General features: G+C 43.1%; 1 protein-coding gene and 1 pseudogene across 1 annotated transcript; one reads left to right on the plus strand and one right to left on the minus strand.

The window, feature by feature from the left end:
* Nucleotides 1-32,397: 32,397 nt before the first annotated feature.
* On the plus strand, nucleotides 32,398-87,258 carry LOC126455781 (hemocyanin-like). Its single transcript, XM_050091546.1, has 12 exons — nucleotides 32,398-32,467; nucleotides 36,018-36,151; nucleotides 40,265-40,603; nucleotides 49,395-49,600; nucleotides 53,288-53,516; nucleotides 62,996-63,157; nucleotides 69,550-69,678; nucleotides 70,161-70,313; nucleotides 72,148-72,328; nucleotides 78,763-78,899; nucleotides 82,078-82,185; nucleotides 86,838-87,258. Exons 1-12 carry the CDS (start codon nucleotides 32,398-32,400, stop codon nucleotides 87,024-87,026), a joined length of 2,037 nt encoding a protein of 678 aa, XP_049947503.1. The 3' UTR covers nucleotides 87,027-87,258.
* Nucleotides 86,467-86,584, minus strand: LOC126458882 (5S ribosomal RNA; annotated as a pseudogene).
* Nucleotides 87,259-126,060: the final 38,802 nt, after the last annotated feature.

Genomic DNA, 126,060 nt, shown 5'->3' on the forward strand with positions numbered 1-126,060 from the left:
TGTGCAAAACTTTCCGAACGCCCTTTGTATATTAACGACTATTTTAAAAAAAATGTGGGGCATTACTTATTGAACGACCGTCGTATTCAGAAAACTTTCGCTCACTTCCACATGAATAATAACACTACACACAACCAGTTCGGGTACATACACTACCGTAAAAAAAATAGTAGATTATGGAAGATGACGTTGATTTTCATCCTATGACGCCATATGCCGCCTGGGGTATAGTAAATGTACTGGTAATGGTTTCAACGTCGTCCGCCAACAGCGTAGTGGCATAGCTACCAGAACGCTATCTGTGTCTACCCTTCAATAGGGAATGCTCGCAGCCTGAAGGCTAACTGTTGTTCACCTTTGAAGCAGGCGGGAACCGATGCCACGGAAATGCGCTCGTGCGTTCCTACAGCCAACTGAGCGAGTCTGAAAGTGGTAAAATCGTGGCCTTCCTTGCGGCGGGATGGTCCTTTCAGAGAACTGCCACACGAGTGGGACTGCTGCGCCGGTTGTGCAACGATGCTGGTATCAGAGGTCACGTGAACATTCTCACGCCCGTAGGCGAGGTTCTGGACGTCCAAGCAGCACAGACACCCGCCAGGATCGCCATATTGGAAGGGCAGCAGCGGCAGATCGTACAGCTATCAGAGCACGGATAATAGCACTTGTCAGTCCAGACGTGTGAGCACGAATTGTCGCGAACCGGGTGTTAGCAGTGGGGCTATGGGCAGGCAAACCTCCAGCCCGTCTCTACTCACGCCACAGCTTGGACGTGCACGGCTATGCTGGTGCCGTCAGAGGATCACTTTGAAGTTGGAATGGCACGCCGTGGTCTTCAGCTATGAAAGCAGATACTGCCTGCATGCAGGTGATGGTCGTTTGTGCGTGCGACGTAGACCTGGTGAGCGTTGCCTCGTAGAGTGCATTCGTCCGAGACATACTGGTCCACCCCACGGCTTATGGTCCGGGATGCGATAATCTGTAACTCTCGTTCACCTTTGGTGGTTCTGGAGAAGACGCTGGGTACGTGCCGAATGTTGTTAGACTCTTTCATTTGATGCTCTTGCGACAGCAAGGTGATGTGTTGTACCAACAGGGTATTGCTCGTCCACAACTGCCCCTGAAAGTCAACGTGCTCTGCAAAACGTGCAGCAACTTCCCTGGCCAGCAAGATCTCCGGACTTGTCTCCAATGGAGCACATGTGGTATTTGGTGCAACGAGAAGTGACTCGTACAACCCGTCAACCAACAACTCTTACAGAACTACCTCACCAAGTCGAGCAGGCTTACATAACGAATCCCAGGAGAGTATTTGTCATCTGTACAATCGACTGGATGCCAGAGGCAATGCCTGCATTGCTGCCAGTGGAGGATACATCGTGTGCTAATATGGGTACTTCAGCATGGGTCGATACCTGGACCTCAGAATCCCTTGTGCTAACGTAATCATTTCGTGTACTCTATGTGCACTGTTGCAACAATTAATCTCGAGTGAATCGGAAACTTCTAAACGGCTGTACCAATTTTTTGCGGCAGTGTTGGAATTAGTTGGTGGCAGGAAGGGCATCCGGCTAGCCCTTCAAGAACCATGGCAAGTCTTTAAATAACCACGCTAACCCTGCACTGATAAGAGACAGAGGCAGAAGTAAGAGAACAGTATCTCTAGTAATGTACATGCACATCAGTTGGGTGTATTTGTAAGCTGTAACAATGATATCACACCCTGCCTTCTAGGTGCTTCACTTCTTCTGTCAACCAGTGTAGGAGATGCATTTGATAATCTTTAGGCTATTGTAGGAACGCATCTTCAAAGACAAAAATCAGTCCACAGCACACTTTCTTCGCTTTGCAGCACTGAAGATGTACAGAAGTCAAATTTTACGTAGTAACCACATATTTTTAATGACAGATACACATCAGTCAGTTCTACTTAGAAATTCGGCAGTGGAGTAGAAGGAGCTGGCCTCTAAAAAGCCCTCTAGGCTCCTCTTAAACTGAACTTCATTTGTTTAAACTTCTTACCGCCGCTGGAAAGTTATTGGAATGGTGTGTTTCTGAATAGTGGAATTCCTTCTGGTGCAGAGAAGCTAGCTCTAGGCTTTTTTTTAGGTATTATTATTTTTGGTATTGATTCCATGAACTGAGTCCTTGGTTTAGAAATTCCTTATGACAAATTTCATTAAAGAATAAATAAATTTGGAATCCAGCTCCCTGAACAGGCCTCTGCAGGGCGTTCTATCGTTCACACGACAAATGATTCACATCTAACGATTTTGGACTCACGAAACATAACCTTGGCTTGATGAGTTAACGCAAAAATGATATAGTATGACATGATGGAACGCTAACATTTTTATTTTTATATCACCTATGTCTGACATCAAATAAAGATTTGTTTAGGCGCTTCCGCAGTTCTTTAGTGTGCTACTCCAAGTTAAATTTATTATCAAGCAGTGAACCTGAGAATTTAACACTGTCAACCTCTTTTCGTCGTATTATCGTCATATTTTAGGCACGTATAGACGATAATCCTCATACAAGCGTAAAGTGTGTTATTTGTTTCAAAATTTAGTGATTCAGTTAGGCTAGGAACCGTTTATTGATGTCCATAAAAATCCCATTAATCAATGTCTCTAAAACTGCACTATCTCTGCTATTTATTGCAATGTTTGTATCATTAATAACCAAAAGAAAGATGGCAACCGGTAACGTTACTGCTAAAGGCTCATTGGTATACACACAAATAGTGAGGGCCCTAAGATGGATTTTACGTCGTACGCTGCGCTGTAGTTACACCAGCTTAAAATGAATGATTACTAACATGGTAGTAGAGTATTATTATATTAAAGTACAACAAGGTAAGACATTACATTTTGGAATCGTATGTACAAAGTCTACCACCCTGTTAACATAATGCTGCCGGTCTGGTTTAGCACCTGGACAGGTGTTTCTTAAATTTCTGCCAAAGTCAACTTTCCGTATTTGACACTAACTGCCGGACAAGCCTTAAAGCGAACTGCACATGTACTATTGCTTTGTAGTACACTGAAGCTCCAAAGAAACTGGTACACCTGTATAATACCGTGTTGAACGCCCGCGAGCAGACAGAAGTGCCGCAACACGGCGTGGCATAGACTCGACTAATGTATGTAGTACTGCTGCAGGGAACTGGCACCATGAATCTTGCAGTGCTGGCCATAAATCCGTATGAGTATCAGAGGGTGGACATCCCTTTTTGAACAGCACGTTGCAAGGCATCCCAGATATGTCTGGGAAGTTTGGTGGCCAGCGGAAGCGTTTAAACTCGAAAGAGTATTCCTGGAGAAACTCTGCAGCAATTCTGAACGTGTGGGGTGTCGCATTGTCCTGCTTGAATTGCCCCAGTTCGTCGGAATTCACAATGAACATGAATGGATGCATGTGACTAGACAGGTTGCTTATGTACGTGTCAAATGTCAGAGTCGCATCTACACGTACGAGGAGTCCCATATTATTCCAACTGCACACGCCCCACACCATTGCAGAGCCTCCACCAGCTTGAAAAGCTGAAATGCAGGGTCCATGGATTCATGAGGTTGTCCCCATACCCGTACACGTCCATCCGCTCGATACAATTTGATACGGCACTCGTCTGAACAGGCAACATGTTTCCAGTCATTAACAGTCGGTGTTGACGGGTCCAAGCGAGGCGTAAAGCTTTGTGTCGTGCAGTCATCAAGGGTACACGAGTGGGCCTTCGTCTCCGAAAGCCCATATCGATTACGTTTCGTTGAATGGTTCGCACACTGACACTTGTTGATGGCCCAAAACTGAAATCGGCAGCAATTTGTGGAAGGGTTGCACTTCTGTCGCGTTGAACTATTGTCTTCAGTCGTTTTTAGTCCCGCTCTTGCAGGATCTTTTTCCGGACGCTGACTAGATGCTTTACCGGATTCGTGATATTCATGGTACACTCGTGAAATGGTCGTACGCGAATATCCGCACTTCTTCTTGCCTCGGAGATGATGTGTCCCCTCTCTCGTGCGCCGACTGTATCACCACGTTCAAACTCGCTCACAACTCGATAACCTGCGACTTTAGCAGCAGTAACCGTTCTAACAACTGCGCCAGACATTTGTTGTCTTATATAGGCGTTCCCGATCGCAGCGCCGTATTCTGCTTGTTTACATATTTCTGTATTTGAATACGCATGCCTGTACCAGTTTCTTTGGCGCTTCAGCGTATAAGGAAGCTTTCAAACAGACATTTTTTCTTTGTCTTTTATGACTGGGCCTTCCCTTTGCAGTTGGCAGTCGACAGACCGCTCGCCCGCGTGGCGCACTTCCTGGGATGGTATGAAGCGCCGTAGTCCCGGGACAATAGCCGCCTCGTATTGCTTTTGTCTCCCTTTTTCCATCCGAGGAGCGGTTTCGCGCGCAGCCACCCTTCGACGCCATTCCCGTTATTGTTCTTCCCGTCCTGTTTCGCTCAGTGCGAAAAAGGGAAAGGGCAAGTGGACTCGGTCCACTGCGAAACACGCTGCACATAACTTGCGTCCAAAACTGATCCGCAGAAGTCGGCTCAAACTAAGACAATTTCCGTCGATGAAAAACATTGGACAATACACAATCACTGCTCTTGACGATTCACTCAGAATCCACATTGCAGGTTCACGGCCGCTAAACCGGAAACTATTGGTTTCACACAGACCTGCGAGTAAGTAATGCGGCACCAGGAAGCTGTTCTCATTTCAGTAGCAGTACTACACAGTGAACAGAAGACCGAAAAGTAATGATCAGAAATAAGAACCTGCTGAAAAAGCAGAAAAACCGTAAGAGACGCTACGCACGTATCCGTCACATTGCACACTAGTAAAACCTGTACTACATTATCCAGAATCCACATGTGCCTGAGATCTCTTTACGACACTAAAATACAAACAAAGCCAAGAAGAACCTCAAAAAATGCATCTGAATCATAATCTCAGTTAAGTTTTAAAAGCAACGCGTAACAAGAAATTTGAATGCGACGAGTCACAAATAAGCAATAAAACGAAACAATAAACAATTTTTGATGCTTTTTCCTGTAGTGTTATTAAATTACGATTAATTTAGATATTGTCTGCTATAACAACTGTCTAAACAAGTACATTGCTTACTTCATACGTTACTTTACGAGATACGCTCAATGCTCAACTACATAACTGACGATATGAGAAGATACGTTTTATAAGAGTAGAATTACCTCATCTACTATAACAATTGTCTAAACAAGTACATTGCTTACTTCATACGTTACTTTATGAGATACGCTCAATGCTCAACTACGTAACTGAAGATATGAGAGGATATATTTTAGAAGAGTAGAATTACCTCACCGCTTTCTTCTGAGTACTGTCTGCCGCTTTTATGAAGCTGTCCTTTCCATTCACTTTCACTACATCGTAATCTATACAACATTAACATCGGAAATTACCGAAGTTTGGCCTCATTTGTGCGAAGTGGTTTCAGTTACGTTTCGTGTCTGCTTTTCCTAACAAATACTCTAGTGAACATCCTAGGCACAATCTTACTCCGTCGCTCGCGGCTGATGATCTCATGTTTAAACCATCCTTGAACCGTTCTGAGTACAATATTATAAAACTACACTCGTTGCTTCTTACTCGAAACCATGACTCACACTTTTTCACTATTCTGCAACTTGGTCACAGTCACTGCCCTGCATTTACGTCAGTCAGTCAGTCATAATATTTTCCTCTAAAGTACTTTCCCATCAGTCCTCTGTTTGCCATCACTTTGTTTTGTCTCAGTATCAATTTACAGCTTAGAAACGTTTTGTACATACCCTACTATTATGTATCAAACGCGGTTTGCCTTTGTCGTCTTGACTGCAACTTTTTGTTGGACAATCTTCTTTAAATATTTATAAGACTTTACATTCTACGTCTTTCTACTCTTTAGTCTTCTTATCTTCAAAACTGCCTCGATTTTCTTCATAAATCAAGTTTCGTTTCTTCTGTGGTACGAATAGATCTATCTTCAGAGTACAGGGTTTTCTCAATAGTTGCATGTTGTTTATAAAGAATTCCTACATCGTCTCCAAGGAAAAGACATTAAATTATTTCCTTCCATTTGAATCCAAAGTTTTTACTTTTATATTTCTAGTTACCTCCCCTGTAAGTCCCAGATTATACTGACGTTTCTAGGACAGAGAAAGTTCTTGACCAGTTTCAATAGAACCGCAAGGCTCATTGTGAATTTAATTTTTGACATTCTCGTTGCTTATGTACGTTAAACTCATCGAGGATTCTTATCAGACTCTCTCTGTCAACGTGATTATAGTCCTTTTCGAAAGCTACAAATACTATCTTGAACGTTGTGATCTGAGTCATTGTCTTTGTAAATTTTCTTAGGGCGCAGAATCATCTCTGCCTCTCAAAATAACTCTCTTCATTCCAATTTCTTTGTTGATTTGCTCTTAATTTCTATTCTATGGCGTTTCTGAGACAATTTTATACACGTATTGTGAAATGTATACGTACCTTTTTCATTTCCGACTTGTTTATATACGTTCGACGTGCGACCAACGTCAGCTCATAATTCTGTCTTCATGTCTTACCTCAGAGACTGAAGATCGTGGTTAGAAGAATGTTCGTTTCCTGCAGTGAACAGTTATACTTGCACGCTGTGCTGTCTTACGATTTTGCTATTCTTTATTAATGAAATAATTTTAAATCAACTCGTATAGAGTTTTGTAGGCACACTGGTTCTTCATCATCATTATGATCCGATACCTTTAAGAAGTTGCCAAAAAAGCTTGATGTTATTCTTATGACTCTACTTCATATAGCCAACATGTAATTTTCACACCGTATACACAGGTTTCTTCCCATGTTAATGTCTTTTACACGTTCTGTTTCTTCTGTATGCTAATTACCGTGCCCAACGAAGCAAGTTCGTCTCTGGTTTATTCCAGCAGTTCTGTTTTTGTATCGATCGGTTTAAATTGTCCAAGAGTTCGTCATTCAGCTGTTCATTTTTCGTCCGATGGTTTCTTTAGGTACCTTCTGAACGTCTCTCCTAGCGAACTTTATCAGTGGAGCATCTTACATAAGATTCTCTGGCTGTAACAGGTGATATTAACTTTAATTAATCTACACATCATTGGTTACCAGAGAAGAGATTTGAAACTGACATTACGTTTGAATTTAAAGATTTTCAAAATTCGATTTCCCTGTCATCGTTGTTATTTTTCTACCACGTCTTTACTGATTCTCAACAGCTTCCTGTTTCCTCTTTCCTGATACGTGATATTTCGCAAGACGCATCATCTTTATGACTGTGTACCATGAAGGTTTAGCATTCTTCTTTGACAAAGAAATATGATCAAATATTCGTCAATTTTTTTTTGACACAGATCTTTGACGTGGAGATAAAAGGGGGTATGACATTGTCGTCAGATTTTTCATCGAAGTTTAAGAGAGTTTTACATCGAGATAATAGGAGCATTCAGCAACATTTGTTACCAGAGCTGCATGTGGAGGAAGTCAAGTCTTACATAAATCACTTGCAAATGGATGAGAGTGTAGTTCTGTATTTGCTCAGTAAAGTGGCATTTCATGTTACAAAACGGAATACTCACTTACGAAATGTCACCATAATACTGCGATTTCTTGATACAGAAGAGAGCTACTGTGCTTACAGCACTCGAATACCACAGTGCACATTAAGCAAACAAATTCCAGAAACGTGTGAAGCGGTTTATGAATCACTGGAGGAGGAATATGTGAAGGCAAATAAATATTTAGTACACTATATGGGCAGTAAGAATTATTTTTGTTTTTGAACAATTTAATTAATAGAATTATTGTTCCAAAACAACAAAATTAACAAATAGTACGGAACACATGAAACACTTTTTAACTTGTCGCATCCAGAGTTCAAAAATAGACAAGGTAGTATAGAAAACGAAGAATTTTTTTTATTTTAGTGTGTGACTACCTCCTCTACTCCGGATTGCTGAAAAACTGGCTAGATGTTTCCAGATGTAGAGGTGGATGGCTGTAGCTGTGATTGTGATTATGAAGTCGCCTGCAACATATCCCACCTGGCCATCATCACACGGTTAATACCACGCTCGTACCACTTGCTCACCCCCCACCCCAGTCGAAGCTAGGTTATTAAAAAGAGTCGAAGGAACACACCAACTAAACTTTTGACGCCATGTTTACAAACACACTACAGAGACGTCAAATAGCTGTAGCTATGCTAGTGCACCAAGCGGTTACATTTCATATTGCAGTGAACAGAAGGCAAATGAAATTTATGATTAAATTTTCAGCAAGGCTCTAAATTTTATCCTATTTCTTTGATGAAAAACGCGATTTGACAATGTTCCCTATTACATTGTGAAATTTCTTTGACGTAAATATTTGACATAGCAACATTGACAAAGAAATATGATAGTGCAGTACCGGACTTAAAGTTGTCGCACATTTTGAGGTTAATACCATACAGTTTTCTGTTCCAGATACGTTTACATCACTTACAATACGACTTTCATTTGAACTACGACTTGACTCAGCGTATTGTTATTTTAAGCAGATATGTTTAGCCTTTCAATGTATTATTTATTCTTAGAAAATTGAGTCAAGATTATAGCTGTCAATATCAGCTATGAATAATATGTCTAAGGCGACCTCAACAGATTAGATTTACTACAGACTTTGATTTCAGAACAAATTAATTACACTGACAGTTTCATGGCTTTACAAAGAGCTACTGAAATGAATAGAATTTAACGTTTATTGCTACCAAATATTATTGTTAAACCTGAATAGTCTGACGCACCGTTTCTGCTTTCGGGCGTGTAGATGGATCATGTCATATTACAAACACTGAACAATATTTATAAAAAGCAGAAGAACGGCTACAGAGCAGAGCTAATTGGTACAAAAAGGTCATTCTCATCGGTGCCCAATGCGGACAAAGGCAGATAACGGCCACAGGCTGATACATCAGAAAGGACGAACAAATAAAGGAAAATGGCTAATGCTACTGATAATGGAATACTAGTACTGGTAGGAAAAAGTGATTGCAAGTATATAATTTTTAAATATTCGGTTGTTACCGTTATTGAAATAAAATATGAGATGAAGGTGACCATCAAACCCCAACTGAGCAGAAATCTGCAAACAGTGGACATCTGTCTGAAAAGAAAAGTCTTATAAAGGGCACAAACAGCAGAAAAAAGACTTCCAGCAGGAAAAGCCATCAGGAATTACATTTCCTGCAGCCATATTTCACATGTATTCAGGTATGTAGGCTGCAAGTGTATTTCATCACCTAGCTAAAGCAAGAGCTGAGCAGCATGAACGCAAGACATTTTCTCATTCAGCCAGTCTCGTTTAGAGTTTTCCTTTACTAATTAATTCCTTTAATAATTAATTCCTTTATTAATTAAATTACTGAAGCCGTTACGGAAACTTGATAAAGAAGTTTACACAGTGATTGAAGGAAATTCATAAATTACGTAAAACTATGTGTAATTTAACACACGACAATTCTACACAGCAGAATGCTTACCGATTCGTGCCTTTCCACATCCGCAGACACACGCCGCTTAAATCGCGTTGGGTAAGATAAGCAAGTAAATAAACCTGGGGAAGTTTTGAAGATGATAAATGCTTAGGGACAATACACATGCGTTGGGATATCATGAAGCTAACTTCGTTATTCGGGGCAGAGTCCTAATTTTTAAAACGTTTTACAGGTATTAACTTACGAAGGTCTGCATATTACAAATTTTCCTCGTGTTAAGTGTGGTATAAGCTTAGAAAAATTTTCAGGAAGATAGCTCGTGAATGACGTGTGTTTATAACAAAATTGTCCGATTTTTGTAGTTAGATATCACACTTGACACTTAATGAAATCGTCGATAAAAAAGCGAATGAAGAACAAGGTAGGCAATAAACTTCATTATAACGCATCGTCTCTAGTTCAGAATGAATCTGTCAGTGCACCACAAAGAACACAAACGCGATGAAACTCTCTGCCACGTACAAGCTACGTGCCCATTCACAGCCTGAATCCCAACTGTCAGTGTCAATTAAATTCACCAAAATCTGTGTATCTTAAGGTGTTACTTTATTTTATTTTGAAGGCTACCAGCTTCAGCATTTCACTATGCCATCTTCAGGCCTCAGTGCATCTCTCCAAATAATGGGTCCTCAAGATGGCATAGTGAAATGCTGAAACTGGTAGCCTTCAAAATAAAATAAAATAACATCTTAAGATTCACAGAGTTTGGTGAATTTCATTTACATGGACAGTTACTTAACCAAACAATTACCCGTGACCATGACGGACCAACAGAGACAGAATCCAGACAGGTCGAGACTATGCCCACATGGTGGGAGGGCTGGGTTCTTTCTCCGGTGGATCTCTTAATTGTATTTGTTTAAATTCAAATGTGCACACCTTACAATGGTTCTTTACAAGATGCGAATTTTACTGTACATAGTAGTAACTATGTATACTAACATTACAAGGAAACTCCTTAATGTAGCTAAAGATATATTTTAGTGTTATCTCATGCGATGATTCCGAATCTCTGCAATGGCCACGGAAAAACTAATAAGAATTGTAGAAATACGTTTGACTTCACATTGAAAATGTATATGACAAAACACCTTATGAAGGTTTCTAGGTCAAAACTGTGCATGTTCTACAACATTAATTTACTTAGTTAACCGGTGTCCAGCTTCCAAGACTATCATGATACTAAATAAATGAATACTCCTGTACATCCAATTTTTTGTGGTTTTCCTTTATAAATGTGAAGTTGTTCTATGGAACAGCGACAGAAGAATCTGTTAACATGAAACTCTTCATAATCTAAAATCCCATTGAAAAATAAATAAAATATCATAATTTATTTCTATTTTGCCTGAACTTGTACTTCAAGGACCAGAGTTAGACTATATCGACAGTTCTACAGTATGAAACTCCATTAACAAGCAAAAGAAATCTAATCGATATTTACATTTGCAGTATTATAAGTATTATAATAGGCGTCGTCACATTCAGCATTTTTCGTCGGGAAGTCCGTCTCAAAATACGTAAACTCTATTTGTTACATCGTTCAGTAACAAGTCTGTAGAGTTCATGGAAGTATTTCAGTGAATCATTGTGCATATTTATGGGAAGAAGAAATGCTACGAATTTAGCGGTACCACCTCTTCACCGAGCGAGGTGGCGCAGTGGTTAGACACTGGACTCGCATTCGGGAGGACGAGGGTTCAATCCCGCGTCCGGCCATCCTGATTTAGGTTTTCCGTGATTTCCCTAAATCACTCCAGGCAAATGCCGGGATGGTTCCTCTGAATGGGCACGGCCGACTTCCTTCCCCATCCTTCCCTAATTCGATGAGACCGATGACCACGCTGTCTGGTCTCCTTCCGCAAACAACCAACCAACCACCTCTTCAAAGCGCAGTATTTTTCCTATACTGGATTCAAAACGCCCACAGAGCAGTGCTATGTGTAACTCCCACTGCATTTTTTGGCTACAGCAATATTTAATATTTCGAGTAATATTGATTTATGCGTAGCGTTTTACCAGACCTCGAGAGAGAGAGAGAGAGAGAGAGAGAGAGAGAGAGAGAGAGAGAGAGAGAGCGAGGGAGAGGGAGGTAGTTTTTCAGTATCCTTTGAGGCTCCTGCTGCACTCAGTATCTTTTTTATATGAAGCTCGCTCTACTAGTATCTTCTTTTTGTGAAGCTCGCTTTATTTTCCCAAAGTTGAAGCTCTATTTGCTACATAATCTTCGTCTGCAGTATCCTGTATGGTTCTGTATAGCATTTTATATGATACCAGGACAATCGAAATGCCGCAATACTTATTGGAATTCGTTTTCTCATATTTCAAATTATTAGAGAGCATCAGTCAGAGTAGTTTTCCGGACATGAGGGAATGCTTCAAATTTTCAAATCTTTTCCATTTATTGCTTCAAAGCTGTGAAACTGTGATTTCGCCGCCGCTTTTCAGCAACTCCGTTGTGGCTGCGTCTTTCCCTGCAGATTTGTTATTTTTGTTCCACAAGCATGACAGTTGTATTGCAGACAATAGCACCAGTGAAAGAATGGTTTGAATCAGATCTACAGTTACGTTAAAGTAAGTACATTTGCACAAATATTAATAACTGTACTGACTGGGGATATTTGGAATAATACTGAAACACGTAATCGGTTTACTGTTTATCGATTTGCATTAGAAAAGGGAGAGGGGGTTAATGATGTTATCCACTTGTTAACAGTGTAAATGCAGAGGAGAGAGCAGATAGGTGGAAAGAATACATTGAAAGCCTCTATGAGGGTGAAGATTTGTCTGATGTGATAGAAGAAGAAACAGGAGTCGATTTAGAAGAGATAGGGGATCCAGTATTAGAATCGGAATATAAAAGAGCTTTGGAGGACTTACGGTCAAATAAGACAGAAGGGATGGATAACATTCCATCGGAATTTCTAAAATCATTGGGGGAAGTGGCAACAAAACGACTATTCACGTTGGTGTATACAATATATGAGTCTGGCGACATACCATCTGACTTTCGGAAAAGCATCATCCACACAATTCCGAAGACGGCAAGAGCTGACAAGTGCGAGAATTATCGCACAATCAGCTTAACGGCTCATGCATCGAAGCTGCTTACAAGAATAATATACAGAAGAATGGAAAAGAAAATTGAGAATGCGCTAGGTGACGATCAGTTTGGCTTTAGGAAAAGTAAAGGGACGAGAGAGGCAATTATGACGTTACGGCTAATAATGGAAGCAAGGTTAAAGAAAAATCAAGACACTTTCATAGGATTTGTCGACCTGGAAAAAGCGTTCGACAATATAAAATGGAGCAAGCTGTTCCAGATTCTGAAAAAAGTAGGGGTAAGCTATAGGGAGAGATGGGTCATATACAATATGTACAACAACCAAGAGGGAATAATAAGAGTGGACGATCAAGAACGAAGTGCTCGTATTAAGAAGGGTGTAAGACAAGGCTGTAGCCTTTCGCCCCTACTCTTCAATCTGTACATCGAGGAAGCAATGATGGAAATAAAAGAAAGGTTCAGGAGTGTAATTAAAATACGAGGTGAAAGGATATCAATGATACGATTCGCTGATGACATTGCTATCCTGAGTGAAAGTGAAGAAGAATTAAATGATCTGCTGAACGGAATGAACAGTCTAATGAGTACACAGTATGGTTTGAGAGTAAATCGGAGGAAGACGAAGGTAATGAGAAGTAGTAGAAATGAGAACAGCCAGAAAATTAACATCAGGATTGATGGTCACGAAGTCAATGAAGCTAAGGAATTCTGCTACCTAGGCAGTAAAATAACCAATGACGGACGGAGCAAGGAGGACATCAAAAGCAGACTCGCTATGGCAAAAAAGGCATTTCTGGCCAAGAGAAGTCTACTAATATCAAATACCGGCCTTAATTTGAGGAAGAAATTTCTGAGGATGTACGTCTGGAGTACAGCATTGTATGGTAGTGAAACATGGACTGTGGGAAAACCGGAACAGAAGAGAATCGAAGCATTTGAGATGTGGTGCTATAGACGAATGTTGAAAATTAGGTGGACTGATAAAGTAAGGAATGAGGAGGTTCTACGCAGAATCGGAGAGGAAAGGAATATGTGGAAAACACTGATAAGGAGAAGGGATAGGATGATAGGACATCTGATAAGACATGAAGGAATGACTTCCATGGTACTAGAGGGAGCTGTAGAGGGCAAAAACTGTAGAGGAAGATAGAGATTGGAATACGTCAAGCAAATAATTGAGGACGTAGGTTGCAAGTGCTACTCTGAGATGAAGAGGTTAGCACAGGAAAGGAATTCGTGGCGGGCCGCATCAAACCAGTCACCAGTCTGACGACCAAAAAAAACAGTGTCTTCGTTGCTCACCACGATCCGAAGCTACGACTACTCGCACCAAGGGCTACAATTAACGAAGAACAGCTCATTGTAATAGCGTTTACAGCTCATGCTGACAACGACAAGTGAGTCCTCAGAAAAAAAGTGCAATGGCAGTCGCTTACTGCACACCAGATACACAGAACGATAAAACACCATCCAAAATTATTTCGAGTTGTTAGTTCATAAGTCCACACGAATAGTAAACGGTTGTGAAAACACCCTTACCTCTCAGCAACGAATAATCCTGATTTAATAACAAGCATCAAAACGGATAGAGGGATTAGTAAAACGAGGTTGTCGTAGCGAGATTGAATATTGTAACCGCCAAATCATCCAAAAATGAACGAAAAATATACCTATTCAAGAAAGCAGATAAAAATTCACTTGACGCCTTCCTGGGAGACAACCTCCACTGCTACCAAATTAATAATATAAGTGAAGACCACATGTGGCTTGAATTCAAAAAAATACTATAGGCAACAATTGAAAGATTCGTACCAAGTAAATTAACAAATGGTTTAAATGGCTCTGAGCACTATGGGACTTAACATCTTTGGTCATTAGTCCCGTAGAACTTAGAACTACTTAAACCTAACTAACTTAAGGACATCACACACATCCATGCGACCGTAGCAGTCGCGCGGTTCCGGACTGAGCGCCTAGAACCGCTAGACCACCGCGGCCGGCAAGTAAATTAACAAATGACGGAGCTGATCCTCCTTGGGACACAAAACGTGTCGGAATACTGTTGCAGAAACAACGAAACAAACATGACAAATTTAAACAGACACAAAATCCCCAAGATTGGCGATCTTTTACAGAAGCTCGAAATTTAGCGCGGACTTCAATGCGAGATGCTTATAACAGCTTCCACAACGAAACTTTATCTCGAAACCTGGCAGAAAATCCAAAGAGATTCGGGTCGTATGTGAAGTATGTTAGCGGCAAGAAACAATCACTGCCTTCTCTGCGCTGTAGCAATGGAGATACTATCGAAGACAGTGGTGCCAAAGCAGAGTTACAAAACATAGTTTTCCGAAATGCCTTCACAAAAGAAGACTAAGTAAATATTCCAGAATTCGAATCAAGAACAGTTGCCAACATGAGTAACGTAGAAGTAAATATCGTCGGAGTAATGAAACAACTTAAGTCACTTAGTAAAACCAACTCTTCTGGTCCAGAGCGTATACCAATTAGGTTCCTTTCGGAGTATGCTGATACATTAGGTCCATACTTAACAATCATATACAACCGTTCGCTCGACGAAAGATCGGTACCCAAAGACTGGAAAGGTGCACAGGTCACACCAATATTCAAGAACGTTGGTTGGAGTAATCCACAAAATTACAGGCCCATATCGTTAACGTCGATATGCAGCAGGATTTTGGAACATATATTTTGTTCGAAAATTATGAAATACATCGAAGAAAGCGGTCTATTGACACACAGTCAACATAGGTTTAGAATACATCATTCTTGTGAAACACAACTAGCTCTTTATCCGCATGAAGGCTTTGACACAGTACAACGCAAGCGGCTTGTAGTGAAATTGCGTGCTTATGGAATATCGTCTCAGTTATGTTACTGGATTTGTGATTTCCTGTCAGAGGGGTCGCAGTTCGTAGTAACTGACGAAAAGTCATCGAGTAAAACAGAAGTGATTTCTGGCGTTCCCCAAGGTAGCTGTTCCTTACCTATATATGCCATATGGGGGACAATCTGAGCAGCCATCTTAGGTTCTTTGCAGGTGACTAATAAAGTCATCAGAAGACCAAAACAATTGCAAAACGAATTAGAAAAGATATCTGAATGGTGCAAAAATTGGCAGTTGACCCTAAATAACGAAGTGTGACGTAATCCACATGAGTGCTAAAAGGAATTCGTTGAACTTCGGTTACACGCGAAGTCAGTCAAATCTAAAAGCCGTAAATTCAACTGAATACCTAGGTATTACAATTACGAACAACTTCCTTCCTTGGAAGGAACACAAAGAAAATGTTGTGGGGAAGGCTAACCAAAGACTGCGTTTTATTGGCAGGACACTTAGAAAATTTAACACATCTACTAAGGAGACTGCCTACACTATGCTTGTAGTCCTCTTTTAGAATACTGCTGACTGGTGTGGGATACTTACCAGATAGGGCTGCCGGAGTACGTCGAAAAAGAAAGGCAGCACGTTTGTATTGTAGCGAAATATGGGATACAGTGTCATAGGAATGATACAGGATTTGGGCTGGACATCATTAAAAGAAAAACGTTTTTTGTTGCGACGGAATCTTCTCACGAAATTCCAATCACCAGCTTTCTGCTCCGAATGCGAAAACGTTTTGTTGACACCGACTTACATAAGGAGAAACGATCACCATGATATAATTAGGGAAATCAGAGCTCGTACGGAGAGATATATGTGTTCGTTCTTTCTCTAAACGAGATTGGAATAATAGAGAATTGTGAAGGTGGTTCGATGAACCCTCTGACAGGCATTTAAATCTGATTTTCCGAGCATCCATGTAGATGTAGATGTAGATGTAAATATTAAAGTCGTTCTCTCTTCTCTGTGAAGTGCGAACTCGACACTAGCATTTCTTTGATTCCAGTTTGTTTATTTAATGGCTTCAAACGGCATTGCAAAAATTGTGGGTAATGTAGTGTATGCCCACAATTATATCTCATCGAATATTGACACGTAATCATCTAACGCTTCTGTTTTATGTAAATCACTTTATTAATGTTAATGATACCTGCACAAGATGTAACTTTCATTTCTGTTAATGTTTAACCTAATCTGTAATAACGTCATGATTACAGAAATAAATAAATAAATCTTGATACTGACCATATGGTAAATAAGTGGATATCTGGTGAAGGAGGTTTTCGTGCTATACAAATATTAGCTTCTTACGGTCACTGAAAGTTTCGCCAAACAGGTGCTTGCAAGACGACTTTCATCTATTTGCCTAAGAAGACATGGTAGCTGTCATTACTTATAACAAGAACAGAACCAACACATCCTCGGATTCGTTAAAATAATTAAATTACTACATGAAATTAAAAGACATTTTTCTAGTGTTAGTCCATGAGGCTTCTGTCCTCATTCTGCAGCTCTCAAGAAGTATAATTGAATGTTTTTTCTCTTAAAATTAGTCTAAATTAGCTGAATGTCTTTAAGGTTCTTGACATCAAGATATGCATTATGAATCAACGTGGAATTCGGCTGATGCATTATATACATACAACTCCTTAAAACAACTGACCTCAAATCTTTAAATAATAAGTTCAAATGTTTTTTATTCCAGTCTTTGATCACAATATCAATTCTTTAGACGATGAGCGGTTTCAGTCCGTAATGACCATCCTCAGATCTAAAATATATAAGTATATGCATCTAGTGAGCAATGTGTCTTTCAGCATAAAACAGCCATATGTATCACAATATACTGTCATACACCCAGGGAAATGTACAGATAAAATATGGTATAACGTACCTTTTTTACACCATATCCTAAGGCCATAATGGCACCGTCAAAACGTATACATATAATCAGCACAGCATCGTCACATGGATCTAAAGTAAGGTGTAGAATAAGCGCCGGCCGGTGTGGCCGTGCGGTTCTAGGCGCTTCAGTCTGGAACCGCGTGACCGCTACGGTCGCAGGTTCGAATCCTGCCTCGGGCATGGATGTGTGTGATGTCCTTAGGTTAGTTAGGTTCAAGTAGTTCTAAGTTCTAGGGGACTGATGACCACAGATGTTAAGTCCCATAGTCCTCAGAGCCATTTGAACCATTTTGTAGAATAAGCCACATCGTTCACATAGTGATTACTGCAACTGGCTACCGAAGTACAGTAGCAACCAGAAACCTGAACGAGATTTTCACTCTGCAGCGGAGTGTGCGCTGATATGAAGCTTCCTGGCAGATTAAAACTGTGTGCTGGACCGAGACTCGAACTCGGGACCTTTGCCTTTGCGGGCAAGTGCTCTACCAAATGAGCTACCCAAGCACAACTCACGCCACGTCCTCACAGCTTTACTTCTGCGAGTACCTCGCCTCTTACCTTCCAAACTTTGCAGAAACTCTCCTGCGAACCTTGCAGAACTAGCACTCATGAAAGAGGGAGATCTTCTGTAAAGTTTGGAAGGTAGGAGGCGAGGTAAGAAGTAAAGCTGTGAGGACGGGTCGTGAGTCGTGCTTGGGTAGCTTAGTTGGTAGGGCACTTGCCCACGAAAGGCAAAGGTCCCGAGTTCGAGTCTCGGTCCGGCACACAGTTTTAATCTGCCAGTAAGTTTCAACCTGAAACCTGTTTGCCTGCATCCTCCTTAGATGTCGCTACTGTGGGTTTGCATAGATGTACTCATCATTTACGCAAGAAAACATAATCTCATAAAACCACATTAGGTAAAATGAATGTATCAGACTTATTAAAACTGATGACTATCATGGTTTTTTTCTTTTCTTCATTGTGATTTTGATACCCGTACAACAACAGGTAGGCTGGCAACAGCACCATACGCCACTTATCAGCCCAAGAGTTAACAATGATAAAAATATAGAAGACACATGAGATTGAACAATCCGCACATGAAACAGTAGACACAGTAACATAAAAAAAAAACATGAAGCCGTTCACACTCGACGATAATCCACATGGCAAACTGTTGACACGACGCACATGTGAACGATTGAGTGTGACAGTGAACACTAAACACAAAACACGACGGCACACACGAGAAACGGATGGCGATGATCTCCGACGCGCGAATGTTCACATAATGTGTGCGAGTCCGGTGACCTGCCAAGAGGGGAGAAGGGTGAGGGGGAGGGAGAGCAAAGATGCCAATAGCAGAGGAGATGGGAGGAGGAGGGACAGGGGTAGGGGAAGCCCAGGGGAGGAGTGGGGAGAAAGGGAGGAGGGAGGGAAGGAGGAGAGATGGGAGAGAGAGGGTGCTCAAAGGAACAAACACAGGAAGAGGGAGGGAGGATCAAAGTTGGTAGGAGGGGTAGATGGAGGAGGGAATCATCAGGGAGGGGGAGCCGGCGGAAGCCACCTTGGGAGAGGGTCAGGAAGGTGGAGAGATGGAGAGCAGGTGGGATGTGGGTATACAGGCGCGGCAGCGGGCAGGGGTGGGAGAGGATGGGTGAGACAAGCGGGCGAGGAGGATCGAGTTTCTGGGAGGTGTAGAGGTTACGTGTCCATTCGAGGAGATGGAGAAGGTGGGGGAATGGAATTAGGTCATACAGGATCCACGTGGGGGAGGGGAGATGGATGCGATAGGCGAGGCGAAGAGCATGGTGTTCAAGGATCTGAAGGGATTTGTAAAAGGTAGTGGGGGCGGAGATCCAGGCAGGATGGGCGTAACAGAGGATAGGGTGGATGAGGGATTTATAAGTGTGGAGTATGGTGGAGGGATCCAGACCCCATGTACGGCCAGAAAGGAGCTTGAGGAGACAGAGTCAGGAGTGTGCCTTGGCTTGGATTGTCCAGATATGTGGGGTCCAGGAGAGGTGACGGTCGAGGGTGACTCGGAGGTACTTAAGGCTGGGGTGATGATGGTGATAGGACGGCCATAGATGGTTAGATAGAAATCGAGGAGGCGGAAGGAAGGGGTGGTTTTGCCTACAATGATCACCTGGGTTTTGGAGGGATTGACCTTAAGCAACAACTGGTTGCACCAAGTGGTGAACCGGTCAAGATGGGAATGGAGGAGGTGTTGGGAACGCTGCAGGATGGTGGCAAGGGCAAGGAAGGCGGTGTCATCGGCAAACTGGAGAAGGTGGGCAGGGGGTGACTGCGGCGGCATGTCCGCCGTGTACAAAAGGTACAGAAGGGGGGAGAGGACAGAGCCTTGGGGGACACAGGCGGAGGGAAAAGAAGGTGTAGGAATCCGTGTTATGGATGGTGACGTAGGAAGGACGCCGGGAGAGAAAGGAGCCCATCAGACGGACGCAGTTAATGGGAAGGGCGAAGGTTTGGATCCATACGCTGTCATAGGCACGTTCGAGGGCCAGGGAGAGGAAGATAGCGGAGCAACGGGAATTAAGCTGTTCGGAAAGGAGATGACTGAGGTGAAGGAGAAGGTCATCTGAAGAGAAGGACAGCCGAAAGCCACACTGGATAACAGGAAGGAGGCAGTGCTGGTGGAGATGCTGGTGGATGCGGTGGATGAGGATGGATTCCAGGACCTTGCTGAAGACCGAGGTAAGGCTGATGGGATGGTAGGAGGAGACGGCGGATGGCGGTTTACCGGCTTTAAGGCACATCAGGATATGGGAGGTTTTCCACTGGTCGGGGTAGTAGCTGATGGACAAGACTACATTATAGAGCCTGTCCAGGGTGGAGAGGAAAGAGGCAGGAGCTTCACGAAGGTGGCGGTAGGTAACACGATCGTGACCAGGAGCAGTGTTGCGTTTCGTGCGGAGTGTAGCAATGAGATCTTGTGTAGTGATAGCAGCATTGAGTTCTTTGTGTGCCATGTTGTCCAAGTACTGGAAACCAGGTGCGAGGGGGGCGGGGGACAGAGGTGTCAGAGGTGTCAGTTCGATCACAGACATCCGGGAAGAGGGAGTAATCGAACTGGGGACCATCGGAGATAAAATAGACACCGGAGAGGTAGGAGGCAAATTGATTGGCCTTACTAAGGGTGTCAGGGAAGGGGTGATCGTCATGGAGAAGAGGATAGTAGGGGGAGGGTTTAGTTCTGGTAAGGCGATGGAAGGATGACCAGAACTTGGACGAGTTCATAGGAAGGGTAGCATTTAAACGGGTTCATGTCTGTCGCCAGTCCCGGCGTTCCTCTGCCGCAAGCAAGGTTTGGATGTGCCGCTGGAGTTGCTGGTGGCGTTGTAGTGTGTCCGGGTCATGCGTGTGGAGGAAGGCACGGTAGAGACGACGGGATTCACGGAGGAGGAGGATTCCCTGCGGGGGTAATGACGGTGGGGGTGGATGGCGACAGTAGGGACATGGGCCTCCACGGCCTCAGACAAGGTCTACTGGAGAAAGGGGGCGGCATAGGTAATATCATCAGGGTGGTGGTAGGTGAAGGGGTGGAGAGGGTATCCCGGTAGGCATTCCAGTCGACATGGGAATAATCATGGACGTACTTCGGGGGAGGGTCATTACGAGGGTCGGGGCGGGGGCGATGACCATCTGAATCGGTGAGGACAGGGAGATGGTCGTTACCAATGGGGTCCAGGACATCCACCGCTATGCGGCCAAGGAGGCTAGGGGAGGAGAGGATGACATCGGGAGTGGAGATGGATTTGGGGCGGGTGTGCCGGGGAATGGGGACGAGGTCGCCTTGGAGGGAGGAGACGAACCGATGCCACCGCTGTAACTGGGTGGCAGAACGACTATGGATGTTGAGGTCGGCGGCGATCACGTAGGAGGAGAAGGTACGGTCAATGTGGGAGAGGAAGTCGAAAGGAATAAGGGCGTTAGGGCGGACATAGATGGTGGCGCAGGTGACGGTAATGCCGGGGAAGAAGAGACTAAGGATCAGGTGTTCAGTGGGGTCTGGAAGGAGAGGTTGGAGCCGACTTTACATTAAAAAAAAAGAAACAGTTCGTGGGATCGGACCCTGTCACATTATGGAAATTATTAGTCTCCTTTAACCTAGCCTTGACCACTCAACGATGAGAGGAGTAGCCAGGGAGTGACTTGGCTTCCACGTTAAGCTGTGGGTCCCCTTCCCCCTGTTGTATATCTGAGGTAGATTAAGGCCACGTAAGTCGCCAACACAAAGACTTGCAGCTGGCCAGATTGCTACACGAAACTTCCATTATTATTGTTATTATCGTCACTTTGGGTATAAATCTCAAGTCGATGTGGATGTCCAGGTACGTTGGTGGATACCCACAATAATAATTACCACTTTGGTAAAAGCTGAGGTATAACATCAGTACAATGGTTACCATGTATTCGTATTATCTATGGTCTGTAGTAATAATTGTTATTGTTTCAGTTTATTTTATTACCCATTTTTGACACAGTGTCACTATGTTGGCAGAAATGAACAGTTTCTAGGGAGAATAGGTGTGTTGATGCCATATACTAGAATTAAGACATGAGTTTTTCCTACTTTTCCACACAGTTACAAGTAAGTAGGCTTCACCTTTCTCCTATTGTTCCACTGTATCTTTTGGAACCATCGCTCCATGTTCTGAGTCCTTTTTGTGTTCCACGTAAGACGTATCAATGTACAGTATAAAATCAGTGTGTCTCGATGTATCATTCCAATAACTTTTTCACGATTAGTACATTGACAAGTGTAGCACTTTAACACCATCTAACTGAATGATGAATTAACTGATTTAATACGGACTACTAGGAATTCCTACCCTGTGTCAAAATGTTCATCTCAGTGTATCCATTGCAATGCACGTCTTCAGTTATTTGCTCGATGTATTCCAGTTTCCATCCTCCTCTACAATTTTTACTCTCTACAGCATCCTCTCGTATCAAGGAAGTCATTCTGATGTCATAACAGATGTCCTGTCATCTTATCCCTTTTTCTGTTCAGTGTTTACCATAACTTTCCAATTCTACGCAGAACCTCATTATTCATTCCATATCAGTCAACCTACTTTTCAACATTCTTCTGCAGCATACCAACTCAAATGATTCGACTCGGTTCTGTTCCGCTGTTCCTACCGTCCATGTTTCACTAAAATACAACGTACATTCTCAGAAATTTCTTCATGAAATTAAGCCTTATGTTTGATACTAATAGACTTCTGGTGGCCAAGAACGCCCTTTTCACCAGTTGTTGTCTGCTTTTTATGTGTTTCTTGCTCCGTTCACCGTAGGTTATTTGGTGCCTAGTTAGCAGAATTCCTAGACTTCAACTACTTCGTGATCCCCGATTCCGATTTTAAGGTTTCTCTGTTGTTATTATTGCTACTTCCCATTAATGTTACCTTTCTTCTGTTTATTCTCAATCCATATTCTGTACTCGGTAGACTGTTCATTCGATTCAACATATTCTGCAATGTGTCTCCATAAAAAAATTCACTGAGGATAACAATGTCATCAGGACAGCAATGTCATCAGCGAATCTTGTCACGGATATCGTTTCACCTGGAATTTTAATCCCACTCTTGAACCTTTCTTTTATTTTCCTCATTGCTTCTGGATGTACAGATTGAAAAGCAGGGGCGAAAATCTAAATCTCTGTCTGACACACTTTTTAATCCGTTCGCGTTTTTCTTGGTGTCCCAGTCTTACTGTTCCCTCTTTGTTCTTGTACCTGTTGTAAATAACCCATCTCTCCTGTAGCTTACCCCCATTTTTCTCTGGATTTCGAAAGTATTCAACCATTCCACACTGCCGAACACTTTTGGTAGGTCGATAAATCTTATGACCGTGTTTTAATTGTTCTTCAACCTTGCTTCAATTACCAACCGCAACGTCAGAATTGCCTCTCTGGTGCCTTTACCTTCCCTAAAGCCAAACTGATCGTCATCTAACACATCCTCAATTTTCTTTCGCATTCTTCTGTATATTATTCCTCTCACAAACTTCGATGCATGAGCTGCTAAGCTAATTGTGAGCTCTTGCAGTCTTCGGGATAGTGTGGGTGATATTTTTCTGAAACTCATGTGGTATGTCGGTAGACTCATACATTCTTCAGACCAACGTGAATGGTGTTCCTTTTTTTTTTTTTTTTTTTGCCACTTCTCCCAGTGATTTTAGGAATTTCGATGGAATCTTATTAGCACCTTCTCTTGTATTTGATCTTACGCCGTCCAAAACTCTTTTAAATTCTGATTATAATACTAGATCAGCTATCTCTCCCCTGTCGATTCCTGTTTCGTCTTTTATTTCGTCATTCAAGTCCTCGCACTCATAGAGCACTTCAGTGTACACTTTCCACCTATCCGCTCTCTTCCCTGCATTTAACAGTGTTATCCCAGTTGCACGCTTTGTGTTATCACGCTTGCTTTTAGTTTAATAGAAGGTTGTTTTGATTTTTCTACACTCTGAGTCAGTCCTTCCGACAACCATTTCTTTTTCGATTTCTTCACTAGCAGCCATTTCGCCATAGCTTCACCGCACTTCGTATTTATTTCGTTCCTAAGTGACTTGTATTTTTATATTCCTGAATTTTCCTGCCTACTTTTATACTTATTTCTTTCGTCGATCAACAGAAGTATTTCTTCTTTTATCCATGCTTTCTTCGTAGTTGCCTACCTTGTACCTACGTTTCCCTTCCCAAACTCTGAGATTGCCCCCTCTTTTAGAGATGTCCATTTCTCTTCTAGTAAACTGCCTACTGAACTATACATCAAAGTGTCTATAGCATCAGAGAAAATGAAGCGTATCACTTCTTTCCCCTAGTAGTACCGTATCACACTTCTTTGCACACTGACTCGTTCTGAGTAGTCTGCTATACTTCAGCCTCCTCTTCATCGTTACTACGTTGTGATCTGAGTCTATATCTGCTTCTGGGTACGGCGTACAATCCAATATCTGATTTTGGAATCTCTACCTGACCATGACGTAATATAACTGAAACCTTCCTGTATTTCGTGACCTTTTCCAAGTATACCTCCTCCTTTTCTGGTTCTTGAACAGAATATTTGATATTAATAGCTAAAATTTATTAGATAATTCAATTAGTCTTTCTCCTCTGTCATTCCTAGCACCAAGCCTATCTTCTCTGGTAACTACACTCCTGGAAATTGAAATAAGAACACCGTGAATTCATTGTCCCAGGAAGGGGAAACTTTAATGACACATTCCTGGGGTCAGATACATCACATGATCACACTGACAGAACCACAGGCACATAGACACAGGCAACAGAGCATGCACAATGTCGGCACTAGTACAGTGTACATCCACCTTTCGCAGCAATGCAGGCTGCTATTCTCCCATGGAGACGATCGTAGAGATGCTGGATGCAGTCCTGTGGAACGGCTTGACATACCATTTCCACCTGGCGCCTCAGTTGGACCAGCGTTCGTGCTGGACGTGCAGACCGCGTGAGACGACGCTTCATCCAGTCCCAAACATGCTCAATGGGGGACATATCCGGAGATCTTGCTGGCCAGGGTAGTTGACATACACCTTCTAGAGCACGTTGGGTGGCACGGGATACATGCGGACGTGCATTGCCCTGTTGGAACAGCAAGTTTCCTTGCCGGTCTAGGAATGGTAGAACGATGGGTTCGATGACGGTTTGGATGTACCGTGCACTATTCAGTGTCCCCTCGACGATCACCAGTGGTGTACGGCCAGTGTAGGAGATCGCTCCCCACACCATGATGCCGGGTGTTGGCCCTGTGTGCCTCGGTCGTATGCTGTCCTGATTGTTGCGCTCCCCTTCACGGCGCCAAACACGCATACGACCATCATTGGCACCAAGGCAGAAGCGACTCTCATCGCTGAAGACGACACGTCTCCATTCGTCCCTCCATTCACGCCTGTCGCGACACCACTGGAGGCGGGCTGCACGATGTTGGGGCGTGAGCGGAAGACGGCCTAACGGTGTGCGGGACCGTAGCCCAGCTTCATGGAGACGGTTGCGAATGGTCCTCGCCGATACCCCAGGAGCAACAGCGTCCCTAATTTGCTGGGAAGTGGCGGTGCGGTCCCCTACGGCACTGCGTAGGATCCTACGGTCTTGGCGTGCATCCGTGCGTCGCTGCGGTCCGGTCCCAGGTCGACGGGCACGTGCACCTTCCGCCGACCACTGGCGACAACATCGATGTACTGTGGAGACCTCACGCCCCACGTGTTGAGCAATTCGGCGGTACGTCCACCCGGCCTCCCGCATGCCCACTATACGCCCTCGCTCAAAGTCCGTCAACTGCACATACGGTTCACGTCCACGCTGTCGCGGCATGCTACCAGTGTTAAAGACTGCGATGGAGCTCCGTATGCCACGGCAAACTGGCTGACACTGTCGGGGGCGGTGCACAAATGCTGCGCAGCTAGCGCCATTCGACGGCCAACACCGCGGTTCCTGGTGTGTCCGCTGTGCCGTGCGTGTGATCATTGCTTGTACAGCCCTCTCGCAGTGTCCGGAGCAAGTATGGTGGGTCTGACACACCGGTGTCAATGTGTTCTTTTTTCCATTTCCAGGAGTGTATTTGAGATGTGGTACCGCAGAAGAATGTCGATAATTAGGTGGACTGAAAAGTAAAATGTGAGGAGGATCTCTGTAGAATCGGTGAGGAAAGGAATATGTTTAAAACAGTGACAAGAAGAAGGGAAAGAAGGAACATAATAATAGGACATCTGTTTAGACATCAGGGTGCTAGAGGAAGCTGTAGCTGGCCGCTCCCTTTACGTACTCAATTACCAGCACAATATCATCATACATTTTCTCTATCCCTTCATCTTCTACCTGCGGCGTCGTCATGTATACCCGAACTATTGTTGTCGGTATTGGTCAACTGTCGATTCTAATGAGAACAACGCTATCATTGAACTGTTCACAGTAACGTACTCTCTGCCCTACCTTCGTGTTCATAACGAATCCTACTCCCTTATAACGTTTTCTGCTCCTGGTGTTACCACCCTATACTCGTGTGACCAGAAATCCTTGTCCTCTTTCAGTTTCACTTCACTGACCCCCACTATAGTCTGAGCATTTATATTTGTCCTTTTATTTATCTAGCTTCCGTACCACGTTCAAACGTTTGACATTCCATGCCACGACCCGTAGAACGTTGCGCTTTCGCTGGTTATTCAATACTTTTCTGATGGTCACCTCCCCCTTGGCGTTTCCCTACTCGAGATCTGAATGGGATCCGGAATCTTTTGCCAATGGAGAGATCATCATTAGACTTGTTCACTAACATGTCACATGTATTGTGCATACATATTATGGGTCCTTACTGCAGTAGTTTCCATTGTCTTCTGCATCCTCATGTCTTGATCATCGCTGATTCATCCTGCTTTTAGGGACAGTTTCCCATCCCAAGAGAGTGGTTTCATCTTTTATCCGCTCCTCCGTCCTCTTTGACATGGCAGTTGGCAGAACGAGGGTGCCTTCCTACGCCGGAAGGCCTCTGCCGCAGTTGGAGACGCTTTTGTTCGAAATTTAAGCAGAGGTGAAGTTCTGTCCCGAGTCTCGGGACGTTTTGATTGCGAACTAAGAATTTGGAGGCTGATAGCGACCACATTTTAATATAACAGTCTATCATATTTTTTAACTGAAACTTACTATTAAAATGTGGTCATTATCAACCTCTACGTTCGTAATTAATGGGGTGTAAATTACAAGTGCGAAATCAGAGCATCATCGGCTATCGTGTATGTCATAGAAGAAAACACATGAAATGTGCCTCAGTTTTTACTCTCAACTCAATGGTGTCTGGTGTACTTTCTCGATAAAACTCACATAATATGATGTCACATAATATGATTTCGCATACTACTCACATAATACACTGAAAAAGTCTTACTTGGTGATACAAATCCTATGGCGTCAAATAGCAAAGATTAGTTTCCTATCTAAAAGGTAATGGTATTTGATTAGTGTTTTCTAAAGATCATTTTTAACTTCGTTAAATTCAACTAGTTACGTAATAAAGTAAGAACATATTGGCAAAGCATATTTTTATTCATCCGTCAGTAATGGTGGTTGATACAGAAAATTATAAACCTGAGATAAAAAAGAATTAGTGCTCTTGAAAGAACCCTATTGGATCGTGCTAAAAATAACCCGCAAAAAAGTGCCCCTGTTTGATACTACTTCAAGTGTAGAAACAGGAAATGAAGGTAGCAAAAATGCTTATTCAGCTTTGATGCTTTTGTTTGATTATAAATCTTCACATCAGTCTCTCGGAAGAATTAATTTCGTTAATTTTAAGACTTCTGTTTTTAATATTAATTGTCATAAGATTAACTTGATAAGATGTATTCTGAAAGCTATCTGCTTTTGGGTTGTTAGGGTAAAATGTAACACAGGCCAGAGTCCGTCGAGATAACCGTGAGAAACCTTCCAAAGGACGCTCAACTTGACGAGTAGAACCAACACTTAACAACCTGGAATTGGACGAATACAGTCCTCGTACCCTCAGTTTGGTACATTGTCTTGTAGTTAGTCATTTGGTTTCATGTTCCATGTATTATATCGCTTGATAAATTGTAATGAAGTGGAACGAGTCATTTTACCTTCACATCGCAAATTAATTTGTACATATGCTTACATGCTCAACGTTTATAAATCCTTTATTTCTTTTTAAAATGTATAGATGTTGGTACTTTCCACCCACCACCTTTTCCCCCTTACAATAATAGAAATTCTTCTACGGAATGGAAGGAATTGTCAAGGAGAAATTTTCTCTGTTTGTTTTCAAATTTTACTTTGCTGCGGCCTTGTACAATAGGTAACAAGACGCCTGGATCTTGTACTGTGTTGAAAAGATCTTAGATCACATTTCGGCAATGTTCTCTAAAGATCGGCATCCACCATGACTGAGAAAGAACACTGAAATCGCCGCTGCGTCGAGGTAACGCTATAATTTAATGTGGACAGCATGATAACCAAACAAACCCAAGTTCCATTGTACTTGCTCAAGCCACAGTGTTGCCGTTGCACTCAATATTACTAAATCTGGGATTTAGTAGCATCACAGACAATCATTTCTAGAAATGGGTGTGAATTCTATTATGAGTAATGAATCTGTGGCACAGATTTCAGCTGGAGGGCGAGGGAGGGGGGGGGGGAAGAGGCAGGCAAGTGCCCCCCCCCTTGCTGTCAAACTAATTCTCCCCCCCCCCCCCCTCCCGCCGTAGTTGCGCATGCCTATGCTTCAGTACAGTGCACTGATACAGTGACATCATCATCATCACTACTTTCATCTAGCGATCCAGGAACTTTGTGAACGTTAAACATCCTTGATCTCTGTCATGGTGTAGCTTTCATACTGTAACACCTATTTTAGCGTTATAGAATATATTAGGTTGTGTACACTATAATGTAATGTAACAAACAAGATTTATTATTGATCATGTACTGAGTATGAACACTTTTAGTAGTATCACTTTATGTGATGTATTTTTGATTTCTGTGACTTACAGAATGTTTTATGTTGTCTACGCTGATTGATTTACATAATTATGTAAGCTATTTTAAATATTTTATTTAAGTATGTGATATCTCGTTACGTGAGTTTTCGTGAACATGCACACCAAATAGCGTTGTTTTGACAGTTAAATATTATATTCATTTCACATATGCTCACCTTTCGTACACAGAATACGTGATGTCAGTCTAAAGACTGAAACTGGTTGTAATAAAGAATTGTTTTTTAACTGTTTTTTGGGGGTAACCATCACATTTTTAAGTACCTGTGAGTATTGGGACATTATCTTCTCAAAATAAATAAGGAGTGTGCCGGGAGTATTGATCAATACTCAGCGATATGACAGGAACGATCATTCTAAGCAAAGCCGTCTTGAACATGGGCTCTAAAATTCATACCTTAACGGCTATAAGCACTTATTCATCTTCGATACTATGAAAGAAACCTCTTCGATTGAAAGCTCTTTCGTTTACATATTTTGAGAAGTGGACCAAAAGAATAAAAAAATTCCAGTAAACATGCGCTCTAAAGTGCATATCTTAAGAGCTATTAGCAGTTTCATCTTCGCTAATACGAAACACTTCTCTTCTACTAAATAAATACTCATAGCTCTGAAAGTATGCATTCTGGGTACCATGTTCATTGGTGAACTTTTTGTTGTTTCCATTCATAGGACCTCCTCTCAAAATACGGCAAGCAAAGAGCTTGCAGTAGAAGAGATTTGTTTCACAGTATCGAAGATGAAGAAGCGGTCATAGTTCTTAAAGTACGCATTTAAGCGCCCATGTTTACTAGACTTTCTTCTTCAAATGGTCGTTCCTGTCCTATCCCTGATTATTGTCTATATCACCTGGGAGACCCTGTGGTGCACAAAAGTTTAATATCCACTGATGAGGATAAGAAATTTTGCGGGTGATGGTGCGGAAGCGGTTAGTATTACTGTTACTCTCGTAGACGATATGGAGTCACCGCTGTTTATTGTGTCTACATCTCATCTACATATACGTCATTACTCTGCTATTCACAATAAAGTGCCTGGCAGAGGGATAAATGAACCAGCTTCATGCTGTCTCTCTACCGTTCGACTCTCGAACGGCACGCGGGAAAAACGAGCATTTAAATTTCTGCGTGCGAGGCCTGATTTCTCTTATTTTATCGTGATGATCATTTCGCCCTATGTAGGTGGGTGCCAACAGAATATTTTCGCAATCGGGGAAGAAAACTGGTGATTGACATTTCATGAGAAAATCCCGTCGCAACGAAAAACGTCTTTGTTTTAATGATTGCCACTCCAGTTCACGTGTCATGTCTGTGACACTATCTCCCCTATTTCGCGACAATACAAAACGAGCTGCCCTTCTTTGTACTTTTTCGATGTCATCCGTCAGTCCCACCTGATGCGGATCTCACACCCCACAGCAGTACTCCAGAATAGGGCGGTCAAGCGTAGTGTAAGCAGGCTCTTTGGTAGACCTGTTGCAGCTTCTAAGTGTTCTGCAATTAATCGCAGTCTTTGGTTTGCTCTACACACAATATTATCTATGTGATCGTTCCAATTTAGGTTATTTGTAATTGTAATCTCTCAGTATTTAGTTGAATTTACAGCCCTCAGATTTGTGTGACTTATCGCGTTATCGAAATTTAGCTAATTTCTTTTAGTACTCATGTGAATAACTTCACAGTTTTCCTTATTCAGGGTCAATTGGCACTTTTCGCACCTTAAAGATATCTTATCTAAATCGTTCTGCAAGTCGTTTTGATCATCTGATGACTTTATAAGACGGTAAATGACAGCATCATCTGCAAACAATCTAAGACGACTACTCAGATTGTATCTTATGTCGTCAATACAGGTCAGGAACAATAGAGGGCCTATAACACTTCCTTGGGGGACGCCGGATATTACTTCTGTTTTACTCTATGACTTTCCGTCTATTACTACGACCTGTGACCTTTCTGACAGGAAATCACGAATCCAGTCGCACAACTGAGGCGATACTCCGTAGGCACGCAGTTTGATTAGAAGACGCTTGTGAGGAACGGTGTCGAAAGCCTTCTGGAAACCTAAAAATATGGAATCAATTTGAGATTACCTGTCGATAGCAGTTGTTACTTCATGGGTATAGAGAGCTAGTTGTGTTTCACAAGAACGATATTTTCTGAATCCGTGCTGACTATATGTCAATAAATCATTTTCTTCGAGGTACTTCATAATGTTCGAATACAAAGTGGTTCAAATTGCTCTGAGCACTATGGGACTTAACATCTGAGATCATCAGTCCCCTTAAACTTAGAACTACTTAAACCTAACTAACCTAAGGACATGACACACATCCATGCCCGAGGCAGGATTCGAACCTGCTACCGTAGCAGCAGCGCGGTTCCGGTCTGAAGCGCCTTGAACTGATCAGCCGAAAAGGCCGGCTGTTCGAATACAGTATATGTCCCAAAACTCTACTGAAAATCGACGTTAGTGATATACGCCTGTAATTCAGCGGATTACTCCTACTTCCCTTTTTGGGTATTGGTGTGACTTGAGCAATTTTCCAGTCTTTAGGTACGTATCTTTGTGTGAGCCAGTGGTTGTATATAATTGCTAAATATGGAGCTATTTTATCAGCATACTCTTAGAGGAACCTGACTGGTATACAATCTGGAGCGGAGGCCTTGCCTTTATTAAGTGATTTAAGCTGCATTGTTACAAAAAAATGGCTCTGAGCACTATGCGACTTCACTTCTGAGGTCATCAGTCGCCTAGAACTTAGAACTAATTAAACTTAACTAACCTAAGGACATAACACACATCCATGCCCGAGGCAGCATTCGAACCTGCAACCGTAGCCGTCGCGCGGTTCCGGTCTGTAGCGCCTAGAACCGCACGTGTTTGTTACACCGAGGATATCTATTTCTATGTTTGTCATATCGGCAGTTGTTCTTGATTGGAATTCAGGAATATTTAGTTCGTCTTCTTTGGTGAAGGAGTTTCGGAAAACCGTGTTTGATAACTGTGCTTTAGTGGCACTGTCATCAGTGACTTCACCGTTGTTATCGCGCAGTGGAGATATTGATTGTGTCTTGCCACTGGTGTGCTTCTTGTATGACCTGAATCTATTTTGGTTTTCTGCCATATTTCGAGACAGAATTTCGCTGTGGAAATCATTAAAAGCATCTCGCAGGTGCGATCATGTCCACACTCCCACAGTCGAAGGACTGTATCGCTATTTGAAACGAGTAAGCAGTTGCTGTGATTGCGTTGAACAGGCCGTCAGCGGCTGGACGTAGACTATTTGAAGCCCTGAGGTGCGCTCGGCGATTGCAGACGGCCCGGCGGGTGGGCGGTGCGCACGGCCCACGGCCGCTATATACGGCGGAGCGGCCAGGTGACCGGCGACCCAGCGCTTCGCCGCCATGAAGCTGCTCCTGGCCGTGGCCGCGCTCTGCGCATGCGTGGTAGCAGTCCCCGTCCCAGAAGACAAGGGTAAGTCACGGGCCACGTGGGTGGCCTGCCTGTAGGCGCAGCAACAGCAACCATGTCGTCATCGCGGGTCACATTGCAACGTAAAAAGTACTAACTTTTACCCAAATCTCGAAATAATCGATGCGTTATGAGGACCATTAGGCATATAATTTTCGCTCGAGTTAACAGGTCAATGACATCGTGTTCAATATCTCCATGTTTACGATATTTTTCGGTGACCAAGGCTTCCTCATTAGCCCTCATAATGGTGTCTGGGGTCTTTTTAGACACTGTGGCTCGTTTAGCTACAAAGTAACAGTTTTAATGTGGATGCAGACTTCTTTACCTCCAGATACGATTTCCATGGACTTTTGATTATACTCGTAAAATTTATCATTCTTTTACATAATTCAGGTGGACGTAGACTTCTCATCCTCCAGATATGATTTTTATGGACATTTTATTATACTCGTAAAATTTATGGCACCATCACAGCTCATAGTTTAACTTGAAATTTTTGCAACGTGGTCAGAAAATACCCCAGATATACAATATCCGATTTTCAATGTTATATTTCAACTTTATTACGAAAATCAAAAGTTGGCAACAATGCATCTTCTAAATCGACATTTATATGTCGATTGTTGCAAGCAATTTGTGGAAAATATATACTTGTGCAATGTTAAGACAAATTCGCAGTTAGGAATTGTGTTTGATACACGTTTTGAAATAGGCTATAGTCTCGAGTTGGCTTCAGCAGATTATAACAATGAATCAGTTTCTGTAAATGAGGATGAGAGTGATGGTGTTGTAGATATGACAGAGAGAGAGATATCTACAGATCAGAGACGAATGTGATGTGAGTTAACGTGAAGAAGATGATAATGGTATTCGGGAAACTAGTGCGCCATCTCTTTTATCTAGAAGTGGACATATAACATATGACTGAGTATCACCCGATGGGCGCAAGCAGGTTTCAAGAAACGCAAAAAGTGAAATTTCACATATTCTACGTCACCGTAGACCAATATTACAGACGTGGGAAGACTGTCTCAGAGGTTTTATCACCAGTCACATGCAGAATGTGATACTAATGCCTATCAATAATCGTGCAGATGACAGTAAAATTCTATACACGTATATTGAACGCTGGACTGAACTTCACTCTACAGAACGCCAGGCATTCTTTGGTCTATTAATAAAGGCTGGCTTATATAAGGTAAGTGGGAAACCTTGGAGTGAATTTTGGTCAGATGAGTATGGCTTACCTATTTTTCGAGCCACTATGAGATTTTCAAGTTTAATTAATTACAGTATTTAACGTCATATGTGGTAAATGAATATTTTGTGTTAAAATAATTTTTGGAAATAAAAAGCTAAACAATATATATGTTTTGATTTTACAAACACAGCTAGTAGATAATTACAACTTATGCATAACTTAATTGTAGGAAGAAACTATGGAGTTGTAATTTCAATATTGTACACGGGTGTTTCAATAACTCATTATTATTTTTGTGAAAATATTTTGCGTTTTATCGACATAAATATAATACGTTTTCCAGAGACACTACCATGCGAGGCTTATGTAACATAAACTTACCACAGGTAGAACCATAAGTACGCTGATGCTGTCAAGCAAGTCGAATTCATAAATATTTAGGAAAGCATGAATGAACTTTTCTTGTAATTTATGTTAATGCTGGACATGACCTCTGAGTAGCACTGTAGTGAACTAAAACAAAAATTTTATGAGAAACATTCATAAAATCAAAGACAGATAAGACTGTTTATGTCATTCCAACAAACGGTGGAGTGAAATAAGATTCAACATTCTGTTATGATTTAGTTATTTCTCCAGTTACTAAGAATTTCATTGTTACAGTATTGATACCGTTTGTGGTGAGCCCAGTGATGACGTAGGGGCTACTACCGGTCATTTCTAGTGTATTGTATACCTTCTTTTTTTAATTTTCCGCTGTTGTGTGGAAAAGATAGTTCTGTGTGCCCTGCGTGTCGATGGAAATGAGTTATGAGGTGTTTGAAACGCAACAGCGGTGAGGTGCAACAGGAATCAGGAATGTAGCTTCGACACAGTATTTGTAAAGTCCTATAGTGCAGGGGGAATCACGGACACAAAACATAACCGAATTTGTGCCTGGGAAGTGTAATGTAGCCAAACACGCGATGGACGTAGACAGCGTCTACAGGAACAGAGATTAGAGGATTTGTATCAAGTGTGACAGCAATATCGTAAAACGATCGATTTTGAAATAATTGATGCTTATCTCTTCTTTGCGTGGATGTTTCTGTCGAAACTGAAAATTAAGCTATTCATTTACCCTTATATTGTCCACCCTACAATTTGTAGGATTTTCCGCAGGCAGAGAAAGGGCACACAAAGATGGATTTTCGTAAAGCATGCGCAGATAGAAGTAATTAGAGAACAGGGATTAGATCGGTGTCCTGTGAGACCAACCCCGCTCTCATGTGTTCCAGCAGGGAAAGAGGAAACGAAAGGTTTAGCGTGTTATTTATTCTTCTAGCCTAGACTGCTGCGTTCCATTATGCATTGCGTAAGCAGTGAAACTAGTGAAAACTGAATTAGTATACACTCAGGTAACATCTAAACAGTATACTATCCACTTAGATGTTCGACTGGTAAAGACAAAAGAATAGGGGTGGGGGAGGGGGAGTGGATCAGGACGAATCCTATGGGAGTTTCCTCTGTTGAACGGGGCAATGATCGATGTATACTCAACCATCTTCGAAATCAGAACACAGGATTCTGAGTGGCTGACAGGCTTTCAGGTCGAACAAACGCTGCAAGTTTGTAGTAATGTGGGTTACTTAGCTCCTTTGTTGACCAATTTCAATACCAGCTCGTTAAATTTCTTCTCTTCTTTTTTGTGAACAATCAAGTCATTTAATGACCAAATGATTACAAGAAATCAGTTATTGGTTGTTGAGATGTACGGTGATAAGAAATTTATTTAATTCTCTCCATGTGTAAAGGTTATAAGTGGAGATATTTCTAATGATGACTAAGGACGGTGTACTAATGAACATTACATCATTGCGGCATTTTCAGTCTTAAGCAGTACACTCGCTGTTGGTTAATACGTCTGAGTATATGTGGCAAGAGCAAGCCGTTAATGATTATTTTCCGCTGGGCAACAGATCAGGTGTTGAGGTGCAGACACCTGGACACAAAACCATTAGTCCATACTGACAGGCGCTGTTGACTTTGCGGCCCAGGTACGGCCATGCAGAGAACAACAACTCGTAACATTTGTGAATTGCTTGTGGGAAGACTGTTCGACGCAGAGAAAAAACAACCAACAGGCTAATATGTGTACATATTAAGGTGCTGATACCACATATAAAAAGTATCTACACTTTTGCTCATTAACATCCTGTTACAGCCTGAGTACGAGTGTGTGTGTTTAATTTGGTCTTGATTAATTTTGTGAGGATGCTATTCGCAATTTATTTCTCTGCAGGTTTTTCTGAGTGCCATGTTTGCCTATCTTTGCTGGAGTGAGTTCACTTGAGTATTCGACTGTTGCAGCCGATGCAGTGTTCCTGAAGAGACAGCTGCTGGTTCTGAAGCTGCTCAAACACATCGGCCAGCCCGTGGCAGACCCCGACCTCGTCAGCATCAAGAACTCTTATGTACCGCTCAACAACCTCGAGAAGTACTCGGTAAGTTCTGACGAATGAGGAGGTGCTCTGTGCATATGCCTGAGAGAAATAGACGGACAACTTTGTAGACAAGAGGCAACTCAAGTTAGTTTACCGACGACTGACAGAGATCTCACGACAAATGTCTCTTAAGTACAGTTGCTACTATTCACCATCCACTAAAAGCTCCTGTTTCCATACAAACAGATATTGCATTGACACTCTATATGTTTGGTGGGGCACGATACAAGTTCGATTCACAAAGACTTTTTTCTAGAGGGGTGTGTGTCCTTTGTGATGGGGGGGGGGGGGGAGGTTGCAGTTTCCCTCTCCTCCACCTCTCTGGTTCCGCCCTTGTTTATACTGATTAACTGCAGATGTAGAGCTCAGCATGTCCAATTTTTTCCGTTCCTCAGTTGACGGTTTTCATATCATTTGCAGCTGTAAATTAACAGATGTATAACAGCGAAGATGTAATCAATGCAAAGGTTGGGATGAACACCAAAATGCTTCACTATGCGTCATCCTATTAGAATTGTCGTGATCTGGTCTCCCTACGACCTTGAGCTGGATCACCTAACGTGCTACATAGAGACCTACACGTTCTAGGTGCAATTTGAAATTTTTACATTCGCAGAGCAGTTCTATGTGTGAAATCAGTGTTCAGATGTAGAGGAATTTATATGAGCGCGTGGGACTTTAGCTGCTGTCAACTTGCTGCACAGAAAAAGGCTAAACGAAACATTCTTCCTGTTATTACTAATATTTGGCTGTTACGCTTTTGCCTCCTAAGCAGCGAACAGCAGCAGAGCAGAAAAATTTTATCACCACAGGATTGTAATCTGCTGAACTCTGTTATTCTGTATCGAACATCAGATTATAAAAATATGATTCTGTTTTGCCTGTTTGATTTTTAACTGTCGTTTGAAACAACTGATTATCGCCAATTTTCATTTTCGCATTATGCTGACATATCTTAGTTGGATTCCTTACTCGTACTGTCTACAGGGAGAAACAGGAATCAGGAACGTAGCCTAGATACAATATTTGTAGAGTAGTAAGGTGCCAGAGGAATCATGGACTCAAACACGCGATGGATGTAGACAGAGAACGTTAACACTAGCAGAGAATTGAGGACTGATTCAAACATTCGATGCAAATTATGACGGAATTGTTTTCACAAAGAATTGAAGTTGTACATTCAAACTGCAATAATTACATTTCACTTCGGCGGAATTTCAGATTGGGTGCCGAAATATGAATTATGAAAGTAAAGTACGTCAATGTTAATATGCTATACAAGGATCTGAATTAAACATAGGTAGAAGTTTCTGGAAAAGGGAGTCACATACATCGCATTTCCATTTCTGGCTTCGAAGTTTGCTCTGTGTTACAAAGAGGAAAATACTGTATGCTAACGTCTGAATATATATAAGAACTAAAACGAACAACATTCCTTCGTACTTAACAGGCTTTAATCAGCAATGTTTACCTCAGGATGCTGCGGACCAGTAAGTAGGATGATGGAATTCTGCGCATAGTACATTTCACTGCTATCAGTGTGGACATATTTCATCTCTCTGCTGAGTCAGTCCATTTCTCCATCTAATATCTTTTATGTGAACTGTTGATAGCCCCAAAGAATTTGTTTCCTCAAAGGTTGAGGCAAAATTCAAAGTTAAATTTCTGCCGTTATAGAAAAGAATGTATTCTGAGATCTCAATCTTGAGGAATAATGTTCAGTTCGCTTTACCTTACCAATATTTGATAGCTATTCGTACTGCTTAATGCGCGGCGAGCTGGCTGGCGAGACTTGGAAGTGAGCGAGACCGGTATCGAATACATGCGGCCGAGTAACGATTGTTGGCCTGATACATGATTAAGCTTGAGGTTAGTTTTTCAGCGGCTTTACGGTCAGGCTAATTCTTTGCTATTCCTTAATGTCTGCCTCGGAATATACGACGCACAACCAGTTAACATACAATAATACACACCCACACCCACACACACACACAAATGGTTCAAATTGCTCTGAGCACTACGGGACTTATCTTCTGAGGTCATCAGTCCCCTGGAACTTAGAACTACTTAAACCTAACTAAACTAAGGACGTCAGACACATCCATGCCCGAGGCAGGATTCGAATCTGCGACCGTAGCGGTCGCGCGGTTCCAGACTGAATCGTATAGAACCGCTCGGTCCCTCCGGCCGGCCCACACACACACACACACACACACACACACACACACACACACACACACACACACACACACGGATTGCGCACACAAGTACGTTCTTTTAGGTTCGCTGACGTCTGTGGTGACAGGAAAGGCAATCGGCAACACCGTGCTCTACGCTCGCTCGCGGTGGTCGCCTCCGGCCTACAGAGTCTTTCGACCCTTGGGGTCACAGTACACAGCTAACTGCAGCTGATGATGGATATTTGTCAGCCCAAAACCGATCGTAAATTTAAATAATAGAGGCCTTATAATTGAAGCTGTGATTTCCGTTTTTTTACCATGCAGAGTTGCGGATGTTTCACCAACTGGATTATTTGCACAAATAAATTCGTCAAATTCTGAAGAAACTGGATCCCATAACACTGGATAAGCGTTAACAAAGAGGTAGAGACAGGGATATGGTGTCGGTGTTCTTTCCCTGATTATTTGTTGATTATATTTCGAAGTGGTGTCTGAGTGTTAACTTCAAAACAGCGGATCAGAGTACGTGGAGGGTTTAACATTCCAGCATAAAAGCCACTAGGTAATGCTGAAAACATGCTGCTTCTTGCAGTGTCAGGTTATAGTAGCTAATTCCTTCTGTAGGGGTCAACTGTGCTTTTGTGTTTAAGCCACGGCTTGCACAGTTTGGGTCCCAGAAGATGTTACGTATTCATACAACGCGCTTTCTGCACTGTGCCGAGGGACTGTATAACTGGCCCTTAGCACTGTAGAGATCTGGCAATAATTTGCTGTCAAAATTTCATATTCATGGATATACCGAAATGATAATATGTGATCTTTTTACCTGTTATTGCCGTTAGTCGTTTATTTCCACTCTGGTAGAATCTGCGAATTTTCACTCTACAGTGGAGTGTGCGCTGATATGAAACTTCCTGGCAGGTTAAAACTGTGTGCCGGACCGAGACTCGAACTCGGGACCTTCGCCTTTCGCGGGCAAGTGCTCTACCAACTGAGCTACCCAAGCACGACTCACGCCCCGTCCTCGCAGCTTCAATTCCGCCAGTACCTCGTCTCCTACCTTCCAAACTTCACAGTAGCTCTCCTGCGAACACTTGCCCGCGAGAGGTAAAGGTCCCGAGTTCGAGTCTCGGTGCGGCACACAGTTTTAATCTGCCAGGAAGTTTCAGTTATAACTTTGTATGTGGTTTATTGGATGTGCCAAACAGGAATTGGCATTCACCCGTTCGGGTTTATTCAGCTCACCTCATATGGACTCGTCCTCTATTTTGTCTGCGGGAAAGTTTTTTATTTCTGGGTGCAACCGGGGAATCCCCCTGGCGGAGACGCCACGTACAGTACGCACGCATGCAAAAATCAACTTATGGTTCGTTCAGAAATCAACTTAGAATGTGTTCAAAAATGTTCGGAAACCGACAGGGATGCTCTTCAAAATTATGTGAATAATCGATAGACCAAAGCGTGCTGGATGCTAGGTGCGTTGTGAAACAACGTCTTTTCTTCAAGAACATGAATTTTTTTTATTTCTGGATGCGACGGGGAATCCTCCTGGCGGAGACGCCACGTAAAGTACGCACGCATGCAAAAATCAACTTATGGTTCGTTCAGAAATCAACTTAGAATGTGTTCAAAAATGGTTCGGAAACCGACAGGGATGCTCTTCAAAATTATGTGAATAATCGATAGACCAAAGTGTGCTGGATGCTATGTGCGTTGTGAAACAACATCTTTTCTTCAAGCTCATGAATTTGGCGCCCTCTGAAATTGCCGTCCGGGTTAGATACCCCGGTTTGCCCCCACTGCCGCCCCTAGATCCGGGCCTCGTTTCTGCACAAGAGTCGCTCCGCAGTCACCTCAGTGAGCAGTGTGGCAGCGGTGTGGGTATGTGGAGAGGTGCACTGGGCGCTGAGACGTCGGCCGTGTGTGCCCGCAGGACCCGGAGGCGGTGCGGCGGTGCTGCAGCTACGTGTCGACCGGGCGGTCGCTGGCGAGGAACGCGGTGTTCAGCCTGTTCGACGAGCGCCACCGCGAAGAGATGGTGGCGGTGTTCGAGGCGCTGTACGCGGCGCGCGACTTCGACGCGCTGCTGGGCACGGCGGTGTTCCTGCGCGACCGCCTCAACCCGCGCCTCTTCCTGTACGCGCTCAGCGTGGCGCTGCTCCACCGGCGAGACTGCCGCGGCCTCACGCTGCCCCCCGCCTACGAGATCACGCCGCACATGTTCCTCACCACCGACGTCGTGCGCCGGGCCTACCAGGCCAGGATGCGGCTCGTGAGTACACAAGTCTCTTAATATCTTTTAAGAGGGGTGGCACATCAAACGGACCGACTTGGAGCAGGAGTGGCACCACAGGACATTTCAATTTCCACTTGCTGTTGTTGTTGTTGTGGTCTTCAGCTCTGAGACTGGTTTGATGCAGCTCTCCATGCTACTCCATCCTGTGCAAGCTTCTTCATCTCCCAGTACGTACTGCAGCCTACATACTTCCACTGTCTGTGATGTTGTTGTGGTATTCAGTCCTGAGACTGGTTTGATGCAGCTCTACATGCTACCCTATCCTGTGCAAGCTTCTTCATCTCCCAGTACCTACTGCAACCTACATCCTTCTGAATCTGCTTAATGTATTCATCTCTTGGTCTGCCTCTACGATTTTTACCCTCCACACTGCCCTCCAACGCTAAATTTGTGATCCTTTGATGCCTCAGAACATGTCCGATCAACCGGTCCCTTCTTCTTGTTAAGTTGTGCCACTAACTACTCTTCTCCCAAATTCTATTCAATACCTCCGCATTAGACATGTGATCTACCCATCTAATCTTCAGCATTCTTCTGTAGCACCACATTTCGAAAGCTTCTATTCTCTTCTTGTCCAAAATATTTATCGCCCGTGTTTGACTTCCATACATGGCTACACTCCATACAAATACTTTCAGAAACGACTTCCTGACACTTAAATCTATACTCGATGTTAACAAATTTCTCTTCTTCAGAAACGCTTTCCTTGCCATTGTCAGTCTACATTTTATATACACTCTACTTCGACCATCATCAGTTATTTTGCTCCCCATATAGCAAAACTCCTTTACTACTTTAAGTGTCTCATTTCCTAATCTAATTCCCTCAGCATCACCCGACTTAATTCGGCTACATTCCATTATCTTCGTTTTGCTTTTGTTCATGATCCACTGTCTATACTTGTACACTGTCTATACTTGTACAAATAAATTTATAACGCCCTGGTTCCCGGGTTCGATTCCCGGCGGGGTCAGGGATTTTCTCTGCCTCGTGATGGCTGGTTGTTGTGTGCTGTCCTTAGGTTAGTTAGGTTTAAGTAGTTCTAAGTTCTAGGGGACTGATGACCATAGATGTTAAGTCCCATAGTACTCAGAGCCATATACTTGTACAAATAAATTAATAACGCCCGGGTTCCCGGGTTCGATTCCCGGCGGGGTCAGGGATTTTCTCTGCCTCGTGATGACTGGGTGTTGTGAGCTGTCCTTAGGTTAGTTAGGTTTAAGTAGTTCTAAGTTCTAGGGGACTGATGACCATAGATGTTAAGTACCATAGTGCTCAGAGCCATTTGAACCATTTTTTTAAATTTATAAAACTTTGTCAGCATGACCAGGAAGGATTCAGAATTCACACTAATAGCAGTGGAAGTTGTAAAATATAACGAAATAATTTTTTTACATGTGAAATTTTTTTTACGTGTGAAATTTCGTCATTTTTTTCCACTTACTAATGGCAGCATTTGTTGCTATAGGTACACTTTTCTTCATAAATAAGAGAGATTCTTCGATGAATTTTGCACAGCATACAAACTATACTTAAAGGCGGATGGAAATCTAGAATTTTCCAAATCTATTAAAAACTGTGGTAAAAATTGAGGTAATTAACTACAAAATTTGTGTTTTTTATAAACATGAAGTTTAAAATACAACAGCGCATTCGTTTTTCCACAAATTAAATAAATTCTAGAGTTTCATACACCTGTAAGTATGGTATGTATGCTGTGCAAAATTCATCTACATCTACATCCATACTCCGCAAGCCACCTGACGATGTGTGGCGGAGGGTACTTTGAGTACAGAACGCACACATTCAACAACCAACTTATCATTCGTTCAGAAATTAACTTAGAATGTGTTCGAAAACCAACAGGGATGCTCTTCAAAATTATGTGAATAATCGATAGACTAAACTAATTTATGAAGAAAAATGTACCTATAGCAACAAGTGCATCCATTAGTAAGTGAAAAAATGATGAAATTTCGCACGTGAAAAAAAAAATTATTTAGTTATGTTTTCGAACTCACACTGCAATGAGTGTGAATCCTGAATCCTTCCTGGTCATGCTGACAAAGTTTTATGAATTTATTTGTAAAAGTATAGACCTAGAAATTAAAATGTCCTGTGATGCCTCTCCTGCTCCACGTCGACCCCCCATAAGTATGTTCCCAAATCCTCCTCCTGAGACCATAAGGCAGGCCAGTTGCGAGCTCATATGGTCTTTGTTTGCAGCCTCACACGTACTTTATTTCATTTCCGGAAAAGCGTAGAGTAAGACACGGTTGTAGAAAGAAACAACAACTTTATCTTCACCAGCCACTAACTATTTATTTACACAACGTGTTTCGGAGGTTTCAACCTCCATTATCATAGACGTCATATTTATCAACGTAAATCAACCTGATGATGGAGCTTTAATCATACGATACGAACTGTGCAGATAAATAGATAGTCACGTGTAACAGAAAGCATGTTGTTTCATTCCATGCCAGTTATAGCGACGAAATACATTACCAAAAATGTTCGCATTTGTATATACTTCCACAAAAAAAATGGGATATTTAAAAATTAAGGTCGATCACATTAGTGCGCATGATGTTAATAGCATCTCGTGTGGACCGATAGTTTCTTTCTCCTCGTCCCATTTTACGGTATTTACTGCCACTTACAAGGGTAGGCCGCCAATTGTGAAATTCAGATTCGATTCATACTGCGCATAATAAAAGCTCATGGCCAGAGTTGTAATGTGACAAAGCACCAAGATGCACTTCTCAGCCGTTGTCGAGAAAATCTACGGTTAAAATAAACCGTTGCGGTGAAATACTCTCTACGATTAATAATTTTCTACAGCGTCGTGGCGCAGCGGTAAGCGCTCGGGTTCGTAATCCGAAGGTCGCCGGATCGACTCTCGCGCCATGCAATATTATTTTGAATTATTAGTTTTTTGTATTTCATATATATATATATAAATATATATATAAACTATTAATGAATTGCTTATGCATGTTGGTGAAGGCGGATCGCTCTCCAATTGTACCGCCTCCATTTTTCCGTTTGTTTAACAAGGTGTACCAAAGCTCTCACGTCCGCACTGATTTTCGACGATGTTATAACTTGCGCTAGGGACCGCATCTACTTTCTTTCGAAGTTAGCAGGCAACTACGCTGTTATGCGGCGGCGGCTTGTTTCCTTCAAGTGTAACGAGCGAGTATCGGAGTTTATATTTCATACCTGCCACAGCAAATTTGTGTTCGTGGGGTTTCTATTCTAATTCGAACGTTTGACTTACGCTATACGTATTCGTTTCGGTATATCGTTTCTACGGCTTCCGTTAACTATACGTGGTTAACATTATGAAGACAATAACAATTGTGAAATACAACTTTGTTTGCGGAAAACATAACGATGTTCGAAGTCGCCAGTTTCTCCACGACAAACGACTTTCAACAACTTATTATATGCATAACTGTTGCAACTGATTGCCGGGAATTATATATATATATATATATATATATATATATATATATATATATATGTGTGTGTGTGTGTGTGTGTGTGTGTGTGTATGTATACACACATTTGAATTACAAAAAACAAATACCAAAAAAAAAAAGGTTGCATGGCGGGAGATTCGACCCGGTCACCTTCGGATTACGAACCCGAGCGCCTACCGCTGCGCCATGACGCTGTAGAGAAATATCAATCGTAGAGAGTATTTCACCGCAACGGTTTGTTTTAACTGTCGATTTTCTCGACAACGGCTGAGAAGTGCAACTTGGTGCTTTGCCACATTACACCTCTGGCCATGAGCATTTATTATGCGCAGTATGAATCGAATCTGAATTTCACAATTGGCGGCCTCCCCTTGTTAGTTTCCATACCTACCTCTGTCTCCCAGACTTTCTTTCTCCACTCATTTTATGTTTCTTCATGTTTCCTCGTAGTATTACAAGGTTAATGGCTTGCCAATGTTCACTTCACCTTTCCTTCGTATGTCCAAACAATGGTTTTGCACTGCCATACTGACCCATAGGCTTATCTTAGACGATACCGTAGAAGGGAGACTGAAGAAACGCTAATCAATATTTTTAGAATCAAAGAAAAGTTTTGACTATGTTGACTGAACCACACGTTCTGTTTTGTGTCCAGGTGAAATTACCTTCGTCCGGCTACCACTGTGGCCGTACTCTGCGAAACGCCTCATCAAACTATAAGACAAGAAATACAGGGTTGTTCAAGAAGAAGCACTAGATTTCAAGCACTTATTACCAATAAACTACAAAAGATAGAAACTCTTTCCAGGAACGTTGGAATTGCGTTTTTATCTTTTGTAGTTTGGAAACAATATACGTCTGAAATCTGTCCCCTATTTTTGACAACCTCAGTACTAGTTTATTTTATTACGTAAATGAATGAAGGATTTATTTAAGATCTTTGCCACAGGATTACTGGATAATTTACAACTGTCACTGATTACGAAAGCATTACTAAGTTACAAACTCTTCTCATGCAGTACAATGTTCGACATTTACAACTTCACAATTCGTTTAACTACTTGTTGGCCCTACACTACGATGGAGACTGCTATAGCTGAGGTTACTAACTGGTGTGAGATCTTCATCCTCTAAACTATGTTGACATCAGCATGAGAGCCCTGCTATTCTCAGAGGGGAGAAGTGGTGTTCAGGAGAGCCTCTCATACGTCCAAATGTCGTTGCGGATTGCAGCGAGCCGTCACAAAATCTGTGGTATCGATAAGTGTTGCCGATTTTCGTATGGCACAGCGATCGTTGGACGACACCATACTTTGACTTTGAAACTCTCAAGAGAGCTGCGATAAAATATAGATATCGAAAGATTATTTACAACTTGTACAGCAACAAGACGAGATATTCCGAGCTCTTAAAATTAGCGAGTGGGGGGGGAGGGGGGTTATTGCAGATCGTACATTATTTCATCTAATATCCAGAACCTCTGAAACACTGAATACCACAACGGAATTTTAAGATAAGTGTTATTGTTGTAACACCGACGAAGCAGCACATGGGTATTAATGTCAGCACCAAGGCCTGTTCTGTCTGACATGTCACTCATAAACTGCTGCCGAGAAGAATGTGAAGAAAAACAGAAGCAAAAGAGAACAGTTACAAGATGATGAACAATTTCAAGTACAAAATTTACAGAAGGAAACAGCATTCCTTTGGACAGAAAAGAAAGAATGAGGAAAAATACAGGCTATCATCGTGGTACTACTTGACTTACAGAAAGTGCTCGAAGAAGAATTAGCAACAGAGTAACAGACATGCTGTGGAGAATGGTGAAGAAGGGAAGAGGCAGAAGGCGAATGTTTAACATGTACATATATGAAGAATTACTTTTAAAAACTGGAGTACAAGAAAAACTTGTTCACAAGTGTTGGGCATTTGGGCACGTTACGCTTTGATGTAACCCACAGAAAATGTAAAACGAGAAGATATATTAAAGTTAAACTTTGAAGACGACATAACATTCCTGAAAACAGAGAAGACTTAGAAGAAGTGTTGAATGTGGCGGACACCACTCGTAGCCCAAGAATTATCACTAACTACACATAAAACAAAAGGAAAACCGATGAGGAGTTGTACGATGTAGAATAACGACCTACGTAATATCAGAATGTCAAAGACGCATTCGTACAAGTGGGAGAAATGAAAAAAAGCTCACCTCTCAAGGAAGAATGGTTACATATGCTGCAGAAATCAAAACGATAACTGGAAGAAAACGCCCTTCAATAACACTAACAATTAATTGGATAACGCAGCTTTTGTAATGGTGTGTGTGTGGTGCACAATGTGAATGATGGATCCTGAGAAAAACAGAGACGAACTGGAAGCACTCGAAATATTTTACAACTGTTGGATAGAGATCCACAAGATTTCGAGGTACTAGATCGAATGTAAGAGGACAGAAATGTGTGGTTAAGCGTCACCATGAGAACCTGTCAAGCCTCTGGCTCAAATGGCTCTGAGCACTATGGGACTTAACTTCTGAGGTCATCAGTCTCCTAGAACTTAGAACTACTGAAACCTAACTAACCTAAGGACATCACACACATCCATGCTCGAGGCAGGATTCGAACCTGCGACCGTAGCGGTCGCGTGGTTCCAGACTTAAGCGCCTAGAACCGTACGGCCACACCGCTCGGCCACTCCGGCCGGCCCAAGCCTCTGGAAACACATTCTGGAGTAGAGAGACAAATCATATTTTGTCTTCTCCTATATTACTTACGCTTAGTCCTGGAATGGTCCCTTAAAAAAATCCAAGGCCGCCCCCTTCGCCCTGGCCTGCAGCACTCAGCTACTCGTCTACCTCTATCATCTCGCTGAGGACGACACGTCCTAACCTACTGTTGCTTGAAACATCGGATATAACTTGCTAAGATAACCATAACTAATATTCGAATATGACAACTGTATTGTCAATTTAGGAGGGCAAGTCAGAAAGTAAAGGGGGCTTTTGAGAAAAGGATTGTTTATTCTAATGATGGAAAACCGAAGCATACATTATTTTTATAAATACCCCCCCCCCCCCCCCCCCCGGCCCCTTCTGTTCTTCAATGTTCTTTGCCCAACTTTCCACAGGTTTTTGATTTCGGAGGGAAGAAAGTTGTTTGGTTGCATCTGTAACCAGTTTTGCACCTCATCAATGACTCCTTCTTACCCTGAATCCTTGCTTCAATGAAGATAAGATATGGAAATCGCTTGGAGCCAAGTCTGGGCTGTATGGCGGGTGTTCCAGCAGTTCGAATCCTAACTCTTTTATTGCTTCGGCCGTCCGCTTGGCAGACTGTGGCCGAGTGTTATCTTGCTGCAGTATTACTCAACGTTTGGATCTGAATGCAATTTTCAGTACAGTTCGCAACACGTGACAATAGTTCTCTCTGTCTCTGTCAGTCCATAATGGCCTAGGGGACATCGGCTGGTACGTATTTCCTGACTCTTGAGTCGTGATAAGCATCTGGCATCACAGTGCGCTTGCTTTCTACGAATAATATCGGCAGGTTTAACACCTTCTACAAACAAACAGCGAATCACTGCCCTCCTTGGTGCAGATGGACTATGGAGCTGTCATGTTTCACGGTCTTCTACAATACTACGACTAACGCGGGAATAAGAGTGACACGTTAAATAGAATTGTTGCAGATGAAAATACTTCAGCTCTGGATACTGGCAGTGTTACCAACACCCAAGGCGAGAAATTGCGAAAGTCCCTATACTTTCTGACTTCCCCTCGTCAATACCTACATTAATCTACACTCCTGGAAATTGAAATAAGAACACCGTGAATTCATTGTCCCAGGAAGGGGAAACTTTATTGACACATTCCTGGGGTCAGATACATCACATGATCACACTGACAGAACCACAGGCACATAGACACAGGCAACAGAGCAAAGCACAATGTCGGCACTAGTACAGTGTATATCCACCTTTCGCAGCAATGCAGGCTGCTATTCTCCCATGGAGACGATCGTAGAGATGCTGGATGTAGTCCTGTGGAACGGCTTGCCATGCCATTTCCACCTGGCGCCTCAGTTGGACCAGCGTTCGTGCTGGACGTGCAGACCGCGTGAGACGCCGCTTCATCCAGTCCCAAACATGCTCAATGGGGGACAGATCCGGAGATCTTGCTGGCCAGGGTAGTTGACTTACACCTTCTAGAGCACGTTGGGTGGCACGGGATACATGCGGACGTGCATTGTCCTGTTGGAACAGCAAGTTCCCTTGCCGGTCTAGGAATGGTAGAACGATGGGTTCGATGACGGTTTGGATGTACAGTGCACTATTCAGTGTCCCCTCGACGATCACCAGCGGTGTACGGCCAGTGTAGGAGATCGCTCCCCACATCATGATGCCGGGTGTTGGCCCTGTGTGCCTCGGTCGTATGCAGTCCTGATTGTGGCGCTCACCTGCACGGCGCCAAACACGCATACGACCATCATTGGCACCAAGGCAGAAGCGACTCTCGTCGCTGAAGACGACACGTCTCCATTCGTCCCTCCATTCACGCCTGTCGCGACACCACTGGAGGCGGGCTGCACGATGTTGGGGCGTGAGCGGAAGATGGCCTAACGGTGTGCGGGACCGTAATCCAGCTTCATGGAGACGGTTGCGAATGGTCGTCGCCGATACCCCAGGAGCAACAGTGTCCCTAATTTGCTGGGAAGTGGCGGTGCGGTCCCCTACGGCACTGCGTAGGATCCTACGGTCTTGGCGTGCATCCGTGCGTCGCTGCGGTCCGGTCCCAGGTCGACGGGCACGTGAACCTTCCGCCGACCACTGGCGACAACATCGATGTACTGTGGAGACCTCACGCCCCACGTGTTGAGCAATTCGGCGGTACGTCCACCCGGCCTCCCGCATGCCCACTATACGCCCTCGCTCAAAGTCCGTCAACTGCACATACGGTTCACGTCCACGCTGTCGCGGCATGCTACCAGTGTTAAAGACTGCGATGGAGCTCCGTATGCCACGGCAAACTAGCTGACACTGACGGCGGCGGTGCACAAATGCTGCGCAGCTAGCGCCATTCGACGCCCAACACCGCGGTTCCTGGTGTGTCCGCTGTGCCGTGCGTGTGATCATTGCTTGTACAGCCCTCTCGCAGTGTCCGGAGCAAGTATGGTGGGTCTGACACACCGGTGTCAATGTGTTCTTTTTTTCATTTCCAGGAGTGTATATGTTACAATTTTTGCGTTACATGTCGTGCACCAAATGTTAATTATTGTCTGCAGAAACCAACTATCATCCCTATGAAATTTACTGGCTCGGTGAACAACCCGGAACAGAGGGTAGCGTACTTCGGTGAGGACTTGGGCATGAACTCGCACCATCAGCACTGGCACATGGACTTCCCGTTCTGGTGGAAGCCGACCTACGACCAACCCAAGGACCGCAAGGGAGAACTCTTCTTCTACATGCACCACCAAATGACCGCCAGGTATGTGTTTGAGAACATGCAGTTATAAAGCAAGGCTGCCTACCGTTATCACGTTTAGAGTCACGGCGCAATGCCGTGTAGCACATCAACTTGGCACTCACATATGAGAAACATGTTTCCAATACTCGGCAGTAGTTTTCTTGCTCTTAAAGTTCGCTTGTCTACCCGACTGAGCTACGAATAAAAGTTCGAACACGTCTGACCCTAGTCGCATATACACAATTTATTAAGTTCTAGGTTTCGCAGGCTATGTCAAAGTAGGTTTGGTGTGCTGACGTTTCGTACGAAGCAACATGTCACATTTTCTGGTACTGGATTTGTAACTATTTACTCTGAGGATATTATCAGTCCATCATATTTACAGACAGTTTCAAGCTCCCAGGTGGTCAAAGCAATCTGGGACAAAAGATCAACAACAAGTCTTTCTTTGATCAGACAGCAGGTTGCTCACACCTGCGAGATTCACAGGTTCGTTATTGGAATACACCCTGTGTTTTTCAGTTGCACGTGAATTTTCTTTATGACAAAGCGAAAATTTACAAAGTAACCTAATGCACAAACACAGGCGTATGCCAAGGGGCCATTCTCATCATAAACTGTTTTATTGAATGGTTTCTAGAAAATTATGATATTTTATCTACTTGACATCTCACCCACCTAGTTCAGTCTAGTCACATGGTTTTCATATATAATTTGGTTAACCATGACTCTCTGTATCGAGTTACGTACTTAACAGGTGTAGAATAAAACAAGAGAATACCTCATATCGTTAGATCTGAAGGTAGTGCTTGTATTTCCAGTGCGGTCTGTCATAACTCCCCCCCCCCCCCCAAAGCGAGGATCCTTCAGAGGATACATTTGCAATGTCGTTGCTGGACTATGTGTTAGTGTGCGTTATAATATCAGTGGAAGAAATCAGTACATTAATTTGTGTTTACAAAATTCACACAGTCTAATCGTGAATACGTTTATTATGGAATAAGTAGCCTGTTTCATCTTGACAAATTAAAATTGGACGCTGTTGCGTCTTACATTAAAACTGAGCCATCTCTGAAGTCATGAAACTCTAGCTAGAGGATCAAAACGGATCACTAATTTCCCTTTCAGAGTAGCGGCAGGTGGCTTAGCCATCTTGGCTGTTATACAATCATTCTCGTTTTTATCACAAGCTCAGCTGTTTTCAGATGTGTACCATTTTGAAGTGCTTCTCCTACCGTCCTAATTTTATGTCGTCACCCCCTGCGGGTTCAAAAATGATGGCGTTGTTTATATATACATGTTTTTGTTTTTTTAAAAAAATGTCAAAACTAGAAGAAAATTTGCGGTGATGATCTGTCCGAAAACCAGTTCCTATAGATATGTGGGCCGATGCAGATCCGCAATTCAGCGTTTGTATTTTAATTACAGATGATGCAAAAGTCACAAAAGATGCAAGAGCAAATTACCGCAATACGCATGCGTGGACAGGTGCAAATCCTCGAGGCGTGATGCACGTAAGACATCAGGATTGATTGAGTGTGTATGTAAGGGTAGAAATTATGATGATGAATTTTGCTTTGCGGGGCGTGGTTGTCAGCGCCCGTACAAATCCCTAACGTGTCCACATTCCAGTCTCGCCAATTGCTGAATGATGATGAAATAATGAGGACAACACAAACATCTAGTGTTTGGGCTGGGAATCGAACCAGGAGCCCCGTGATCCAGGGTCAACAACGCTAAACTTTTTTTTCATTGTTATATTTTGTTCGTTATTATTCGTTGTTGCATTTGGGAGTAAGTTCCTATGGGACCAAACTGCTGAGGGGTTGCATTTGTTGGGGGAGGATCTCCCGTGACACCTGTTCAAGTTCATCGCTGGTCCCTTCCCTCAGCTTTTTATTACAGAGGGCAGCTAACCGTCTCACCGAACACGCTGAGCTACCGTGCCGGCGCAACTGGATCGCGAGCTGTGGACGACAGGAATTGTCGATGACGGACTTATGGGGCCATAAACTTCAACAAAAAGATTATCAGGTGCTATGTATCACTGATTTCTAAGCGATGAATCACCACGCTGTTGGAGAACGTTACCTTTGCGGAAAGTCAGAGACTGCGATTTATTCATGGTGAAACACCACCCCATTTTCTACGGTTCCTGTGATAGTACCTGAACGCAACGTTTCATGGGTGACGGATTGGCCTACGAGGTCCAGTAGCATCGTTTTCCCGTTCACCGGACGTGAATCCGTTAGATTTCCGGCTACGGTGACATTTAAAGGCGTTGGTATACGTCCAAAACCATTGACAAGGGGGCTGTTGCTGCAGGAGTGTGTGACCAATGCACGTGAGGCAATCCCAGTGGAGTTAGGTGTATTTGAAAGCAGTGCGTAGTTCACTGTGAAAAGAGCTGAAGGATGTGTCAGGATAGGTAGTAAACACATCCAGCACTGCCTATAGTATCTGCTTCCACATAGCAGACAGATGTGTATTAGAGGACACTTTGGCCCATATCTCAGCAAATATTAGTTTCTGGAGATATCATTATAGGAATTGGTTCAAGTGGCTCTGAGCACTATGGGACTTATCTTCTGAGGTCATCAGTCCCCTAGAACTTAGAACTACTAAAACCTAACTAAGGACACCACACACATCCGTGCCCGAGCCAGGATTCAAACCTGCGGCCGTAGTGGTCGCGCAATTCCAGACTGTAGCGCCTAGAACCGGTCGACCAATCCGGCCGGCTTATAGGAATTCTCTTTTAGTTTTGACGCATACTGCATCCTATAGGTTAGGTGAGGTTAGTGTTGTTTATCGTCCCGTCGACAACGAGGTCATTAGAGACGGAGCGCAAGCTCGGGATAGGGAAGGATGGGGAAGGAAATCGGCCGTGCCCTTTCAAAGGAACCATCCCGGCATTTGCCTGAAACGATTTAGGGAAATGACGGAAAACCTAAATCAGGATGGCTGGAGACGGGATTGAACCGTCGTCCTCCCGAATGCGAGTCCAGTGTGCTAACCACTGCGCCACCTCGCTCGGTTGCATCCTATAGAAATATGCGACACTTCTGTTAAACACCCTGCAACACATTGCACAGAACATTGCTCTATACAGGCTACCCGCCAGGGTAGTGGAGAGCGCTAATGCGCTGCTTCCTGGACTCGGGTAGGCGCGCCGGCCCCGGACAGAATCCGCCCGGCGGATTAACGACCAGGGCCGATGTGCCGGCCAGCCTGGATGTGGTTTTTAGGCGGTTTTCCACATCCCACTAGGTGAATACCGGGCTGGTCCCCTTGTTCCGCCTCAGTTACACGGCTCGCAGACATCTGAACACATTCGCACTGTTCCATGGATTACACTCGACGCAGACAGTTGGGGTACACTAATTCCGTCTGGGGGGTTATGGGATGGCGGCAGGAAGGGCATCCGGCCACCCCTTAAACATTAACATTCCAAATCCGATTAACGATGGCGGGACAAGGTTCAAGCGATAGATAGATAGATCGATTGCTCTACACAGGCTGATTCGAAACTTGCAAACGACAAATCACCAAGCTCAGCTGGTCATATGATTATATAACAGCCACGGGGGAAAACGGAACTGACTTTCACTAAATTCGTGGCTGTGGCACCGGACATGAAAGAAAGTGGACCTCCAGAAACTCGCCGGCCGTGAGGCAAAGTGACAGAGAGAACTCTTTGTGGTGCAGATTCGACGCCGAGCGGCTGTCCAATGACCTGCCGCCGGTGCGGCCGCTGGGCTGGTACGAGCAGATCGAGGAGGGCTTCGCGCCGGGCGCCATGTACGAGAACGGCCAGGAGTTCCCCATGCGACCCGACCGCGTTAGCTTCCGCGACCTGCCCTGGCTGCGCATCTCCAGCATGCAGGCCTACGAGGACCGCATCCGGGACGCCATCGCTGCCGGATTCGTCAGAACGGTAAGATCTGACACGGAACACGCTGTAGAGTGTATGCTGTGATGTAAAAGAGGATCGTCTTTAGAAGTCTTCGAGCTCTGTTCAGTGCACTATATTCGTAAGGTGACATAGTCTCCTTCAGACAAGTGTATAATATAAATAATATACGAAGACAGTAACTTGTTCTGGAAAGAACAGGTACTGTTGATGACCGTGCAGATTTTCCCTGGAATAAATGATGACTAACTGACAACCTCAGCTGCCGACAGGTGTTGTTGATGTACCTCGATGTGTACAGCCCCGGTCGGGGCACACATTTTCAGCTGTCCACATCGAGGTACATCAACAACACCTGTCGGCAGCTGAGGTTGTCAGTTAGTCATCATTTATAACATAAATTAGTCTAGTAATCGCGAAGTCGCTGTTTCGAATCTCACTAGAAGCGACCTTTTTTAATCCCTTTTTTTTAAATTGTGTATTTATTGTTGTATAAAAATATTAATAATAATAACGCCGTGTGGCACACCAGCCTGGAGCAACTCTTTCAATTGGACGCCGCTTCGGCCACTTGCATTTCCGTCAGCCCCTGGCATCTCGTTTTCCCCGGACTGTCACCCATCCAAGGACTAACCGAGCCCAACGTTGCTTAACTTCGTTGGTCGGACGAGAACGTGGCAAGGCCGTTGGGCAAAATGTTAAACAAAAATATAGAATTAATCATTTTGAAACTAATATCTTATTAGTTTAAATTACTGATTGCATGAAAATACGAGTATTCGCAACAAACTAAAATTTGGTTCAAATCAACCATAAAATAAAAACTCCTTCATTTATAGCCAGTCAACAGTACTATTAACGCACAATTTTAAACATGGCTGTGAGCCAGCAGGCGTACAAGAACGTGATTTGTATAATACAGCTAACCAGTAGCAAGAAGATGTAACTGATCTGGTTTCGACACCGACTACGGGTGTCTTCATCAGTAAAAACAAAATCAATTACATGTAGTGACAGATGAAAAAAGATTTACAAGCAAACTGCTCTCGGCATATAAAATAGCTTCTTAAAATCATTTTGTGGCAGTTCAGTACATCGGCATACAGCGTGCTACACATGTAGCTATAATTTTTACTGGCATGTGCCATTGTTACGTCAGTTCCAATACCTGTAATTTTTATATGGTTTTAAATATGAATTTAAGAAGTTATTTTATATGACGAGAGCATTTTGCTCGTAAATCTGTTTTTAGATATAACTATTTTTGGTTTTGCTGATGAAGACACCCATAGTCGGTGTCGAAAGCAGGTCAAGTTAAATCTTGTTGCAACCGGGTTGCTGTAGTATACAAATCATATTACTGATGTACATAATTTTTTCATTTAACACTAAGAAATTACACATGTATGCATTAAATTCTAATTTCTCTTCATGCGGTTGTTAGTTAAAAATAAAATGATGTATTTCTTTTTAAACAGTTTGATCAATATTTGTTAATTAGCGTTTCCATTTGATAATAACTAAAGAATTTAAATAAAAGCAAAAAGGAGTTGGCAAGTAGCGAGATTCGACTCCAGCAGTGAACTAACATCGCGCTAGACAACCAACAGCGACTACGTTAATAAGTTACAAAAGTTCTATACTCCGTATCTTCAAACGAGAACTGCGACATACTGCTTTAAAAATTGATAGCCGTGCACTGACCTTCTAGTTCCATAAGTATGAAGAAAATCGAAGAGCCCAGAACGTAACGGCGCCTTGTTGCGCTCCCACTGTGCTTCCCGAGCAATCCTTCTGAAAGATCTCAAACTTTGCACTTATTACACCCCCAACTTCACTGATGGAACAGATTAATATTTCTGTCAGTATGCAGAGGATTTCATATTAAGGGATGCTGATAGTGAACACTCTGAGTTTCCTGTCTTGTGAACGTGTCTTCTAGACTCAGTCGGATCCTAGGTTTGAAACAATCAATGGGAAGGGTGCGGTTAAAGAGAAAAATTAACACACGTTTATTCCTCGTGCGTTGTTGTTAATTTCACTTTATACTTGGTGATCAAAAATGAAGCTAACTGTGTGAATACATAATGAAGCTTACGAAGACAGATACCACCTTCCTAATCCATGCTGCCCCCTGCTGAGAATAAGCACATAAAAAATGAGGAATCCATTTTCCTTCTCTTCGCAATTTTTACCGTAAAATTTCAGTCTACAACCAAGGAGAGCCTATGATTTTCTGTTCCATTTTCTATCTGTTTTGTCAAGAAGAATTTCGTGGTATGTTTCCCATTCCTGCCAAACTCGCAGAGAACTTTGATACATGGGTATTAAGTACTGATCCGTTTTGACTCTGACTGGAATTGGTTCCCACAAAGTAATTTATTCGAGACACTGACTTAAACGGTATATGGAAGTTGAAGTTAAAGTATGGATATGAATTTTTACATTCTACGATCGTAAGTTAATGAATATAACAGATGAAAGTGTCTGAGACATCAGTTGTGACACCAGAAAATAGATAAAACTGATGCTACATCAGATTTCTTTGTTTTCATTATTCTCTACATTTATGGAAAATATTTATCTCTTAAACTCTTTATTTTTACGATCTGAGGACGTAAAAGTAAATATTTATTGAACATATTTTAATTCCGTCCTTGGAACTACAAAAAATGCATATTTTTGTCACCATAGTAGTTGCAAAGACGGAATTAAAATACGTTCAATAAATATAAAGCAACAGACGGCAATACGACCGAACAAATGCAGAATTTAAAAGTTCGCATACAGTGTGATTTTTTCCACCGTGTACGAACTCAAGAGACTGATCGGCGAAAGAATACGGAACAAAATTGGTCTAATGAACTTACATCCGGAAATGCATGGTTTCGATGCTAGAGAACATTTATTCAATCATACTTTGTTTCAGAGACTGCGGTCTAATACGCTCTGTACCACGCAACCACAGTCACAGTATGCATGGTTACCTCCTAGAGGGTGGTATTGTTCTACATACGTCATGCCGTAGCGCCCTCTCCTGCCATAGTAATTGGTAATGTCGTGTCCGATTCACTTCTCTTGCTGACTCGCTGTGCAGTGGATGTGATACAGCGTTGTACACAATGGGTCCGTATTCGAATCCAGAGCGTGCCGACAGAGCGTTTACTTACGGAAAGGCAAATGACAACTGGCGGCGGGCAGCAAGGTTGTATCGCGAGATCTATCCCCGCCGACAACAACCAGAGGATTCAATGTCTTCGATAGTGTTTCGCCCTTTGTCTGAGACAGGACGTTCACGAAGCAGGAAGTCATGAAGGACGCACCCGAAATGCTCGGACACAAGACTTGGAGGAAAATGTGATTAACACTGTGGAAGACGACCGCCGTATCAGTACCAGGCAGTTGGCCCGCCAGTGCAGAGTAAGCCAGATGACCGTGTGGAATATTTTCCAAGACAATCGTTACTGCCGGCCGGGGTGGCCGAGCGGTTCTAGGCGCTACAGTCTGGAACCGTGCGACCGCTACGGTCGCAGGTTCGAATCCTGCCTTGGGCATGGATGTGTGTGATGTCCTTAGGTTAGATAGGTTTAAGTAGTTCTAAGTTCTAGGGGACTGATGACCTTAGAAGTTAAGTCCCATAGTGCTCAGAGCCATTTTGAACCAATCGTTACTACAATTGTCACTTACAGCGTGTGCAGGGTTTACTAGCTACAGACTTTTCACTTCGGGAGCAGTTTTGTCACTGCTTTCTTCACCAACAACCATGGTTCCCGGATTTGTGTCATCCATTCTATTCACAGATGAGGCCACCTTTACGCGAAGTGGTGTCTTCAGCTTCCATGACAGTCATCTGTGGGATGGTATGCAGAACCCCCGTGATATGGTGACAGCGAATCACCAGCATCGGTGCAGCTGGAATGCGTGGACCGGGGTAATTGGTGGCGGTATTTTGGGACCAGTCTTCCTTTCACGTCGCCTAACAGGCCGGAACTATCGGCGTTTCTTGCGGGTGGCTTTGCCTTCCCTGCTGGAGAAAGTGCCGTTGATGATTCGAAATGTTAGATGGCTGCAACACATCTCAACCCGTGCGATTCCTAGTTATGGGGCCATCTCAAAAGTATCATGCATGCAGAAACCATTCCAGATGTGGAAACACTGGAGCAACGTATTTATGTTGCCTTTGACACTGTTCCGATGCATCCTGGTCAATGTGAACGTGTGAGACAGAACATGCTAAGGAGCGTACACATATACGTTGAGGCACATGGAAACCATTTTCAATACATAATGTAACTGCGGCTGCATCGTACAGCGCTTATTAGACCGCAGTCTCTGTCACAATGTATGATTGAATAAATGGTCTCTAGCGTGGAAACCATGTATTTCCGAATGTAAGTTCATTAGAACTTCTTTGTTCCGTATCCTCTCATCGAACAATCCCTAGAGTTTGTACACGGTGGAAAAATCACCCTGTATAAAATTACAAGTTACTGTTCAACATTAGAATTTTTCTGAACTTAATAATTCGTGTTTCGCAATTAGATGAGTATATGTGGAAGACGTGAGACCGACCCTCCTACTGCCATATCAAACGCTAATTTAAGTGTTGACTTTTGCCATAAATTTCACATTAAGCACCAGAAAAATGGTTTATTGATCGTAGGTCCCACTTAGTAAGCCGTCAAATTACGTCTTACAACATTTTCAAGAGCTGGTGTCACTGACGTTAGTTCTGTTTGAGACTGCAAGGAGACAAGTGTTGCCTGAGAAGTCAAACACTGTTGTACATTTTCAAGAGCTAAAATTCATCGGCTTATGCAAGCAAGTATAAAAATAATGTTGCAATACAGTGACACAGAAAAATATTTAGTAAATAATTGAAACTTAATTATAGTGTTCATTCAAAACTTATGAAGGTGTTGAGAAAAATGCTTGGCAAACAAGCTACGTTATTTCACATCCATCTGCAGGCCTTCCGAGGTCTCTATCAAAATCACAGTAATCCAAATTTGCAATCAGAAGTTGGAGCAAGAGCAGCTAAGTAATTTGTGTTATTTACCAAACCTTTATCAAAGATATCGACTGTAAAACATTCATAATTATAGTAGCTTTCTATTTATATTAATGAACGAGGATTAATACGAAGGTACTAATACTGCTTTATTGAAGCAGTTATAGTGACTGGAGTACCCATACGAAGCAAATGTAATCAAATTAGTGTTCCTTACTCGACGAAAATTTCGGAATCTGTAATTAGGATTGCATGAAAAAGGCTGTTGCAGTTTTCCGAGCGCTGTGATACAATCAGTGCTGTTGGCCTGGCGAAATAATTTATCACCTCCTAACGCTGAAAAATTGTAAAGCAGAAATGTCCATCTGCGCGATTGTTTCATCGCAGCTGAATGCTTTTCGCTTTCCGATAAGCTTTAGGCGGCCATGACTCATAACGAATTGACGCAATCCTATATGAGCGTAAGGTTTTAAATTGTCACGTTCATTTAACGTGGAATCTGAAAACACTGCTTTGATGCGTAATGAAACTGTGAAATGACATGAGAACAGGAATAAATGTATTTCGGTACACAACAGTACATCGTACGCTCATTACGTGGCGTCATCAATATAATGGATTTTAATGTGTACAATACAACATTCCAAGTACACAGAGCTCAAGGTGAATAAAGAGAGCTTGTTTTCCGAGGCAACTACTGAGGCGATGTTTGCAAATGCATTGCTCGGTTATTACGTTGTGTGTAAGATCACACTTTTTTCCCCATTATGAGGATACTTCTGGGTACAAGTTACTGAGACAAACAAGTCGCGCGTTCATAACAAATTTAATGAAGTATGTGCTCTATTGGACGGCGTATACATCATTGTTAGTAATCTGACACATAGGTCCAGTTTCTCGTTTATCAATTAATCGTTAAACTTAGAATGTGTTTCACACTCTGAGAAATATCAGGCTTATGTACGGTTCTCTCGGTACACCGTGCGCAAACGTTAATGAGGCATGAACCGGAACGGCAGAGATCCAATCCCAACTGTAATCACCAGATTTATGTTCTGTGTGGTTTTCCTTAGTCGATTTAGGCACTTCCTCTTCTCTGTGCTACGTCCCTAACCCTTATTTCAGACGGGACATCGGTACGTAATCTTCCTTCCTTTCTAGGAGTGTGAAGCTGTGTGTGTGTGTGTGTGTGTGTGTGTGTGTGTGTGTGTGTGTGTGTGTGTGTGTCTGTGAGTGAGTGATAGGGAGAAAGAGAGAGACAGACAGATAGACGCACCTATGTGTTTTTTTGTATTTCGTTCTTAATCTTTAGGTTCTTCGGCTGGGAACTGCATTGGGGTTGGACTATCCAAGCATGTATAGCTGTCGAGGTCCTGAACTCGATGCACTGAAGAACTCCTAATAGTTATCGAATTGACCAACGATTTTGCTACATATATTGTTTTCGAGTATTATGAAATATCTCCAAGGAAACGATCTAACGACACATAACCAGCAAACAGTCAGAAAATATCTTTCTTATTAAAGACAACTAGCTCTTAATATACACGAGGTAATGAGTGCTATCGACAATGGATTGTACGGTGATTCTACATTTCTAGATTTCCAGAAGGCGTTTGACACAGTGTCTGAGAAGGAGTTTCTAATCAAATTGTCTATCTATGGAGTCTCAGTTGTATAACAGGATCCATGATTTTCTGTCAGAAAGGTCACAGTTCGCAGTAACTGACAGAAGGTCTTTGAGCGAATCAGAACTGATATCTAAGGTTCCTCAAGGAAGTGTTATAGAACCTATGCCATTGCTAATCTATACAAACGATTAAGAACGCAATCTGAGCAGCCGCCTTACATTGCTTGAAATGAAGTTATCGTTTACTGTCTAGTTAAGACACCAGAAGATCAAAACGATTTTCAAAATGACTCAATTCAGTCAGTTGACCATAGCAATACCAAATGCGAAATTCTGCACGTGAGTACAAAAAAAAATTCTTTAAATTTCGATTACACGGTGCATCACACAAATATAACTCGAATTGCCGCCAATCTATAAAAAATTTTCTGAGGAAGGTGAAACAAAGTAGTGTTTTATTGGCAAAACTCTCAGAAGATACAATTAATGTATGCAGTTTAGCAGGTACGGAAAAAATTTATCAATTTTTTTCAAAATTTGATCGATTATAGTCAAATTTGATACGCTGATTACGAATACGATATTTATTTTCGCCCCAGTCAATTATTTACATCAAAAAAATTGTTTTAAATTTTTTAAAATTTTTTTATTTTTCAATATTTTGTCGATATAGTGAATTCTGATGCGCTGATTTCGAATATAACATCCATTTTCATTTTCCCTTGACCGTCGGCGATATCTTCTGCCCGATAAGCGCGGCGCTGCCGATGACGCAACATTGCGTAATACACTAACTAATCAGTATTTTCAAATCATAGGCGGCCGCTGCCGCGGCCGCATTCCAAAAAAAAAAAAAACTCCCAACCTAACCTCAAGTGGGCTACGCTACAGATCACTTTATTTATGAAAATACAAAGTACAATCACCAACAAACTTTACATATTCACCCACAAAGCTCTCCAAGCCAGATACATTTGGAATGTATTTGTCTTGAGATACGATTGACGGAAAAACCAATGAAGTTCAAAGAAGGGCAGTTCGTTTAACTTTTTCACCAAATAGGGGAGAGAGTGTCACGGATACGGTGTGCTAATTGGGGGCATAATCATTCAAGTAGAGGCGTTTTTCATTGCGGCGAGATCTTTTAAGGAAATTTTAATCACCAGCTTTCTTCTCCGAATGTGATAATATTTTTGTGGCTCTCACACACATATGGAGAAATAGCGACCGTAATAAGAGAAATCGTTACTCACACGGAAATATTTACGTTTTCATTTAGAGCAAGTGCTATTCGAGAGTGGAGCGGTAGAGAAATAGTCTGATAGTGGTTCTGTAAACCCTATGCCAGACCTTTCATCTACATGTACATGGATACTCTGAAAATCACACTTAAGTGTCTGTCAGAGGGTTTATCGAACCACCATCACAATAATTCTCTATTATTTCACTCTCGAACAGCGCGCAGAAGAAACGAACACCAATATCTTTCCGATCGAGTTCTGATTTCCCTCATTTCATTATGATGATCGTTTCTCCCTATATAGGTCGCCGTTAACGAAATATCTTCGCATTCGGAGGAAAAAGTTGGTGATCGAAATTTCGTAGGAAGATCCGCCGCAACGAGAAACACCTTTGTTTCAATGATGTCCACCCCAAATCCTCTATCATGTGCGTGACACTCTCTCCCCTCCTTCTCCACAAAACAAAACGTGCTTCTGTTCTTTGAACTTTCTCGATGTATTGCGTTAATCCTATCTGGTAAGAATCCCAGACCACGCAGCGTTACTCCAAAAGAGGACGAACAAGCGTAGTGTTGGCAGTGTCTTTAGTAGATCTGTTGCATCTTCTAAGTGCTCTGCCTATAAATCGCACTATTTAGTTCGCCTTCCCCACAACGTTTTCTGTGTTCCTTCCAATTTTAGTTGATAGTAATTGTAGTTTCTAGGAATTTAGTTGAATTTAGGTCCATTAGATGTGGTTTATCGTGTTACCGAAGTTTGACGGATTCCTTTTAGCAATCATGTGGATGATCTCATACTTTTCGTTATTCAGAATAAGTTGCCAATTTTCACACCATATCTTTTGTAAATCCTTTTGCAGTTTGTTTTGATCTTTCTATGACTTTACTAGACGATAAACGATAACATCATCTACAAACAATCTAAGACGGCTGCTCAGATTGTCTCCCAGATCATTTATGTGGATAAGGAAGAAGAGACTGGCTAAAACACTAACTTGGGGATCGCTAGAAATCACATCTGTTATACTCGATGACTTTCCCTCAGTCACTACGAACTGTGACCTCTCTGACAGGAAATTACGAATCTAGTCACAGAACTGGATAAACCAGCAATTTGACTACAAGCCGCTTGCGAGGTACAGTGTCAAAAGCCTTCTGGCAGTATAGGACTACGAAATCAATTCGAAATTCCTTGTCAATAGCACTAAACACTTTGTGTGACTAAAGAGATAGTTGTGTTTCACAAAACCGATGTTATCTATGTCGGTGCGTCAATAGGCCGTTCTCTTCGACGTAATTCATAAAGGTTGAACACAATATACGTTCCAAAATCCTGCTGCATATCGACGTTAATGATATGAGCCTGTAATTTAGTGGATTACTCCTACAACCTTCTTTGAATAGTGGTGCAACTTTCCAGTGTTTTGGGTACGGATCTTTCGTCGAGCGAGCGGTTGTATATGGTTGTTAAGTACGGAGCATCAGGATACTCTGAAAGGAACTTACCTGGTATACAGTCTGCACCGGAAAATTTGTGATTTAAGTGTGAATTGCTGAGTGGTCATGTAGATGTAGCTGCTTTCGCCGTCGTGTGAGTTGATGTCGCTTTGCTTGTGCCGCAGCCGACGGGGGTGCAGTACCTGAACGAGACGGACGGCATCAACGTGCTGGGTGAGATCATCGAGTCGTCCAGACACAGCGTGAACCCACTGTACTACGGCCAGCTGCACAACGATGCCCACGTGCTGCTCTCCAAGATCGTCGACCCTGACCAGCGCTACGGGGTGAGTTCGCACGTCCCGTCGCCACCGCTTCTGTTTTTACATAGCTGTAATCTCGCTTCAGAGTACGTTTTATAACATATATGACTTTTTCCCTTGTCAGGGTACCCTTTTCCTCTAGCTATCTTTATAATGTAGGAGAACTAGTTTCCTTCAGCTGTATTAAAATACACTGGTGTTCAAAATTAAAGCAACACACGTAAATTTTGCAAGGCTGCGTTTATTTTTTCACAAAACGGTGTAAACAGTTGGTAGTAAAGTAGAAACAACGTAAATAATACAGAACTGCTCTGTAGGTATCAGCATGGGTTTCGAAAAAGACGATCGTGTGAAACCCAGCTCGCGCTATACGTCCACGACACTCAGAGGGCCGTAGACACTGGTACCCAGATAGATGCCATGTTTCTTGACTTCCGCAAGGCGTTTGATACAGTTCCCCACAATCGTTTAATGAACAAAGTAAGAGCATATGGATTATCAGACCAATTGTGTGATTGGATTGAAGAGTTCCTAGATAACAGCATGTCATTCTCAATGGAGAGAAGTCTTCCGAAGTAAGAGTGATTTCAGTTGTGCGGCAGGGGAGTGTCGTAGGACCGTTGCTATTCACAATATATATAAATGACCTTGTGGATAACATCGGAAGTTCACTGATGCTTTTTGCGGATGATGCTGTAGTATATCGAGAGGTTGTAACAATGGAAAATTGTACTGAAATGCAGGAGGATCTGCAACGAATTGACGTATGGCGCAGGGAATGGCAATTGAGTATCAATGTAGACAAGAGTAATGCGCTGCGAATACACAGAAACAAAAATCCTTTATCATTTAGCTACAATATATCGGGTCAGCATCCGGAAGCAGTTAATGCCAGAAATTATCTGGAAGTAGGCATTAGGAGTGATTTGAAATGGAATGGCCATATAAAATTAATCGTCAGTAAAGCAGATGCCAGACTGAGATTCATTGGAAGAATCCTAAGGAAATGCAATCCGAAAATAAAGGACGTAGGTTACAGTACACTTGTTCGCCCACTGCTTGAATACTGCTCACCGGTGTGGAATCCGTACCAGATAGGGTTGATAGAAGAGATAGAGAAGATCCAGCGGAGAGCATCGCGCTTCGTTACAGGATGATTTAGTAATCGTGAGAGCGGTGCGGAGATGATAGAGAAACTCCAGTGGAAGACTCTGCAAGAGAGACGCTCAGTAGCTCGGTACGGGCTTTTGTTGAAGTTTCGAGAACATACCTTCACCGAGGAGTCAAGCAATATATTGCTCCCTCCTACGTATATCTCGCGAAGACACCATGAGGATAAAATAAGAGCGAGATTAGAGCCCACACAGAGACATACCGACAATCTATATTTCCACGAACAGTACGACACTGGAATAGAAGGGAGTGCCGATAGAGGTACTCAAAGTGCCCTCCGCCACACACCGTCAGGTGGTTTGCGGAGTATGGATGTAGATGTAGATGAACTTGACAACTACAGCATGTATAACGGTAGACATTGTTCGTTTTTTCCAACTTAACGTGTTTGCGCACACATTTCGACAACTCGTTAATCTGCTCAGTATGGAGTGTGACCACGTCTGGCACCAATACAAGCCTGACGACGAAGCGGCATGCTGTGAGTTAAGTCATGTCTCATGTTGGGGTGCTAAGGCTCAATATTCCTGCAGAGCGCATTCTTGGAGAGTGGATGGTGAATGCTGACGTGATGCAAGCTGTCTCCCTAGCGCATCCCAGACATACTGTATGGAATTTAAATCGCGAGAGTGGGCAGACCATGCAATGCGTGCAGTATCTTCCGTTTCCAAGGAAACATCAACCACGCCTGCTCTGTGAGATCGACCATTATCGTCCATCAATACGAAATCTGGGCCCACAGCGTCTCGCAACAACCGCTTTACGACCCAATATTTCGTCACGATACCTGACAGCAGTTGAACCCTTGCCGATTCACCCGTACAATTTAATTAAGAGATGTTCGAGTGGTCAACATAATCCCTGCCCATATCATTGGGGATCATCCTCGATATCGGTCTCTTTCCACAACGTTTGGCTCCCAAAATCGTGTTTCACGTTCCCTCCAGATACGAATCCATTGAGAATCACTCTCCAGACTAAATCGGGACTAATCTGTGAAAGCAACATTGGCCCTCTCTTCGACCACACGGGTGGCATGTTGTTGACTTCACTCTAGTTGCTGCCTTCTGTCAGAAGTAGACATACAGCAGGTGTCCAACAATAAAGGTCCCTCTGCCGAAACCTTCTCTAGACTCTTTGCCTCGATACAACACATCCAGTGGATGTTGTGAGATCAGGTGCAAGTTGCCGTGCAGTACTCTGGCGGTACCGTCGTGCCCTTATAGCCAAATAACGATCCTCTCTTCTGAAGTCACACGATGTTGGCCCTGCCCTGGTCTTCGGGGTAGAATTTCGGTCTGTATTCACTGTCGCCACATCGGACAAATAACAGAACAATTCACACCAAGCCATCGCGCCATATCAGTGCGCGACTGTCCTGCTTCCTTTCCTTCTCTGGCCCTCCACCGCAGAGAGTCAGGCAAACATCTTCTCTGTGCCATACTACAACGTTTGTGATTGTGTACACGAGGATTGTGGATGTGGGGCTACCCGGCAAATACTATATCGTTTCATAGGCGCCCTGACATCACCGTTGCCATGGTTGCCCATTGACCGAAATGTTTTCCTCCGTGCAGATCACGATCGTACAGACATCTGGTTGACAGTTTGTACGATTATATCGTGAATTGGACACAGGACGAAGAAACCCGTTTGTTGCTTTAATTTTTGATACCAGGCTATACTACGGCTATTACACCTTTTCTTAGTTCGCTGTTTGCCTTGCTCGATTTCATTTATTCTAAATGACTAGTCCGCCTGCTGACAATGCTACACATAATGTATTGAAATGGATGTTGGCAGGATAAGATGCTGCACCAAGAAGAAATCGATAGATAAACTATGAAATTTGTCACATATTTATGAATTCCTAGCAGAGTTCAATGCACCGTTCTACCCGAAATCGGCAGATATAAAAGAAATTGTTAGAGTTGCACAGGGCAGTATTACACTGAGATAACAAAAGTCATGGGAATGCGGAACGGACATATACAGATGGCTCTGGTATTACGTACACAAGCTTTAAAAAGATAGTGCACTAGCGCAGCTGTCATTCCTACTCAGATGACTGATGTGAATAGGTTTATGCACTGATTATGGCCGCAAGACGGGAATTAACAGACTGAATGCGGAATGGTAGTTGGAGCTAGACACATTGGACATTCCATTTGGGAAACCGTCAGGAAATTCAATATTTCAGTATCCACAGTGCCAGGGCTATGTGGAGAATACCAAATGTCAGGCATTACCGACGGTCTTCACTTAAGTACCGACAGCAGCGGCCTTTTCGTAGAGCTGTCAGTGCTAATAGACAAGCAACACTGGGTGAAATAACCGCAGAAATCCATGTGGGACGTACGACGAACCTATCCGTTAGGACAGAGCGGCGAAACGTGGCATTAATGGGCTATGGCAGCAGGTGGCCGACAAGAGTGCCTTCTCTAACAGCACATCGCCAGTGGTATTTTTGCTGAGCTCGTGACCATATCGGTTGGACCCTAGATGACGGGAAAACCGTTTTCTGCTCAGATGAGTCCCGATTTCAGTTGATAAGATCTGATGGTAGGGTTCGAGTGTGGCGCAGACCACACGAAGCCATGGAACCAAGTTGTGTCAACAACTCACTGTGCCAGCTCGTGGTGGCTCCATAATGGTGTGGGTTGTGTTTAAATGGAATTTAAAGGGTTCTTTGGTCCAACTGAACCGATCACTGGTCGGAAATGGTTGCGTACGCCTACTTGGAGACCATTTCCAGCCATTCACGGACTTCGTTTTCCCAAAAAACGGGCATTTTTTTATGGGTGACAATGCACCATGTCACCGGGCCGCAATTGTCCGCGACTGGTTCCAAGAATATTATGGACAATTCGAGCGAAGAATATGGCCGCACAGATCGTCCGTCATGAATCCCATCAAACATTTATGGTGCATAATCGAGAGGTCAGTTCGTGCGCAAAGTGCTGCACCGGCAACACTTTCGCAATTACGGACAGCTATAGAGGCAGAATGGCTCACTACTATTGCAGGGGACTTCCAAAGATTTGTTGTGTCCACACCACGTTGAGTTCCTGCAGTACGCTGGCAAAAAGTAGGTCCGACACGATATTAGAAGGTATCCCACGACTTCTGTCACCACAGTGTTCTGTATTCTGTTCAAGATTTAAATCACTGTTCCGGTGACTCAAGTTAGAAGCACGTTAAGGCTGCTCGCGGATGGTTCTGCTGTCTGTAGGAACGCAGATCTATATGATATCGATGCTTAATACAGCGACTGTACAGACATTCAGTGCAAACAAATGGGGCACTGAGGACCATAAGGGACCAAGGCACACCGTCGTCGATTTTGAGACTGTAGCATGTATGCACGATCCTCACATCTGCTGATCTTGCAGTGAACCAGCTTTATCAGTGCGGCACCCATATACTGCATGTACGAACATTAGCGAAAAGCTGCCGCAGCGATTTCTTTGATATTCTCTTCCATAAGGACCCAAAGCACAAATTATCATTCTTGTAGGTATGCTAATTAGCTACTCTGTGAAGGAAAATTACATGCTTTGGCTCTGTTGTGAATGTATTACATATCTAATGAGAATAACAATCATAATAAGCCTTAACTACATTATCAAACTGTAACGATCCATGGTGGGTAATGACGTCTATCTGTTACTAGAAAGCTCTGACGATATCCCTGAAGAAAATCCGAAATTTTGCTGGTGGAGTTTGGGTCACAATGCATTTGCGACTGTGTTTATTATTGTTCGATGTATTAGCGGTGTTACTTGGTCATGTACCATTCTTTATGCACTAGTATTTAATATACATGCTTATCTTTACCAATAAATACTGGTCATTGCAACTAACTGTGGTGTTTCGGTACTTCTTCTGCACTGTATAAAGGGTTTTTAATTCTGAAGGTGAGGGGACGGGGAAGGGGTTCAAATGGCTCTGAGCACTATAGGACTCAACTTTTGAGGTCATCAGTCCCCTAGAACTTAGAACTAATTAAACCTAACTAACCTAAGGACATCACACACATCCATGCCCGAGGCAGGATTCGAACCTGCGATCGTAGCGGTCTCGCGGTTCCAGACTGTAGCGCCTAGAACCGCACGGCCACTCCGGCTGGCACGGGGAAAGGGGGGGGGGGCATAAAATTCCGGGGGCGAAACGAACAAAAGGCTACTTACAACTTGTATAGCAGCCAGACGGTAGTTATAAGAGTCGAGGGTCATGAAAGGAAAGCAATACTGAGACGGGGCTATGTTATTCAGTTTGTGCATTGAGCAAGCAATTGAGCAAAAAGGAGAAATTTCGATAGATTAAAGTTCAGGGATAAAAATAAAAGGCTTAAGATCTGTGGATGACTTCGTAATTCTGTCAGAGACAGCAAATGACTTGAATGCGCTGTTGAACTGAGTGAGTAGAATCATTAAGAAAGATAATAGGATGAACACAACAAAAGTAAAACAAGAGTAATGGAATGTAGTAGAATTAAATAAGCGATGTTACGAAAATTAGCTTAGGAAATGAGACGCGAAAAGTAGTAAATGTGTTTTAGTATTTAGGTATTTGCCGAAGTAGGCAAGCCGTAAAATGCACTCTGTTAACAGCAAGAAAAGCAATTTTGTAAAAAAGGGATTTTTTAACATCTAATGCGAATGTGTCTGACGTGTTGCCTCAACCAGAAGTGAAACATTTACCATAAGCAGTTCAGATAAGAAGAGAATAGAAACTTTTAAACATATTACTACAGAAAAATGCCTAAGATTAAATGGTTTGATAGAATAATCAATGAGGAGGCACTGAACAGAAACGGGGAAAAGTAAATGAATGGCACATCTTACTAGAGGAACGATCAGCTGACAGGACCCATCCTGGGGTATCAAGGAATAGTTAACTTGGTAATGGAGGAAATGTGTGCGGGAAGAGGCAGAATGAAAAATTGCTGAGACAGACCTAGGCATGAACACTGTAAGGGAGTTCAAATGGACCTAGGTTGCAGCAGTTATACACAGATGAAGAAGTTTGAGGACGATAGAGTGGCAGGGAGCGCTACGTCAAACCAGTCTCGAGCCGAAGACCGCAAAAACAGCTACATACTTGTTACTGAACTGAACTTTTCTAAAAATCTGAAATTATGACTCAAATACGTTTGATCCTTATTCTGTGGAAAGCGTGCTATAAACGCCATAGTTAAGTTTGTGTGTTTACAAGTGGAGTAACTCTTGTCGTATCGACAGATGCCGCCCGGCGTGATGGAGCACTTCGAAACAGCCACCAGGGACCCCGCCTTCTTCCGGCTACACAAGCACATCGACAACCTGTTCTACGAGCACAAGAACCGCCTGCAGCCCTACAGGCGAGAAGAGGTAAGGCTGCCCCCACTTAGTCGTCAGCTCTCCTCCGCACATCACGGGTTGTTTGTAATCCTTCAAATGATTGGATAAAATTTACAGAAGTGGTAATACGAGAAATTGATATTGCAGTTTTTGGAGTGTAACTTGATAACAATTGATTTTCTTCGTGTACCAAGTAAGTGTTTGTAAATTTGTACAGTCTGGGCTTTGTAAACCTGTCGCCCGTGATCCTAAGCATGCAGTCCTGTTTCACAGCCGAGCCTGTAATTACAGTGAGTTCTTCCTTGTTTATTTTGGTTCTCCTTCCCTGTGTTTGTTTATTTAGCTACGTCATCTAAATTTCAACCTTTAACTCTATCAATTCTCCAGCCACCCTCTGCGTAAAATTTATTCGTGTGGTCCACGACAGCATTTCGTACATTGCAAAATATGAAAGATAACACTTCGCCACAACCTTCAGGACCTGCTGCCACTCTTTGCTCTTTGCGTTTCAGCTGAACTTCCCAGGCGTGCAAGTGGAAGCGGTCAAGGTGGTGGGCACGTGCAAGGCCAGCGTCCCCAACCTGCTGGTCACCTACTTCGACGAGACTCACGTCGATCTCGGCAACGCTGTGGAGTCCGACTACAAGACGGAAGTCAACATCAAGGTGCGTAAACTGAGAAGAGCTGCTGCAGATAGTTGCGCCTGTTTGCCCAACAACAGGCCTTCGATTTTCGGATTCTCTTAGACGATTGAAATGAAAGTGAGCTAAGTTTTCAACAGTGGAGTTATGCAAGCAGAGGAAGGCCCGAACACAACTTACGTACACTAGCTTAAAGTCGACTGATTTTTTTTTAGGGATTATCTTGCGCGTTAAGGCAAACTATTCTACCCGTTTAGCTTCGACCATTCTGAATATGAATGATATGTACACTGTACTCGTGGATCACCAGAGTCCCATCATAGACCACGGGTCTCCAACCCGCGGCCCGCATGCGGTCCAAGAAGGGAGCGTTTATCAAACGGGCGGTATAAAAAGAAAAATCCCGTTTATATAAAGTTATGAAAGTAATAAAATCTTGTACATGGAAGTTCAATTTAATTCCATCTTGCTTCGTTTAGAGTATAGAGTCATAAATTAATAAATTCTAAATTACTTAAATGTATTAATTGTGTATCGGCATTCCCTTTAACGCGTTGCTGATTTCTCCTGCTGATGACGCTTGGACAAAACGATACCTGTCAGATGTGGCTGCAGTGCTCAATGCCAGTAAATGATCATTGTTGAACATCTCTTAAACTTAACTTGCAATTTCCCGCCCGGTTAGCCGCGCGGTCTAACGCATGACATTCCGGATTGAGAAGGAACGCCTGGTCCCCGGCACGAATCCGCCCGGCGGATTAGTGTCGAGGTTGGATGGTTTTTAGGCAGTTTTCCATCTTATTCCGCCTCAGCTATACTATGTCGGCGATTGCTGCGCAAACAAGTTCTCCACGTACGTGTACACCACCTCTTACTCTACCACACAAACAGATGGGTTACACTCGTCTGGTGTGAGACGTTCCCTTGGGTATCCACCCGCGGCTGAACACACAATAACCCTGAAAGAGTTTCTAGGCCCCCAGTTAACATACAATACAATACAGTAACCTGCAATTTCAATTACAGCGCCTCAGAAATGTTTTGGAGTACTTGGAGAAACAAATTTCGTCTGGTATTTTAAACCGATAAGATTATAGGCAATTATCGAGGCCAGGAAACATTACGTTACACGTGTAAAGCTGTTGTATACACGCACTGTCATCGTATGTTTGACTTAGGGCTGACTGGTTTATGTACCATTTTCTTAATCGTAAGAAGGTACTGTCAGTTCTTGTTCCACCACCTTGCTCTGGCTATTTCAGTTTTTATGGCATTCATTAATGGTGTAGATGTGGGCTCAATGTTACATTTTGCCCCATTATTTAATGACCATTTCAGTACCAAGTCCCGAAAATACTCCTGCTGGACATATTAAAAAAGTATTCTAGACATCCTCGAAGGAAGCAAATCCATCACTTCCCAGTTTCTGGACTTCATCAAACACGTGGGATTTGCATGGAAAGCTAATGAGACATATCGGTGCACTTTACACCTGAGCTTCATCCTAACTAATTCCTCAGTACTATGAGTAAGAGTGTATGAAAGCTGTAAGTATGATTTTATGTGTGTACTGTTCTAGTAGTAATACATATAAGCAGACGTGCTTAGTTCAGTTTCATTTCGCTCACCTCTGCAGTGCTTCAACTTAGTATAAACAGTTCAACTGAGTGGATGGCATCTTGAACGGAGGCCCTACAGATTTCTTTCTCATAGCAGCATCCTCCTACCCCCAATAGTCCTTAAAAATCACCTGTATGTCCGCTTCAGAAGGATTTTCCTTCTCCATTACGCAACTCGACCTATGCCTCTAAGCGGAGTAGCAGCTATCATCCTAGTGATGTAACCCTTTGGATCGCAGGCTGTGGTGAACCGCCTGAACCACGAACCGTTCCGCTACGTCATCACCGTGAGGTCAGACCGCGAGGTGAATGGTCTGGTGCGCATCTTCCTGGCGCCTAAGCTCAACTGGTTCGGCCAACAGGTGCCGCTCAAAGACCTCCGCTGGAGCACCATCGAGCTCGACAAGTTCCCCGTCAAGTGTGAGTATCTGCTCTGCCTGCCTGCATAGTTACACAGTGGAGTAATTAGTTCAGAACAACCGCGGCGCCTGCCATTGGCCGTTTCCGTCATTAGCGCAGTTTTGTAATAGGAGAAAAAAATTCTTGAGATTTCTCTATTTGTCTGCAGGTTGTTCTATACGTGTGACGCAAATGGTTAGTCATCAAGACTAATTTTTACTAAGTTAACACATTTTCAAGATGATGCATGTGGCAGATTTTGGTTTTTACAGTGGGTTATAACAGTCCACTCGTATTAAATTTCTGAGTACGAATAAAACTGATTTGACATATGATAAATTACGCTCTTTACATGACTCTATCTGTTGTCAGTTTTTAATATAGGTAGAGTTTTATTCTTGGAATTGCAGTATTTGAGTACATACTGTTTGACAAATAACCTGTTGATGTTACTCAAATGGTTAGTCATCAAGATAGATTTTTACTGTTTCAACATACTTTGGAGATAAGTACGATTTGTTGATCTAATTACCATTGGTTCAGCAATTCCAGTAACCTATGTCTTCACACTTCTTACTTTTACTGTACGTTAACAGGATAATTTATATTGTGAATGTTTTCTACCTCGTCAGAAAGTTATACAGCGCTGGAAAAGCTTATGGACAGGATATGTAATATCTTGGATGAGCCACAGAATTACAAGATCTCACCTTATCCTGCCACTAACTTTAAGTGCATGACTGTTGTTGCACCATTTTTATGTTAGGTCTCGTTTTTGTTTTATTCTGTACTATAATTTGTACAATACCATAATTTACACAGTGTGACGTTTTCAGTCTTTAAATAGTGATCTGGTCAACTTAGACCTTAATGTATGCTTTCCATTATACCTTTTTCTGTGTGTTAGAATGACATGATTGTTATAAAAATATTAGTAAGCTACATGACGATAGTGGAGATAAGATTTAGCTTTCATTACGTTATTTGTTAGATTTTGTAACTGATTAATGTACGTATCGATATGTCTTCATAGGTATATTTTCAACATAACGAAATCTTTGGGCCCTGATACCAAGTCAATTTGCATTTGTTGTTGTCATCTCATATGACTAGGACGTTTGCCGCACTTGTAAACGCTAAGAATGAGTTTTTCATTTCTTGTTTTACGTGGATTAAAATATTGTGTGTTTTTTGTTTCAGTATTAATGACAAATGAAATGTTTTAAGTGATTTTCGTAAGTATATTATTATGTGATTTCTAGGCACCAATTTGCGTTGTCTTAATGTGGTTCTATAAATTGCAATGTTCTGTTGTTAGGTACCAGATGATGGCTTACGCCCGAAACCGGCATTACTAACACAATCCAGTTAATGCAGTTCAGTGTCATGAAAAAAGAGGAACGGCAAAAAAAGGGAAGTTATAGAGAGTGAACTATGAGGGAAAAGTAGAAGAAGAAGGGAAAAGAAAGGATTGGAGGAAACTAAAAAGGGGGATGGGTAGGTAAACACAGAGCTATTTACAGGAACATCCGAAATTTAAGAAGATAACTCTATGATAACTGAAGGACCTACAGAAAAATGATACATATCAGTAGGTGGAGCATCTCACCAAACATCCATTCGTAATACGACAACGACGTAGCTACACTAGGGCGCAGACATATCATCTGCTACATATTGTCGCATCAAATTATTTCACGCTTACAGAGAGGTAACTCAGTTAATACATTTCCAAAGCAGACTGTTGCGCCTTCTCGAGCAATTCGCATCAGCTACTGCAAAGAACTGAACGCACGTGTTGGCGTTTCCCGTGTCACAAACGGTACTCAGGACATATAACGTCAGTAGAATACTTGTAAGTATTCTCTACCCATTGAAATGTGCCTGTCTTTTGTACGTCTTGTACTTAACACATAATCTTCTTCTGAAACACTGGAGGTACTTAACGAATAATCCCGTAGAAGGATTTAATGACGAGATTCGGACTGGACTGTGATGAGCAACAGAACTATGGTAAATCCACTTGGCACACAGAACTTCATTTCTTATTATTGGCTACTAAATACAGCTATTTGCATTATTCGAAGTAAGCGATCACAGTGGAACAGAAAAGAGTGTATTTCGCGTGTATTGTTTCATGCTAAGACAATAGTCTAAGATAACAATCGTGACACTCTCTCTTGTTTTTGTTACCACAGTGATAGCAGCGCCCCAAGCGGCCAGCAATCAACACTTTTGAATACGACATCGGATAAGTGTGAATACTAACATTTATATTGATTTGCAATATAGTTTTTACAATTGGGAGTGTATGTAGTGGCGTAACAATCGACAGTAACTAAAGAATGACACAACATTTGTCATTATTTAGGTGACTAAGGACCCTGAGAGATACAAAGCAGTTCATTACAAGACAGTTTAATACTATTCTCTTGTAACTTAGAGACATTTACTAAATTACGTCGTTTTCCTTTAATAACAAAAACTTGATCGTATACACCAGAAGACTTGACCTTCTGCTGAAAGACGTCGTATATCTACCCAAAAAAGCAGAGTTTTGTTCCCTACACTTTCAGCCAAATCACTGAACGTGGAAAGTATGAAACCTATGTGGAATGTAATATCTACGTTATTTAACGTATCAAATAATCCACTACAACTGCAGCTTAAGGGAAAACCAGAGAGCTGTGATAATATATCGTCAAAATCAGTATAACTGCTTCCTAAGGAAACCTATTGCACAGTTGTTGCTGAATCTGAGACACAAACGGAACAAAATCTTCAATACATTTACAAAAATATGCCTGTATTAGAAAGTCGAGTGAAGCGTGAGAATGACCGAATCACTGGATTCCACAAAAAGTGTCAAAGAAAGTGACTACGATAGCAAGAACAGGCACCAGAAATATACGTTTCTCATGCATGAAATATGTTTATAGCCTCTTGCTTTCAGTGGAATAAGCTACAAATAGACACACATTCGACAGTATTTCCTCATGAATAGGTTCTAGCTCATGTCACTGAATCAGTGTTACTTGGCTGTTTGTACGTGTATTGAAGATACTTCATCTCTCTTGGTTATTTAGTTACCCACGAGCGCAAAAATATAACAACTATTTCGTTACTTAAATAGAAAATAATTACAAACAAATATTGTCCTTACGACGCATGTGACTTCTTTCTCACCGTTTGCAGCGCTAGTGTCGCTCCAGCAGTCAAACTGTAACAATTTTCGAACCGGATAGTGTCGTGACTGTATTGCACTGTGCTAAGACTTCGCATTGAGCGCCAATTAATCACTGAAAAAGGAATTGCGTTACTGTCGCAAGCAATACGACTTGAGACAGTGTACTGTTCCATGTTGTGAACTTGCATTATGAAGAAAGAGTTATTAAGATGAGTGCTTTTTACTTAACTATACCCAATAATTTGAACAACGAATCATTACATATCACTAAGAACTTGCAATTTTAGAAGATTTGGTTAGTTTGGATTTTGAAATTGAAAGCTTGCTGACTTCTTGTTGAAACAGGCAACCAAAGAGTCTCCGACTTAAAATTGCTCTTGCCTAAAATATTCAACAATTAACTGAAACGCGTAAATTGCGATTTTGCTTTATTGGTCCATTCAAATATAGCAAACTAACAAGGAGCGGTAGGTTACGGTGAGGACTAATCAAGAAATGGTCGGAGGTCGGCGGGGGATTGTGCGGGAGGGGGCGGATGGGGACGATAGCGGACGGCCGGCAGCTTTAAGTCTGCCGCAGGCTCCAACTACTTTAGTCACGCCTGTGCATTTGTATAATTAAACCCAGTGGCATCTTCGCGCCATGGAAGCTTTACTTGAGCTTGCAGAGAGACCACAAAGCGTTAAAATTCCAAATTCGCATTTGGAACGATAGCAATTAGAATCTCCAACCTACTCTCGGACGACAGTACTCCATGGATATCACAGTTGAACAAATGGTTTTTAATGACTGGAACATTATAACGGAAGGGAGAATATTTCAGTACTTTCAAAACTGACGAAAACAAAAGAGTGTCACTCAACACACCATGGTACACTGTGAGAAAACTTCATTATAAGAATGTAATTTATAGAAAATGATAGGAAAGGAAGAGTAAATAGTCGTTGGTAAAGATACAACTATTACAGGCGACGGTGATATTCTCCCTAAAGTAGTATAACTGAAAGATACGAAAGAAGAGAAAGAATCGGGTGAGTATGCAACCAAGGGCTTATGATCCTCCGTTGTGTTCACCGCGGTTACTTGCTGGAACATAATAACAGGGGAAAAACATTTTTTGCCATTTCTTTCACTAATTACTTACTTTTGCGACCTCGGTTTCGAGTTGTCTCACAGCTGTCTAGCATCAGTGGCAAATATGTTATTCTGTATACCAGCATAAACATGTTGTTGTTGTTGTTGTGGTCTTTAGTCCAGAGACTGGTTTGATGCACCTCTCCATGCTACACTATCCTGTGCAAGTTCCTTAATCTCCGAGTACCTACTGCAACCTACATCCTTCTGAATCTGCTTAGTGTATTCATCTCTTGGTCTCCCTCTACGATTTTTTCCCTCCACGCTGCCCTCCAGTACTAAATTGGTGATCCCTTGATGCCTTAGATCATGTCCTAACAACCGATTCCTTCTTCTAGTCAAGGTATGCCACAAATTTCCCTTCTCCCTAATTCTATTCAATACCTCCTCATTAGTTATGTGATCTACCCATCTAATCTTCAGCATTCTTCTGTAGCACCACATTTCGAAAGCTTCTATTCTCTTCTGGTCCAAACTATTTATTGTCCACGTTTCACTTCGGTACAACATAGACAAAGCAAATAATTTAAAAATATCCAAGAAATTAACTGTTGATACGAAACATACAAATAATTAAGTCCTAATTAAAACAGATTACTGGAAAATGCATTGATAGTGGGGCTGAAAAGACAAAATGTGGATTAGCTAATAGGTGGGGTTTGGCAGAATTAGGGAATGGAGACTAACTATAGTCTGTATGATCAGCCAGTACCTGTTCTGGATTGTCCTAGTGATGCCTCTTGATCTCCAGTATTTGAAGCAGAGAGGGTTTTTGTCAATTGTATGACGTAGTGTTCTACTTGATCTGCCTTTGTGTACTGCCACACAAATGGTTCATCAAAACTACTATTTTAAAGAGGGCTTTTAAATGATATTGCGAACAATCGTGTTCATGAAAATATTGCTGCTGTACTAAATGTTAATATGTTCATCTTAACTTCAATATTTTCAACATTTACATATACCCTCTCCAGTAACCTGCGCAATTCACTTGTCTGTAATGTACTCGGGGACAATGGAAACCTTTTGTCTCGCTGGCAGCTCATGGCACTGCGGTACTACACCTCGCTAGCAGTACTCTTTGTCTGTAATGTACTCGCGGACGATGGAAACCTTTTGTCTTGCTGGCAGCTCGTGACACTGCAGTGCTTCACCTCGCTTGCAGTACTCTTTGTCTGTAAATTCAGACAAGGCATTCATATCCTTCTTCTCTTCTTTCTGCTAGTTTTCTCCAACTTGCAGTGTCTCTCGTATCCAATTTTCCATCTTCTTCCATCCTGCCAGTCGTTTTCTTGCATGACCTTGTCCTGCATCGCACACCTCACTTCATCGTTCCAAAGCAGCAAGTATCTTACCCTTTACTGTGTCGTGTAGGTCTCCAGTGCCATATTTTAGAGGACCATCTTTCCTCTGGCTTTCTTCTAAGATGTACATACCAAGTCAGCCGTTATTTTCAATTGTGTCTACAATAACTCTTGTAATTCCCATTTATTCTCGTAGCACTTCATTTCTTATTTTGTCTCTGCTTGTTACCTCACAACTTTGTCTCCAAAACGCCATTTCTGTTGCCTTTAATTTCTACTCATTGACCCTAGAGACTTCCCACAGTTCAGCACCATATAGAGCAGTGCTGTCAACTATAGTGTCGTCTATACTCCTTCTCAAATTTTTTGGCGTTATTTTATTTCAAATAATGGAGTGTAACTGCTTGATTGCCACCTTTTCAATCCCTATTCTGTGCTTGATTTCCTCGTTGTTTCCACCTCTAGCCAAAATGATTGTCCCTAAACATTTATATGAACGGCTACACTTCACTATAGATCCATCATCCATTACAAGATCCCTTCCTATACCTCCGACAGCCAAGTATTCAGTCTTTGTACAATTAATTTTCATACCCCACTGTTCACAGTCTTCTTTAAGCTTTCTCACCATATTAGAGGTGCTTAAGATACATCACAGGCTCAAATGATAGAGAAAACGTGGCCGTTCAGTTGTTGTATCAGTCTAGCCAGCAGAAACGATGTCGTAGGCCAGTCGGGGAGAGACACCCCGCAGACAAGCCCACCAGACAGCGTAAATGAAGTGTGGAACGCAGTGGAAGTGTGATGTATGTGTGTGTGTGATGTTGCAGTGAGGGTGGGCGAGAACGTGGTGGTCCGCAGCTCTGAAGACTCCTCGGTGACCATCCCAGAGCCGCGCAGCTTCCCAGATCTCGTCAAGGACGTGGAAGCCGCCATGCGGGGAGAGCAGGAGTTCGCCCTAGACAAGGTCAGTCCGGCTACAGAACCTAACTGACCCACAAGTCTCCGACGCGTTCCGCAAAAGCCTAGTGTACGTTTAGACGACAATGGCTGGCTCTGAGCGCTATGGGACTTAACTACTGAGGTCATCAGTCCCCTAGAACTTAGACCTACTTAACGAAACTAACCTAAGGACATCACACACATCCATGCCCGAGGCAGGATTCGAACCTGCAACCGTGGCAGCAGCGCGGTTCCAGACTGCAGCGCCTAGAACCGCACGGCCACTCCGGCCTTAGACGACAATGCTTGCCGGCACTGCCAGCTATGAACTTGTAATTTAATTTCTGTTATACCTACTACATTTCATCCGGCATCAAAATTAAACACGTAAAAGCTATCAAAAGGATTATTTTATTCATACAGTCTAGTAACGTCATTGAGACTGTTACATACTGTTTACTACTAGTTATCTGTGTAGCTTCTTCAGAGACAAAGCGATATAATTCATGGATTGCGCGTTACATAAAAGAAATTTTGTACCTATAATCGACTAGTTCATAATAATCGTGTCGTAAGTTGTGAACAGAGCGATTATGTTGGTTACCTGCCATGTTGTTTCTAGAGTCGTATCCTACAGCTATCCTTCACTGGCTGGAGCCTCAGATTTTGAAAGGTTCCTCATTACAGCTATTCGGCCACCTAAATAAATGTGAGAGTATAGAGTTCATTTTCACCAGGGTTTCCGCAAATTTTCTGGCCCCAGTTAAAATGTCTTCGCAATATCTTAACGAGGGCGCCCATAAATACGTCAGTTAGAAGATGGCGTTAGTGCTAATAATACCTTATGTTACCACTTGTCTCCGCAGGATTCCAACATTTTCCTTCATTTGATTTACCTATTGAAAAGTGGTGTTCAGTCCCTTATCTCGCAGGGTCTCCGTTTTCCTTATATTTATTAAACGTTAACAAAATCATCACTGACCTGCATTTAGTTAAGAACACAGTTATCTGGAAGAACGTGAAACTGTTTGCCTACAGTAACAACCAGTCTCTGTTACAGTTCTTCTGTATTACTACTCGAGACAAGGCGACAATAAAGACTGTAAAACGTTGTATATATGAGGGTCACTCCAGAAGAAATGCACACTATTTTTGTAAAAATTGAGTTTTTATTCTGCATGTGTGAAAGTTTTACAGTGTGTAGATACATCCTTCCCGCTTGTTTTCAAACTCAGTTTAACCTGTTCCCGTGAGTGGCGCCGTCACAGCATGTCTTCAAGGTGGCTGCTGCGCTTTACGTTCGTCAGAAACAGCGTGCTGTCATAGAATTCCTGTGCTGTGACAACGAGACAGGGGACACATCCACAAGAGGTTGAAAAAGGTGTATGGAGATGCTGCTGTCGATCGCAGTACAGTTAGTCGGTGGGCAAGCAGGTTACGTGATGAAAGCGGGCTCGGCAATATTGAGGATTGTCCTCGCAGCGGCAGGCCTCGTACTGCACACACTCCAGACAATGTGTAGAGAGTTAACGAATTGGTGACTGCTGACAGACGCACCACAGTGAACGAATTGACACGCTACGTTGGCACAGGGGAAGGAAGTGTTTGCAGAATACGGAAAGTGTTGGCGTTAAAAAAGGTTTGTGCCAGGTGGGTTCCCAGGATGTTGACAGTGGCTCACAAAGAAACAAGAAAAACGGTATGCAGCGAACTTTTGGAACAGTACGAGAATGGTGGAGATTAATTTCTTGGAAGAATTGTGACAGGTGATGAAACATGGCTCCATCATTTTTCACCAGAGACGAAGAGGCAATAAATGGAGTAGCATCATGCAAATTCACTCAAGAAAAAAATATTCAAAACCACGCCTTCTGCTGGAAAACTTATGGCTACGGTGTTTTTCGATTAAGAAGGACTCTTGCTTGTGGACATCATGCCAAGTGGAACCACCATAACTTCTGATGCATATGTGACGACACTGAAGAAACTTCAAGCTCGACTGAGTCGTGTTCGACCACATCGGCAAAAGCAGGATGTTTTGCTGTTGCACGACAATGTACGGGCACATATCAGTCAAAAAACCATGGAAGCGATCACAAAACTCGGATGGACAACACTGAAATACCCGCCTTACAATCCTGAACTGGCTCCATGCGACTATCATTTCTTCGGGAAACTGAAAGACTCTCTTTGTGGAACTAGGTTTGAAGATGGTGACTCCCTTGTGCATGCTGCCAAACAGTGGCTCCAACAGGTTGGTCTAGAATTTTGTCGTGCGGGTATACACGCGCTGGTTCCAAGATGGCCTAAGGCAGTTGAGAGGGATGGAAATTATGTGGAGATATGAAAATATTGTTCCTAAAAGATGTATCGACACACTGTAAAACTTTCAAACATGTCGAACAAAAGATGGATTAAAAAAAAGGAGTGTGCATTTCTTTTGGAATGACCCATGTACTATGAATGCGTGGTGTTCATACATTCGGACATGGGCAGCACGTGGACACGGATGGGGCCTTAGGATAGGTGGCTCTAGCTGGGAATGTAGGTCGGCCGAGGGGTGTACCAAGGTAGTCTGCACAATGGAGAGTGTGTCTGGATGGCGCAGTGGTTAACACACCTTCAAGGAGATCCTGGGTTCGAATCACAGTCCGGCATATATGTTTCGACGCTGACTCCGCGTAAAGGCCCGATGCGGCTGACATCATGAATTCCCTTGTGACACTAATAAATCTAATGTTAATAGTCAAGATCTTCGTTCCGTGATTAAAACACTAATTATGCGCGCATATGCGTGAAATACAATTGCTTCGCTTCTCAGTACTACCTAAAATACGAGAGAGGTTCTTTTTTTCTATCCATGTACTTCGCGCATCTTATTACAGAAATTACTGGTATTTCCTAATACGAGTACCTTACCCTCTCAGCGTTTCAACTGTTGTTCAGGCTTTTCGTCTGAGCTTTTCCTTGTCGTATATGAGTTTTGCTGTTTCTCTAACGCCCTCAGGGCCAATGTGGCGCAAAAGCATAGCCTACCTCCTTCCTTTTGCTTCAGTAATTCCTATTACTCTGCTTTCTCAGCCAAATTTTCCATTGACGATTTGTTAATTCCAATGAATAAGCTTCCTAATTTGATCGGAAATGAACTGCCCCTTGTCGCCAGTCAGATGAGTAAATAACACAAACTCGTTATTCTGTTGCAGTACCACCGCCACTGTGGGTTCCCACACCGCCTGTTGCTGCCCAAGGGTAAGCAGGAGGGCATGCCCTACCTGCTTTACGTCACCGTCACCGACTACCAGAAGGACGTGGTGAGTATACGTCATAATTAGTCCAACCCACATAGAAAAGCAAGGCAGACACGTATATTAGATACTAGTTACAGATCAACAGATTCATTTGTTGAGAAGTCAGAGATGGAACCAATAAAGGATAAACGGGAACATTGGAAGATCAAGGATCTTGTAGCAAGTGATTGGCCGGCACCTCGTAAATGGAGCTGTCATGTGTTTGCTCCTAGTGGAGAGGTACCTTGCTACTAGCAAGTAGTCTAAACATACAGTACAAAAAACTGCGCATAAAAATGAGAGAAAAGCTAGCTACAAGACTGATACGAAAAGGAATTTTTGTGACGAATGGTTGGGGGAGGAGGAGAGGCAGGGAAAGGGGAGGTCCCGAAAACTTGGGATTTCTTGAGGTGGACTCAGTACGACAGTTCCTGTTCGCGTAGCACAAATACTATGACGTGAGATAAAATATCCGTGTTGATATTTTCACTGTTTATTATCGCAGTGCCTTAAACCATAGAGGGAGCGACCTACAATAATAAGGACTGTATGATCAGATGACACTAGTTATGGATCCCAGCGTTTCAATGCAGTACCACCGTCGTAGCTGATATGATTAAGCAGGTATCTGATAGTTGCTTTACTAGATTCGCCATGTATTGCACTTTAGGGGTACAACATCGGGAACTCGTTACTTGTCTTCAGAAAGGTACGATGTTTTCGTAGATTAAAACAGAGACTTCGAAACTGAATAGCGTTTCAAAATAAGTTGCTCCTGATATAACATGCATGTCCAAGAGGGTCAACAGCTGCAGCAATTAAAACAAATGTGATAAACTTCCTGCAACCTGTTGTTTACCCTGTGCAAGTGGCTAGACAGTTGCTCTGGCGAAAGTTGTAAATATGTTTTGATTTACAATCTGCCCACTGGCAGCCAGACAGAATCGAGATTCTGTATCTGGAAGCTAATTGAAAAGAAGCCATTAAAAGCATTATAAGTTCACAGTGCTTTGCGTAAGCTATATCCGCTCTGGGAAAATAGCAGAAAAAATATACTAGGATTTACTTTGTATTTGGTCTATTCCAATTTCTTGTGACAGTGTCTGTCTGGAACATTCACTTAAGAAAAAAGATATCCATTCATAAAGGTTGTCTGCGTGTGGCTAAGACGGGTTATTGATCACAATTAAATGAGAGAATTAATTCAGTTCACCCATAGCAGTTCGATGCCATTGTTTCCGCGGAAACCAATTTCCTCGCCATTGTTTACCTGCGTTTGCGCCTCGGGAGAAACAAAAGGCCATTGCTCATAATTTTCTGTGCGGTCTGCCCCTTTACATTTTAGGCGCTGGAGTTGTACAAAAGAGTAATTACGCTTTATTGCAGTAAATACTCATTGTTTGAATGTTTTCAGTCCAGTGTGACACCAATTTAACAAACTAAAGATTTAAAAATGGATACTGTCACTGAAGATGTAAAGTCAACAACGTAATGTGCCATTTATGACAGGTCTTTCCACACGAAATGACATGAGAGGCTGCGTGTGATAAGAGATCGAAAAATATGTTCGCTATCAGAGAAAGAAATGGTAAGAATTAAATAAATTTCAGAAATTAATATTTTTCCTATTCGTGTCATCTTCGAAGCACTTACATCTCCTCTGCCTTCGACCCGGCTTTTATTACGAATGATATAATAAATCAAGAAATATCGGTGATTAAATCTATATTAAGTATATGTACTACATGCAATGAAATAAATGACATCCATGGAACATGAAACTGTGCCGTGTACTGCATATTATTTTTAAAAAACGTAAAGGGCTATTCGTGCTCTTGCCTTTACATAAAGTTATCAGCAGCTATCATTTCTTTATGATGGCCGCACAGAAAGCATTTTTATTAATTCTTTGCATATCCGTCTCGTTTGTTGTTTTCCGTATACGAGCAGATTGCCGCAATGCACCACTACAATAAACACCAGGTCTTTAAAACCGATGGCCTTATATTCTATTCTGCAGTGTTTTACTTGACTATAATTTCTGAAAGTCGTTATCCAAATCGCGGGACTAACTTTAACGAGTATTTTTAAAAGTTTGAGCAACACACTGTGCCTTTTTTCTAAATGTATTTCACTGGTCACGGATTTAATAACTAACAAAGCAAAGGATTATAATCCAATTCAGTTTGTGTTATTCTAACTTTGCCGAAGACTATACTACAAATATTATGAACACCAGCAGGCATTACCATGACCCGTATTCAAATCCTCTGCATATTTCTCAGGTCTCTGCGATTTCCCTCAAAAGAGACTACACCAAAACTCATCTCTCATCCCTCCCAAGGGATGCACACTGAAATACGACCTGCTTCCGTTTGAATAATGTTATTTATTGTCAGCCCTTGTTTGTTGTTACTCTGCTACTACCAACTACGTGGACGAGGACATCATATTATCAAATTTTATGATGAGGGAGAAAATATTGTCGACGAATAACGTTCTGCAGCTGTTCTCTCCCGTTGTTGCTCTGTTATAGCGGCGTAAGTGGCCGATGTAACTATTCGGTCTGGTTTGGTAACAGGTGAAGTGTTGCCAATGGAATTTGGCAGATAAATGAAACACTTGCTGGAATCTTACATCACAACGCAGATGGATTGAGGCGGACACAAATAACGGAAACAGTAGTAGCAATAATAGAAAAAATTGTAGTATTCCATGAAAAGTAGATCAAGAGAGATGCATGACGGGCTGTTGCTTTAATGTGAAAACACTGGCAACAACAGAAGTGAGAGAAGAGTGAAAGAACGAAACGTGACCGATTGAGTAACGAAAAGAGAACTAAACTTAACTGGGAGGATATAGGAGCATTAGCTTTACTGCTTGAAAGAGATAAACTGCCTACTTACGTTAATTTTGAGACAAAATGATAGGAAATTGATCGTAGAAAGCACTTCAGCTTCTTCTTAAATGTAACGGGGCAGTGAATACTGTGGCGATGTTTTTTCCAGAGGCGGATTGTTGCAACGAAGAAGCAGTTTGTACATGTTCTTGTTTTACTCGTATGTATGGGTGCAGGGGGGTTACAAGATAAACGAGACACTGTGTTGCGATAATAATGAAATGACAGATACTTAATCTCTGACGCGATGTAATGGCGTGCGCGCGAACTCAGGGCCGATAAAGTAGACGTGGTGTATGACAGTCATGTGACTTGTCTCCGGGTGAAATCATCCTAATTGGCCGTATGAAGCACTGATAATTGTTATAGTTAGTTTTAATCTTCTATAACTTACAATTCTAGCGCTGTGGGATTACATCGCAATAGTGGAAGTTCGGCGGGACGGGTGATTCCAAAAGGATATGGACCACACAGCCTGTGTAAATGTACCCCGAAACTTCTGGCGGAGACGGGAGGGGGGGTAGGGGGGGGGGGGGGACGGGGGGCTAGAGGTAAACGGAAATCTTCCTGCACGGTATTTTATCCTCAGTTGGGAAGCTGATCCAAAGAAACACCCAGTGCTCTTGTGGCTTTCTGATACGGTATTGTGATACCGTCGAGAAGAACAGGAGGAAGTTGTCTGTGGACTATTTTTTGAGGAAGTACCAAAATGTCTTCGCACTTCTTCGCATTTAGCTTAAGGCATAGGTTTTGTCTCATTTGACTATTGAAGACAGACCATCATTCATCAGGACAATTGAAATATTTATATATTCAGGTCCAGTAAATCCGGAGGTCGTCGGCAAAGGAAATTTACCGGAGGACAGAACTGACGAGATGTCATTGAAATACATGGAGAACAGTACAGGACGTAAAACTGACCACTCTGGCACTCCTGAGAGAACCTGCTCCGTGGAAGACGTTTCGTTCCCACAAGCAACACGCTACTGTCTTTTTCGAAAGAAGTTTTCAGACCACTTCAGTGCACTATCTGAAAATTTAATTTTTAATTTGTTTATTAATTTCCTGAACAATATGCCAAAATTGACGGTAGCAAAAGCGTAACAGAAAACCAGCAGTGTCAATATCGTGACTCCCCGACTCTTCATTGCGAATCCCATGTCACTAGTTACCTTAATAACCAATTCTCTCCTCTCTCTCCGTCCGAACAGGCCTTGGAAGGCCCAACGGTACCGACCGGCCGCCGTGTCATCCTCAGCCCACAGTCGTCACTGGGTACGGATATGGAGGGGCATGTGGTCAGCACACCACTCTCCCGGTCGTATGTTAGTTTGCGAGACCGGAGCCGCTACTTCTCAATCAAGTATCTCCTCGGTTTGCCTCACAAGGGCTGAGTGCACCCCGCTTGCCAACAGCGCTCGGCAGACCGGATGGTCACCCAACCAAATGCTATCCCAGCCCGACAGCGCTGAATTTCGGTGATCTGACGGGAACCGGTGTTACCACTGCGGCAAGGCCGTTGGCTTCAATGACTGTTTAGGCTGTAGTAATTATGAATCGTAATTATATTTGTCAGAAAAGTTATTAAGTATGTAGCCATTTCCTAGTCGACTATATATTCCAGGGCTTCGGATTTAGGGGATGAGAAGCTAATGTCCCATGAAGCTGTTCCTATGAGGATTGAGACAATATGCTAGCGAGGTCCGTGATATCTTGTCCCAACCCTGAAACCTCACATACTAAGTACATGAACCAACCATTTTTGTGTGCTCCTCAGGTTGACGACAAGATGACTCCTGATGACATCGAGAGCCTGACCTCCCTCAGCTACTGCGGAGTGCTGGAAGGCAAGATACCCGACCGCAGGCCGCTCGGTTTCCCCTTCGACCGCAGAATCGAGTCTGTCGATGAATTCATGACACCCAACTCCAAAGTCATCGAGATCACCATCAAGAACGCCAAGTAGCAAGTAATGCCCACCTGAGAACCAGACATGCCCACCGGACTCGAACAGAACAACACAGTTAACAGCGTCAGCAACTAGAGCCATCGTGGTGCCTGCAGTCGACGACCAAATGCACCGAAACACATCATAAAGTCGATGAACTGTACAGCATTTGGTGGGCAGACAATAGCTGTCAACGGAGAATCTCATTTGTATTTTACTAACGATATAGTTACACCCAGGCAAGAATAAATGTGCGTAAGTTGTAGATATCATCATCTGCTCTTAACATATGGTATGACGAATGTAAATGAAGATATCACAAGACCATAGTTTATTGCCTACGCTGTAACATGTGTTTTCTTCTTACGTAATTGAATAAATAAATCTCTCTCAAGCAAAATTGTTGTTAATTCATTTTGTCATTCGTACCAATTTTTGTTTTCTTCGCTCCAGAGAAAGACGATGAGCACTTTGTTATTTATCAGTGCAAATGATCATAAAATGCTCCTATAACAACAGCTACTGCACTAGCAGCGATTCATGTTGAATGTTACTTAAGTTCCTTCTGGTCTATTGATGAATGAATGGGACATTTTCATGCTTCACAAACTTTATACACATTAATTGACATCCTAACTGGACACTAGTCACGCAAACAAAACACGGACAGACGTCACTGATCTCTTTGACTTCCAAAAGTAACTTCAAAACTGACTCGTCGCAGCATATCTGCATCACTTTATGTAGAATTTTAACAATCTCTTCCAAAACAAAGCATTATTAGTTTTGTACAATTTTGATGTTACAATTAAAATTTATAAAACACAAAGAAACTTGTGTTACAGCCGAATAAGGTATAAAAGACAACATTCAGCGACAATCTTATATATCTTTAGTTTTCCATAAGAAAATCATTCTGAACTTTAATTACAATAATATCTCTCGTATTATTTTAGTTACGTAATTAATTACAGTTTGGATTTGGTTACTAATATTTAATGGTAGTACAGAGCTCGTGCTTTATCCGGTTATATACATAAAATGTACAAAAAGGCCTCAAATTCTGGAAACCGGAAAACTGTGAGATGCAAACAATTGGAGAATTAATTAGAAATGTAAATACAAAGAATATTAATTACAGAGGGAGACATAAAAGCAAATAACAAATGAAAGTACATCATTTGCTAATAACTTTTAAGCTGTTTCTCAAGATAGTATGGTCTTCTGTTACTGGATATTTAGATTACCATTTTGTTAATTAGAAGCATTGATTTTTCATGCTAACGTCTCTGCAGTGTCTAGTTTTTTATTTATAAGGACATATTACTTCAATTTCTTTATTAGTTATTTAATGTAGTATATGTACATAATTTTTTCAATGACAACAATCCACCGATAATTACGACAATGCACGTCCTTCCAGAACATTCCACAGGCCTTCGCAACGAATATCAAGTTTTTTATCAAATAGGACAGAATGATATATATATAAAGGTACGGCCAAACTTTCAGGAAATATTCCTCACACACAAATAAAGAAAAAATGTTATGTGGACATGTGTCCGGAAACGCTTAATTTCCATGTTAGAGCTCATTTTAGTTTCGTCAGTATGTACTGTACTTCCTCGATTCACCGCCAGTTGGCCCAATTGAAGGAAGGTAATGTTGACTTCGGTGCTTGTGTTGACATGCGACTCATTGCTCTACAGTACTAGCATCAAGCACATCAGCACGTAGCATCAACAGGTTAGTGTTCATCACGAACGTGATTTTGCAGTCAGTGCAATGTTTACAAATGCGGAGTTGGCAGATGTCCATTTGATGTATCGATTAGCACGGGGCAATAGCCGTGGCGCGGTACGTTTGTAGCGAGACAGATTTCCAGAACGAATGTGTCCCGACAGGAAGACGTTCGAAGCAATTGATCGGCGTCTTAGGGAGCACGGAACATTCCAGCCTATGACTCGCGACTGGGGAAGACCTAGAACGACGAGGACACCTGCAATGGACGAGGCAATTCTTCGTGCAGTTGACGATAACCCTAATGTCAGCGTCAGAGAAGTTCCTGCTGTACAAGGTAACGTTGACTACGTCACTGTATGGAGAGTGCTACGGGAGAACCAGTTGATACCGTACCATGTACAGCGTGTGCAGGCACTATCAGCAGCTGATTGGCCTCCACGGGTACACTTCTGTGAATGGTTCATCCAACAATGTGTCAATCCTCATTACAGCGCAAATGTTCTCTTTACGGATGAGGCTTCATTCCAACGCGATCAAATTGTAAATTTTCACAATCAACATGTGTGGGCTGACGAGAATCCGCACGCAATTGTGCAATCATGTCATCAACACAGATTTTCTATGAACGTTTGGGCAGGCATTGTTGGTGATGTCTTGATTGGGCCCCATGTTCTTCCACCTACGCTAAATGGAGCACGTTATCATGATTTCATACGGGATACTCTCTCTACCTGTGCTGCTAGAACATGTGCCTTTACAAGTACGACACAACATGTGGTACATGCACGATGGAGCCCCTGCACATTTCAGTCGAAGTGTTCGTACGCTTCTCAACAACAGATTCGGTGACCGATGGACTGGTAGAGGCGGACCAATTGCATGGCCTCCACGCTCTCCTGACCTCAACCCTCTTGACTTTCATTTATGGGGGCATTTGAAAGCTCTTGTCTACGCAACCCCGGTACCAAATGTGGAGACTCTTCGTGCTCGTATTGTGGACGGCTGTGATACAATACGCCATTCTCCAGGGCTGCATCAGCGAATCGGGGATTCCATGCGACGGAGGGTGGATGCATGTATCCTCGCTAACGGAGGACATTTTGAACATTTCCTGTAACAAAGTGTTTGAAGTCAAGCTGGTACGTTCTGTAGCTGTGTGTTTCCATTCCATGGTTAATGTGATTTGAAGAGAAGTAATAAAATGAGCTCTAACATGGAAAGTAAGCGTTTCAGGACACATGTCCACATAACATATTTACTTTCTTTGTGTGTGAGGAATGTTTCCTGAAAGTTTGGCCGTACCTTTTTGTTACACCCTATATATATATATTAGGAAGCACTGAATTGTCTGATAACCATACGGGTGCATATAAAAAAAAGATGGTATCGGATATTTCATGTGAGTCCTGGGGGAGGCTGTACCGCTATACAGTTCAAGAATAAACTTCTCTTCTTGTTTGGTAGAAGAGACGCACTTCGCAAAAGCGACATAATTAGGAACTCGTGAATAACTGACTGATGATGGAAACTTACGCTATATTACAGTTACTTTTCAGTCGTAGAGCTAAACAGTGTTGCTGAAGTGTTCCAGTACAGAATCTGACAAGTGTAAAACATTTATCAGCTAATATTTCTTTGGAACCCCCCCCCCAAAATAAAGAAAAGAAACCAAAAGCATTTTCCCCAACAAACATGTTTTGCAACTTCAGTAAGTCTTTTTGGATCAAATGCATTTAGCTTGGTTTCTAAATCTCGTTGGTGACAAGCTATGAATTTGCTTATAGGCAAGAAATCAAAAACCGTTCTGATAACTAACATAGCCTTAGCATTTGTCATCTTCTTATATCGGTTGGGTATGTCTTACCGACTGCTCGGAATAATAAAGATTTTACTGATATAACCTCAACTGGAATAGACAATGCCTGCAGGCTCAAAGAAAACCGATAAACTCCATTTGTAGAATGATACCAAAGACGGATATCTCCACTCAACTGAAGATTAGGCATTGGTAAAAACATAGGCAAGTATTTAAGACCTATGGACTGTAAAGCAGTGTGTCACTATTATATAATATAGCGTGAAGAAACTGTTACATTGCAACACAAAGAAACCATACAGCAGGACGTAAATCCTCATACACCGTTCTGTGATTCATTATTTGCTCAAACTTAACTTTAGATTAGTTCAGGGAATACAAATCTGATACGACCGTACCGTAGCAGACAACAGTTCTCGCTCTCCAAACATAAAATGTACGCTTCTTAACGTGTAGCAACGCTTTTCAATGCAGCAAAACATGCTATGTGGCTGGGTGTTCTTCCTGGTAAATCATCCGAAGTACAGATAACGACTTACCTCCGTAACACGCATGCATAAGCATCGTTCAGTTATATGTAACAAAAACCAGCGTAAACGAACGTCCAAACCAATAAAAAATTATAGAAATAATTTATAGTACCAAAATGTACATAAGTAATTTTTAATGTCTGTTGTTGCCGAAATATGAGGATCAATGCCGAAGTCAACTGTTCCAGAAGAGGAAGTCCCATAAACATCTACTCAACTGCACCAGGTGTAAGCAAACACGTAACTCAGGTGCAGTTCCCGTGTTTACCCGCTCGTGAAACCATTCAAAATTTAACTGTGTATACGATATTAGAATCACGCCATGACCTGTCTGAGCACCGTCATACGGTATAGTCTTTGCGCATTAAATTATATTCTTCGTAGCGTGAATATGCGGATGAAATAAAACATTCATCGTTCACTAATTGTTATTTGACTAACATATGATTCTACGTGTAAATATATTTGCAAATTAATAAGGATTTGATACAAGAATATTTGTGCTCCTCTTCGTTACCCTAGCGGGTGGGGGTTGTTTTCTTTATCATCCAACCATGATATATATATGCCATCCAGCCAGAGTATCTATAAAGTGCTTTGAGGAGTACTTCCTCTTCTTCCTCCACGTGCTTGCCTAGATAAACTTCTGTAAACAAAAATGATACCTGCCAAAGCTATTCCATATATACCCTAAAACACACAGACAGTGGTGGTAGTTCAGTGCGTTACAATCTTAGTGCATCGTAAGTGAGCATGTTGACTTCAGCCAACTTTATTCTTACCGGATACCACAAGATATAGCTCTATGATCAGGTAACAATGGTGAATTTACTCGTTCATTACTAATATAGAATATTGATCAATTGTAGCTTCTTAATATGCGGTAAATATCGAAGGGGTATGTAGCACATGGTAATAATGGTTGAGGAAGTGATTAATCCAGTTGTAAACTCTACACCAACTGCTACTGATTTTAGGACATTGTTCTCCACTGTACTGTTAAATATATATATTACCTAATTAGGACTGGTTCCTAGAAACAACGTTATTACGCAATGTATCGAACAGACTTAAACCATTTCCTATCAAACATTTCGATTACGGTATAAAACACATATGTAGCGTTACTGTCGCAATTTAATTATTCCATAGCAGTAGAAATATACGAAGGACTCACTTATTGTCACTATTCGGCTAGCAGGTGCCAGTAAGCATACAATGGTACTTGTATTACATAAAACACATTAGTTTGACTGATACTTCGGGCATGAAAGATCTATGATTAGGTAAACATCGTACAAAATACCAAAACACTTGTTTTCCTGTCTAGAGAACATGGTTCAGATGGCTCTGAGCACTATGAGACTCAACTTCTGTGGTCATCAGTCCCCTAGAACTTAGAACTACTTAAACCTAACTAACCTAAGGGCATCACACACATCCATGCCCGAGGCAGGATTCGAACCTGCGACCGTAGCGGTCGCGCGGTTCCAGACTGTAGCGCCTAGAACCGCTCGGCCACTCCGGCCGGCAGAGAACATGGTAGTAAACTGTGATTTATAACTGTAAGGTGGTGCTAAACATTTTTCGTACTAGCAGGCTGTATTTTGTGCTGTGTTCTGCAGTGTATACAGCCTGGTTATAAGAACACCACAGTACGCATCTAGTGGTTGGAAAGCACTTCGCTGACCTTAAAAAAATCTGTATATTTAACAAACATTTCTTTTGCTAAAGTGCTTATCTTACATATATACTATGTGGAAGTCAATTTCACACAGACTCCGACACTATTTGACATCCGGTAGCCAACCTGCGGAATTTATAAAAATACCCTAAATGGGGGAGATACTATTAACCTGTGAATATTTCCTAAGTTAATAGTATCTCCCCCTTTATTGCAGTGCTTGACCCTATGCAAAGAAACATTAATAGAATTGAAGAAAGTGACAGATTCAGTGCCTACAACTGACTGAAGTGGGATCAAAAATTGGGATCTTTTGTTCTATAGGCTTTGTAAGTAGGCTGTTTAGGTTCTTATATTGGTAACGCCGCCGCAACGTAGCGCTCTGTATGAAAATCACTGGCTGTGCTGTGGGCAGTCTGTGGCTAGTTTGCATTGTTGTCTGCCATTGTAGTGTTGGGCAGCTGGATGTTAACAGCGCGTAGCGTTGCGCAGTTGCAGGTGAGCCGCCAGCAGTGGTGGATGTGGGGAGAGAAATGGCGGAGATTTGAAATTTGTAAGACTGGATGTCATGAACTGCTATATACACTCCTGGAAATTGAAATAAGAACACCGTGAATTCATTGTCCCAGGAAGGGGAAACTTTATTGACACATTCCTGGGGTCAGATACATCACATGATCACAATGACAGAACCACAGGCACATAGACACAGGCAACAGAGCATGCACAATGTCGGCACTAGTACAGTGTATATCCACCTTTCGCAGCAATGCAGGCTGCTATTCTCCCATGGAGACGATCGTAGAGATGCTGGATGTAGTCCTGTGGAACGGCTTGCCATGCCATTTCCACCTGGCGCCTCAGTTGGACCAGCGTTCGTGCTGGACGTGCAGACCGCGTGAGACGACGCTTCATCCAGTCCCAAACATGCTCAATGGGGGACAGATCCGGAGATCTTGCTGGCCAGGGTAGTTGACTTCCACCTTCTAGAGCACGTTGGGTGGCACGGGATACATGCGGACGTGCATTGTCCTGTTGGAACAGCAAGTTCCCTTGCCGGTCTAGGAATGGTAGAACGATGGATTCGATGACGGTTTGGATGTACCGTGCACTATTCAGTGTCCCCTCGACGATCACCAGTGGTGTACGGCCAGTGTAGGAGATCGCTCCCCACACCACGATGCCGGGTGTTGGCCCTGTGTGCCTCGGTCGTATGCAGTCCTGATTGTGGGGCTCACCTGCACGGCGCCAAACACGCATACGACCATCATTGGCCCCAAGGCAGAAGCGACTCTCATCGTTGAAGACGACACGTCTCCATTCGTCCCTCCATTCACGCCTGTCGCGACACCACTGGAGGCGGGCTGCACGATGTTGGGGCGTGAGCGGAAGACGGCCTAACGGTGTGCGGGACCGTAGCCCAGCTTCATGGAGACGGTTGCGAATGGTCCTCGCCGATACCCCAGGAGCAACAGTGTGCCTAATTTGCTGGGAAGTGGCGGTGCGGTCCCCTACGGCACTGCGTAGGATCCTACGGTCTTGGCGTGCATCCGTGCGTCGCTGCGGTCCGGTCCCAGGTCGACGGGCACGTGCGCCTTCCGCCGACCACTGGCGACAACATCGATGTACTGTGGAGACCTCACGCCCCACGTGTTGAGCAATTCGGCGGTACGTCCACCCGGCCTCCCGCATGCCCACTATACGCCCTCGCTCAAAGTCCGTCAACTGCACATACGGTTCACGTCCACGCTGTCGCGGCATGCTACCAGTGTTAAAGACTGCGATGGAGCTCCGTATGCCACGGCAAACTGGCTGACACTGACGGCGGCGGAGCACAAATGCTGCGCAGCTAGCGCCATTCGACGGCCAACACCGCGGTTCCTGGTGTGTCCGCTGTGCCGTGCGTGTGATCATTGCTTGTACAGCCCTCTCGCAGTGTCCGGAGCAAGTATGGTGGGTCTGACACACCGGTGTCAATGTGTTCTTTTTTCCATTTCCAGGAGTGTATATTGTGACTATTAAGGTAAATACATTGTTTGTTCTCTATTAAAATCTTTCATTTGCTAACTATGCCTATCAGTAGTTAGTGCCTTCAGTAGTTTGAATCTTTTATTTAGCTGGCAGTAGTGGCGCTCGCTGTATTGCAGTAGCTTGAGTAACGAAGATTTTTGTGAGGTACGTGGATTGCGTTGCGCTAAAAAATATTGTGTATCAGTTTCAGCACAGTCATGTATAATTTTTCTAAGGGGACAATTCAGCTTCTACATCCTTTTGTAGCTGGAAACAATTGATAACCACTCATCAGTGTGTTTTGTATTACAATGCCACAGAACTAAGTTAGCCGTATGGGGTGGCCGAACGGTTCTAAGCGCGCTACAGTCTGGAACCGTGCGACCGCTACGGTCGCAGGTTCGAATCCTGCCTCGGGCATGGATGTGTGTGATGTCCTTAGATCAGTTAGGCTTAGGTAGTTCTAAGTTCTAGGGGACTGATGACCTCAGAAGTTAAGTCCCATAGTGCTTAGAGCCATTTGAACCATTTTTGGAGAACTAAGCTAGACCTGCCGTTCAGCTTTTGTGGAATGAGTGTCACGGTTTTGGAATGTGAATACGGTGCGAGTTTGTCTGGTACGTGGAGCACTAATAGCTCTCACGCTAGTGGTGAGGGTGTCTCATTAGGCTCACAACCTGCAGTGGCAATCACTCTCGAGTCGGGTTTTGGTTACAACCGCAAGTCTGTGCATTAAAGAGCAATGCAAAAGCATTCCTACCTGCAACCGAATGGTGGACGCAAGTTGCATATCAGAATATCCAAGTATGACAAGAGTTAGATGGAAGTGCCTTCCACCATATATCCGTATGGTGGCATCTGATTTTCCGTACAGTCCGCATCAGCACTGTCGGGGAACAGATGTATGAAGCCTAATTACAATGTCATCCATTGTAAACAGTACAGGGAGTTAGAGCATTGTTAACACAGCGGTGTGCTTTTCTAAGGAACCATTTGGACGCTTCTACAGTCAGTCAGTGATTCACATGTTGGCTTACAACAATCGCAAACAAATGTTGGTAATTGATTGGTGTTTTGCAATTTTTTGCAATATGTATCACTTTATTTAAGTAGGTGTTCTGGGGGGGGGGGGGGCTGGAGTAACAGCAAGTGTACAAAGCACACGCATGATGCTTTTTGTAATATGAAAAGGCTGATCGCTGATGATGCAGTTGTCTACATGAAGAAGACAGCAGTGCTGATAGATTGTAGTGAACTACACAGATTCAAAGATTCGTATAGAGACTAGATGTAAATAAAGGTAACATATTGTGCATTCATAGAAGAAGAAATCCTGTACAGTTCTATTACACAATCGGTGGAAACTGTAACAGCCATATAATACCTAGCAGTAACTGTGCCTGGAAGAATCTAAAATGGAATGACTACATTAACCAAAAGCAGATGCAGGGGGGCTCACATTAATTTGGTGTAATCTTAAGGAAACATGACCCATTCACAAAAGAAGCAGTTTACAAAACATTTACTTGAGTGACCTTATTATTCTTTTTTCTTTTTCTCTTTTTTGTATTGGCCTGGGACACTTACAAGCTAGGATTAATAGAGGATCCACCGCAGAGCGTTTGTTTAATCGGCGTGACTCCTTACGGTAGACGCTACAAGGGGGGTGATTTACATTTTCCCATTGTCATGTCGGTCCACATGGATGTGGTTCGAGCCTGTTTATTACCTAACGGAATGGTACTGCTGTATTCGAGATAATAAACAGGCTTGTCATCTGGTACTGGACGTCGGCGTGCGGAGGAGACTGCCCCACTGTTCTTATGTCGCCATGAACATCTTCACTTTGTAGAGGACTTAGAGAGCGTACTTGGCCAAGAAGATCAATGCTCAAATTTTACACCGTGCCAGGAGCTGCGTCTCATTGTTCATGACCTAGCCCTATGGGATACTTGGGAGGTACGGCGAGCCGGGATTCACATTTCACTCGAGGCATTCGGCTAGTCCGTCAGACCGCATTTGTGTCTCCCGTAGGCTGAGAGCGCTTGCCTTTGGTGTTCTACGACCACTGCGCGTACCTGTGTACAGGAGGTTTGGAGAAGTCGGGCACCATGGAAACTCAACACTCAGCATCTACAGAATCCTGATTGTCGCTAACGTATCACTGAGAACAGCAGACAGGTGGCCGCTTGGCACAGGCACACTACAGACTTCTACTTCAGCGCCCCCCGCCAGCCACCTTCTCTAGAAGTACTAACTCAATGTAGCATCATTAAGGCGAAGCTACTAGCGATTACTCGCCGGAAACTCCATGCGGCAGTGGCGCGTGCCCGTAGACCTGGTGTGGTGTGACGGGAGAATTTCTCCATGCAGCATATTGTGCACAATTGCAGACACCGCAGACTAAGCTCTGTTACAAAACTCGTAGATCATCGTGAGCAGCGAGTCACCTACCAAGCGGACATAGTCGATAGCTTTGTCGAACATTATCGCCGGGTCTACTGTGTCGATAATGGGGCCGTACTGGACTACGAACCTAGCGCCGAGAACGTTCCGCGCACCCTTATTCTTGAGGAGGGGATTACGTTAATGGAACCTTTCACTACCGCTATCTTCAGCGGTGCACTGTACAAGTCACCGGGCATCGACAGTCTCCTGCCCAATTTTGTCGTGCGTTTTGTGGTCTCTTCTTTACACGATGGACGGTGAAACGGGTGTTACGATTAATCAAGGAAAACCCCCAGTTGGGAAACGGGGCCAAAATTAGTTGGTTACTGTCGAGCTGCAATTTACTTTTTCTTTATTGATTACTTCAACCATTAAAAGCCATTCCTTTACCACTTGACCAGGAACAGATCCAATAAGCTAGCAGGTATGAGTGCCTTTTCAAAACAAGCCGTTTTACTTAAAACCGGCTTTGATAAAACATTTGATGAGAAATCAAAATTTTCCAAGTAATGAAATTAAAAACTTTACCGTTAATAGCCAAGCCATTTTACTTAAAACAGACTTTGATAAAGCATTTAATAACAAAATTAAAATTTCCATGTAATGAAACAAAACATCAATTTGCATACAATTTCTCCACCGAACATGTAAGGAGCCACTTCTTTTAAACTTTGGCACAACAAGATATTAAATTACAAGGGCTCGCTAACAGGGAGGCAGAACTAGCATTTTCAAAGGATGCCAAGTAGATTAAAACAATCGAAGTAAAGATACAGTCATTCACCTTTTACAATAACTAACAATTTTAAAGGCACGTAATTTTAAAAAAAACCACCAATGAAAGGCAAACTTAACCTTTTTAAACAGTGGCCAAAAACAATCAGAGTAAAATACAACCATTTAACATTTTACAATAACTTTAATACCATGTCCTGCCACCTAAATGTCCTAGGATAGAAATAATTCACCTACCGGGTGTAAGGGCGGACACAATCGTCTCCCGAATGATGCTCAGGCTAGAAGCGGACTAACAGACCCACAACGCCTCACATTCAGCTATCACATCGACCTCACGCGAGGCCAGGGGAGGAGGAGACATCAAATCAGGAACCATAATCCCTGCCCAAAAATACACTTCCTCCCAGGCAGTACTAATAAGAAGTCAAAAGATCAGTGTCTATAATTACACCGGCGACAGGGACAGGAAATCCGAACGCAGGAGGCCACAAGGCAGAAAAAATGTAATCTAAAACAATACTCTCTGCCCAAAAATACACTTCCTACCGAGCAGTACTAATAAGAAGCGGAAAAGATCACTGTCTACAGTTACACCGGCGACAGGGGCAGGAAACCCAAACGCAGGAGGCCACAAGGCAGAAAAGACGCTGGTTGCACAAACCAAAATTCTTCAGTTAACATCTAAACCTTTAACCAACTTAACTTGCAGTTTGTCAGAGAAAGAGCAGGTGAACTCCGATGCAAAGGTTCCTCACACCCGACCGTGTACACGTCGCCAGCGTTCCCAACTGGGCACAGTCACGCAGCCACACGCTGTCACCGGAGCCCTCGTCTTCTCTGCACCCACGGCGGCGTCCATCATTCCCGCCTCCAGACGGAAAATTTAAAGACATTCGTTGCCGCGCCCACCAAGTAGTGACTCGGAACCACAGCCGTGGCCCCCGGGTGCTCACAGCAAGAGCTTACAGCCTTGTCCCGTCAACTCGTCCCACACGTCTCACAGCTCCAGGATAGACCACACGGCTTCTCGGAACAACAGCCAACCCTCCACCGCCACGCCACGCCGCGGTCTCATCCGACATTCTCTAACTCCCGATTTTAAAAATCGACGATCGACTCGTCACCGCTAGGCAACCAACCGGCCATCCCCCCAAAGATCTTATTCCCTTACACAAGGCTAACAGGAAGCAACGACTCGAAATCGATAAGACCAGTCACGGCGCCAGAGAGGAATCTCAACAGAATCGTACGCAGCATAACGATAAATAAGAAAGAATCAATTAACGATGGAATGGAAGGACTCAGAACAATCTTAACAGCGCGATATATGTTGAGAGCCGACACACGGCTCAGACGGAGATGTATAATGAACTGATCATATCTTCAGCTGCGGTTCCGCCAACCCTTTGTCGGTTCCAGTTCACAGACCGACGCCTGGAATTATTGCGGGCCACTACTGTTACATTATTAAATAATGATTACAAGACGTTTGCGAGGTTATTGGTGGCGCGCTGCAGACCCCTCTTACCACGTGTCCTCTCCACCGCGCCAACTACGCCACGTGGTCCAGTTAACGTCCAGACAGCAACTGGAGAGTGTCGTGATGTGATTGCGCTGGCAGAGGCGTGCAGACTTCATGCGGCGATTGTTGCCATAGATTTCGACAGCCCATTTGACAGTGTACGCCATGCCTTCCTATATTCTGTCAGAACTGATGGGCTTACCCGCCCGGTTCACCAGCACTCTTCAGCGGCTTTTTAGCAGATCGCGTTATTTGGTCCAAGTCAATGGGAATGTGGCAAGTCCGATACCGATTCAGCGGTCGTTCGAGAAGGCTGCTCCCCGTCCATATACCTTTATGCAGTGATGGTCGAGCCACTCGTCAGCCTACTGACGAAGCAGCTGTCTGGACTCTCCTTACGTGGTTACACCTTCCGATGTCGGGCATACGCAGATGACCTCCAGCTGCTGATTCATTCTCGGGAGGAGGTCGCACGGATCCTCGACACCATCACGGCTCATGGGAGAGCGGCTGGAAGTGTGCTGAATGTGCGCAAATCCACGGCGCTGTCTATTGGCCGCGGGAAGATGTGGCGCTCCTGCCCAGTGTACTACATCTCTACTACCTTGAGATTACCTTTCCGTCGTCAAGGCGCCGTACAGCGGCGATCAACTTTCGTAAGGTTTTAAAAATTACCCATGTGATTATCAGTCAAGCTCCCTACGCCGCCTCGATCCTTTGCAGCTTGGTGTATACCTAAATGCGTGTGTATCATCCAGAATGATTCATATTGCGCAGATTCTACCGCTGCCGATTTCGATAGGACGTTGCATTCAAGAGACATTCAGATATTTTCAGACGTCTGGGTCCATCTTCAAAGTACTCTGTGACCCGCACACTCGACCCCCGAGTGGAGGGTTTGCTCTGACGAACGTCCGCTATCGTCCGGCAACACGTCACATGGCCACGACACATAAGCAATGACGCAGTGTCGAAGCCTCCATTTCGCACCATTTACTTGCCTTCCATGTGCCAGCATCGCTCTCCAGCCGGTCCCGGTCGGTAGCATCGGGCCCGCGTTTGCACACCTCGCGGCCTTCATTGTGGAACTCAGTTACACTCGCGCCGAATTCGCACGAAAGCGGCTGTCGCGGGCTAAGAATTTCTACGTCCTTTTCCTGCGTGGTGTCACCTGTAACGTCGTAGAATACAAGTTATCATTGTTGCAGTGCACTGTGACTTGGCGCCACATTCATCACATCTTCTTTCCGACGCATATCAGATCGACTTGGTATTATGCGACCTGTGGGAAGTATCCAGCTAATCAGCGGTTTCATGCCATAGGACTGGCGAACTCTCCCCTCTGCGACGTCTACCGTAATGTCAACGATGATCATCACAAATTCAACTGTGTAGGCGTAACGGATGTCTGCTTCTTGGGGCGACAAATAGTCGCGTGTTTTCTACGAGTGCCGCCGCATGTTACTGACCCCGAGTCCTTTCTTTACCCAGCGGTGGAATATTTTCCTGCAAGAAAATCTCAGGTGGATCTCTGGAAAAAGGACTGGACTTTGGCATATCTATACGGAGATGCTCATCACTCGCGCCTTATTTTTGGCAGTACTTGCAGACTGCACGTGCGGAGGTTGCGCGCGGTTCCCGTTGTAACGAGTATTTTCCCAATTACCTCAACAGCGTTTTTACCTGGCCTCCACCACGTTGGCGTGTTCCCGCTGTGGCAGGTGCCCGCCCGATTCTGACTGAAACAAGACGCCCCTACACCTTGAACTCGGCCCGCCTGACACACTTTATACCCTGCAGGATTTCCAGGTTTCGGGATGGGTGGGTTAGTTTTCATTTGTTTTCGCTCTGTATACAAGTGCACAAAAATGAAATAAATAAATAAGTAAAATTAAGCTTCAGGAAGAGGGAGGCATCGTGCCAGAGCACTTGCTCGTGAAAGGAGAAGGTGCCGATTTCGACACTCGACCCAGCACACAGTTTTAATCCGTCAGTGAGTTTCAAATGAAAAGTTACTACGATCATTAACATGAGGTTACGAAGAAGCAGAAATAAAAAAAAAACATTACAATTAAAGCAATTAATTCCAGACAAGTAATGAGCAATATCAATTCGACAACAAATTACAATAAAAAATAGGTACCGTCTTTGATTAATATTCAAAACATCCTCTGTCCGGCGATCGAAACCCACCATTGCTTAATTTTTGGTTAATAACCAGAATTGACGGCCGGAAACTTCCAGCGTAAGAAGTCACACTCAATTTGCCTCGTCAAAGAGGGCGGAGGAGCGGACAGAGGTTCAGGGCACTCTCTTCTCCTTGGGTTGGGAAACTGCCCCTAAAGGTGGAGGATTCAGCAATGATCAACGGCATGAGGACGCACAAGACAATGTAAACCACTGGATGAAAGACGCTTAACGTGTATTCACACCACATATGGTCTGTTATTGAAAAAGTTTCATGAAGATCCGTCCATTGCCAAAAGATTGCGGAACAGTCCACCATTCTGATCTCCACGAGGGAACAGTCAAGGGGGAGGTGACCATGACAAAAAGATTGAATAACCAACGAAAGGATAAGGTTCTACGAATTGGGGCGTGGAACGTCAGAAGCTTGAACATGGTACGGAAGCTAGAAAAACCTGGAAAGGGAAATGCAAAGTCTCAGTCTAGATATAGTACAGGTCCCTGAAGCGAAATGGAAAGAAGACAAGGATTTCTTGTCAGGTGTATATAGTGTAATATCAAAAGCAGCAGAAAATCGTATAACGGTAGAAGGATTCGTTATGAATATGAAGGCAGGGCAGAGAGTGTGTTACTGCGAACACTTCAGTGCTAGGTTTGTTCTTATCAGAATTGACAGCGAACCAACACCGACAACGATAGTTCAGGTATCTATGCCGACGTCTCAAGCTGAAGATGAAGAGATAGAGAAAGTATATGAGGATATTGAAAGGGTTTTACAGTACAGAAGTTGTAAAGGGAGATGAAAATTTAATAATCATGGGGGACAGGAATACAGTTGCAGGGTAAGGAGTAGGAGGAGAGGTTACAGGAGAAAAAATGGCTCTGAGCACTATGGGACTTAACAGCTGTGGTCATCAGTCCCCTAGAACTTAGAACTACTTAAACCTTACTAACCTAAGGACATCACACTCATCCATGCCCAAGGCAGGATTCGAACCTGCGACCGTAGCAGTCGCACGGTTCCGGACTGCGCGCCTAGAACCGCGAGACCACCGAGGCCGGCGGTTACAGGAGAGTATGGGGTTGGGTCAATGAATTTGAGAGGAGAAAGGATTCTGTAATATTCAGCTAGAAAAAGAGAATACTCTGTTCTAGGATCACGAAAGGACGGGGTATACTTGGAAAAGGCGAGGTGATATAGGCAGATTTCACTTAGAGTACATAATGGTCAGAGAGAGATTTCGAAATAGGATACTGGCTGGATTGTAAGGCATACCCAGGAGCAGATATAGACTCAGATCACAATGTAGTAGTGATGAAGAGTAGGCCGAAGCTTAAGAGATCAGCCAGGAAGTATCAATACCCAAAAAAGTGGGATACGGACGGACTAGATAGACTTGAAGTTCTCTAAGGCTGTAGATAGAGCAATAAGAAAATCTCAGTACGCAGTGCAGTTGAAGAGAAATGAACATCTCTAAAAACGGTCATCACAGAAGTTGGAACGAAAAACGCAGGTACAAAGAAGGTAACTGCGAAGAAACCATGGGTGACAGAAGAAGTACTTTAGTTGATCCATGAAAGAAGGAAGTATAAAAATGTTCAGGAAAATTCAAGAATACAGAAATACAAGTCACTGAGCAATGAAATAAATGGGAAGTACAGAGAAGCTAAGACGAAATGGCTGCTGGAAAAATGTGAAGTCGAAATAGAAATGATTGGGAGAAGGACTGACTCAGCATAAAGGAAAGTCAAAACAAAGTTCCCTGAAATTAAAAGCAAGAGTTGTAACATTAATAGTGCAACGGGAATTCCATTGTTAAATCCAGTGGAGAGAGCGGATAGGTGGAAAGAGAACATTAAAGGCCTCTATGACGGGAAAGATTTGACTGATGTGATAGAAGAAGAAACAGGAATCCATTTAGAAGAAATTTCCTAAATTCCTAAAAGTATTTGGGAAAATGGCAACAAAACGGCAATTGACACTGGTGTGTATAATGTCTGGCAACATTCAATCTTACTTCCGGAAAAATATCATCCACACAATTCCGGAGACTGCAAGAGCTGACAGGTGCGACAATTATCGCACAATCAGCTTCATAACTCATGCATCCAAGTAGGTGACAAGAATAATATACAGAAGAATGGTAAAGAAAAATGAGGATGCGTTAGACGACGGTCAGTTTGGCTTTAGGAAAAGTAAATCATAGATAGGCAATTCTGACGTTGCGGTTGATAATGGAAGCACGATTAAAGAAAAATAAAGACACGCTATAATATTAGTCGACGTGGAAAAAGCGTTCGACAATGTAAAATGGTGCAAGATGTTCGAAATTTTGATAAAAATAGGGGTACACTTTGAGGAGAGGAATAATAAGAGTGGATGACCAAAAACGAAGTGCTCGGATTAGAAAGGATGTAAGACAAGGATGCAGTCTTTCGCCTTCATTGTTCAAACTGTACATCGAAGAAACAATGATGGAAATAAAAGAATGGTTCAGGAGTGGAATTAAAATTCAAGGTGAAATGATATGATACGATGCGCTGACGACATTATTACCCTGAGTGAAAGTGAAGGAGAATTATATGATCTGCTGAATGGAATGAACAGTCTAATGAGTACAGAATATGGACTGACAGTAAATCGAAGAAAGACGAAAGTAATGAGAAGTAGCAGAAATGAGAACAGCGACAAACTTAACATCAGGATTGATGGTCACGAAGTATATAAAGTTAAAGAAGTCTACTATCTAGGCAGCAAAAGAACCAATGATGGACGGAGCAAGGAGTACATCAAAAGCAAACCAATTCTGGCAAAAAGGGCTTTCCTGGCCAAGAGAAGTCTACTAGTATCAAACGTAGCCCTTAATTTGAGGTAGAAATTTCTGAACATGTATGTCTGGAACACAGAATTGTATGGTAGTGAAACTTGGAATGTGGGAAACCGGAACAGAAGAGAATCGCACCATATGAGATATGGTGCTACAGACGAATGTTGAAAATTAGGTGGACTGAAAAAGTAAGGAATGACGACGTTCTGCACAGAATCGGAGAGGAAAGGAATATGTGGAAAACACTGACAAGGAGAAGGGGCAAGACGATAGGACATCTGTTAAGGCATCAGAGAATGACTTCCATGGTACAAGAAGGAGCTGTTGAGGCCAAAAACTGTAGAGGAAGGCAGAGATTTGAACACATTCAGCAAATAATTGAGGACGTAGGTTCCAGTTGGTGCTCTTAGGTGAAGAGTTTGGCACAGGAGAGGAATTCGTGGGGGGCAGCACCAGACCAGTCAGAAGACTAAAGACTAAAAAAAAAAAATGCTGTGGTACGAAATAATTCCCGTCCAGCATGTGAAAAAGGCTTCTTTAAAAGCTGACCTACGAAAACGATTGTTCCTCCATTTCTGTGTTCGTAGTACCTAAGTACAAGTATTTTGTGGAATACCCACTGCAATCGCTGTATAACGATTAAGACGCTAGTTACCGTAACACGCAGACTACATTTAGCAAATAAAAGCAAATTCGCCTGGGTCCAGAACCGAATACTCGAACTCCCCATGCTAACCGAAACGCTATAAACTGCACCAACTGCACAGCACTACTCCAATACGTTAACGGGGATACTTCCCGTACACGTGATTTTTGCCAGCCTATGTTGTCCATTTACTACCGGAAATATACGCAGGACGAAATTCTGTGTGAGGCATTTTTGTATTGTTAGTATTTGAGAAACCGCGTTGCGAAGTCCGATTGCGAGACTTTTTCTTCATCCAATGTAAACAGGGTGTTTGTTTTACCTTGAGATAACTAAATGTCTCAAAACGACACATCATACGAAAAAAATTAAGGTGGAAAATTGATATTAGTAAACATATATCTTTGCTTCAACTGGCCATGTTCTAAGAACTCCGCTCTTGTGGACCCGGTCAGCATTGTATTTTCAGATGGCAACCCCACATTTTTATTGCATTTTCGGATTCTGTGCCAATAACATACGTACGATTCACTCAAACCACTGTTCTCATTCGTGGTGGATGGCGCTGTAATCGATAAATATCAAGTGTGCCTGTTATTGCAGTAAATAAAAAATTGTTCTGAGCACTATGGGACTTAACATCTATGGTCATCAGTTCCTTAGAACATAGAACTACTTAAACCTAACTAACCTAAGGAGATCACACACATCCATGCCCGAGGCAGGATTCGAACCTGCGACCGTAGCAGTCACGCGGTTCCAGACTGTAGCGCCTAGAAACGCACGGCCACACAGGTAATAAAAGACACAATGGATTTTACATTTCATTTACGATGTAAGTGTAGTTTTTTGGCTTGGAATCCGAATATGCAGTAAAAATCTAGGATTCCCAGTTGAAAGTACAAAGCTAGCTCTGTCCACAAAGGAGGGGTGGTTAGGAGGTGGTCAGTTGTAGCACAGACATATGTCCCCTGTAGAAATATTAATTTTTCACCTCCTGCAGCTTTTTTCGTACGATGCGTCGTTTTAGAGATCTATAGTTGTTTCAAGTTAATACAAACAGCCTATTATTACAGTTTGTGTTTGCATCATATACAGTGGTGTAAAGCTACGTAGAGTGAGTTGTTAGTGAACCCTAAGTTTTACCAACAAATCTCTTCGCAGGCGCTCTCTATTGCTAATGCTTGCTTCCTAATTACTGATATGAGTCTCAATAATACCTGCAAATTTAGATTACCACACCAGTTGTTTAAATGACAGCATTGAGAGACTTGTTACAGTATATTTGTATCGAAGAATATAGGGAAAGACAGCACCGTGCAGCAATAAATTAAAAACGAAGTAAAATGTGTTGTGTAGAATAGATTTCCTGCGTCTTCTTTACATTCAGTCCATAAAATGTAGTCTTCGGCTCACGCTTGCACATGACGTTAGCACTGTTTACTGAGTAATAATGTTATTCCGTCGCATTTTTTGTGTGTATGTACATTATATAGAAACTCTTACTTATTACCAACTTAAAATAAGGGTGATTACTATACAGTTCACTAGTGATGTGTGTACTGTTAATGGAATGGAGGGAGTCTATATTATGCATTTGATTCATTATTGTAATATGTCCCAGAGATCGACCACCCATCAAAGAATGTGTATGGTTACAATGTTTCGTCCTTCTATAAATGTTTGCGACCAATGTGTGTTAGAGTTGTGTAAGGATAATCGCGCTAGGGGTATCATGCATGCCAGGATGATGAAATTTTAAAGTCTCATTCTTGGAAATACTGCAGTAATAAAATCTGAGCATGTGGAAGTCTGGTGGATGCTGTGTTCCTGCAGTAGCCTGCATTGTGACTTTAAGAAAGAGGCCTACCTGTTTCCACTGCTTCTACAGGATGGAGTGGGGGAGGATTTGTTTGTTTACACATATGCACTGGTAAGAACTCTCTTAGCCTCACATTGTGTGGGAGTCATTTATTCCACAGCAGACAGATGCACCACCACTCGCACTGGGCAAGTAGCAAGAGGACCGCAACCATAGTGAGTGTTGTCAACAACATTGGGTGGCAAGGTGGTTGAGCCGTGTTGCGGCTTGCGTTGGTGCCATGGCGTCTCGTTTTCTTCTTGGTTTACTGGGGCCACTACGTTTGCTAGCGTTGTCTGTCCATGAGTGGCAGCAACAGCGGTTATCGATATCTAGTACGGTGGTACTACCTTTGGAGGGACGTCAGGTGTTTCTCTGGGTCGGAGTGATCGGCGAGTTCGGTTGGGATGGAGCACCAGTGAGGTCTGGTAGAGCGAGGACATGCCAGGACCGCTGGCGGCACGCAGGCACTGCCGGATCGAGGGAATGTAGTTGCGAGGACCCCAACCTCGTCTGAGTGAGCATTAGCCCACTAGTGAAACCTCCACTATTTTGAGATTATGCCGTTTGTTCGCGCGTTGCTGCTCGCAGGGTCACTGAGACGAGGAGCAATGAATGGAGTCTCTGGAGTTGACGAAATTAATTAGCCATCCTCCATTTCTTATTATTAATCATTGAATTCCTTGTGTTATTATTGGTGAAGTTCCACCAGCGGTATTTTTCTGCCTTGTGGCCGTTAACGCCCCAGTTACCTGCCCTGGAGGTTAGCGTATTTTCGTGGCAGTGTACCTTTCTTCACCTTGCCGCTGCTGTCCAGTAAGGCATGCAGTTCGACAGCCTCCTTGATTGTGGCTCGGATATTTTGTTTATTTTGGACTATTTTCATCATAGTGGTTCCTTCTGCTTCTGGATCTTCTAAACGCCGGATTCTGAAGACGCAGTGCTGTCCACCAGTTCCGCCTTGCCTGAGTTATTCCACCGTTGTATTGCTTATCAGACGTTAGGTACATTTTGCAAGAGTGTTGGTCTGCATTTAAACTGTCACTAATTTAAGTTGCCATCCGGTTAAGTGAATACAACTCTTGGCTGCCTGTTCATCATTTACGAAGTTGAGCAACTTCCACAGGTCGATCCGTGGAGCACTCTCTAAGGCCCACTTCTCTCTTGATTTGGTCAGATTGTGATGATCGGTTAATATATATATATATATTGAATTATTACTGTTTGGGCCTTCAGATACGGGATGTTCTCATGAAACATCAATCACCAGTTTTCTCCTCCGATTGCGAAAACATTCTGTTGGCACCCACTTACATAGGGAGAAATAAATGATCATTACGAGAAAATAAGAGAAATCAGGACTTACACAGAAAAATTGAATTGCTCGTTTTTCCAGCGCGTAATTAGAGGGTGGAACTGTAGACAGATAGCTTGAAGTTGGTTCATTGAACCCTCTGCCAGGCACTTTATTGTGAATAGCAGAATAATCCCGTGGATGTAGATGTAGAAATTTGTGCTCTGTGGTGAGAAGACGAGGCACCTACATTGCGGACACTTTCCAAAACTCAAGGTTGCCAGTAATCCAAAACTCAAGGTTGCCAGTAATGATCGCCTGAGCACTACAATAACTTTGCCAACCTCTGTAGCAGTTGCAGCAACCGTTATTCGGTGATCGTCTTGAATTAACTTGCTAACAATGTGAATATTCTCGTCTGTCATGCTGGTCCTCGGACAACGTCGGTGTGCTGCATTCTCTACTGTTTCTCATCCTCGTAAAAACTGTTTATGCCTTATGTACTCTTGACTCTTTCTCACGGTGTTGTCCCCGAATTATGCCTCAAGCCTTTTCAAAATTTCGGCCAATTTTACGCCCTCTGTTGGCTGTTATTCTGAGTCACAAATAAAAAGACACAAGGCAACGAACGGTCTAGCTACGGAGGATAATCTCAGCAAGCAACACAACAATGAGCAGAGATCATGTTGCCCTCAGGTTACACAAGAACATGTAAAACAAAAATTGCGGTTTGTATTTGAGTCACACTCGTATGTATACAGGGTGTTCGGAAAGTTCCGTTACAAACTGGGAGTGAGTAAATATCATCTTGAATAGGAACCCATCTCCAGAAACATGTTGTTTCCGTTCCACAACAGTTTAAATTCGGGTGTGTAACGCGTCCAAATCTACAGAGGGAAAGAGAAAGGTCTGATATATGTTTTTTCTGGTATGCAATGGGGTAGATAGGATGACCCAGAAACCTCCCCATAGAAAAATTTATGAATTACTGTGCTGATTTTCCAACAGCTGAGCAAAACTGAACGTACTCAGATATTTCTCTCTTTACTTATTCTGATCATCACTAAACTGACACACAATATTTTTAGCGCATCGCAATCTGACTTTCAATAATCCCTACAAAAGAATGGCCCTGACTAACAATAACCTATACCTTTCATGAATCACTCTCTTCGCAAAAATCTTCCTTACTCAAACTACTGCAATACAGCGAGCGCCAATACTGCCAGCTAAATAAAAGATTCTAACTACTAAAGTCACTAACTACTAATAGGCATAGTTAGCAAATGAAAGATTTTGATAGAGAACAAGCAATGTATTCACCTTAATAGTGTTCAAAAGTCATTATATATATATATATATATATATATATATATATATATATATATATATATATATAGTGATTTTCATACAGAGCGTTACGTGACTTTACCAATATAAAAACTTAAACAGCCTACTTACAATCCTTACCACTCCTATGGACTACCGTTTGTGGGGTCGTAAACAAAATTTGATTTACGGTACTCCTGTAGAGACAGAGGAAGTCCTGCTGGCACGAGTTTTTACCGCTGCACAATACAGTTAAGACACTAGTTGTACCAGAACAAGCATCGTAGTACAATGTCTGTAATAACGTTGGTGGTCGTTACTTCAAGCCGCTGTTGTTATGCACCAGTACTGTTCTGTAAGTAGAGCATTCTGGGTTCTTTTCTATTTTGGGATGACGTAAACACGTAATGTTTAAGTGTTAATACAAACAAATGTCCTTAAATGATAAATCGATGTTTCGTTATGTTCCCTTTCGAGTTCTTACCTAATAACTGTTGTGCGTCCTGCCTAATTAATTTCCTCAACCAGACGTGGATGAGTTAAAACATCTGAATTGAAGCCGTCGTATAACGGAGGCGGTGCGCTTCCCGATATGGCTTCCTACTGAAATTATGATGTACTCATTCTCCTCTACATGTCCTAGAAGTATGTAACGGGAATTTCCGAACACCTTGTAGAACTGGATGTAGCACAATGGACACCTTCAAGGGGAAAGACATGCGTAATCTCTGATCATTGACTATTTGTCAATCATTAACTGAACAGATCAACAAATGACACATTGGTTGGCGTGCACCACGGACTCCCCTACAGACTAGGCTGCTAACCCTGCCTTATATCCAAAAGCATTACAGAGACCCAATTTTGAAACCGCAGTGGCAGCAGCCTAAGACAGCATTAATGAATAACGAACCATTCTCAGAAGATCATCGGTAGATGTCACTGTAAGCTATAGGAGCACATCGTGTTTTGTCATGCTTCACTGTCGCTCACCGATGTTAAAATATATGTGACCCGATTCGCTAGGTGAGGGCTTTTAGGTGAACCTTGACGATCGCACTCGAGTGCCCGACATAGTGACACAAGGTCGCGTTACATGGTCTGGCGTTTATCACATTTCTCCGCCTCTGCTCCCAGTTCGCCTTTCGCTGCGCTGAGTCGCGAATTTCTCTGGGACAGCGAGGACATCCGTATCACACCATCCCAGCGAGTGCAATGTCAAGGGTACGGCTAACGTTGCGATACCGTTCAGGATTTTTACTTGTGGGCAATTCTCTATCTTGAATTCTTATTTTGAAGAATGCAAGGCCTCTGTGGCAGATATGTGACTACTAAGTGTTTAAAAACATCCCAAACACTTGGATTTCTCGACACGGACACGGAAATTGATGAGTTAGGGTAAGAGGTGTTAACTTCAAACAAATTTTGTAGGAGAGGGCTATGGTAATATCACTTCAAATACTTCTCTTTGTGTTAGAGAACAAATTTTCAGCAACAATCTCAAAGCCGAGGATATATCCTTCCTAAAGGGGGCCCTAGCCTTACAGCTTCGTGAATGAACTTCGGTGGAGTTTGGCAGGACAGAGAAGGAGCCAGTGACAAGTTGAGTCGGAATGGCAAGACTGCTGGTATGGCGTGGTTGGCGGCGCACCGCACGCGAATAGCGTGATCCACGTTTATAGGCTCGCTCACGCACAGAATCTTGACATGTCACATGTAAGACATGACAGTAAGTAAAAACCACTCCGCTCCATCTTTGGGCTAATGGTACAGCAACCTCCTGAGATGATCAAGAAAGAGTACGCAGTCTCGGTTGCAGAATGGTTATTTATTTATTTAATTTGTGACGCTTTTCACTCTCGCAGGAGCATCATCAGACATCTGGGGAAAAGGCAAGTTTCCTCAGTGAAAATTTTTCAGCCAGGTAGCCATAAAGCTACATTGTCAGTCAAAGCAAATGAGAAACCACTACCCGAGATGTGAAAAGAGCGGAGCCATAGACAAATTCGCCGGGTTAAAACACTAGAGGATCACCGGCAAGTGTAAAGAAAGTCCAGCAATCACCAAAAATGGCACATCATTCAATAAAACATGCCGGGCACATCCCCCTACTGAAATAAATAAGAGTAGGTTCCAAGGCGAAGAGCGGTAAACGGAACAAACATAAGAAAGGCCGTAAATAAGGGTGGAGATAAAGGAACAAATATTGAGTGCTAAGAGATCTTTTCTCACAGAGTATGTGAGTAATAGAAGGAATTAAATCGCACAGGCTCAAGCGTTACGTTATCTTAGACAATGGATCTAAGCTTACCATTATTCTGTGAACACATTCTCTGTTTTTCCGTCTGGCGGCGGCACCGAGTACGATATCGGTCACTTTGATTCATTTCTATGTAGTAGAAGCCGTAAACTGGTGCCATAAGAACGCTTTATACACCTGGCCTATGTTGTAAACACGCCCCGCATTGCGTTAAGAGCGATGACGCGTAAACACAGGTCATGTGTGATCCTTGTACGGTTTATTTCTTATATTGCCACATACTCTGTGAGCCAAAGTCTCTTAGCACTCAATATTTGTTCCTTTATCTCCACCCTTATTTGTGTGCTTTCTCATGTTTGTTCTGATTACCGCTCTTCGCCTTGAAACATATTCTTATTTATTTCGGAAGGTGGATGTGTCCTCTATATTTTACTGGATGATGTGCCATTTTTTGGTGATTTCAGGACGCTCTGTACTCTCGCTAGTGGTCCTAAAGAGTTTTTACCCGGTGGACGTGTCCTGTAAATTATATTGGCTGACGTGCCATTTTTGGTGGTTGCGGGACTTTCTGTACACTTGCCAGTGGTCCACGAGTCTTTTTGACCAGTGATTTTGTCTTTGGTTACGCTCTTTTCACATTTCTGGTCGCGGTGTTCCAATTGATTTATTTAACTGATAATGTAGCTTTAAAGCTGATTCCTGGCTCGTAAATTTGTATTGGGGAATATTGGTTTTCCCCAGATTTCTGATGATGCTCACGTAAGAGTCTAACGCATCACAAATTAAATAAATAAATAACCATTTTGCAAATGGGTTGCCTATTCTTTCTTGACATCAAGTATATTTTTGTCAGTATCAAGTAAGAAAAGCTTCGCTATTGCCGTGTCATCTAACAAAGGTAATTTATTGGTGAAGGGGTTAGTTTCCTGCTTTGTCAATTACTGCCAGCACCTCTGTTCTTTCCCTATGGTACCCGCAATTCTACTGCTACTGGGAAGTGGGAACAGTGGCCACACATTGACCATCTACAGTATGTTTCCGTAAGAGTGTGCAAAAATTTAGCAAGACATAGAGGATGCTGCATTGAATAATTTGAGGTAGGGAATATGGGGTCGGAGAAGCCAGCGTAAGGAGATACGGAAGTAAACTTGTCAGCCGCTTTGTCTAGTGTTGTGACTGACAACTCGCAATTTTTCACAAACACAACTTTTATTTATGTAAGTTTGCAAGGATGATGACTGAACAACAAAATAAAAGTAACAATAATGATGCCAGTAGAAGTTCATGTCTAATTTTCCACAAAGGTTCGTGGTAACACACACACACTAGTAAAAGTCCAATTCAGAGACTGAGACGTAATCTTCAGCGGTCGAAGTCCACGAGGTCGGCATCTGGAGTGAACTGAACTTTGGTGCTGGTTCTAGCCCCTAAATAGCTCTCTCCAGCCAATCAGGTTTTGGCATAGTGATACTTCCTGCAGGCTGTGGCTCGAGCTCCCCCAGCAGGAAGTAGTGCTCGGAATGTCTTTTTCCATTATCTTCTCAGGTGTTTTACCATGGCGCTTTTGGAACGCCTTCAACATTGACAACCCTGTCCTCTGTGGTGTAATATGGGTTGCCGGCCTTCAGGGGCTACCTTGGCTCCGGCGTAACATCTAGCATTACTGTTTTCCAGCTTATTTACAAGTAACATGTGTACAAGTTTAGATGTACTGTGCTGTTTATTTACATGTACATTCTTTATTTCCTGCAAGGAAATGAGGAGGACGAGCCCGATTGCTAGGGAGTCATGACACAGATTTTGTTTACTTTACATGCCCACAAGACGGCTCTGTTGTATCTTATTTACATTGTCTCATGACAGAATGTGCTGTGAATGAACGACAGACCCATTAATAACTCAGGGCTATTCAGAGACGTACAGTACAATACGATGGAGCAGTGTCGGTACAGTTTCGCAGAACTCACTGCTCTGCACCTTGTGTATGCGGAAGTAGGTTGCAAAACTCCCGTTGTTGAAAGGTTGTACAGGGAACGATTTCCTAAGAGGCATCATCTACCACTGTAGGCGAAAATCTCATTGGGCCATATCTTCTACCTGGCCGTCTGAATGTCCACCTGTACTTGAGGTTCGTGCAAAGAGTTCTACTTAGTTCCTGGAGGCATATCCTCCGCTGTTCATGAGACGATGTGGAAATAACATGCGGTGCATGGCCTCACTGAAGTATGGATGTCCGAAGCCATCTCAATGCTATATTTCCTAATCACTGGCTTGGAAGGGGAGAGCCTTTTCCGTGACCTGCTAGGTCACCTGACCTGAATCCCGTCACCTGTGAATGAGCCCCCAGTGGATATGGAGATGAAGTTAGTTGCCGGTATTGTAGCTGCCTTTGATGTTATTCGAAACACACCAGGGATATTTGTCAGGGTGCGTCAGAATCTTGTTGGCGAATGTCATGATTGCGTCGAGGTTGATCGCTGACAATTTCAGCACATGTATGTGTATGATACAGTACAGATGGTACGTTCATTGTGTCAGCGATGATATTTTCAGTTAAATAATGTAAACAAAAAATACACAGTAATGTGATTTTAATCCTGTTATCTCCTTAAGCTGGCTTCTCCGACCCTAGGTTCCCTACCTCAAGTTGCTCGGTGGACCATCTCCTCTATCTCCTGTGAAATGTCTGCACTCTCTTGCTGAAACACCCTGTATACTAAACGTCTGACAGAGGACCATTGGCTGGCCGCTGCAGCCGAGCGGTTCTAGGCGCTTCAGTCCGGAACCACGCGCCTGCTACGGTCGCAGGGTCGAATCCTGCCTCAGGCATGGAAGTGTGTGATGTCCTTAGGTTAGTTGGGTTTAAGTAGTTCTAAGTTCTAGGGGACTGATGACCTCATATGTTAAGTCCCATAGTGCTCAGAGCCATTTGAACCGTTTTTTGAGGATCGTTGCAACACACACGAACTTCCGTTATTTACCGAACGGTGCGGTTCAGATTTATGTTACACCATCCTACGGATTTATTTCCTCTTTCAGTCTGTTGTATTAATTCCAGAATCAAAGGACAGCGATAATCGTAGTTTTAGTTTGTTTTGAGGCAACAGCCATGCCGGAGTGGATACACCTCTTCCCGTCAGATCACCGAAGTTAAGCGCCGTCGTGTGTGACCAGTACTGGCATAGGCTACCGTCCTGGTTTGCCCGTGCTGTTGTCAACCTTCCCTTCGCCTTTGCCCTAAAAGGTCAGGAAGGAAAGTGGCATGAAGTCGCTGATCAGCAGTCGTTGCGCCAATGTCCTGGATTAACTTCCAAATCTCTCCGCATTGTCTCATGAAGTGAGGGCAAGCGAAACTTTGGTGGTGCGTCTATCGGGTTGGGGTATTGAGCCGGACGAGCCCTTTGGCGTTCTTCGAGAGGAGAGGGCTGTGTGCCGGCACCTGGTTTCAACCTCTCTTTTCTTTCGTCATCTCCAACACGAACACTACACTACACTAAACGCACACCGTTACAGTCATCTACACTGAACATGCACTTTCTCCACAGCCCTCATACTTCGCGAAGGAAAGGTGCCTGTGGACGCTAAGGATACAGAAAACCTTTCCGATTAGGCGGCCGAACCTGCCCTTCGGAGTTTCCCACCCATTCATGCCATACGATTTTACTTGTTTTGAGCACCATAACTCTGGGAATGTTCCAGTTTCAGCTCTTCTGATCTGGAAGCAGCAAGAAGGAAATACTGCAGTGACTATCAGCTGTTGAAAAATATTATTTTGCCGAGCAATATTTCGTGACTGAGGTTCATTACGTTTGTTTTCCAACTAGATGTTAATATTGTCCCTCCTGAATGTGCTTGTTTCTGCCTAGATCATATAGGTCGATCACATTGTAACAGATTGTTGACAAGAGATAAAAATAATGAAAGTAAAATGGGGATAGGCGCCTTTCGCTTTCATCAAGCAATGCGCATCACAGAAATCACCAAAAATCTAAATAAGATATACTCTCTGCGAATTTTAACGATCCTCCCCTAAGGTCTGCTGCCTAGTGTAGTGGTTACGTAATCGGGAGGAAGTTGAAATCTTCATTTGAATATATCCTGGTTCTTCTTCAAATGACTTCAGGCAAACGCCTGATCTATCCAGGTCCGGTGTCTGTTCTTCCATCTACCTGAACAGTTCCTCCATATGACCGCCGACGAAAAGAAAAGTTATTTGTAATTTCTTCTTTCTGTGTCTACTGACTTTTGTGTCTTCCAAGCAGTACTTCAAATCGATTTTCTATCAGTGCAGGTATCAAGACTTACTAGGACAGGTCGTACTGAAATTTCTAGTCAAAAAAGGCGCGTGTGTTGCGTCTGCCTTAAAGGAAAATACTGAACCATTCTCAGTTCGACGCCTGGTTTGAATGAAACAAAATTTCACTAGGCTATGCCGTACAGCTTGCTAAACTTGTTTATTTCTTTGAGTTACCAAGAGGAGACAGTAGGGGATGAGGTTAATTTGAGGAATTTGAAAGGTCAGAGGCGAAATTTAGGTAAAAAAAAGTTGTAGCACTAATATTCGAATTGCTGCGGTCATCCTGGAGGTAAGGACAAGAGACTCAAACAACAGAAAACATTTCCGAAGCACTACATTTTCATATCTTTCTGATACGCCTGTGTAGAACATAGCATTTGCTTTTTACCTATAGCGATCAACGGTGTCCATAAATATTTTTAGACAGAACGCAAACTTTTAGTTTTTATTATGATATCGAAAAACAGGCTTGTTTATCACTGCCCTTTAGTCTCGTCACCGTCTGCGAAACTCTTTCCACGAAGGTTTCCCTTTAGTTTTGGCACGAACTAAGAAACCTCTTGATACGCGAGGTAAAAATGCGTCGAAGGACTGCAGCAGAACATATTAGAAACGTGTTGTTGTCGTACGGTCATTTTTACATGAAACGTGTTGTTATAAGGTCATTTTTGTGTAATAAAGGAAATCAAAGCCAAGGTATTTAGCGCCTTTTATTTTAAGCAGCTTTCCTTTCTTATCGTAACTGTTGGACGAATAGTGGAGGTGGGATACTTTTACTTCGCTGTAAGTGCTTCTATTACGCTTGAATATTCTCAGACATGGCATCCGTAAGAAAGAAAACAAACTTTGCGTTCAGTGGGATTGAAATCTGCAGTACCATTCTGAACTTTTAATTTTGATCACAGACATGGTGAACTTGATATCTAGTGAATTGCAGACTGTAAGGTAATGGAAAGGCTACTAACTGTTTTCTAAATTGTATTATATTTCCGTTATTACTTTTTTCATGTGCTTAAACTTCAGAAACAAGAAGTTCGTCGTAACATAAATATACTAGACTTATCGTATACGAAGTTCGAAGAAAGTGAACTAATACGACGAGCTGTTGTAAGAAAGCTTATATTTTACGCAATGAGTATATTCGCTTATATCGGACATGCTTGATCTGTTTGGATCCGTCCCCTCGTTCGATATTGTATTTATCGTATTGTATGTTAACCGGGGGCCTAGAAACGACGGAGCGGCTGCGTCCCCGCCGCAGCCGCAGTGGTCCACAACGCCACGACGACTACCGCAGTCCACTTCACCCCTCTGCCGCCCCACACCGAACCCAGGGTTATTGTGCGGTTCGGCTCCCGGTGGACCCACCCCCCTTCCCTCCCCCAGGGAACGTCTCACACCAGACGAGTGTAACCCCCCTACGTTTGCGTGTTAGAGTAATGGTGGTGTACGCGTACGTGGAGAACTTGTTTACGCAACAGTCGCCGACATAGTGTAGCTGAGGCAGAATAAGGGGAACCTGCCCACATTCGCCGTGGCAGACGGAAAACCGCGTAAAAAACATCCACAGACTGGTCGTCTCACCGGACCTCGACACAAGTCCGCCGGGCACCAGGCGCTCCTTCCCAATCTGGAAACCCGCGCGTTAGACCGCACGGCTAACCGGGCGGGACTCTTTCGATATGATCAAAAGTCACTAGCCCTTAATTTTTCAAGATTTAATTAGCTTAACATGTTTGGAGCTGTATCACTGTTATCCAACCCCCTCGCCCCCTCCCCCGAATTGTAAATTGCTTACTTTCTCCGTGGTGCCCTCTAGGAGATCGAGACACTGATATTCATGCTAGCAGAACCCTACAACGGCGGTCCTGCTGGGATCATCCAGTAGCTGAGGAGTGTTCCTCCGATGACGCGCTGCAGGATTTCGTCTGTTACCAAGCGTGATCAGTCCGGTTCATGTCAGCAGGTTCGGCAAGGCACATCATTCGGTTGAATGTTGCCTGCTGAACGAAAGTGTTCATACGGAAGGCACGATGCATTCGTGCATTACCGTCTTTATACAGGAAGCCATCCCTGAAATGTTATCTGCAGAACTGGACAATAGGTGGAGGACAATGTCCAGTTCCTGCAATGACTTCAAATTACTCTCAATAGTAATGAGACACGTCCGGCTGCTTTATGTGATGTCGCCCCAAAACATGTCTCACTGCATTAATGAACTTGTGGGGCTGCCTGACTGAGATGTGCATTGGTACCTTACATACTCCTCTACGACAGTCATCGGGTGTCAAACAAATCCTGCACTCGTCGGGAAAAAGAAATCTACGCATTAAAACCTCGTAGTTTGCAAAAACAGACATAATGTCTGATAAGATAGCCGCAATAAGTGATTTTACAATGCTACTTATAATCCTTCTTGATTGCAAAATGTTTATTCATATGACCGGTTTCGGTTCCTGTAGAACCATCTTCAGATCTGATATTTCGGTCACAGGAATAAGTCGTCCAAATACAGCAACTTTCACATGCTGCTGTATTTTGACGGATTACTCCTGTAACCGAAATATCAGATCTGAAGACGGTTCTACAGGAACCGAAACCGGTCATATGAATAAACATTTTGCAATCAAGACGGATTATAAGTAACATTGTTAAAACCTCTTCAGTACCGCTAGTCGAAAAGTATGTTTATTCATTAAACACTTCTGATACATGTAATCTAATTACTAAGCAGTATAATAAATTATAATAAATTGTAGTTACTTTCTGCAATTATTGACTAGGTTTTCCTAAAAGATATGTATTGTACACTCCACACACTAGTGAAACTCATACTACAAAACAGTGGAAACTACACTACTGGCCATTAAAATTGCTACACCAATAAGAAATGCAGATGATAAACGAGTATTCATTGGGCAGATATATTACACTAGAACTGGCATGTGTTAACATTTTCACGCAATTTGGGTGCATAGATCCTGAGAAATCAGTACCCAGAACAACGACCTCTAGCCGTAATAACGGCCTTGATACGCCTAGGCATTGAGTCAAACAGAGCTTGGATGGCGTGTACAGGTACAGCTGCCCATGCAGCTTCAACACGATACCACAGTTCATCAAGAGTAGTGACTGGCGGATTGTGACAAGCCAGTTGCTGGGCCACTATTGGCCAGACGTTTTAAATTGCTGAGAGATCTGGAGAATGTGCTGGCCAGGGCAGCAGTCTAACATTGTCTGTATCCGGAAAGGCCCGTACTGGACCTGCAACATGCCGTCGTGCATTATCCTGCTGAAATGTAGGGGGATCGAAGGTAGGGTAGAGCCACGGGTCGTAACACATCTGAAATGTAACGTCGACTGTTCAAAATGCTGTCAATGCGAACAAGATGTGACCGAGACGTGTAACCAGTGGCACCCCATACCATCACGCCGAGTGATACGCCAGCATGGCGATGACGAATACACGCTTCCCATGTGTGTTCACCGCGATGTCGCCAAACACGGATGCGACCATCATGATGCTGTAAACAGAACCTGGATTCATCCGAAAAAATGACGTTTTGCCATTCGTGCACCGAGGTTCGTTGTTGAGTACACCATCGCAGGCGCTCCAGTCTGTGATGGAGCGTCAAGGGTAACCCCAACCATAGTATCCGAGCTGATAGTCCATGCTGCTGCCAACGTCGTCGAACTGTTCGTGCAGATTGTTGTTGTATTGCAAACGTCCCCATCTGTTGACTCAGGGATCGAGACGTGGCCGCACGATCCGTTACAGCCATGCGGATAAGATGCCTGTCATTTCGGCTGCTAATGATACGAGGCCGTTGGGGTCCAGTACGGCGTTTCGTATTACCCTCCTCAACCCACCGATTCCATATTCTGCTAACAGTCATTGGATCTCGAACAACGTGAGCAGCAATGTCGCGATACGATAAATCGCTATCGCGACAGGCTACAATTCGACCTTTATCAAAGTCGGAAACGTGATGGTACGCCTTTCTCCTCCTTACACGAGGCATGACAACAACGCTTCACCAGGCAACGTCGGTCAACTGGTGTTTGTGTATATGGAGTCGGTTGGAAACTTTGCTCATGTCAGCACGTTGTAGGTGTCGCCACCGGCACCAACTTTGTGTGAATGCTCTGAAAAGCTAGTCATTTGCATATCACAGCATCTTCTTCCTGTCGGTTAAATTTCGCGTCGGTAGCACGTCATCTTCGTGGTGTAATAATTTAAATGGCCAGTAGTGTATTGTCTTTATGTCCGCAGCTCGTGGTCTCGCGGCCACGTTCTCGCTTCCGAAGGACGGGGTCCCGTGTTTGATTCCCGGCAGGGTCAGGGATTTTCACCTGCCTTGGGATGACTGGGTGTTTTTGTTGTCCTCATCATTTCATCCTCGTTCCTGACAGTGGGTAGATTGGACTGAGCAAAGGTTGGGACTTTGTACGGGCGCTGATAACCGCGCAGTTCAGCGCCCCACAAGCCAAACATCTTCATCATATTATCTTTGTGCTGCAAGGTGTTAATATTCCATTTACAGTCTGTAGACAATCAAATAGGCTTGGACGAAGACAGGCAAGAGTTGAACAAATGAATGAAAACACACACCTGCTAGCCGGCCGCGGTGGGCGAGCAGTGCTAAGCGCTTCAGTCCTGAACCGCGCGACTACTACGGTCGCAGGTTCGAAACCTGCCTTGGCCATGGATGCGTGTGATGTCCTTAGGTTAGTTAGGTTTAAGTAGTCCTAAGTTCTAGGGGACTGATGACCTCAGACGTTAAGTCCCATAGTGCTCAGAGCCATTTGAACATACCTTCTCAACCTGGGCACTGGATTTGCTGTCCATCACTGCAGAGTTAGGGAAACAATACGACATCGTTATTCTAAATTACAATGAATGGTAGCTCGGACATGCACACATGGAAGTTTGGTCTGCCCGTAGGTTGCATTCGGAAAGCCAAATGGTAAGGCGACCACTCGCGATAAACGGGAAATCCGTGTTCGAATCGCGGTCCGGCAAAAATTTTCACTGTCGTCATTACATTCTACACCTGATGGTTGTCCATATTCACGACTGCGAATACATTTACTGTATTAGGGAAACAATGCCTGATTTAAATAACTGACGATGCAGAACGCTGAAACTCACTGTGGTAGTTATCAACATCTTAAGAAAGGTTAACAAAGAATTGGCACTTCTGTATTTCGCGTAACATGAGCTCCGTATGCGGACTAAAGTTACCATGTCCATATGTTGGCCGCCCGCGGTGGCCGTGCGGTTCTATGCACTTCAGTCCGGAACCGCGTGACTGTTACGGTCGCAGGTTCGAATCCTGCCTCGGGCATGGATGTGTGTAATGTCCTTAGGTTAGTGAGGTTTAAGTAGTTCTAAGTTCTAGAGGACTGATGACCTCATATGTTGAGTCCCTTAGTGCTCAAAGCCATTTGAACCATTTCCATAAGGTGTATACAACACGCGTGGTACGAAGGGTATTTTCAGGTTAAATTCGCGTAGAAAGGCGTATTTATTATTGTGCGTAAGAAACTTTTAGAGTCGAAATTGATCTTGGCATGTACAGTCTGGGTCGACACAACGCTCCCACAGGCTTCCAAAGAGGTAGTGCGGAATGACGCTATGATGTACACTAGTCGGCGGTCAACTTCCCGTGTTGACAACCCGTCTCGCCGCAGACTGACAACGCCCACACCCTCATTCTAAGTAAGACTGAAATGACTTTTCAGGGCACAGAGACAGACTGAACCGTGCAAACCAGCCGCAATGTCCCATTCACGACTGGAGACACACGGCATTCTGCTGAAATGCACTCACATTTCCCGTTTTCTTGTAACTCTATTGCACGAGTGGAGAGGTACTTAGCGATATCTCCTTCTAGAAAAAGTATTGAGAAGGAGGTTTCTAATTTAAAAAAAAAAGGTATTGGATGGCGCATCAGCCGCGAAAAAAAGGACTTGAAAGAAGGATCGCTCAAGGTAAGATTGCGTGGAAGGAGGCTAGAGAAGAGAAGAAGGTATGGAGTGCTGAAGGCCACGAAATCAACAGATTACCCGTAGATTAAAGAAGAGAAGGTAAGTGGAGAGCTTCATTCGATTCCTGCTTTAAGTCGTTTATACCAAAGAAGTAGAGTATATGTTATTGGTCTGTGTTACATTGATACGGACTGAAATGATCAAATGTATCAGTCATATTTCCAACAACAAAAATACAGGTAATGTATATTTGGGTGGTTAAAAAAACTGAATAGTTAACATAAGTGAGATGCTAGAAAATATATCGAGTTCCGAGAAATCTTTCATGGATTATGCCATCGTGTAAGAGTATGGGCGCCGGCCGTCGTGACCGAGCGGTTCTAGGCGCTTCAGTCTGAAACCGCGCTGCTGCTACTGTCGCAGGTTCGAATCCTGCCTCGGGCATGAATGTGTGTGATGTCCTTAGCTTAGTTAGGTTTAAGTAGTTCTAAGTCTAAGGGACTCATGACCTCAGATGTAAAGTCCCATAGTGCTTAGGGCCATTTTTGAAGAGTATAGGCGTCCGCAAGAGGGGAGGGGCAGGTGGAGGAGGGGTAAGAGGAGAAAATCCGCCCCTCCCCCTACGATCTGGATACAGAGTTTTAATTCATTACAGAATTCTAATAACCTCTAGAAGTGGGTGGATAAGCATCAATTCTGTGGGTCATAATAATTTCTTGTGTCACCTATAAGATTTAGTTTTTATGGCATGGCACACCTCGAAAATGACCAACTCAATTATATGAAAATTGACACTCTCACAGTCTTATTCCTCCACCTCTCTTTCTCCCGTGGAGAAACTTCTGCTGACGCCTATAGTCGCAGATATCGGCAAATTGTAGCGAAACGCAGGAAATTCTGAATATGAAAATTGACACTCTCACAGTCTTATTCCTCCACCTCTCTTTCTCCCGTGGAAAAACTTCTGCTGACGCCTATAGTCGCAGATATCGGCAAATTGTAGCGAAACGCAGGAAATTCTGAATATGAAAATTGACACTCTCACAGACTTATTCCTCCACCTCTCTTTCTCCCGTGGAAAAACTTCTGCTGACGCCTATAGTCGCAGATATCGGCAAATTGCAGCGAAACGCAGGAAATTCTGAAGAGCATCGACACTTGGTGTAGCGTCTGGCTGTTGACAATCTACGTAACCAAATGTGACGTATTGCTCTTCAGTGAGCGTAAAGACCAATTATTGTTGTTCGATTGCACTTCCACTTCTTCGTTGCATTGTCCCTTTTTTTCTTGAGGGTCGGCCATTGAGTAAATCTCATGTGCAAATGTGACGACGTTTTCTAAACGAATGCGTAGCGTTTAACTGAGGTCGATCATGGGTACCAGCGCGGAATTTACTAGGGGTGTTGAGACAACATCGATATATCGATATCATTTACAAAACATGTTGACTTATGCAGGTATTGTTACATCCCCGATATATCGATATCGAAGGGCAATATCGAGTAAGGATATTTTTTTTATATAATATTTCTTTCGTAATTTTCGGTAAATATTCGAAACTCTTCTTTTGGCATTGTAGTAGAACACAATTTTACACTCACTGCGTGAAGGAGCGTTACTACTTTTTGAGCTTTCATCACGTCCAGTCTTTTCTCTTCGACGGTGTAGCAAGTATAGCGGTCACAAAGAAGAAGTCCGATTCACTGGGGGGGGGGGGGGGGCGATGTTAATGGAATGACAAGATTTCCGATGTGAAGAAATAGCACACCAGATCGTTAAAAATATTTTTAACCCAACTGGTGTGCTATTTCTTCACATCGGCATTCTTCAAAAACAGTTGCTGAAAATTACGAACAAAAATCTAAATGACAAGATTGGCCTTAGCGGTAGGCGGAGATGTGTGAGGGAAAATGTCGACGCAATCGGCGCTTGGCGCTGCCAACACAAACTGCAACGTTTAGCTTCACCACGCAATTTTGACACTACTAGATCGCTTGCGTTCGCAGAAGTGAAAAAAACGAGGAAGTCGACATGAAATGTTCCAGACAAATCCGATGTGTGACGAATCCGAACGACAGATCACCCATCGGACGCATTTTACTGTGCCACTTACAAACAGTTACCATTTTTAGCATAGTGGTTATCACCTAGGGTGAACGTGAATCGCTTTCTTTTCAATTCTTGCTTTAATGGGGCTAAGCAGGCTACTAGCTTGTTGACATACAAGATATCTAACAATAAATCAATACTTAAATACAGAGATCTAAAACCGGCAGCTTATTTACAATGTGCAGCCCATATCTTCGTAGACCGGTTCGGCGATAAATTTCCCGTTGATATAACGGTACCTTTTTACGATATATCGAGGGGCTATAAACATATTTTTAAATATCGATATATCGGACTCTCGATATTTTTAAATACATCAATATATTTACCTAAATGAATGTCAGAAAGCACCTAAAACCCACATCTGGGTTGGACAGCTCACCAGCCATGGTTATTCCGCGGGGCCGAGGTACGCCGCGAGGCTTGCCTCCGAGAGTTTCAGAAGCGGCACGTTAGCGCGTTTAGTGGTTTAGTGTTAACACTGCAAAACCGCACTTCACATAGTAGTGGGCGCCCAGAGTGACCTAAAATGGAAGGACGACGCAAAATTACTTGCCAGTTTACCTGTAATACGTCTTGGCAACAAACGAAGCTGTACAGAGTGCTCGTAAATTCCCGTTACAAACTCCTAGGACTTGTAGAGAGGAGTGAGTACATAATATTTTGAATAGGAACCCATATACGGAAACTTACCGTTTCCGTACTGCGACCGTTTCAGTTTAGATATTTAACTCATCCACTTCTGCTTGAGGAATTTAATTAGGCGTGATATAGTACAATTACTTGGCAACAATTCGAAAGGAAACGTGGCGAAACATCCATTTATCATTTAAGCTCATTTGTTGGTACCAACACTGAAACATAACGTTTTAACATTACTAAAAAAAAAAAAAAATCAGAATCTTTTACATACAGAGCAGTACTGAGGAATTACAACGGCGGCTCGATGTGGCGACCACCAATGTTGTTACAAACATTGTACCTACTGTAGTATCATTGCCACAGATCCTACTACAACGGCGCGCCAACACAAGGTTGGCAGCCTGTCGTCTGCCGAGCACAGCGCAGTCTAGCGGGCTGTGCAGCTCGACGGAACCAGAGTGTGCCTCGTTCATTTCTTAGCTAGATTTCAACCTAGGCAGACGCACTTTCATAATCGGCCCTCAGCCAGTTCTGTTTGCATAGATTCTCTGAGATGGGCCCATCAGGCTTAGTCCCTGAGAATATGTTGTGTTAGTTATAGCCAGAGCTGCAATCCTACGAACTACTGAAGATAAGTAATTTTCATCGTACTATTTGTTTCTTGAATATTAATCCCTCTCTCTAAGAGTGTGCCGTACCGCATATTATTGCAGCCTGGACTCCTTCACCTCCTGTCAACTCGGCCTCCTACTTATTTGCATTTAGTGACAAGCTGAAAACACCCACGCATTTTGTGCCTCTAAACAGTGAGACACAATACCTACGAAGCGATCTGGCACGCACTCTCCACAGCACCAGTGTCTCTTCAGTTGCTGTTGCACCGGCCTGAACTCTTGCCAGCAGATCTTCCCCTGTCTCGGGTATAAAACAAATCCTGCATTCGCCGGGGAGGAGAATACTATGGCTTATAAATTGTTAAGTACCACTAGTCGAAAAATTTGTTTACTCATCAAATATTTCTATCACGCGTAATCAAATGACCAACAAGGTTAAGAAATGTAATTATTTTCAATCATTGTTAACCAGCTTTCCAAAAAACTGTGTGTTGTATACGGCA

This window comes from Schistocerca serialis, chromosome 2, assembly GCF_023864345.2.
Source record: "Schistocerca serialis cubense isolate TAMUIC-IGC-003099 chromosome 2, iqSchSeri2.2, whole genome shotgun sequence".
NCBI classification, from domain to species: Eukaryota; Metazoa; Arthropoda; class Insecta; order Orthoptera; family Acrididae; genus Schistocerca; species Schistocerca serialis.

Coding starts and splice junctions, on each gene's coding strand:
- LOC126455781 (XM_050091546.1), top strand. CDS start 32,398: ATGAAGCTGCTCCTGGCCGTGGCCGCGCTCTGCGCATGCGTGGTAGCA. Junction 49,601..53,287: donor CACCACCAAATGACCGCCAG/GTATGTGTTTGA, acceptor TTTGTGGTGCAG/ATTCGACGCCGAGCGGCTGT. Junction 72,329..78,762: donor CGACAAGTTCCCCGTCAAGT/GTGAGTATCTGC, acceptor GTGATGTTGCAG/TGAGGGTGGGCGAGAACGTG.